Genomic DNA, 124,589 nt, shown 5'->3' on the forward strand with positions numbered 1-124,589 from the left:
ATTACTTAATAAAGTTATAAGCTTAGTATATACTAATAGGGAGTATATTATAGTTAGTAAAAAGGGAATTAGCTATTTCTTCTATAAAATATAATTATAAGGGAAATCCTTATAAATCTAGGTTAAAAATAAATTAAACTATTATATTCTCTTCCTAATTAAATAGCTTCTATAAATTTAGTATTAAATTATATTATAATTAAATACTAATCTAGTAGTAATATAAAGTAAAGCAGTTAACTTTATAAATATTTACAGTATATTATAAGCTTAGTTTAGGGTTATTCTAAATAGCCTAAAGGGTAAGAAGAATCCTAGCCTTATTTAAGGGTTATAATATATTAGGTAGTTAGGAATTAATTAATTAAATAGTTAAATATAAGGTTAAGGGATTTTTAAAGCACTTGCTTTACTAGAGCACTTGCTTATTAAATACATTATAACTACTGTAAATTATTTATATTTATTAGTATATAAATTAAGATTAAAGCTAATAGTTTAGTTATATAAGACTTATTAATAAGATAAAAAGTATATAAGTTATAGCTTTATTATTATAATTATAAATATAAGAAATATAATTAAAGTAAAAAGCCTTAGTATAATAGTTAGGATTCCTAAGGGATAAACTAGTCTATACTAGGTTTATATTAGCAGATATATAGAGTATAGATACTAAGTATTACAAAGTATTACATCTCTTAATAGTAAATAAGTAGGTTAGGTATATTTAGGTAAAGAAGTCTTATTAATAGCTAGTAAGCTAAGTATTCTATTTAGTACTAAGTAAATATATATATATATAATAATCTTACTAGTATAATTATAAGCTTTAAAAGAAGGCTTATAATAACTTAGGTAAGCTAATAAGTAAGTTTATAGCTAGTATTGTAAGCTTAGGTAAGGCTTATATAGGTATAGGTAAGCTAAGCCCTAATTAGTAAAGAATATAGGGTATATATAATATAACTACAGAGATTATAATATAATCTCTTCCCTTTTATAGTCTTACCCTTAAGACTTATATAACTTATCTTTCTAACTATTTTTCCTATATAAGTTTAACTTAATTATATATCTATTATATTAGAATATTCTAATAAATAAAAAGTAAATTCCCTTAATATTATTCTATTATCTTCTACTAAGAAGTATTATAAAGCTACTAAAGGTATTATATAGTTTAGATTTAAAGTTATATCTTATTCTTACTATAGTAAGTATAGTATAGCTTATAAAATAATTATAGAAAAGAAGAAGTATAGTTTATATATTTCTCTTAGTTATCCTTATAATATAACTAGTATACCTTTAAATTCTTATAAGTTCTTATAGTTTTTCTTTTTATTTTTAGTATTAATTTTAATAGTTATATATATTATAAATAAAGTAAAACGTTTAAAAGAGTAAAAGATAGTAACTAAAGAATTACTATCTTCTTATTATAAAGTACTTTATATTATATAGTATAAATTAAATAAGTTTCTTTCTTAACTAGAGACTTATTATAAGTAAAAGAAAGAGTTAGTATTCTATAGGGTTAAGATAACTTATTATAGCTTAGATTTATTAAATAAACTTAAGAAAGCTAAGAGAGCTAAGTCTTTTAAAAAGTAGTTAGTAGTTAAGGATATTAACTTATTAATATACTTAGATATACTTAATTTTAGTTTCTTTAATTTTTCTAGTATTAATAAAAGTTCTTTAAGAGTTATTAGGTAGTAATAAGGTTTTCTAGTAGTTTCTATATATTTTTATTTTTTAGGTAGTTTTTCTATTTTACTAAATATATTATCTACTTATTCTCCTTCTTTATATCTTTAATTACTTTTACTTTATAGAGTTCTAATCTCTTAATTTCCTTAGGTTTATTTCTAATTTTAACTTATATTATATTAACTACTAATTTAAGTAAGGAAATATAAAAGATTAGGTAAAGCCTAACTTTTAGTAGTAGGTCTAATTTATAGTTATTTTCTAAGATTTTCTTAGTAATTTTATAAAGTCTAATATACTTATAGTCTAATTTATATAAAAGTTATTTTATTTATATGTTTTTTATAGATAAGTAAACTATCTCTTTCTCTTTAAAGGTTAGTTTCTTAATCCTTTTTATATTATAGTATTTTTTTATTCTTTTTCTAATAAATTCTAGTTCTATTTTTATTTCTTTATATAAGTCTTTAAGTTCTTCTACTTTAAGTATTATAGCAGGGTTTATTATTTATATATCTTATTTAGTTTAGTAAGTATCTAAAATAAATCTAAAATTAGTATATACTAGTACTAACTTTATACTTTTATTATAAGTAGTATTATAAGCTAGTTATATAATAGGTAGCTTTTTAACCTAGGTATTTTATCTATAGTTAATATAGTATTATAAGTATTATTCTAGTACTTAGTTTATTTATTCTATTTATCTATCTATCTATAGTCTAAAGGCTATTAAAAGCCTATAATTAAGTCCTAGGTATAATATAAGGGCTTACTAGAATTTAGCAGTAAATATTAGTTCTCTATTTAATAGGATCTTACTTAGTAGTCTATATATACTAACTATATATTAGTAAAAAACATAAGAAAGTTCTTTTATATCTATAAATTCTCTATAGGGTAAGTAGTATAAGAACTTTGTAAGTTAGTTAATAATAACTATAATACTATTATAAAAGATACTAGTTAAGGGTTCTTTTAATAAGGGTAACTTAGTTATAAAGTCTATTATAATTAAGTTCTAAGGTTATTATACTACTAGTAAGGGTTATAGTATACTATAGGGTTTATAGTACTATACTTTTACTTATATATATATATTATATTACTTAATAATTTATTCTATATCTTATCTTAGATAATTATATTCTTTTTCTTATAGTTATTTAAATGTTTTAGTAATACCTTAGTATCTATATTATAGGTATAAATAAAATTTACAAAAAAAGTTACTATCTTTAATAATTCTAGCAATTTCCTTACTATAGTTATATTATAGGTATTTTTCTATATATTCTTTTACAGATTTTTCTAGTATTAGTCTATTATAAATATATTTTATTAGTTTCTATATTTCCTAGTAGTTAGGGTTATATTTTATTTCTAAGTAGTAGTAGTTAAAAATATTAGGGAATATATTATAGTATTTTAGTAAATAGATTTTATCTTTATAGTATAAGTATATATCTTCCTTTTTAGGTTTTCCCTAGGCCTAGTTAATAAAGTTCTTTAGGCTGTAAAGTTATCTTTCCTAATACTACTTATAGGTTAGTAATAGTATAGGTATTTCTTTATTCTAGTATATTAGGCAGGTTTTAATTACTACTTTTAACTAAGAATATTTTATATAGTAATCTAATCTATTACTAAGTACATCTGCTAGCTTACTAATATCTAAGTAATAGTATTTCTAATATCTCTTAGTTACAGCCTTATAGAAATCTAAGTATAGTTTTATTATTAGCTAGCTAATAGCTTTATACTATTCTTCTAAAGTTATTATTTTCTATATTTATATTATATTTCTAGTAAGGGTAGTAAATTAATATTCCCCTTTATTATTCTTCTTAAGGAGTTATTCCTAGGCTTTAAAAGTTACTCTATTATTAAAATCTAGTTAACAGCTAATTACATTAGCCTATCTATTTTCTAATCCTTTACAGTAGATAATTATAAGATTAAATCTATATAAGTATTTAGTATAGCATAGTTATTATCTATTTAGTTATTATATTATTATAAAATAAGATATATTCTAATAATTAGTATAGACTTTTACTTAGTAATAACTTCCTATAAGGTAGTAATAAAATTCTTTAAAATAGTTAATAATAGCTAAGAATTCTTTATTATAAATAAGGTATTAGAGTTTAAAGCTATATAACTTATAAGAATAGAAGGTAATAGGGTATAACCTACCACTAGTATTTTATTATTTAATTTAGCCTCCTAGGGTAAAGTCTAAGGTATCTATCTCTAGCTTAATTTCTTTATTTAGGTTAAATATAATTAATACTAGTTTACTAAGAATAGAATATTTTAGTTTATTAAAAGCTTCCTAGGCCTTATTATTCTATCTAAACTTTTAATCCTTCTTAGTTAGTTTAGTAAAAGGATTTACTATTTTACTAAAATCTTTAATAAATTATTAATAGTAGTTAGTAAACCCTAAGAAGCTTTAAACTTCCTTAACTATAGTAAGGATAGGCTAGTTATATACTACTAAGATTTTCTTTCAGTTTATTTAAATTTCTCTAGATAATATAGTATATCCTAAGAAGTTAACTTCTTTAATATAAAAGTAACTTTTTTTTAGTTTTACTAAGAGGTTTATATTTTATAGTACTTTAAGAACCTTATAAATATATTTCTAGTATTCTTCTTTATTATTTAAAAAGATTAAAATATTATTAAGGTAGTATACTATAAATATATTTAAGTATTACTATAAGATCTTATTAATTATTTATTAAAACATAGCTAGTATATTTATTAAACTAAATAGTATAACTAGGTATTTAAAAAGTCTAAATTTAGTTCTAAAGGTAGTTTTCTATTTATTACCTTTCTTAATATAGATAAGGTTATAAGTACCCTTAAGGTTAAGTATAGTAAAAACTTATTTTCTCTGCAAATAGTCCTTAAGTTCTATTATAAGTAGAAGTAGGGTTCTATCCTTAATAGTAAGGTTATTTAATTATCTATAATCTATAATAAGTTATAGTTTTCTATTTTTCTTAGGTATAAATATAATAGGAAATCCTGCTAAGGATATTAATTCTTATATATTACCTTTTTATAGTTCTTCTTCTAGGTAGTCTTATAGCGTAGTAAGTTCTAGTTTATTAAGATTATAAATCTTTTAAAAAGGTAGATTACTTAATTTAAGTATAATCTTATAGTCCTAGTAACTATACTATAGTACCTTTATATTAAGTTCTTCCTTAAATAGCTTCTTATAGATTTAGTACTCCTATAGTATATTCTTAAGCTTATCTTCTTTTTCTAATAGTTTTAATTATAACTTTAACTTTTTATTTAGGTTATATAGCTATATAGTAACTATTGTAATAGTTTACTAAATATATATCCTTTTACCTTTCTTATATTTATACTTTATTCTTCTTAAAGGTAAGTAAATATTCTTTTTATACTAAACTTTACTAGCTACTTTAGTTAAAGTTTAAGATCTTAGTTTATTATTACTTTCTAAATTACTATCTTTATTAAAAGGATTATCTATATTAATAATCTAGCTAATCCTTTAATAGAAATATAGGTTATAGTAGTATAGCTATAAGTAGCCTAATATTAGGTTATAGCCTAGTATAGGGATAATATTAAGTTTAATATTCTACCTTTAAGTTTTAATAAATACCTTTAAGTAATTAATCTCTTAAGTAATTAGTTCTCTATTATAAGTAAATATTCCTTCTTCTAAGCTTATTAGTAGGTAAAGCTATAGCTTATCTTACTATAGTAGTTATAATATATTAACTATATAAGGGTTAATTATATTTATTTCTACATTACTATCTACTAGTATAGTTAGCTATTTCTCTTTAATTTATACTTATATATCTAGGTAAGTTTATTAACTATATATAGTTAATCTTAAAGCTTTTATAAGTAGTATCTACTTTAGTACTTTACTTATCTATAGCTCTAATAGTATAGTAAGCTATTATCTTTTCCTAGTTATCCTAGGTATTATTTATTATATTTACTATTATAGTATAATATATTATCTAGGTATTTATTCTTTAGTTCTTTCTATACTTTAGTATCTACTAGCTAAGTATTTTCTTCTACCTCTTCTTATTATTAAAGGTTATTAAAGTTAGGTATACTTTTTTAATTAGGGTTACCCTATATATCTTATTTTTACTAATTAATCTATTTTTAATTCTAGATATAAGTAAGAGCTTATTCTCTAGTTTCTATATAAGTAGTAAATTTTATTACTTTATTTTCTAAGTATTATTTAAATAACCTATATCTAATAGTATTAGTAATAATATATAGTTTCTATTATATATATTCCCTAATACTTATTAGGAAATAGTTATTACTAATTTTACTTTATTAGTATAGAGTATAGTAGTAGGTAGTATAGGAAATCTATAAGATTTATTTATATTCTTTATTACTAAAGTACCTTTGTAGGTTATAGTATACTATTATTCTTTAGATAATATCTTCTGTATTCTATTCTTAATTAGTAATAATAGTATAGATATAGATATTATTATCTTATACTATTTCTATATATTTCTTAGCCTATTATACTATCTTACTTATCTAGCTATTCTATTTATCTTTATAGTATAACTATTTTAATTTATAGTTTTTCCTTTTTCTTAATTATTCTAATTTATTATAGGTAGTATTAAATTAGTTAGGGTCTCTGTAATATTAGTTTAGTTAAGTTATTTTCATAGGTATTTTATTAATTTATTAGATAGCTTCTAGTCTACCTATTACCTTTTAGAGTATCTTTAGTATTCTATCTATTTATAGGATAGGTAAGTTAAAGAATATCTTATCTATAAACTAGTCTAGCCTCTATTAGATTTATCTAGGTATAAGAGGACTATCTATATTAAGAATAGCTTCCTTCCCTTTTTAAGTAACTATAACTATTTTACTTAATCTAGGTATAACTATATCTTTAAGGATAGGTTTCTAGTTTTTATTTTATTTATATTATTTACATTTAAGCCTATTTTTATAGTCTTAGAAGATAAGGTCTTTTTATACTTTATAGTAAATTTTTAATTACTATTCCCTATTTCTAGGTTTTACTATATATTTTTTATTCTTTTTAAATACTTTCTTTTTTTTTTCCTTCTTTTAATTAAATTCTATCTATTTCTATTCTTCTTTTACTATAATATAGGCTATCTAAAGTCTTTCTTCTAAGTTACCTACTAATTCTATATTATATCTAGATCTAGTTATTACTTCTTATTTTAAGGTATATACTACTATCTAAGGTTCTTTTTCTTATATATTAGTTTATTATATAGCCTTACCTTCTAGTATTAGTTAGTACTTTTAGTTAGTTTTTATAGAATTATAGTAGTTATATTCTTAGTATCCCTTCTTACTATAGTTTTAGTAGATTAAGGCTAGTCTATTTATTTAAGTAGTATTAATATTTATAGGTTCTACTTAAATACTATAGGAAGTATTAGCTTATCTCTATTTTTCTTAGTTTATATAGTTATAGTTAGATCTTTATTAGTTTTTATTTTAATTAGAAGTATATATCTATTCTTATTTATTAGCTTATTTTTCTTTTTATTATTTAAATAATTAGTTATTAATATTTACTATAAGAGAGGCTAGTTTATCTAAAGTCTTTAGTTTTTCTTTTATATATACTATAGTATCTTTAACTTTAGCTTTTAGTCCTTAGTATATCTAGGATATATAAGCTACTTTATTCTAGTTTAGTTTAGCTACCTAGAATTAGTATTTTATAAGATAAGCTAAGGCTAATCCCTTTTAAACTAGTTAATAAATTTTAACCTTAGCTTTTTATTTTTTTATTTATAATTCTAAAGGTATAAGTAAATTCCTTTTTAAAGTTCTTATATTTCTTATAAATATAGTTAGTTATTTATTTCCTTATATATAGTAAATTATAAATATAGTCCCTAAGGATAGGTCCTATAACCCTTTAAGCTTTATCCTTAAGAAAGCTTATAGTATATTATACTTTATACTTCTTAGTACTAAACTGTATAGAATAGTATATCTAGTAGCTATATATATTAGTAAGGAATCCTTATAGTTTATCTAATTTACCTTTATAGGGGTCTAGTTAATAAAAGTAAAGGATTTCTCCTAGGTTTTTTCTAGTAGTAATAAGAGTAATAGTATATTTAATATATTCCCTATAAAAGTTCTAGCTTTATTTAGCCTCTTTACCTAATCTTTTAGTAAGGTTAGTAATATTAGCTACCTTATTCTCTAGGTTTTTAATTTAGTTTCTAGCTACTTTTAAGTTAAACTTAGCTATATTAAGAAGTTTATTATATTACTTGCTAAGTTTATAAATCTTTTACTTAAGCTTAGTAACTTTATTCTTATAGCTACTTAGATAAGTAAGGGTAATATTTACTTTATTTTTATCTTTAGTATCTATAGAGAGGTTAATTTCCTTTTCTTAGGTAGGGTTAATATCTAGTAATATTACCTAAGGTAGCTATTAGCTATACTAAGTAGTAAAGGGTTGGTTTAAAGTAGTAGGAGCTATTATATAGGTATTACTTAGTATTAATATAGTATAGTTTAAATAAGAGCTATTAATATATAATAGTTAGGATTTCTAAAGGATAAACTAATCTATATTAGGTTTATATTAGTAAATATATAAAGTATAGATACTAAGTATTATAAAGTATTATATCTCTTAATAGTAAATAAGTAAGTTAAGTATATTTAGGTAAAGAAGTCTTATTAATAACTAGTAAGCTAAGTATTCTATCTAGTACTAAGTAAATATATATATATATAATAGTCTTATTAGTATAGTTATAAGCTTTAAGAGAAGGCTTATAATAACTTAGGTAAGCTAATAAGTAAGTTTACAGTTAGTATTATAAGCTTAGGTAAGGCTTACGTAGGTATAGGTAAGCTAAGCCCTAATTAGCAAAAAATGTAAGGTATACGTAACGTAACCGCGGGGATTGTAACACTTAGTAAGTAAAGTAACAATATATAATAGGGTTTAAACTAACAACCTTAAGGTTAAAGTTAGCCCTATATAGCTACACTTTAGATTATATATCCCTCCCCTTTTAAAGGGTATTTCTAAGGGAATCTCAAAGTCTACCTAATATGCTATTTACAAAAGTTTAGCAAGGTCTCCGTCGCGTTGGCTTCAGCACATGCAATTGCCAAAGATAACTCATATGACTTGACCGATACATCAAGGGACTTGACGCTAACATCCAGCGCCTTCTTAGCGAGTACCAAGCCAGCAACGCTAAACACGATGCTGATAACAGTGAGTAACAAGACCACTGACGCAGCCCAGAACGTAGAGTACTCGAGGAAATTACTCCTGTCAGGTCTCAGGCGCAACTGGGACCAACCGCTGGGTCCTTGTTCCCAGACATCCAACAGGTGTGAGATCTCCGTATCCCAATGTGAGAAGTCTCGAAGCGATAATGATCGCTCGCGGCCAAAAGGGATCTTGAGGAATTTTCTTCCTTCTCTGGATAAGAATGCCTTGGTATCCTTATCCTCCGGGAAAAGCAATTTGATTGTGTCAACTGCTTCCTGTACAAACTGTTTTGGAAGTGGACAGTCATCTGGGTAAATAAGGTGATTTCGCAAGGCAATGGCGTGCTCAAAGATTGTAATTTGCTTGTATTCCCACTCTATACTGAGGTGTTGCATCAAATCGCTTGTCCACTTTACTTGGAAGCCATAGTAGCGTGTAAGGTTCGCAATCGAGAAGCTCTGAGAAATCTGTCGAACCTCGACATCCGTGTTTCTTCCTGGCGGATACCAGTCTTGTATCAGTAGGCTTAATGGCATAGCCTTTGGCCATTGAAAAGAACTTGCTGAGTCAGACGTTGAATGCTCGATATGGACCATTAGCCAAATCCTTATTGCCATATCGGCTGATCTCATAGTTGCATCTGACGAGTTGGCGAATAACTCGGATTTTTTCTTGTAGGCATGTTGTCGAACTTGATCGATGATAGATGCGAGTTCGTTAATAGATTTCGTGGAATAAAGAATCGACTTCCGTTCGATCAAGCTTATCTGCTCATCCAAGAATAAGAAGTATTTGTCGTATAGATCGAGATAGGTATCAAAGTCGCTTCGAGTCATGTGCGGCCATATCTTATTGAGAATTGCATATTTTTCATTGCTATTCAGCTCTTGTATAGCCATTATGTTGCGGTTGCGATGCGAGATAATTCTCACAATGTTTTGACAGCTGGTACCGTACTGGGCCTAAAGCTTTCGCAAGTGAGGAAGTCGCGGAATGAAACTAAATTCAGATTAAGATGAGGTGTACATTCTTCTGTCAAAGTTACTGGGGAGTTAAAACCCCCAACAAATACTGCACTCGCTAACTGAGACAGAAACTGAGCTTCCTCTTAGTCACATCCAGTCAGTCTGCCTCGACAAGCCACAAACCACGTCATGCAGACAAAACTGGTTTGGGTGACTGTTGTGTACTGAAATATGAGTTCCAGCGTGATTGTGGCTTGCATAATGAACCAGGGTCCCAACCAATAACAGGGTGCTAATGTCTTGCTTGGCTGCTAGGCTCTCTAGCCAGCTTTTGCTGCGGCTGAGAATCCCAAACCCCCGCCCCAGACCTTCTCTCAATATTGCACGGCAAGGACTTCTGAAAGAAAATCGCAGATGTCTCCATGTTAAGTTAAGAATGACATCCACTTCATCCGAGACCGATATTTTCACTACACCGCAGACAAGTCCATCACCGATAGCAACATGCCAACCACCTAGCCATCTTTCGGTGCAGCCCGGATTCCTCGACCTAGATTTCGATGAATCTCGATTTTCGTTTCCAAACAAGGCCAGGGGTATTTGTTGTTCGGCCAAGAGCGTCTGTTATTCCAATCGTCATTGGCCCGAGCAACCTGAGCACAAGTACCTCTTTGATCAAGCATCAGGAACGTGGGAGAAGCTTGAGCCGGAATTCAAAAGAATATGGAATAAGACATGGAAAAGGTCCCGTACAGTAGCAATATGGAGGGCCGAGCTACGACTGGCTGGTGCTCACCATCCCAACGAGCGGCGAATTATCTTACGACCAAGCATTTGGATAATGACGACAGATAAGGCCATTGGAAACAGTACTGTTTGGAAAAAGCTTCAGGCGAAAGTTGGAGAACTCGGACTCAACTCAAACCAGTACGCATCGATATTCGCTGAAGGTGGAACATCGTTAGCAAACGGTCCAGCTTCTGTCCCCTTGGAACGTTTAAACTTAGCCAGGGGCATTGAGTTCTCGCGTGGCGTAACTTTATATACTCATGCTACGTGGGGGACCGCTAGTAAACCATACGAATGTGGTGAGATATGTTTAACTACCATCGTCAAAAACGGGCGGATAGTATATCAGGAGGTATCACGCATCGGAGGCTTACTGGTCATCAATGCCTCACTTTTGGTGGGGGTGACCTCTGGCCATACTATACTCCTTTACTTCTTACAGAACCCGGAGGAGATGGCTCCAATGGATGAGGATGATCTACAAAGTAGCTCTCGAGGTTCTGATCCGGAGTCCTGTTCGGAGGATCAGGACGGACAAGAGAGTAACGATGAGTGCGAGATTGTGGAGAATGATATCAATAGTCGAGGCCCCATTTCTGATCTTGGTTACGTGGATCTTGGAAAGGTCAACCACTGGGTTCCAATAACCCCATCAGGAACGATAAACTTTATACAGCAAGCCGAGGTTGAACTTTTGGTCGAAACTCCGTATGCCAAGCTTACCAATCTTTCGACAGGCCCAATACCTGCCGACTTCGCTCTTGTACCTCGACAGGCATTTGGTGCTCCTCTGGGTCAGAATGACAACATATACTATTTCAATGGACGAAAGAGTGTATCCAGCATATTTCCTGACTCTCGAGTATCAGCGAGTGGGCAGGAAATACTGGTCTTACTGGGTAGTGGAATCGAAGGTTCGGCGGGCTTCCTGCAACCGACAAAATTGCCTTTCTCCATTGGGAGGACGACGATATGGGCACGCAAAATTCACTTGACTGCGCCTTTGGGTGAGTGATCGTCGGCTTGAGGTCTTGGAAAGATGAAAGACTGATAACTGACCATCTATCTCAGGTCGCGGCACATCAGGTTCTTGGGTCGTCGAACGCGACTCAGGCAGTTTGTGCGGCTCGATCATAGCTGTGGTTGAACATCAGCCGTACGCACTTATGGTAACTGCGCAGAGTCTTTTCTCCGACATTATACAGTATTCTAGAGATATAGGGCTCGTCACACTAGGCCTTCCTGCACAGAACCTGGAAGGTGAAGGTGAAGCCTTGGTATCCAATGATCAAGGATATGAAGTGGGCTTGAGATCAGTCGGTAAGGAGGACAACATTGTTTCTTTATCGGTGAAGTCTATTAAGACGATGGGGAAATCCATAACGCCGGCTGAAGACCCTGAGATTTCTCCACAAACTATGGCGCAAGATCCAATAACCACAATCCCCAGCCAAAGCCCAGCAAGTATAGCCAGCAATTGTTCTTCTATGGCCAGCAGCTCAAGAAGCCCTTCAAGTACCGAGTCATCAGTGTTGTCAACGTGGATATTTTCAGCTGAAAATAATGTCCTTGCTAAAGTAGCTTTCCGTGGATCGAACTTCAAGTTCACCACTTTCTTGTCCCTGGAAACCGAGATGTTAAAGACATATCCAGCAGAGGGTTATTTACGATTTTCTGATACGTTTCGATCCGACTCTACTCTTGCGGGATGTGGTTCCGTATTTGACCTGCCTAGACACATGCTAGCTCTCAACATTGGATGATCCCCATACCTTCCAAACCTGACTATCCCGAAGGTGGCCGCGAAGCATGGCTCGTCGTTCTAGGCGGCTGGTTCGGACTCTTCTGCACCTTTGGCCTAGTTACCTGCGTAGGAGTCTTCCTAGAACACTACCCAGACGGGCGTCTAGCAGGTTATTCTCCCAGCTCCATCAGCTGGATCACGAGTTTGCAGGTTTTCTTCCAAGTTGGCGGTTCCGCTATAGTAAGTTTTCTCTCACTCATGGATTCCTGTTATGATGCTGACGATTGCTGTGGGGACGCTTTTATGATTCCTATGGTCCGCGATGGCTTCTTTTTATCGATACACCAGTATACGTCTTCGGTCTCATGATGTTTTCATTATCAACAGAGTATTACCAGATTCTACTTTCGCAAGCTATTGTCAGCTCTCTTAGTTCAGGCGCTATATTTACTGCATCTCTAACTTCGGCAATATTGTATTTTTACAAGAAGCGTAGTACAATCTTTGGAATTATTAACTCTGGTTCTTTAGCCGGCGGCATTGTTTTACCTATTATGCTATCTTAATTATTCAAGACTATTGGATTTGCCTAGACTATAAGGGTAGTTAGCTTTATATTCTTAGCTTCTTGTACTATATCCTGTCTTCTTATTTAATCTTATCTTTTACCTAAACTACAACCTTTTGCAGTATTAGATTATAAGCAGTACTTTAGGGAGCTAAATATGCTACTTACTATACTTGGCGGCTTTCTGTTTTTCTAGGGTATGTTCTTACAACTAAGTTACATTATTATCTAAGCTAAAGCTAGCGGTATTTCTAAGAGTTTAGTACCTTACTTACTACCTATTATTAACGGGATAAGCCTTATTAGTTATCTAATAGCTAGAGCCTTTGTAGATAAGATCGGCTAATTTAAATGCATATTAATAATTACCTCTTTTACCGGCATCTTAATACTTATCCTCTGGATCCCTAGTAGTAGTAACACAGCAGCTATTATAGCGTATATAGTAGCCTTTGGCTTTGGATTAGGTGGCTATGTGTCTATCTTCCCCAGCTGTATTGCGCAGATTAGTCCAATGGAAGAGATTGGTATGCGGATTGGTCTTGCTTTATTAGTTAATGCATTTAGAGCGCTAACGTGCAGTCCATTGGGAGGTGCGTTGATTCCAGGTGGGGATAGTTTCCTTGGGTTGCAGTTATTCTGCGTGTGTACTATGATTGCTTCTGTTTTTGTGTATGGCGCTGCAAGATATGATTAGATAGGATTTCGATGGGGGAAGGTATAGCATTGCTGGAAGGGAGTGCCGACTATTAGAAACTTCAAAAGTAAGTTATGTGCTGTCAATGTGCTATGTGAAGCCCAATTGTGCAAATCCATGTCTCAAAATACACACCTGCCGCCGTCCATCTAAGCCTCTTCCATCAACAGTTTGAACGCGAGATTATCCTCCCCGCTCTTTAAGCAAGCGAGATTTATTTCAGAGTTAGGAAACACAATTCCATACTTCATATCAATCTACGTATACAGCTAAATACAAAACCTATCTTCCTCTTTTACCCTATTCCGAAATATCTTAATCTGCTCCTCTTTATTAGAGGGCAGCTTATAAGGAACATTACTGCAGTAGTAGTATTCTTCTTAAGTAATGGGCCATCTCCTTATCGGCGCGAATACAACCTCCGCAGGCGCCTTGATAGCTTGACGCACAGCTTTCCAAAACTCTGCCCAAGTTGGTTGTTTATTATCATAGGTATCCTCAACTAAGGATATACAATCTGTAATATAGATATTTAATAATATACCTAGTACTTCTTAGAGGAAACAAGGTAAAACTAAAGTTACTGCTATACTGTATATATATAAAATACGCAGGGCTATTATAGAACCTAGAGCTAGATATAATAAGCTATTACCCTTAAGAATACCCTTAGCATTAGCTTTAATTTTAAGATACTCTAAACTCTTTACCTATAAAAGTATAGTATTTAGTAAGTAGTAAAAAAAGGTATAAAAACTAGGTAATATATTAACCCTCTACCTACTATTATTATTTCTACTATATATATAAAGGGTTAACATATTTAATAAGCAAGTACTCTAGTAAAGTAAGTACTTTAAAAATCCTAGCTATTATCTTTTAATTCCTAATAAAAGTAATATAACTTATCTAATTAATTAAAATTACTTACTATACTCTTTTCTAAATACCTCTAGAACTACTTAATAAGTCCTTATATTATACTTAGTCTTACTATATATACTATATTATTAAATACCTAGTCTAACTAACCTTCCTTAACTACTACTTCTTAATAACTTACCTACTACCTATATATTAATATTTATTTAATTAATTACTTATAATACTTCCTCTATAGTTATAGGATTTCCTTTCTATAGTTTAGTTCTTTTTAACCTTTAGTACTAGCTTAGCTTTTTATTTCCTTCTTAAAGGTTTTAAATCTTATTTCTTATTAAGGTAATCTTATATATAGTTCTTTTTATTATCTTAGTAAAAGACTAAATAGCCTTAATAATTAACTCTAGAGAGCTACTATAATACCTTCTAATTTAACTCTTAAGGTATTTAGTTTAAAATTAAGCCTTATTTACTATTATTAAGATCTTTAAAGTCTAAGGAAAAGAAGGTTTAGCTACCTTCTTAAAAGGTAATAGGGTCTATAGCTATATATTAAGCTTTAAGATAATATAATTAGGGTTAAAAGGAATAAGCCTAGCTCCTTTAAAGCCTCTTTATATATTACTTTTAGTAAAAGTAACTTTAAAAGTAGTATAAAAGGTATTAAAGAACTTAGTCTTAGAAATATAAGTTATAAAGTATTAAATTAAATACTCTATCTTTTACTTATATACCTTCTTAAGTACTATAAAATACTTAATATTAAAAGGCTAAAGTAAATAAGATATATAAGTAAATATATAAAGGGTAATAATCTTATTATTCTTATAATATTTTTTAAATTTAATAAAGTAATAACTTTTATAACTATTAAGAATTAAAAGGTAATAAAAACTAATTAATTAATTAACTATAGACTTATTAAAGTACTTTAGTTAGTTAAAATTTAATTAATTATTTATCTATCTATTTTAGCTTAATATAATAACCTAATTACTAGAAAGATTATATTCTTAGTACTAATTTATAAGGTAATATTAGTCTATACTTAATAAATAATAAGATTAATTAATCTTTAGTACTAATTACCTAGATTATAGTAATTTATTTATAGTTTCCTAGCTATACTAATTTTAATCTTCTTTACCTTTCTAAGCCTATAATAACTATTCTAGATTATATAATACTTATTATAAAGCTAATCTTATTAAAGTTCTAGATATTATTTAATTAAATACTATACTTTATAATTATATTCTCTATAAGCTAAAACTAGCTATAAATAATTATAAGATCTTTATATTTAGCTCTTTAGTAGTTATATCTCTAAAATAAATATATCTTTAGCTTTAGTTATTACTTAATAAAGTTATAAGCTTAGTATATACTAATAGGGGATATATTATAGTTAGTAAAAAGGGAATTAGCTATTTCTTCTATAAAATACAATTACAAAGGAAATCCTTATAAATCTAGGTTAAAAATAAATTAAACTATTATATTCTCTTTCTAATTAAATAGCTTCTGTAAATTTAGTATTAAATTATATTACAATTAAATACTAATTTAGTAGTAATATAAAGTAAAGTAGTTAACTTTGTAAATATCTATAGTATATTACAGGCTTAATTTAAGGTTATTTTAAATAGCCTAAAGAGCAAGAAGAATCCTAGCCTTATTTAAGGGTTATAATATATTAGGTAGTTAGGAATTAATTAATTAAATAGTTAAATATAAGGTTAAGGGATTTTTAAAGCACTTACTTTACTAGAGCACTTGCTTATTAAATACATTAGCTTCTTTAATTAACCTAAGAACCTAGCTTATTTATTTTTTTACTAAAATAAAGTTTTTTAAAGTAAAAAGTTTAAGATCTTTAGATTATTAATAGTTAAGAAAGTTATAATATTATAATATATATCTTATAGTACTATATACTATAGGTACTTTTACTCCTTAGCTATAACCTATTTTTAATTTTTAGACTTAGTATAGAAATAAATTAAGTTATATAAAATCTAATTCTTATCCTAATTTACTTTTTTTATTATAAAATCCTTTTTACTATTAGTATAAAGGGTAAGGGTTCTATAGTATAGAAAGCCTTTAAACTTAATAAGATTATAAATTATAGATATATTAGCTTCTTAGTATACCTAAACTAATATAAGAAGGGTTTCTTAGTACTACTTAGAGTTATCTTTTTTTTTATTTCCTTTATCTTTAGATTATAAGTAACTCTCTAACTTGTTTAAATATAAAATTACATCTAGGTATAATTCTAGAAAATAAGCTTTATATTTAGTAATAATTGTTAGGATAATATAGTCTTTTAAGTTAATATTAATTAACTTTAAATATAAAGTTAAGGTTATTTTTTCTTAATTAGCTCCTTACTTTAGCTTTTAATAATGTATTCTTAAAGAATTAAGTAAAATTATCTAATTTAATAAGTAATTTATAATAAATTACCTTCTAATAGTTCCTAGGGTAGGGATTTATATTAACTTAATCTAGGTACTATGTTAAATAGAGTGTTCGCATAGGTAAGGACTTAAATAGTATTTACTATATACCTGGATCTGTTACTAGACAAGATGTGTTAATACTATTAAATAAGGTAAGCTACAGACTGCAGTAAGTAATAGACCAACGTGAGCCGCTGTTAGCAAACCTGCTGTTAGACCAAAATTTCCACTGCAAGGGGGCAGTTAACATAGAGTACCTGACGAATAGGGAAGAGGCCGCTGAGCCAAGAGGGGCTGGTCTGTGGGGGTAGAGTAGGATTTCTTGTAAGTAGCCGAGAAGTGAGCAGCCACCTCCTCATACAAACAAGATCCCAGTCTTATTGGCAGATGACACAGGCCCAGCTCCACCTCAGATGGTCTGACATGGGTTAAGTCGGCAATCGATCAAAGTAGCCGAAAAGTCGGTGACTTAATGACCGGACCGGCTGTCCGTCCAATGATGGTTGTCGATTCGATTGACGCACATACTTCCAAGTCACGACCGTGGTCAAGTGTGTCACTGACAGGCTGGTTAAGGGAATTTTAGTAGTAGATCTTCCCGTTGCCACTAGTATATATTAGCCATCACTAGCCACCCTGACAAGGTAGCACAACTGTAAGCGACTCTTCCAAGATTCAAACGTGATTATACTGATACAAATTTACTACAACATGTCACGATCAGCTTCGAATTCAGTCAAGTATCTGAAGCGTCCTGTGCTTTTATCCCCACGACGCTCCCTCGCAGTAAATCAACATCATCATGCCTTTTCAACTACGCGACCAAAACGACTTATGGGGATGGCTGGCTTCACTGAAAATCAGCTCATGGTGAGAAATGCCGTGAGCCAAGTCTGTTCTGAGTTCCCCAACACCTACTGGCAGGAATGCGATCAAAACGGGACAGACCCTAAGGACTTCCATGCAGCACTTGCAGAAGGCGGTTGGCTAGGTGTGGCACTTCCTGAGAGTCGGGGTGGCGCTGGCCTAGGCATCTCTGAGGCGACTCTAATGATGCAGACTATTGCTGAATCTGGAGCGGGTATGGCTGGTGCGCAATCCATCCATGCCAACGTGTATGCCACTCAACCGCTTGCCAGATTCGGTTCAGACGAGCAACTGGATACGGTGCCTCAGATTGTCTCTGGAGACTTGCGTGTTTGCTTTGGTGTTACGGAGCCTAATGCTGGTCTGAATACACTGGGCCTATCAACCACCGCCAAGAAGACATCAGATGGATACAGCGTAACAGGTCAAAAGATCTGGATTACCTGCGCTCAGGTTGCCTCCAAGATGATCTTATTGGCTCGAACTACACCTTTGGAGGAAGTCAAGAAGCCTAGCGAGGGTCTGTCCCTATTCTACATCGACCTAGACCGGAACCAGCCAGGCCGCCTTGACCTACGCAAGATCAAGAAGATGGGAAGTCGCGCCGTCGATGCAAATGAAGTCTTTTTTGATAATTATCGAATCCCTAAAAGCTCGCTTATTGGGGAAGAGGGAAAGGGATTTAAGCTGATTCTTCATGGCATGAATGCCGAGCGTTGCCTTTTGGCTGGCGAAGCCCTTGGCCTTGGTTATGCAGCCCTTAAGAAAGCTGCCGACTATGCACGCGAGAGAGTTGTCTTTAAAAGTCCTATTGGTGCGTATCAGGGAATTTCGCACCCGCTAGCTGATGCATATATGAAGCTTGAAGCTGCAAAGTTGATAACATATCATGCGGCTCGGCTTTACGACGCAAGCCAGACAGAATCTGTCAAACAAGACGAGATTGGTGCCGCGGCAAACAGTGCCAAGTATCTAGCTGCTGAAGCTGCTTTTACTGCTTGCGAGAGAGCAGTTCTAACACACGGTGGCATGGGTTATGCAATGGAATATGATGTCGAAAGGTGGTTCCGCGAGGCCCTTATTCCGAGACTTGCACCTGTTAGCAGGGAGATGATTTTGAATTTTATTAGCGAAAAGGTTCTGTCATTGCCTAGGAGCTATTAAGCATAGGTTGCAGCTTCAGCATTACTCAGTCATATTAAAAATGATGGCTGACAGATCTTGTATTGGTGTTCATTTATCTATCTTATATAGGAACCAGTCGTGCGGATCTTCCAGCCCACCGACGGCGCAGCCGGCCATGAGGAGTTTAGTAGAGGCTGTCCGTGGCAAAGAAAGTTAGAATTACATGAGATAGTATGATATATTTGAGGAGATTCAGTATACCATCGATATGAAAACAGATCTAATGCGTAGGCACAATGTCGTAATCCTATCAGATCCAAGGAGCCTCTCTCCCGCCATGCTATTTATTTTTTGGTTTGCAGGTTATGATAACCCAGCTCTGCGCGTGCTGCACCAAGTGTAGACCCGCGAGCTATCATTTCTCTAATGCGCTCTTCGCTTTTATCAATCCAGGTTGCAATCTCTGCCACCTCGCGAGCCCGACTTCGCGGGACAATAACCACACCATTGGCGTCTGCGACAACGATATCACGAGGGTTAACATGCACCCTGCCAATCCCAACTGCCTCGTTAACACCTGCTACCTCCATCCTATCCTTGGCGGTTCTCATCCAGCGTCCGGCGGTAAACATGGGGTAGTTATCGGATATGGCACGATTCACGTCCCGGCACACGCCGTCAATGACAGTCCCAGCTATTCCTCGAATACCGGCGTACTGTGTCATGATATCACCCCAGACCGTACAGTCTGTGCGACCGCTATTGTCGATAACTATAACATCGCCTGCAGCGACGTCATCAATCCAATCGCCAACACCTTTTGACGGAGCTGTGCTTGAAGTTGGCACATAGCGTACAGTAAAGGCCGGCCCAACAGTGACCTTTTCGTAATTGGATAAGGGCATGATGTTCAAAGCCTGCCCTGGTAAGCCCAGCTTGTCAAGGGCGTCAGAAACTGCAGGAGTATCTGTTTCGGCGAAGAGCGCAATCAACTCTTGGTCTTGGGGATCATTTTGCTTGAGGTTATGCATGGCATCAGATGGTGGCTGACCCAAGGCCCCAGATCCGGAGGGACCGTCTTGAATGGATTGAGTCATCAGAGTCTGGTGATGGTGAAAGGAGAGAAAGAAAGAGAACACAAGAGACCAAGTCTTGCTGAAATATTCAATAGTTTTAGCGACAAGAGAGTGTTTTATCTGGAGCGATACGAGAGGCGTTATGGCTGCGCACAAGGGATCTGGACTTCGTGTGCGCAGTTACTCGTTGTCGGTGTGTAGACTACTTGTAGCTGTAAAATACAGGTCGCCAATTGCACACTCGGCCATATGTACCATGCCAAGTCCATGTTCCCAGCGACCAGGGCGAAAGAGTTCCCAGACACACCGCCTCAACGGCATATGGACAGGACGGCTTATGAGATGTAGCCGCATAAGTTCACCCATCTATCACCTACATACGTAGCGGGAGAACACGTATCAGGGACGACACCGCCAGTTGCAAGCGCTAGAGAACTACTACTTATGCATGTCGCACTACGTACGGATGGGTGGTGCAGAAGTATCACATATTGCCAGGAACATGAAGAAGAAAAAGAGTAAAAAAACAAGGATTTCATAACAGCCGCTCAAGCAATGAAGGTCATTAGTACACGTATACGGATTTTTACTCCGGGACCTGTGCTTCGACCCACCCCTAACCCAGTCAACCAACCGCCCGCGGCCTATTTGCATATCTTAGTGGAGTTATTTTACCCTGCTGTGTTTTAAACATGCATCTTCAGTATCACAATGACAGGTCACCGTACCTATCAAGCTAAGATCTGGCCAGGTCTTAGTCCCCGAGTCCCCGGCTCCCGTCACAACTGGGACCAGGGTGTCCTTTCAAGATTGACGGGGCGATTTATCCTTGACCAGATCCCCTCGATATGACGCGTGATGCATCTTCAGCGCTGGAACATCCTTGCGTTCGAAGTATCATTGGGCATTTATTGTTTTAAAACTCGCTTAGGGGTAGATAAATTGTGGTTTTCGGTCCCTAAAGGCGCCAGCGAACGCGAATACGAGACGCCCGTCAGTGACACAAGAATGGAAGAATTCACATGCTGTTCATTTCCATTACGGGAGAATCACACATATGTAAGCATGAGGCGCTCTAGCTATACTAATCAAGGTTATCTTTGCATGCGGGGCCGGTGGGGGAAGAAAAAATCAAGTGCGGGTCGTGACACTAAGGACGGGTCCTGTATGTAGTCTATTCGGTTCTGTAGCTCACATCCCGATCTTTTTGGAGCCACATACAACTGGTCATTTTAGTACCCGCTTGCCACCTCCTCCTCATAAGCTTCATACGCATATTGCCGCTCAAGATCTACATGAAGAAAAGAAGCCTTAAGGATAATTCATATGTATTTTAATTAATGCATTACTAGAAATACCCTAAACTTCTGTTGGCTTAGACCAACATATACTCAAATCACCAGTTGTGCGTTCTGAAGGGATTCCAGGTTTCTGGGCGTTGAATCTTGTAGGCTGGATTGCTCCTTGTCGTGCCGGCCCCATGTCTCCGTCCGTCCATTTTTCAAGCATCACTGTGAGGAAGGTCCATGCACGTATTTATGATGTAGTCACCGGTAACAGACAACTTTGCTCCCCAATTTAATCGCATTCAATGCAGTCATGACCTATACGGCAGGTTCTTAGGAAATCCCCCTTAATGCCCCTTCAATGCCTGGTGAGTGACCCCGTTGGTCATCCCATTGGTCATCCCGTTGGATTTACCATTGGTTACTCCATGGGTTGACCCATTCGCTACCCCGTTGGATTTACCATTGGGCTTACCGTTGGATGCCCATTTTGGCACAGCCAGAGCCTCCTTCACTTCATTAAGGTCCTTCTGATGACTCTTCTGCACAGATAGAATATCCAGACTAGTCATCACCAGCTTGAAATGCTTCAGCCAGTCAACATCCTCGGGCTTCATCCTAAAAGCAGGGATCATAAGCTGAATCCCAGTTTCCTTGGAAGTCGCAATCAACTTGGAGATAGCCTCATAAAACTTAGACTCATCCACTCCACCAGGATTGCGAACCGGGAGACCAAGTGTGACCTTGAGGTCCGAAACTCCAAGCATAAGCGCGTTCACGCCGGGAACCCTTGCGATAGCATCAAGATTATCTACTGCAACCTTTTGGTTTGGTTTGGTTAGTCATAACATAATTAAATGTAGTAAAACGGCAGCTCTTACCGTGCTCTCAATCTGACAAATAACAGCGATGTTCCTGTCGGCAATTGCCTCCGACGTCCAGCCATCGGGTGCAATATTTGTTATCCCATTAAGCAAGGCAATTGGTGAAACCGATCTGCTTCCGCCACTGTAAGCGTGGCGCACCTTGTTGACAGCCAAAGCGGCCTGGTCAGGTGTATCGATTTGTGGAAAGACTATGCCAGCCGCACCTTGTAAAATCTGTCAGATCGGGTGTCTAGTCTAATGGTCAGACTGCGGCGATAGAACTTACCTGCATCTAAAGCGTAGGCCAACAAATCCGATTCAGGGCTGGGGATGCGAACTAGCGCACAGGTCTTGCCCTCGCTGGCAAAGTTGATCGTTTGTATAACGGAAACTAGATTCTCTGGGTTGGTTGCACTGCGAGACAGACAATCAGACAGACGTGTTAGATAAGTTGAATCAAGTGCCTCCACTTGGACAGCGTGGGCAGAGCTTACACGTGCAGAGTGTCCACGAAGACAAAGTCAAAGCCAAGCACAGCTACGGTTCGGGCCATCTGTGTATGCGGAATACCAAGCATGGCACCGAACAAATGCGGCGGCCCTTTGCTTGATCCCTCATGACCCTCTGCACCGATTGCGGCGTTCAGGTATGAAGGCTGGAAGAGAGAATGGGCTCGGTAACGGTCCATGGCGAGTGATTAGAAGAGATATCCCGACTGATGCTCTGTGTAATTTGTGTTTTGGGAGCCAGCATATATATCTCTATATATGTAGACAAGGTTATGTAATTATGTCATACATGTAAACAAGGATATGTCCTCAGTATAATGTAATTTGAAGCACATATGCATAGTTTCAATCTTCTTTCTCATAGGAGATATGGATTTCAGAGGCATGAGATAATCATAATAACACATGTGGGTATAGGCGTCTGAACCACCTAGTACTAACTGTCGCTATGGAAATCAGAGATGCAGGTGTAGTGCGTCATGTCTGAGCGGCCCAATGTGAGACTCTCTTTTTGCCTAGTTTTACCATCAGCGAGAAGTAGCCAATAGCTAGCTTTCCCTTCAAAACTCTCTCCAGTGACCCTATTTTTGAACTTGATTGTTCCCACCTAAATACTACCGATTACGATTAAGACAACCTTGTCGGATATTTCTACAGAGATAAAACTAAATATCAAGGAGGCAAAGACTTTTAGGTGATTGAATTGGTATGGCAAGAGTCTAAACAAGGCACTCTCGTTTTCTCCCGAGGAAAAATAGTTAGCTTTACAGATTAATTACATATTCCTTGCCAGGGAATCTAGCATATGGTTTCCTCCCAAGTCTTTCAACTATGCCCCGTTGGGTGTGCTTTTAGGAAAGGCCTCAAACGCCTTCATGTCCATACATGAAGGGGACGGGACATGAGCATTTGCTTACCCGCAGGTTTGAATCTGGCTTTTCCATGCCTACTCTTATCGAATATGTACTTCCGTGGCGTAGTGAGACTTGCATATCCCAAATCAAACATTCTACCCGATGCCGTCAGCAGGGCGGTGACCGCCACTCCAGATTGGCCCAATCAGTGGTTGCCACGACAAGGACCTTCTGATGGGCGTCAAAAGAAACGCATTATTGCGCGATTTAATAAAACAAGACAACTCAAGCAAGCCATACTTGATGTAGTTCTTTTCTCGCAGGGTGGCTGAAGATGCCCGTGTACAGTACTCACTAGCGTATGTACCTAGTCACGATAGGCGATAGACTAATGTAGGTGGCGGGGAGCCGTCACTGTCGGTACTTGCTTAGTGACCGCCCTCAACTAACGAAAGGGCTGGAGGAGCTATTTCCCGTGCCGTGCCATACATTCGATCACAAACACGGGTCGGGTCTTTTCGATCTTTGCCGTTTGTGGATTAGAGGCGAGAGGCGGGGACTGGTCGTGGAAGGTGTTTCAAGCATGCGTGCTATCTCCGGGGCAGGACGGGACACCTTACATTCCATGTCTCGACTACTGCCTATCTCTTGAATTTTATATGAAACATACATATTATTTCATGCGATAGATCGCTTCCGGCTTGGGACAATTGTTTCTTGGAGCCTGACGCGTCATCTTCAGGTCTTCGACCCTTGCTTTCAGCTTGATGATCTCTGCCAAAAAGAGACATCTATCACCGCCTTTCTTCTATGTCATCTGAAAATACAATTACAGTGCTGCTTGTACCGCCCGCTACTCTGCCTGACCACCAAGTGGAATGGGCTTTTGTTTCTCTTTCTCATTGTTGTCTGAAGTAACGTACGCAGTGGCGCAGGTCTGTCAGCTCGACCACCGCAACTCGGATTTCTTTTTCTGTTCTGATCTATTCGATTTTCTCCTCCGACGAAATTCTTTAGTCTCTACCAACCACCATCGCTAAGCTAAGATGGTCACACATGTAGCTGTGCTGGACGACTATCATGGTCTTGCAAATTCGCACTTTGCCAAATTGGACGCCTCACAATTTGCCATCCAGTATTTTCCAGCAACGTTGCGACCGTATAATCACCCAGGCACATCGCAGGCTGAGAAAGATGAATTGGTTCAAAGATTGGAGCCATTCGAAGTCATTGGTGAACATGGCCCATCTCTTTTTCGCAAATACGCTTACTAATGCCCCGTGCCTAGCAACGATGAGAGAAAGAACACCATTCCCCAAGGAGTTAATTGAGCGTCTTCCTCGACTCAAACTTCTTCTCAGCGGTGGTCGTCACAATAAGGCGATTGATACGGATGCTTGTCGGTCGCGAGGTATCCCAATCACAGGCAGCGATGCCAGAATGGCCACCGTTTCTACCCTGGAACACGTAATCACCTTGATTCTCGCTGCTTGTCGTGACATTCCACATAACGATGCTGCTATCAAGGCCGGGGAGTGGCAGACCAGTCTCGTCACTGGAGTTACTGCTAAAACTCTTGGTGTTGTCGGCCTTGGACGGCTAGGCAGCTCTGTTGCTCGAATCATGAGTACAGCATTTGGGATGAAGATTATCTGTTGGAGCTCTAATCTTACTCAGAGTATTGCTGACGAGCAAGCTAAAGCCCAAGGCTTGCCAACCGACACCCAAGACGGCGATAAGACGTTCAAGTTTGTGAGTCGAGAAGAGCTGTTCTCTACTTCTGACATAGTGACCGTGCATCTGCTGTTGTCAGACCGCACACGGGGCTTGATCACGTCGGAGGACTTATCAACAATGAAGCAATCTTCATTTTTTATAAATACCTCCCGTGGACCATTGGTGGTTGAGGATGAGTTGCTTGCAATTCTCAAGGCAGGGACTATTAGAGGAGCTGCACTAGACGTGTTCAACATTGAACCCTTACCAACGGATAGTGAGTGGCGAGACACGAGTTGGGGCACTAAAGGCAAGAGTCGGGTGCTTCTGACACCACATATTGCATATGTGGAAGAGGGCGTCATGAATGAATTCTATGAGCATCAGGTCGCAGAATTAGATAGGTGGTCGAGGGGAGAGGCCTTGAACAATACTATGTATTAATGGTTGTGATCACCTTGATCAAAATGCACATATTCAACTGACTATCATGCCATTTGACTACTGACCAGAAGTGACAATCAATATACATATAGGTCATATAATATTTGCCCGTCTATTCCAAATCCTCAAGCCAGCTTGAAATCTCTACATTACTCGACGAGGCATACCTTGCCTTGGGCAGTGGGTGACTGTAACTGTGCTTGTTTGTTAGAATCATAAGTACTTTTATTTCGCTTGGGTGATTCTGGTTAATCACTTTTAGAGGCTGGCGGGAATGGGGGCGATTAGACCCTATTCTTGGGGGAGCACAGGAAGGGACGGGAATATAAAGTCATGAAGGTCTTTTTTGTAATGAGTGGTGGACCATCACGGACCTGTTGCTTGAGCAACACTATTCTGAATGGCGCACCATGAAAACCAATCGTCGAACTAGCTAAGAGAAGAGGGATCAAGGCCGAGGAGCGATACGATTATTAGTTGGAGAGGTGATGATGTAAATCAAAAAGGGGACTAGCGTATAGCATTGAAGTCCTTCACCCTATGTTTCATTTCCTATCCATCGTTGAGTGCAGCGTGTGTCGCTTGACGAATGAGATGCTGAAAAGGGCCATTGCAGCCCAGCAAACCGTCATCAACCATACAATCCTGAAGGATTCCATAAACGCTGCCATAACACCATGCCACCAACCTTCTGGGAGGTGCTTTAGCTCTTCTAGCCCACCTAGAATACGTTGGATCTCCTCAGGTCCGCCCGATCTGTCTCCAAAAATGTCCCATAGCATCTCTTTCAGATTGCTTTGATAGGCTGTAGATGCCATTGTTATACCAAGCGTACCACCTACACTCCTAGCCAAAACTGCAATGGATGTTAGTGACATGAAGGTCGACCGTCCGTCCGGCCGGCAGTGGATGACGATGGGTCGGTACTTACAGATAGCTGATGTGACAAGTGCTTGCTGCGAGTGTTCGACTGCAGCAAGGCATGAAACAGTGGCCGTGGTCAGCACAGTGCTGAAACCTCCACCAACAAAGAACAAAGCGAGAGGGGTCATGTATTTCGGACTGTTCTCGTCTTGGAAAGTAAATAGGATAGTACCGACAATCAAGACTAAGGCACCCAATACTCCAAAGGGCCGGTATTTTCCGGTCCATGCCATCAAGTATCCCGTCCCAAGAGCACTGATCGACCCACCCAGTGGCGATGGCAGAAACTTAAGGCCAGCGGTTGTGGTAGAGTCGCCGAGTACTTGAAGGTAGAGGGGCACGTAGAATGTGGTGGCCATAAGAAGCATGGAGATGAAGAGACTGGCGCTGCAAGCAGCGAGGACTGTGCGATCCCGGAGAAGGGCCACGGGTATAATAGGTTGTTTCGCTTTCCCCTCCCACCAGATAAAGCCGGCAAAGCAAAGCATTGAAAGGGGGATAGTGGTAAGCGGTAGAGGATGTAACCATGGTACCGTGTTACCGCCCGTGTTTAGACCGAGAAGTAGCAGTATCAAGAATGAACACGTAAAGAAGGCGCCGAGGAAGTCAATTCGTGCAAGGTATGACTTGTCGGACTGCTTGGGCGGTACTTTGACCAGTACCCCTATAATCGGGATGAGTAGTAATGAAGGTGGTACTTGTATCAGGAATGCGAGCCTCCAACCGGTAACCGTGCGGTCTTGGAATAATCCGCCGACGACAGCTCCAAGCATGGCACCGGCGCCATACCACAAGTTTGCAATGCCTTGCATAATACCTCGCTTGCGCAGTGGTGTGAGATCGGAGGTCAGGAATGTAGCAATGCTAATCAGTCCACCTCCACCAACTCCCGCAATAATACGGCCGATAATCATGGAAGAATGATTTGTAGACAGGCCACAAACCAAGTTTCCTGTAGCAAACAAAAGGTTACTAAGTATAAGGCCAAGCCGTCGTCCGAATATATCCGTCAGTCGACCAGCGATAGGTTGGGTGGCTGCATTCGAGATGAGGTAAGCTGTGGCTAGCCACGAGAGCAGGCTTAGCGAGTTGAATTCGCTAGCAATAGGAGCCGAGAGAGTCGCAATAATTGTCGAATCTAATGCTCCCAGAAAGATGCCAAACCATGCAGTGGCCATGATAAGTATCAATCGTCTAAGAGGCGGTTCTTCGATGACGATAGTCCTCTCTTCATCTTGCTGTTTTGCGAAAAAGTCGCCGCTTGTACATGTCGGGTGCGAGTCCGAGTCTGAGTCGTTCAGCAGCGGTGTGGTCTCGGTAGGGAGGTTAGAAGGACGGACTTCCTCTATTTCCGCTTGAACACGTGCCATGATGTTCTTCTGTGTCGCTCTGAAGCTAAATCGCTTGATCGGATCAAAAGTGTACCACCGCTATTATAGTTGGTATGCGTAAGGATTGTAATGTGATGGTATGGGCAGATGAGCTTTTATAGCACCAATTCATCCCGACAGATATCGAGATTCGTTTAAAAATTAAGTGGTGTCACGGGAAATTTGGGTGACGACCATGATTGTTGACTGAGTACATACATGTCTCACAGCACAACCTTTGCGTAATCTTCGTTCAGTGACTAGAGGCATCAGTGGGGTAGATGGGGTCCGAAGTACCAGTTGTGGCGTGCGTGGGCAAGAGCACAAATTATTTAATAGCTCATCGAGATCCGCGTTCAGCGCTGAAGAGGATCTTTTCTCCGAGCGGGAGCTGGACAATGACTGGGCTGAGCTGAGCTGAAATATTGACATGTTAACCTGGTTGCCTGAAGGGTGTTACGAAAAGTGTTATTTAAAGCTGATCCTAGCGCAAACTGCGCCCCTTACCTCGTTAACCTGAGATTGTATAACTTGATTGGCCTTAAACCCCTGCTATGTCGCCGATCGCGGTTCTCGCCAAGTACTTTGCGAGCCGCTGTGGATACTCCAGCCGCTGTGGATACGGTGACTGGGCCCAGGACTCTTTCTTCCCGCCCTTCCAACTCCCGTAAGTGGGTAATACTGAACAAAAGTGCCGAATGTCTTGTAACATCATATCGTTGGATAAGGGTGTGGAGGAAGAAATAGGTAGGGAGGGCTCGTGGTCTCAACTAGATAGATGTACAGATCTACAGGCCAGCCTGTTATAATCTAACAAGTAGATTAGTTACCCTATATACAGCCCTACATTTTTTACTAATTATATTATTAGGATATTTAATAAATAATTAGTACTAAACCTTAATAATTAATATTAATCTAATATAATTAATACTAATCTACTAAAATTAGTACTAATTTTAAAATAACTGTATTAGTTAAAATATATAATAAGCAAGTATTGTAGTTAAGTAAGTATTATACTTTTCCCCCCTATATTATTACCTATACCTAATTAATTAGTTCTTAACTATAAATTATATTATAATCTTTAATTAAGGCTAAAACCCTTCTTATACTTTAAGTACTTTAAAATAATCTAGAATTAAGTACTTAATATACTATAAAGATATATAATATCTCTAAATATAGATTATATTACTATAATAGTAGTATTTAATTATAAAGTAATTCTACTTTAAATTTATAAAGATTATTTAATTTAAAAGAATAAATAATAGTTTAATTTATCTTTAACTTAGATTTATAAGGATTTCCCTTATAACTATATTTTATAAAAGAAATAGCTAATTCTTTACTTACTAATTGTAATATATTACCTATTAGTAAGTACTAAGCTTATAACTTTATAAAATAATAACTAAAACTAAAGATATATATCTTTTATAGATATAACTATTAAAAAGCTAAATATAAAGATCTAACTATTATTTATAACTAGTTTAGGCTTATATAGAATATAATTATAAAGTATAATATTTAACTAGGTAATATTTAGAACTTTAATAAGATTAGCTTTATAATAGGCCTTATATAGTTTAGAATAGCTATTATAAGTATAGAAAGGTAAAAAAATTAAAATTAATTTAGCTTAGAAACTATAAATAGATTACTATAATTTTAGTAATTAATATAAAAGGTTAATTAATTCTATTATTTATTATTAGTTTAGGTTAATATTACCTTATAAATTAGTACTAAGAATATAACTTTCTTAGTAATTAGGTTATTATAATAAGTTAAAATAAATAGATAAATAATAAGCTAAGTCTTAAGTAGCTAAAGTACTTTAATTAATTAATAGTAAAGAGATTAGTTAGTTTTTATTACCTTTTAATCCTTAATAGTTATAAAAGTTACTACTTAGTTAACTTTAAGAGATATTATTAAGATTATAAGATTATTATACTTTATATACCTACTTATATATTTTACTTACTTTAACCTTTTAATATTAAGTATTTTCTAGTACTAAAGAATATATATAGTTAAGAAATAAAGTATTTAATTAAATACTTTATAACTTATATTTTAAAGACTAAGTTCTTTTTTACTTTTTATACTACTTTTTAAACTACCTTTACTAAAAGTAATATCTAAGGGGCTTTTAAAGAAGCTAGATTTTATTTTCTTAACCTAAAAACTATTATATTAAAGCTTAATATATAGCTATAGACTTTAATACCTTTTAAGAAAGTAACTAACCCTTCCTTTCCTTAGACTTTAAAGATCTTAAGAATAATAATAAAGACCTAATCTTAGTTTAAATACTTTATTAAGTAAATTAAATAGTATTATAGTAGCTTACTAAAGTTAATTATTAAGGCTTTATACTATCTTTTTAAGAAAGCTAAAGTAGTAATATATAAGGTAACTTTACTAGTAGTAAAAAATAAAGAACTTTAATAAGTAAATAAGATACTAAGCTAGTACTATAAATAGAAAAAGACTAAATTATAAAAGAGAAGGGTAATAACTATAAAAAAAGTATTATAAGTAATTAATTAAATAAATATTAATATATAAGTAGTAGTTAAATTATTAAAAAGTAGTAAATAAAAGAGGTTAATTAAACTAAGTATTTAATACTATAGTATATATAGTAAAACTAAGTATAATATAAAGATCTATAAGGTAGTTCTAGAGGTATCTAGAGAATAGTATAGTAAGTAATTTTAATTAATTAGATAAATTATAGAAATCTTATTATATAGATAATAAAGGATATATAGAAAAGTGTAATACTTACTTAACTGTAATACTTGCTTATTATGCATATTATACTTAAACTAAAGTAAGAAAGTTTATTTAGTACTACTTAAGATTACTTTCTTCTTTATTCTCTTTATCTTTAAGTTATAAGTAAACCTTTAATTCTTTTAAATAAAAAGTTATATCTAGGTATAATTCTAGAAAATAAGCTCTATATTTAGTTATAATTATTAGAAGAATGTGGTTTTCTATCAGTGGATAATTAACGTGAAGGACCTTGTAGAGACATGGCGCCAACGCCGACCAGAGGCCGGAGTTCACTATGCTAAGGTTCTCCTGGTCATCTGGGTCAAGATGATCCGAAATACTGAGGAGCACCTCCCGGGGTACTCTCTCTAGTGATGATATAGATATTAGTTAGAAAGTGAAGTTTGTGACTGGAGGATGTCGCGATATTGGAGCTAACAATGGAGGGTTGCCCGCTTTATACCCACCCCATAATAAAATCAACGCTTATCGCTTCCTGGATTTAGCCTTTATGCTAATCGGTTCACACATCTGAATACTTCAATGGTAATTGGTCAGCACGACGGTGCGTGCCTTTGATCTGTTGGGCAGCTATCCTCCCAATCTGAATAATGGATTGACTTTGTTATTATGGTTCCATCAACGGGTCCCAAATACATAGTATCATGTAGTATCTGCTTGATATGGCGTAGTTTTGTATGTCTATTACTATGTACATTGAAGTAACTCAGCTTATAGTATATGGTCCAAATCCATTGATGATATTCTTATCTGACCCCCACGCTCCTCTCCAATCTCGTTGGGATCAGACCTCATAATACGGTGTCCTGTTTCTGGTTAGGATTGTTAGCCTGGATTTTGAGCTGTGACATGACAAGATGAACTTACAACCCCTGCACTTGAAGGACTTGATGTTACCCCACTTGTAACGCTCGAGGGAGGCGCAGGCCCTGTTGGTAGGACCATTGCTGTCCTGGTATCTACCGCCGCAGTTGGGCGAATCATAAACGATACAGTTTCCAGCTTCCTGGATCATGGAACGAACGTCGAATCCACCATTGCAGCCGCGGTTGCTGGTGCCGCCGTTTAGGTACTCGGTGCACTTGGTGTTGGCATTACCTCCGCTGAAGTTGATGCAGGCTTCGTTGTTGCCAGCACCAGAGATGATGCGGTAAGTGCTTTGTCTGTTGGCTTTGCAATTGCCCACATTGTTGTAGGCGGTGACTGTGTCCAGTGTCAGTTCGTCACATGTGGTAAGCTTTCTGAGCATGAGACATACCTTGCCAGGCCTGAGTACCAGTGGCCAAAGTGGCCAGGACAACGGCGGTGATAGATGTGAAATGCATTTTGAATGTTGAGAAGAGAGTATGATAGATAGTGAACTGATGTCTGGATGCTGAAAAGAATATTTGACTTGGAAATGGCCCCCAATTTATAGCTTTACGAAGACCTCTATGACGTTCAACTATGTGAAACTGTTGACTTTTCATAAAGGTTACCGTATACTAAACTGCTGAATCCCCACTTACAGTAACCTAGACTGGCCGCATCCGTGACTTCACCGCCGAAGTTGTGGATTTTACCCATAAATACTCGTGCAAATTACCCATTGTAAACTAAGCGAGTCTACCTCGCCGCACAAGCATTCCGAACCTTCCTTATCATTATTAGCCCAGAATCCTTCAGCCATCATAATTGCCCTAATGATTTAAGCCAAGGAATCCTTCGGAAAATATCCTTCCGAACCCCAGTTCCACCTCCACATACCCTTACTGCTTAGAGAAAAATCTCCGTACAGAAGATCTAGATTCATCGTTGGCATTTTCCGAGAACCTATTCAGCCAATTAAAAACCCCAAACTAAGAACGTTGCGCTGTCATCGGTTATGTATTCTGGCTGATATGTCATTTTCTTTCTCTTCGTATACGAGCCTCACGATAGTGGCGACTAGAGAAGGAGCTCGTCGGTCCCGAAAAACAAGAACCAGCTTATAGAAGATATCCACTTTTATTAGTTGTGCAAACTACAAGCAGAAACTATAATTAATAAGAAACTAAGTCACTGTTACATAAAAATGAAAGGCTATTTTTGCAGAGCAGGCCATCGCAAGTCTGAGGCGCCTGCCCTTCCACAAGTTTATCGATATACAAAGAGCCATCAGTAGCCAAGAGGCCTTGCTATACACGGAACATCTCATCCCAGTATCAGCAGAACAGCGATATTATGAAGAAAATGCTTTGAAACCGTGCATGCTATTCTAGCGATTACCAAGAGCTTATCAGATGTTAGCTTCCCACAATAGATACCGTCGGGCTTATATCTTGTTATTGACCATATTCACTGATCCTCTGCGAGTTTGCTATCGAGACCACCAAGGACACTTGGGATAGAGGCTCTATTTGGGGGTTGCTAGTGGCATTCTTGGAGATGAGATGCCCGCAATACGGATAGCACATGACTTTTATTCAGCTGAATAACCAGTGGACAATGATATTTATCTTCCACTATGCACTTTATCCTCAATAAGCTACAAACCAAGGTCGTGATGATTGATCTCAAATGCAGCCTCACGCTACAATTATCACAGAAACATTTAGCAGGCGAGGATTGGAAATTCAAATGCTCCCTGCACAATTGCTGACTATTATGCTATCGATCACCCCAGGTCTCCCTCTCCTGCTTTCTAATCTTCTTAATAAACCAGCGGGCTATGTAACTTAGGCATACATCGTCCGCATAATCAAGAGCATCTTCCTTATGACAGTCTTCAAGACATAGACTTGCTCCATTCTCCAGAAGTAAATCAATGACGTCACATTGGTTCCTATCGACAGCAAACATCAAAGCGGTCTGCCCTCGATTATCTTGACTATCGACATTGGCATTGTTGTTGATAAGTAGGTCAGCAATCAACGAACTTTTCTCAAATACCGCAACTAATAAAGCCGTCTCACCACCTAAATTCCTCGCATTGATATCAATTCTTTCGTGCTGGAGAAGTGTTTTGATATTATCCACCTCATCATACTCTACCGCCACCATCATTGGGGTATGTCCAAATAATCCAGTCATAGAATTCACGTCTAGCGGACTGTTAGACATAGGGGCTAATAGGTCTCTTAGGATGAAAGGGACTGAGAGAGTAGCTGCGTTATGAAGAACAGATGATATTCTGTTATACACCGTAGCATATCGGGGGTTTAGTCTTGAACGGAAATTGCTTATGGCATGTTTGACGACCGACTCTCCTTCATTATCGGAAGTCTGGACGGCGTGATGCATCCAGGACTCCCGAGAGTATGTGTAGAGAGCAAACGAAGGGAAAAATGACAAAAGTACAACATGCATTACGTGACAGGCGGCCAGTTCATCTGCTATTTGCCAATCCTTGTATTCGCATGAAACGATGGCTTCTCGATGATCATCTGTCCAAAAGTCGAAGGCGTCTGTGAATTCAGCAAGATAATCTCGCCAGTCCTGACGGGCCGAGGTCTCCAGCTCAACAAATTCGTGACGCACATCAAAATCACTGAGGCTAAATTGTTCGGATCGATCATAATCTGGCAATTCCTCGGGACCTTTACTCTCCATAATCAGACAGATGATTGATGGATCGAAAGTATCAACCCATTTCTGAAGGAGGGTTGACAAACGAGTTTCTGTCAGCCACCACAGGCATGTGTTGAGCAGCAAGCCGTGCCCGCCTGCTATCACCCTTTGGTGTGTATTCTGCTTCGGATCAAGAATTTGAAAGCCATCCTTTATCAGGAAGTCCTTAACTGATTGGTGGATGAGAAGGACCTTTTCATCCTTTCCCTTAACTTCTGCTAGTCCCCCAGACAGTGTTCTGATCAGTTGCTCCATCATTCGGTCAGTATCATCCTGCAACGAATCAGGAATTTCCGAGATGGAGGAACACGTTGATTCCTTAACGTTGATGTTGAGAGCATAACGAAACACTCGTAGGGGGAGACTCTGCTGTGCGAAGCAGAGCCATTGGAAGAGTTGGAGAGACATTTCGAATGTATCTCTCGACAGCCGTCGAAGGATGCCCGCATAGATTTCTGAGATTTGCTTGGGGGTACTGCGAATTGCTTCTTCAACACCCAAGCCACACATATGTAGTCTAATAGCTTTCGCCGTCACAAGGTTTGCCCATAGAAAGTTGCCAGATGCGGATTTGACTATCTCCGTCTGAAGGTTACTCCTCCGATTTTCATCTTGAATTGCCCGCTCCAACTCTTGTTGCACGTACTGCTCAATAGCCCGTTCATTTTCCTGGCCAACGTCGATATGAGGATCGTTCTCAATGAGGGCCAGATGTGGATAGTGTCGACAAGCGAAGCATATGCTCAGCTTATGCGGTTTGGTGCGCATTTTTTGTTCGACCTCTCGAAGGCTTTGTACCAGATCCTCTATCTGTTGAGTGTCGTTTTCATCTTCTCCAACACGGCATTCGTCAAGGGCGTCGACGAAAATACGGATGTCAACATGTTCAAGAACTGCTGCAAGTGATTCCTCAAAAAGTCGCGCTAGGTATGGTGCTGCCCATCTCGAATCTTGGGAACCTTGGGAACCTTTCGGTGCGTATGTATCGAGTTCCTTACAGAAAGGCCGCATTAGACGGGGGCACCTCACAAGAAGCTGCCGCAGAAGCCCCCTCAAAAGGCCCTCCGTTGTATGCTGGAGACGCCTTCCTTGGTTGTGAAAAAAGAACGACAAGATCTGGGTTGACGTCTCGCCACCCAGTTCTCGGTCTTTCTTCATAGCGTTTTTAATAAGAGTGCTTTTTCCACTTCCTGGGTTCCCAAGAATCCAGAAAACGCCATGCCCTTCCCCGTGCCAGTTTTGAAATACAGGAAGTTCAAGCATCCATTGGCAGGTCGTTTCGTCTACTTCGCGGATCCGACCTGGTTCATAATTGATCCCACTAAAATACAACACCTCGAGGCATTTATCGTGTCGTTGTTTGGCAGCTGCCCTCAGATTGAGCGCCGCTTTGCTTCGAAACTCTTTAAGTCTCGAAGTCAACTCTCGAAACCCTTCGGTCTGTGGAGAATTGAATTTGTGGAGCATGTTATGTCTGACATCGAGGCCGACTGTATCGACGCCTTGAAGGCAAGCAGACTGCTTCTCGACAACCTAGGTTCAGCTTAGTCAGTAAGGGATATTACAAAGGGACGTAAACAACAACATCTTGCAAAAGTTTGCATATCAAAGAAGTAGAGTAGATATCAGGTCAGGGTTCTACTTACAATCCCATGACCATCTCTATCTAGTTCGCTGGCGTAAGATGGTGGCAGCCTTTTTATATAGGAAGAGACGTATGTGTGACGTGTCTCGTAGAAACACACTACGCCAATTTTGTAATCTTCGTTGTGAATCAATAGCGCAAAATCCTTGACCAGGTCATCAAGAGGGCTCGGGACGTCTATTGTTCCTGGTCTAAGATACGCCATGAGTTCTCGATTGTATTCGTAAGAGGCATCGGACGCGGCGTTTACGCGAAGATCGGCAACAAAGTACCCGGTTGTCCAACTACCCCCAAACGGAGTCCCGAGGAAAGCTACACCGGCGACACAGTCCAAAATCTCGAGGTTATCGCTGCAGTGTGGAAGGAATCTTTCGGTCGCCCGAACAAGAGCCTGGTTCTCACTTAGTTCTCAGGTCTCTAGTGATGTAGATAAATTGAGATTGTACCTTCGCCAATAACAGACCACTGAAGCAAGAAGCAACAAAGATCAGCGGAATGCCTTTTCGTTTCTACTGATGTCAGCATAATTTCGCGTTCATTCAAAAGACACCTTACAAACTCCTCACGGTCCCTTGCTATGCGTCTGAGGAGAGTATCCGCATGGCCAAGAAGTCTTTCCCGAGAGGCTGTTTTGTCATAGTTGCCATTCCAGTCATATGTCAAGACGCGGGCGTCGGGCATTGCAGCAGGTAGCATGTGGTCATCGCTCAGCCAATTGACATCCCCGGATGACGGATCGACTTCGCGGGCCCAAGCAATCCAAGTCTTTGGTGACTGGGCGTCTAGGCCATGCATACAGATGATACTGGAGAAGTAAGGTGATTGGTAACACCTATGTTGAATGGGACGACTTACTCCACTGTCTTCTTCTCTGTTGACTCACGATCAGTAGGTTCTGGGTGAACCTGAAAAAGCCCAAACCGCCTGGGCTGGGTCATAATTGCGTGCAATAATTGTCTCTCAACGTTGGAATCAGTCTCATTACGAGTTGGGGGAGCGAAGATAGACAAAAGGTTGGGTTGTCGGGACCTAAACAGGTAAGATGAAAATAAAGCTTTGCGGCTGTGAATTGGGCCTCGTTGCCCAGCGGCAAAACTGCCTTGGCATCACGGTCTGAGATCCTCATTGTCTCTCAAAGTGCTTGGTCGTGGGTCAACCTGCATGATCTGAGAGTGGGTAATGGTGGCGCTGCTCATTTTACAGCCCGAACACTACTACCCGCTAGGCACTCTTGCGGAACAGATCAAGCAGGCTGTGTCCTAAGCAGTCATTATAATACTACATAACATATAAACCCCCCTTAGTGTGAGTCTTAAGATGGAGATGTTTTCGGGTAGCACCATCGGAACATACCCTAAACAACCTCCATACTAGAACGGACCGGGCCCCTGTTGTTCCGAGGTACAAGGGTATTGGTGATTTCGTAAATACAAACCAATGAACATCGGTCCGCGATCTGCCAGCCGCACACATGCATAAGCTGAGCGCTTCCGTTCCGCATTGATGCCTAAATTTCGATGTGATACTCCGCACAATTATGATTGATTCGATGCCTGAACAAGTATCAAGTTTCATCTGCCATTTCACTATACTGGCACAAATGCGAGTGCCATTTGCCGATTCTTGCCCCCCATTGGCACACAGACAACTAAGCAGACGTCTTGGACTACCTTTGGTTGGCCCGTTGTAGTTCGAGAGTACAGCGCATCTGTGGCTGTGCAAAGGTTTTCTTTGTTTCTCATCGTTATTTCGGTCAAGATTTATGGCTATAGGTCCTCGAGGGAACTCGATACTTTGATCTCATTCTCTCCACTCCACTGTCACAGCAGTAACAAGATTTGACATTGAGTCAGATCCGCACAATACGAAAAAAAAATGACGACTAAACCCATGAAGCTTTACGGTCGGTATACACCATTGTCCACTAGTGAAATTCGCCTTGTTCGACTTAGCACCGACCTCACCCACATCATAGCTGGACAACTTGAAGTGGCAAAATTGGATGATGCACCTCCGTACTATGCAATAAGTCATGCTTGGACCCAGGATCAAAGTCCGGCAGTAGTACAAGATGGGGACGGATTTAGCTTGAGCAAGAGCCTCTCAACATGTCTTAAACGACTCCAGCAGCTCAGTCACCAAAACAATCCTTTTAGCCCCCCACTTCGGCATATTTGGATTGACAACATTTGTATCAACCAGACAGATACGGTTGAAAAATCATCTCAAGTAGCCATGATGAAGAGGATCTATAGCCAGTCGCTAAGAACAATAATTTGGCTGGGTGAACCGGAGTCTGCGCTAAGTGCTGGCGCATGGCAGCTCATTTCCAAGATCTATAATGTCTTCAGACAGGAAAACCCAGAAGCAAAGGTCATAGCCGACATACCTCTCCGGATCTACAATCAGGAACGTCATCTCGATCTGGGTTTGCCACCATTGGACGATCTCCGTTGGAGATACCTTAAGCGCCTCATGAGTTTAAGGTGGTTCTCTAGAATCTGGGTTATCCAAGAGGTCGTTTTATCGAGCCAAGACCCGCTTGTTCTACATGGCAAGCAAATCCATGCGTGGGAGCCTCTAGGTTGGGCGGCTGCTTGGTTACGGAGATCTGGGTATATGCGTCTTCCTCAATTACCGGAAGAGTTGCGGAATGTGGACACTATTTCCAACCTTCGAAGGGTGACAACGTCCTGGCCTCTGGCTGCTTTGATATCGATTACACAAATAAAGTTCCAAGCAACCGATCAAAGAGACAAGATATATGGGCTTCTAGGATTGGCAGCGGAGTGCCATGGTACGATGGGACTCCCGGAAGAGCTAAAGGCTGACTATAGCCTGGAAGTGACCGACCTGTACCAAAGGGTAGCACGCTTCTTGATGGAACAGAGCCAATCACTTGCAATGTTGACTCGCGCAAAGGGCCTCCCAGGCACGGAAACAAGAGAGAACCGTCAACATGATTTGGCGTTACCTTCTTGGTGCCCAGATTGGAGTGACTTTCACAGTTACAATCTCGGAATCTCTACAAGTTTATCCTGGATTCACTACCCAAAGGGTGCGTCGCCTGCGGTTCTCGGTTTCCCGCACCAATACAAGGCGTCAGGTGACTCGAAGTTGGAATGGGCGAGCGGGGAGAATTCGCCAGAGGACAAATCAATATTGGAGATTGATGGCTTCAAGGCCGACCGGGTACACGGCGTCCACCGGCTGGACATCAATCGTCCCAAAGACGGCGAAGAAACAGATGACCACGGAAGAAAGATGGTCCCGGCCTTGGAACTCGCGATGTCGCTTGTCAAACCTCACAGTATACTGCCATGGGCTATAAGCTTCATCCAAAGTACTACCGCAAACCAACATCAACTGAATGGACAAGACGCTAGTCAGGGTTTCGCTGACGGTGCGGCTTGGCTATACGAGTTCTTCGAGAAATCAGAGAATATACCTCCAGCTGTGAATATGCAAAAGGAGATGATGGCCGAGCTTCAGAAGAACGCTATCAATGGCACATCAGAGCGTTATGAGGCTCTTGTTAGGAACTTCTGCTTTGATCGTGCGTTCGTTACTACGTCGGGAGGGCGGACGGGAATAGCTCCTTCGAACACAGAAGTAGGCGATGCCATACTGGTCCTACCTGGGGGAGGTGTGCCATACATAGCAAGACCTCTTGGTGGTTACTGGTCATTTGTTGGGGAGTCGTTCATTGACGGACTTATGGAAGGTCAAGCGCTTCACCTCGAAAAAAGGGTTTTCAACTTTAGGTGATAGGGACCTAGAGATATATTTTACTGCTTGAACACATTGATCTTAACAGACTTAACCTGCGTCCAATCACCCAACGCATCAATTCCATTCTCCCTCCCAAACCCACTCTGCTTAATCCCTCCAAAAGGCGCATTCGCACTGATACTTCCCCAAGTATTAACAGTTACCATACCCGCCTCAATCTGATCCGACACCCTAACAGCACGGCTAATATCATTTGTAAACAAAGCCGCCGCCAAACCATACTCATTATCATTTGCCAAGGCGATAACCTCGTCTTCGGTCTTGAACTTGGCGATGCTGGCAACTGGACCGAAGACTTCTTCGCGCATGATTGTGTCGTTGGGTGAGACGTTGATGAAAGCTGTGTTGGGGACAAAGTTTCCTTGTTCCTCGGATGCGCCATGAAGAACCTCTGTTCCTTCCTTCTTAGCTTTGGCGATATACTCCATGATTCGTTCCTTTTGCGTAGAGCTGATGATAGGGCCCTTGGCGGTCTCAGGCAAAAGGGGATCGCCGGCAACGGCATCCTTTGTCCTCGCTGTGAACTCAGAAATGAACTTATCGTAGATGTCCTCCTGGACATAAATTCTACTACCAGCGGCGCAGATCTGTCCATTATGCAAAGTAATTCCCGCCGTTGCAAAAGCAAGCGCATTCTCAAAGTTGCAGTCATTAAAGACAATACTGGGTCCTTTACCACCCAATTCAAGAGTTACGCGCTTGAGATTGGACTTTGCCGCGCTAATGAGGATTCGACGACCGACAGCAAGGCTGCCTGTAAAGGAGAGCTTGCGAACTTGGGGGTGGTCAGCAAGGGCTTGACCTGCGACATGACCTAAGCCGGGAAGGACGGAGACGACACCGGCGGGGAAACCGGCTTCAAGGATAAGCTGGGCCAGCTTTTGGCCGTAGAGGGGGGTTAGTTCGGGAGTTTTGAGGATGAGGACGTTTCCGACTGCTAGAGCAGGGGCTAGCTTCCATGCCGTGATCATGCTGCCATTTTGTTAGTGACATTTGAGAGATGAGTTGGGATGGGAATCTTACAGGGGAGTGTTCCATGGAACAACAGCAGCACAAACACCGATAGGTTCGCGCTTAGTATACGCCAATCCCTGATCAAAATCCATAGCCTGCCCATCGATTTTATCCGCCCAGCCGGCAAAATAGCGAATAGTCTCAACAGCCTGCACGACACAGAAACCAAGAGACATATTGAACAGCATACCGCCATCAACAGCCTCTAGAGAAGCGAAATCTTGCGCATCACGCTCAATCAGGTCAGCCAGTTTGTTTACCAACCTTCGTCGCTCTCCATGGCTGGTCTTCCATGTCTTGAGAGCTTCCTGAGCTGCGGATACAGCGGCGTCAACGTCGGCGGGTTGAGCGGCTGAGACTTCGCCTAGAGGGGTGTTGGTTGTGGGGTTAAGGGTTGTGAGGGTCTCGGAAGATGTTGAGGGGATGAACTTGTTGTTGATGAAAAGACCAGTTGGGACTATTTTGTCAGTAGATGTTGGTTTAGAGTATAGTGCTGGACATACCTTGGATCTTGCGGTCGCCCGCGCCAGTGATAGTAATGTCAGCCATTTTTACAAAAAGCAAGAGAAGATAGCAGTAGTATGACGGATTCCGAGAAATAATTTGAGAAATAATCATACGATTTATATACCTACCAACATATCCTGTGGATCTCGGAATGGATTCGGAAACATATAAGCATCCCTTCCGGAACCGCAAAGCCGCCGGCCCACGGCAATCCCTGCTCCACAACTCCACGGTTCGGACAAATAAGACACAAACACCTACCAAACTGACCCGCGCTTCCCGCAGTTACAAGGGTATTTGCTGACCTTGATTGTCTCGCCGTGCTTAGCGAAACTCCATGTTGAAGCGAATTTGCGTTTCACTGTGTTTATGCTTATACAGTACGCAACAACCGTTTGCTTACGTGCTCGTCAAAGACTCCACTCGCTCATTCTCGTGAAAAAAGGCCATTACGTGAGAATTCACCAAGTACTGATTACTATCTAGCTCCTGGACATTACCTTCTCTACCTCCTCAATTACATTCCATCCATAAAAGAAATCTCGAACAGGCTTTGTAAAATTCATCGCTGAAGCAGGAAATATTCCATCACCATAAATGTCTTCTGCGCGTTGTCGCAAGATACTGGCTAGTCCAGGTTGGGCGTCTGATAAGAGTTGGGTGGCGTGGATCCGACGTTTGAGAATCTTATCATACAGCCCCAGACGCTCGGCGACGTCGGCGGGGTTGGTGGTGTTTCTGAAGAGTGCTCCGAGGGCTGCCGCTTCTTCAATCGCCAAGACCGCGCCTTGAGCTGTGATATTTTAGTGCTGAGAATAGGTCAGACGAAACCCGCTTACCATGAGTAGGTTGAATAGGATGTGCAGCATCCCCAATAATGACTCCCCGTCCCCTCGTATACGTCTCCAAAGGATCCCGTCTAAAGACCTTATGCACACTCACACTCTCCGCCAACCTAAACATCTCAGGTAGAACAGGATTGTACCGTTCGACCATAGCAGCAATGTCCTCAACATCAGTGTCATTATTCCACTCATGCGCATTTTCATTCTCTGGTTTAGTCGGGTGTCGAAGTGCGACGTTGAGCATGGTTCCATCTCGGCATGGGTATGTTACTACAAATGTGCCACAAGAGAGGTCGAACGGGACCCAGAAGCCTGGTGCCTCTTCGAAGATTGGGGCTAGTGTGGGATTCTGCATGACGGATGACATGGGAATTAGACACCGGTAGAATGAGGAGAGGGTGTCTTCGAGAGGTCCGGCGTCTTGGGCAATTTCGTTGATGAGTTGGGTCTGTCGTTGTCAGTATGTCACCACTCTTCATTCAAGCAACTTACGTGAACTCCATCAGCAATGACGATAAGATCCTTTTTAAAAACCTCGCCACTTTCAATCCTGATGCTGCCCGCCCCACAATCAACACTCTTCACCTTAACCCCATTCCGAATCTTCACGGGTGGCCCTTCACCCTCATCGCCAATAGCCATATTCTTTAACGCCGAATGCAAATCGATCCTATGATAGAACATGAACGGTGCACCGTAATCATCTTGAATCCCACTGAAATCTTCAACGATTTGGGGTTTAAGAGAGTGAGGGTCTACCATGCGCATCTGTTTACTATCTACTCCCTTGGCTTTCTTCGCGTCAAAGTCGAGTGACTGAAGAACACGCATTCCGTTCGGTGTAATCGTTATAGCTGCGCCAATTTCATTCTGAAAGTTGCTTCGTTCAAAGATCTAGATTTGTCAGGCTTAATTCTTGTTTTGTGAAAACTCTGTGTGCTTACCTCAACCTCAGCTCCCGCCCGACGAAGCGCGACGGCGGTGCTCAAACCACCTATCCCAGCACCGATGATACCGACCTTCAACGTCATGTTTGATGAGTTGCCAAGGAATTTGAACAGATGGCAGACGGGGTGCGCTGTTTTATGAAATTCTGCTACGCCTTAGGGTAAGCAGTAAGCGCTATTTTTAGGATCTGCAAATGACCCCGCGCTAAGGTGATAAGCCGGCTTTTATCGCTATCTAAGCTATTCCCCGCTGATTGGTCGCCTCAATCACGATTGTAGTCACTCAATTTTAGCTCAGCTTAGTTCCACATTATCTTGTGAGTACCAGTATATAAGCGACAGAGTTTAATCTTCTGTTATCTGGACATGTAAGCCATATTAGTTACCCATCGCTCTATGATAACTGAAGAACCCTTCCTGTGTAACCTCATCAGGTTGTTCCAGAAACTCAATCATGTACCGACTCCAATCAGGCCCAGGCTGGTAAACGTACTGAGTCTTACAGAACTCCCAATAGTCAGGCCACCACCCACTATAATGCCAATTGACGATTGACACGATCGTTGAAGGATTCTCCGGGTCAACGAGGATATTACTGCAATGAAGTTCGGCGTGGGTGAAAACAATGGCCGCATCGTCAGGAACCATCGCACGGTAAGGATCGGGGAGTTCTTCAGGCTTCATTCCTGGCCAATGGATCTCTGCACCTGTTCGAACTGTAATGGACCACCAGTCGTGGAAGTCTTTGACAGAGGCGAAAGGGCCAGGTCGAGGATTTTTCGAGTTGTCGATGGCTTCATCATAGAGAGGACCTTTATTGATTTGCCCTTCTTACCGTTAGTATGCCCTTCATGGAGTACCTTTCTGCTTACCAATGAAATGGTCGTTTGGGTCTTGAGATAGCTTTCGTAGATTATCGAACACAGCTCGAAGGGCCTTCCAGAAGCCAGTCTTTTCATCATCCGTCATAGATGGCCATCGTTTCTCGACGGTAACACCCTTGACCAACTCCATATAGAGAAGGACGTAGCCATCCTCAGTCGTCCACCCATATATATCAGGGACTGGAACTTCTGGGAGGAAATGGTTCAGCGCCCATAGGCACTGGCCTTCAGCAACTTGGACTCTTTCTTTCCCATACTTGGCTAGAAGTCCCAAACACTCGAAGATGACAGGGGAGGGGTTGTCCTTCTTATGGTCACCCTCCGAGTGTTGGCGAGAACTTTCTGCCCGCACCTCTGACAGAGTCGGGAGAGGTTGTCCGTTATTTCGAAAGAAGAATGAGGACTTGCGAAAGCTCGCATTTGGGCCTGAGGGAAGAGACGACAAAGAGATAATGCGTTTTGAATCTGCTGACATTCTGGAGTATCGAGAAGCTGAGATGTTAAAGCTGGAATATGAGAGCGAGCAATGGTCAATAATATTGATGTGTTGTCAAAATGCGTGATTTCTCCATTATGCTGTTGGTTGAACACAAGTCGTCGTAACCAAGCGTAAACAAGGCGACCAACAGCGTTAAAATGCCAGTTGGTTGGTTGCTGGTAGTGGGGAAACATAAACGTTTATGTGGTTCTACATTTTCTGTCCGATGGTGACATCAGTCAGCCAATAATAGCACTCACCGTGATAATCAAATGGAGGCAGGAGCTTTAAGGTCAAATAACAAATGAGGATTTGCTAAATCGCAACAAAGATAAAAGCCCGCTACGAATGACTAATGGTATCGACACTGCTGACTGCACGTACTTGGTTAAAATAAATGTAAGTTTCACTATAGATACGGTTGCAATGTAGAATAGTGTTAACTCATATGAGAAATGAACTAATACCTCAATCTTGTGATAGGAAACTATAGTACATACATAGAGAAAAGGCTAAGGGCAGACTGTGAAAGCTAACAGTACAGTAAACAGACAAAGAGAAAGCTATGAGCAGAGCATAAGAGCTAACAGTTGAGTGTACAGACATAGGAAAGAGATCGAAAGCAGATCTGTCGACAGATCGAGTGCATAGCCTGACATACAAAGAAAAGGAATCTTCAGGGATAGTTTGAAACAGTCTATACCGAAAGGTTGTTGCTGTTGACGCATCGAGCTCCATCGTTCCAAGTTGACGAGGGGCCTGTTGCTACAAAGACAGGAGCCCCTACGGTTGGGGCGATGGGGAACTTGTAGATGTTTCCGTTGGAGTTCTCCGAGCCATAGAGGTTGCCATCTGCCGAGGCATATACGGCACCGAATAGGTTGGAGCCGGTAACCATGCCGTATGCCCTGACGGACGACCATGTGTAGGCGGTACGACTAAAGCGGGATAGGGTAGCTGTAAGTCCGGCTGAATCGTACATGATTCCATACATAAAGTCGCCACCGCCAGGAACAAACGCCCAGTCAGCTAGACCCCCGGTGGTCACAGCAGTGCCACTCATGAGAATCTTGCCGTAGGTAGACGAGCCGGGCTTAAGGTCAATACACCACCAAGCCTTTCCTTGATTGGAAATCCAGTAACGGCCCATGTTGTCTATGTCACCCATTTGAACATTGGGATCTGACGTGCGAGTGGATAGAAGTGTATAGCTGCCGTCGCCACCGATGCGGATAACCTGTGAGCCCGTACTGTCCTGAACCATGCCGTAGATAAAATTGTCTAGCGAATTGTATCCGATAGCATTGAGATTGCCACCAGGCCCAATGGGGCTGGCAATAAGCGTTGTTTTTCCGGTAGTAATATCGACACGGTAGAAGGAAGTCTTTTGTGTGAGGTAGCCGTTGGGGTCACAATTCAGTGTAGGTGGACCAGAAGGCGCCGCGCTCGTACTTGAAGCAACCGCTGAGCTCGTGGTTGCAGGTGGAGACAGGTTCAGTGAAGTGGTGGGATCCAATCCTATGCACCTAGATCCATCCCCTGACAGTTTAAGGATAGCGCCGCCCGGTATAGCCGTAGGGTTGGTAGAGCTTCCTAATGCGAACTTCCATGTCTGGCCAAGAACATTCTCTTGTGCATACAAAGTCCCACCAGGTCCTGACCAGGCGGCGCCCCAATTCAAGTTGAGAATAGTAAGGACAAAGTTGGGGTACGACTGGAAGATTTCCCAAGTATGAGTTGTACGTGACCAGCGGACAACGTTGGTGCGTAGTAGACCGGATTGGATGATTGAGGCCTGTACAGCCCAGAGATAGTCTCCAGCACCAGCGATGTATACCCAATCACCCACGCCCGAGATGATGTCGACAGCGGATGTTCCGCTGCCGATAACCTGGTTGACAGTCGAGGAGGTAGGGTTCACGTCGATACACCACCACCTCTTACCGCTCTCAGATACCCAAAGCCGGCCTTGTTCGTCAACATCGCCCATGGTGATCGTGTTGGAAGGGATAGTAGTATCTAGAGTCTCATAGCTACCATCGGAGCCGATACGGATGAGCTGGGACTGGACACCACCAAGAACTGTGTTGACGACTCCTGAGATCAGATCTTGATTGACAACACCATAAAGATAATTATCGAATTTGTTGTACCCGATGCCGTTGATACTACCGCCAGCACTGATGGAAGACGAAATGGTTGAGCGAGCACCGGTAGTGCTATTGACGGTTGTGAGAGTATTACCAAGTAGGCTTGACACCACTTGGGCGTTTCCGTCGCAAGTAAAGGGTGGGAGAGGAACCTTGGCAGTAGAACATCTGGCGCCATCTCCTTGTAAATTGAGGATCGCACCACCGGGTATCTGGGTCGGATTGGCTGTACTGTTGATGTTGAATCTCCAAGTCTGGCCAAGAAGGTTTTCTTGACCATAGAGGGTACCACCAGGTCCTGCCATAACAGCACCCCACTCCAGATTAAGGCTTGTAAGCACAAAGTTGGTATACTTCTGATAGATTGACCAAGTGAATGTTGACCGTGACCAACGAACGATGTTTGTACGGAGCAGGCCTGATTCGATAAGTGATGTTTGTATGGCGTAAAGGTAATCACCTCCGCCAGGAACATAGGCCCAGTCGCCGACCCCAGAAATAATGTCAACAGCTGAAGTGCCACTGTTGAGTATCTTGCCAAAGGTAGACGAGCCAGGCTTGACATCAAGAGACCACCATTTCCTTCCACTTTCCGAGACCCAAAGTCGGCCCTGCTCATCGACATCACCCATGGTGATGGTGTTCGAGGGGATAGTAGCCGGTAGGGTTTGGTAGGCACCATTCGAGGCGATGCGAATTAATTGGGAGGAAGGACATCCGGTAAGACCGCATAAAATTCCTGAGACGAGACCTTGGTTGACTACTCCGTATATGTAGCCATCGAGCTGGTTGAATCCGATACCGTTGATCGCGCCCGCAATGCCACCAACGTTCAGCAGAGTTCCGCCGGGGCCAATTCCACTCTTGATTGTCGTACGTTGGCCAGTGTTAAGGTTGACCTTTGTAAGAGTATTACCCAGAAGCGTTGAAATGGTATATCCGTATCCGTCACAGCTGAAAGTTGGTCCAAAGGTAGCTTGCGGGTAGGGCGACGTCGTGCTTGATGTAGATATCGCCGCCACAGGAACGGAGCTGCTGATCGCGGGAACAGATGTGACTGGAGGCGGGACCTGAATGATAACAGTCCCGGGATCGCCCTGATTGGCAGGAGGTAAATAGGTGGTCGCGATCTGGCTGATGGTGGCGACGGTCTGGGTGCTTGTCTTGTTATACGGAATCGGGAGTTGAACCAAAACCGTGCCAGGATCACCTTGGTTCCCAGCGGGCATGTATGTTGTCATGGCTTGGCTGATGGTACTGACGGTAGTAGTTGTTGTTACGTTGTATGGAACTGGGAACTGGACCAAAACTGTGCCAGGATCGCCCTGGCTGCCAGCAGGGTTGTACACGGTAGTTGCATGAGTGATAGTACTGACCGTTTGTGTACTTGTCACATTATACGGAAGCGGAAGCTGGATAATGACAGTTCCAGGATCACCTTGTGTGGCCCCAGGATTGTAGGTAGTCTGAATCCTGCTGATGGTACTTAAGGTTTGCGTAGTAGTAACGTTGTAAGGAACTGGGACTTGGACGATAACCGTATTGGCGTCTCCCTGTACGCCGGCAGAGCTGTAGAGTGTTGTTGGTCGAGTAATTCCGGTAACTGTCTGTGTCGTTGTTACAGTGTAGTCGGGTGGTAGCTGGACTACAACAGTTCCGGGGTCACCCTGTGTAGCACCGGGGTTATAAGTAGTCTGAACCCTGCTGATGGTGGCCACGGTTTGGGTAGTAGTGACGTTATAAGGAACTGGGACTTGGACGATAACCGTATTGGCGTCTCCCTGAACACCAGCAGAGCTGTAGAGTGTTGTTGGTCGAGTAATTCCGGTAACTGTCTGTGTCGTTGTCACAGTATAATCGGGCGGTAGCTGGATCACGACAGTGCCAGGGTCGCCTAGGCTTGCACCAGGATCATATCTTGTCATGACACGAGTGATAGTCGCCACTGTAGTAGTTGTAGTGACATTATAAGGCAACGGGACCTTGACAAGGACCGTGCCAGGTGCGCCTTCAGTTGCCCCTGGCTGGTACGTAGTTGCTGCCTTGGTGATATCACTCAGGGTTGTAGTTCTTGTGACGTTGTATGCTGGCGGGAGATCGACATAGACGGTGCCAGGGTCACCTTGTGCTCCCGGGCTTGAAAACCGGGTAACAGGTGCTGTAATGGTAGATACAGTTGCTGATATCGTGACGTTAGAGTTAGGAGGTAGTTCGACAATAACGGTGCCCGGGTCGCCCTGTGTTCCTGCTGGAGCAAATGTTGTTGATGCCTTAGTGAGCGTCGGAATTGTTGTCGTAATCGTGACATTGTAGTCGACCGGAAGCTGGACAAGGACAGTACCTGGGTCACCTTGCGTTGCGCCAGGGTTATAAGTTGTTCTGGCCCGACTGATCGTACTAATGGTTTGAGTCGACGTCACATTGTAGGCTGGAGGGACTTCCACCAAGACCGTATTCGGATCGCCTTGGGAACCGGCTGTCAGGTATGTGGTCGTTAACCTGCTAATGGAGGTGACCGTTTCGGTTACAGTCACGTTATACTCCGGTGGAAGGTCCACATAGACTGTTCCAGGGTCGCCTGGGGATGCGGGGTTCGCAAATCGTGTAGCGGGCCGACTTATCGTTGGAACAGTTGATGTTACTGTGACATTGGAGTCTGGCGGTAGTTGAACTATAACAGTACCAGGGTCTCCTTCTGCATTGGCCGAGGCAAATGTGGTAGATGCTCGTGTGATTGTTGGAATGGTCGTAGTGACCGTCACATTATAAGCTGGCGGCAGATCCACATATATGGTTCCGGGGTCCCCGATGGAGCCTGGCTTTGAGTATAGGGTAGTGGGCTTCGTAATCGTCGAGATGGTCTGAGTAATTGTAACGTTGGAATCTGGAGGAAGCTCAATGATTACAGTGCCGGGGTCTCCCTGTGTACCAGCTGGAGCAAATGTGGTTGAGATCCTTGTAATTGTTGGGACAGTTGTAGTGACTGTAACATTGTAGTCAGGGGGAAGATTGACATAAATGGTTCCAGGATCCCCCATTGTACCTGGGCCAGAGTAGACAGTGGTGGGCCTTGTAATTGTCGAGACCGTTCGTGTTGTCGTTACATTGTATGCAGGAGGCATTTCAATAATAACGGTACCAGGGTCACCCACTGTAGCAGCTGGGGCGAAGGTAGTAGACTGCCTCGAGATAGTCGGCACCGTTGTTGTGATGGTTACATTGTAGGCTGGTGGCACGTTGATGTAAACTGTACCGGGGTCCCCAATTGTTCCAGGGCTAGAATATTCTGTGGTGGGTCTCGTGATGGTTGAGACTGTTTGTGTTACCGTTGTATTATACTCAGGTGGCATCTCAACAAGGATAGTGCCAGGATCGCCCTGTTCAGCTCCCGGAATGAACGTAGTGCTCTGCCTTGTGATGGTGTAGATCGTAGTAGTAGCTGTGACGTTATACTCAGGCGGCAAGTCGATATACACGGTCCCTGGGTCACCAGTTACAGCTGGAGCAGAGTAACGAGTTGCTGGCCTGCTAATTGTCTGAATTGTGTCGGTCGTTGTGACATTGTACTCAGGAGGCAACTGTATAAGGACTGTGCCTGCGTCCCCTTGACTAGCAGGAGGTATATAGGTTGTAGTTACTCGGCTGATTGTGCCAACCGTTGTAGTCATTGTGACATTGTGATTCGGCGGTACATCGATATACACTGTGCCTGGGTCTCCCTGGGTACCAGGGGGCACATACCTAGTAGCGGGGCGCGTAAGTGTAGACACAACGTCGACAATGGTGGTGTTAGTCTCCGGTGGCTCCTCTATGATGACAGTGCCAGGGTCACCCAGCTTGCTTGGCGATGCATAGGTTGTGGTAATGCGAGTTATCGTGCTGATAATTTGAGTCACCGTAACGTTCCTGTCAGGAGGTAGTCCAACAATGATAGTGCCAGGATCCTCAACGTTGGCAGGGGGTGCATAGGTCGTATAGGGTGTCGAGATAGTAGCAGCTTGTGTCGTGATAGTGACGTTCCTCTCTGGTGGAAGTAGCACAACCACGGTTCCGGGATCACCGCCGCGACCTGGAGGCGAATACGTGGTATAAGCCTTGGTCAACGTAGGAACCATCGTTGTGGTTGTCACGTTTCGGTCGGGCGGTAATTCGATTAGAATTGTGCCGGGATCGCCTTTGCTCCCTGGTGGAGCATACGTTGTGTAAGCTGCTGTCAGACTAGCGATCGTTGTGGTAACAGTGACGTTGTGGTCAACGGGGTATTCAACGATAACCGTGCCAGGGTCACCTGCTTTACCTGGGGCAGAGTAGGTCGTACGAGGAGCAGCCAAAGTCGGTACTTCTGTTGTAACAGTAACATTTCTGTCCGGAGGTAGCTGAACAATAACAGTACCTGGGTCACCTTGACTTCCTGGTGGAGCATACGTTGTACGGATCGCAGTAAGAGTCGGTACTTCAGTTGTGATAGTGACATTTCTGTCCGAAGGTAGCTGAACAATAACAGTACCTGGGTCGCCTGGACTTCCCGGTGGAGCATAGGTTGTGCGGACAGCGGTCAAAGTCGGTATTTCAGTCGTAATGGTGACATTGTGGTCGAAGGGTTTCCCCACGATCACGGTGCCAAAATCACCCTTGTTCGCAGGAGCTACGTAACTTGTGTAAGGGGTAGTCAGGCTCGCGACTTTAGTTGTCACTGTAACATTTCCGCTGGGAGGTAATCCCACAATGACTGTGCCGGGGTCTCCCTGTTTCGTAGGGGAGACATAGGTCGTCCGTGGTGATGTGATGGTGCTGACTACCTCGGTGACTGTTACATTAGGCAATGCAGGTACACCAATGATCACCGTCCCGGGGTCACCCTCCTGCGCTGGCGCCGAATATCTGGTATAAGGCGAACTTTGACTGTCAATCTCGGTTGTGATAGTGACATTGGAATTGGGAGGAAGTTCGACAATAACAGTACCAGGATCCCCTGCGTTGGCAGGTGGTGAATACACGGTATGAGGGGCAGTTCGAGTGCTGACAACGGAAGTAATCGATACGTTCCTCTCGGCAGGCATACCAACAATAACCGTACCTGCGTCGCCTGGAGTGTCAGGTGGCGAGTATGTTGTGTATGGTGCGGTAATAGTAGCGTCCTGCTTGGTGATCGTTACATTAGTTTGAGGAGGTGGAACCTCCACAAGTATAGTTCCGGGATCACTTGAAGCGCCTGCTGGAAGATAGGTTGTATAGATTGCCGTGATGGTGCTGATGGTCTTGGTACTGGTGACATTGTAGGCGGTGGCTGCGCCGGGTGTCTCGACGATGAGAGTACCATTCCCGCCACTACTTGCAGGGGGTATGTATGAAGTCACCGGTCCGGTAAGTGTTCCTGCGCCAGGTCTGGTGATTGTAACATTTTGGCCAGGTTGTCCATCCGATACACTTTGTGATGTAGACATGAGCTTCTGGCCGGGCACGATAATCTGGATAGTGCCGGGATCCCCTGCGGAGGCTGGGGGGTTATAACTTGTAATAGTACCTGTAATTGGAACAGTGGCGGCGCTGGTAACTGTGACGTTATACTCAGGCGTCTCAATTAGGATAGTCCCGGGATCACCAGGTGAACCTGGAGGTAGGTAAGTCGTGACTGGTGCATTGATCCCAGAAGCACCTTGGGTTGTAGTGATATTGTAAGGGCCAAGGGGTGTTTCGATAATAACAGTGCCAGGGCTACCGGGGCTCTGAGGTGGGATGTACGATGAACGCAATGTCGTGACTGTTCTGGGAGCGTCTGTTGTAATTGTAACATTGTAGTCAGGAGTCTCCACGATGACTGTCCCGGGATCACCAGGCGTAGCCGGTGGGGAGTACGTTGTGAAAGGTGCGGTGATTGATGCACCCCTCGTTGTGGTGACGTTGTAATCCGGGGTCTCCACAATGACGGTACCCGGGTCACCGGGTGTGCCTGGAGGAGCATATGTTGTCAGGATTCTGGTGACTGATGCAGGCGCAGCCTTTGTGACAGTGATATTATATTCGTTGTTCGGCGTCTCAACGATGACAGTGCCAGGATCACCAGGTGTAGCTGGAGGTACGTATGTGGTTTGAAGTCTGGTAACAGAAGCAGGGGCCTGACGAGTAGTAGTGACGTTGTAATCCGGAGTCTCAATAAGGATCGTGCCTGGATCGCCTGCAGAGCCTGGGGGATAATAGGTTGTCAGTGGTGCTGTTATGCTAGCTCCTTTAGTAGTGGTTATATTGTAAGGACCAATAGGAGTCTCTATAATGACAGTACCGGGATCTCCCGGGCTCGCAGGAGGTGCATAGGATGATCTCAAGGTCGTGACAGTCTTTGGGGCCTCCGTCGTTATCGTAACGTTATAATCGGGAGTCTCAACTATAACTGTACCAGGATCTCCGGGTGAAGCTGGGCTTAAGTATCTGGTGAGGGGAGCTGTTACTGTTGCTCCCTGGGTGACAGTAGTGTTAGAAATGGGCAAGTTGACGGAGGAAGAAGCTCCAACCTCGGGGACCTCGATAACGACAGTACCCGGATCTCCACTAGAAGCCGGAGGCTCGTATAGTGTACGAATGCCTGTAATCGACACCGATGCTGTTCGAGTCAAAGTAACGTTGGAAATGGGCAGGCCAACGGAGGAAGTAGCGCCAACCCCAGGGACCTCGACAACAACAGTACCATGATCTCCACTGGAAGCCGGAGGCTCGTATAACGTACGGGTGCCTGTAAGAGATATCGATGCTGTTCGGGTCAAAGTTACGTTGATAGCAGGTGTTTCGATAAGAATTGTGCCTGGGTCCCCAGATGAACCAGGAGGCATGTATGTTGTGATGGCTTGAGTGATAGATTCAGGACCAGCCCTAGTAACGGTGATGTTGTAGTCATTATTGGGTGTCTCCAAGATAATTGTACCTGGATCACCCGATGCTCCAGGGGGTAAGTATGAAGACCGAAGGCTTGTCACCGATACAGGGGCCTCCTTCGTCATAGTCACGTTGTAGTTGGGGGTGTAGACAATAATCGTGCCAGGGCTACCAGCAGACGCAGGTGGCAGATACGTGGTGTACTGGGACGTAACGGGAGTGGAGGCGGCTGACGTAACTGTGATGTTGTACAGGCTGAAGAATGTTGTATCTTCCACGGCAGTGGGGGTTCCAACAACGACAGTGCCTGCTTGATCGGAAGAAGCAGGTGGAAAATAGGCTGTGGAAGAAGCGGTACCAGAGATACCACTGTAGACCGTAACATTGCGCAGTGTTCCTGTGTTACCCGGAGTCTGAATCAGAACTGTTCCTGGTTCTCCGGTAATAGAAGCAGGGACAAACGTTGTCCTGGCGACAGTTCCAGAGACCTCTGTGTAAACGGTAACATTACCAGGACCTTCTTTGGAGTCGGTAGAGTCGCCTGGCGTCTGGATCATGACTGTGCCTGCCTGGCCCGAAGAAGTAGGAGGTATGTATTTGGTGACGGGTGCTGCGACGGGACCAACAGTGTAAACGGTCACATTCGTTTCACCCGCTGGAACCTCCGATGTATCAAGAGACCCAATTGGTGTTTCGATAATCACGGTTCCTGGATCCCCTTCGGATGAAGGAGGTGCATAGGTAGTGAAAGGGACCGTGACTGAAGTGCCGCCAGCTCTGGTGATAGTCACGTTGTAGTCTGGTATCTCAACAATGAAGGTGCCTGGATCAGTTGACACCGCTGGTGGGGCGTAGGTTGTCATAGCTTTGGTGACGCCACTGGACGCGGGTCTTGTTATAGTAACATTGCCATGCTCAGCTAGTGTTTGGTCCAAGTAGACGCTAGTCTGCACAACGATGGTACCTGGCTCCGTTCCGCTGGGAGGGATGACGATAGTGTTGATCTCCGCGCCGGTAGTGAGAGTGTCAGTTCCCAAGTTTGACTTCGCCCCGGTAAGGGTAGACGGATCACCGGGAATTGTGACTGTCGCACTGATGGTCACATATTCGCCAGTCTTGGAAGCACCGGGGGTTGCTTCTGTGGTGGCTGCTGTGTCAATTGGCGTGTAGATGATTTGGGTTCCCGGGTTTCCATTTGAAGGAGGAATGATTTGTGTGACATTCTCCACAGCATCTGGAAACTTGGTGTTGGGCTCGATAATCGTCACATCGTTATGGCTATCAGTAGGAGTGATTGTGATGGCGTCAGGATTTGAGCTTGTCGAGCCTGGCGTCGTGATGGAGTCGGTTTGAGAACGTGCATCAGTGGTTAGAACCGCCGGTGTCGAGGCCGGTCCGCTCGCAGAGTCTACCGAGACAGGAGATGTTCCGGACATGGCAGCAGTTGGTGTCTCGATTAGCACTGTACCTGCACCCCCTGACTCGGATGGTGGAAGATACTTTGTGACAGGGGTTTCAATCGCTTCAGTGCCGGTAAAGGGCCGGAATATAGTTACGTTGGGGCTACCGGAATTGGCGGGAATAGTGATACCAATGGGTTCCGATGTTTCCCCGGCCGTGATAGAAGCCATAGTGCTTTTGCTGGTTACATCTATGACTGGAGTCTCGATGATAACTGTTCCTGGCTCTCCAGACGCTGTAGGAGGTATATACCTGGTGATAGGCTCAGTGATGGAACCTGTACCGGAGTATGGTCTGATAACAGTTGAGTTGGGACTCTGAGATGTAGGAGGCAGAGTTATCACTGGGTTGTCGGACAAGGGGCCCGGACTCTCCGAAGCGGCAGTTTCAATGATAATTGTACCGGGCTCACCAGATACTGTGGGGGGTAGATAGCTAGTAATAGCCGCAGTAATTGAACCCGTGCCGGTGTACGGCCTGATGACTGTGACGTTGGGACTGTTGGAGCTAGGGGGGATGGTGATGGCCGGTATGTCCATATTCGTTGGGATAGAAGAAGCGATAGCGCTATTCAAATCCTTCGAGTTGGCGGGAGTCTCAATAATTACCGTTCCTGCGTCGGTTCCAGTTGGCGGCACGTAGATTGTGCTGACTTCATTCCCTGTGCCACTTCGAACCACGGTAACGTTCGGGCTTCCAGGGTGGGCGGATATGGTCACCGGAGCGTCAGAAGAAACCTCAGAAGTCTTCGATACCGGTGTCTCAACCACAAAGGTACCAGGATCGCCGGACGAAGCTAGAGGTAGGTAGGTAGTGATAGGTGCAGAAAGACCTGGGGCGCCATCTCGCGTGATGGTCACATTGCTTCCAGGTGGGTATTCAATTATCACGGTTCCTGCGTCGCCTGACGAGGCAGGAGGCTGATATATGGTAGTTGCGCCTGTTAGAGAAGCACCCCCTTGAGTGAATATGGTTACATTCGTTTTTGGAGTCTCCGAGCCAGACGAAACAGTCTGAATAAAAACAGTTCCCGGATCACCACTTTTTTGAGGAGGAACGTAACTGGTGATGGGCGTCTTGATACCTGGTTGGGCCAATGTGTACATAGTCACGTTGACAACTGGCGTCTGTGACATACCACCAGTGAAAGAAGCAGGAGTCTCGACAAACACGGTTCCAGGCTGACCTCCCGATGCAGGAATAGTGGAAATAGTGACAGGCGCTGTGATGACGCCGGTACCTGTGTAAGGTTGCAGAACTGTGACGTAGTTGTCATCCCCAGGTGGTAGAGTAACAGGGCTACTGCCACCATCGCTGCTGGATGTCATCGCTGTGGCTGGAGTTTCTACTATGATAGTGCCCGGTTGATCTCCTTCGGGGGCAATCGTCGTAATGGTCACAGAGTCTGTAATGGTCTTCGTACCAGAATACGGGCGGAGGGATGTGACATAAGACATGATTGCTGAAGGGGTCGAAGTAACAGGCTCTCCTGAGCCAGCTGTCCCTATAATAACAGTACCAGGCTGGTCACCTTGAGGTGCTATGGTTGTAATGGTAACTGGGGCAGTGATCGGCTCTGAACCAGTGTAAGGCTGATAGATTGTAACATAGGGTATGGATGTAGGAGCTGATGTAACCGGAGCCGCTGAACCGGGCGTTTCGATAACTACAGTACCAGGCTGATCACCCTGAGGTGGGATGGTTGTGATGGTAACTGGAGTAGTAATAGTACCTTCGCCGGTGTGAGGTCGATATACTGTCATATACGACATGGGCATAGGCTCTGACGTAACTGGGGGGTTAGAGCCGGGGGTTTCGATAATCACAGTACCTGGCTGATCGCCTGTGCCATCAACTGTAGTAACGGTGACGGGACCAGCGATGCTGCCTTCGCCGGTATGAGGTCGATATACTTTTACATACGACATAGGCGTTGATGTGATTAGGGGCTTAGAGCCGGGGGTTTCGATAATCACGGTACCTGGCTGATCGCCTGCGCCGTCAACTGTAGTAACTGTAACGGGTGTAGTGATGCTACTTTCACCAGTGTGAGGTCGATACACTGTCACATACGACATAGGCGTTGATGTAATTGGGGGTTCAGAACCAGGCGTTTCGACAATCACGGTACCTGGCTCGCCACCCACAGGCGCAATTGTTGTCAGCGTAACCGGTTGAGTGATTCTACCAATTCCTGTGTGTGGCTGGTACACCGTCACATAAGGAAGGTCTGTGGATGACCCGGGTGTTGCTGATGTTACGGCGGGTGTCTCGACAAACACTGTGCCAGGCTCATCAGCTGATGCGGGAGGCTGGTATCTGGTCTGTGGAGCCGTTAGAGACGCTGGTCCCTCAGTAAAGATGGTCACGTTGCTTCCATCTTTGGAGCCCATGGGAGTCTCAGAGGCTATGGTTTGGATGAAGACAGTTCCTTCTCCACCCTCTGTTTGTGGAGGAGCATAGCTGGTGATTGGAGTCTTCACGCCCGATGGTGCCAAAGTATAGATCGTAGTGTTCGTGCCAGCATGAGCCATATCCGATGAGGGTTGGCTGATTGGAGCGGGAGTCTCAATGATGACGGTTCCAGGTTGCCCAGGCGTATTTGGTGGCTCGTATGAGGTAACGGGGCCAGTAATAATGCCTGGGCCTGGATATTGGCGAACAACAGTAACATTAGGGCTTCCGTTACTTGGAGGAATCGTAACAGCGGGAGGTGACATTGTTTGGTCTTGAGACTGGGATTCCATTTTAGACAAATCTCCAGGAGTCTCGATGACAACAGTCCCGGGCTGACCTGATGTGGCAGGGGGGATGTAGCTGGTAATAGGTGCTGATATGAATCCAGGGCCAGGGTAGGGTTTGATCACCGTCACGTTACGGTTCTCATCATTGGAAGGAATCGTAATAGCAGGCGAGTCGGATACCTGGCTATCGGTGGTAGATTCAGGAGTAGGAGTCTCAATAATAACAGTTCCTTCACTCCCAGACATAGGGGCGATAGTCGTAACGGTAATAGGTCCTGTAATATGCGCTGTGCCGGTGTATGGCCGATAGATAGTCGCGTAAATGACACTTGCAGTCTGGGGTACGGGTGTTTCAATGATTACAGTACCTGTTCCAGAAATCGCAAGCATAGTCGTAACAGTAATTGGAGCGGTAATCTGATCAGCACCTGTGTATGGCCTGTAAATAGTTACGTAAACATCTGCAGGCAGGTTGGTTGTGAGTGGGCCTTGAGTGCTAGCCTCGGGAGTTTCGACGATAACTGTGCCAGGTTTACCGTCTGAAGCACTGATAGTAGAGACGGTTATAGGTGCTGTGATCGCCTCGGTACCAGTATAAGGCCTGAAGATCGTGGCATAGTCGTCACTTCCGGCTGGTAGAGTAACAGGAGCATTCACGGAGGGACTGCTAGGAACAGTGCTGAGAACATCCTCTTTCACCGGAGTCTCAACAATGACAGTACCTGGCTGGCTGCCTGAGGGCGAGATCGTGGTAACCGTTATGGGGGCTGTGATTGGAGGACTTCCTGTGTATGGTCTGAAGACAGTTACAAGGTCATCGGCTCCAGCAGGAATAGTCAGGGGAGGGTTTGCGCCTTTGATCGTGCTTTGTACTGCAGGAGTATTGATGATAACAGTGCCGACCTCGCCACTTTGCATTGGAGCCAGAGTGCGAGTAATTTCTGCGGTCATATCAGTAGCTCCGTCAAAAGGCTCGTAAATGGTGGTATACGAGACAGTAGGTGCTACAGTTACGGCTTCTTTTGTTCCTGGTGTTTCAATGATAACGGTACCCGGCTCAAGCCCCTGCGGCTGTATTGTTGATATCGTCACTGGCGCAGTTATCTGACCAGTGCCAGAGTAAGGCCTGAACACAGTGACAAAAGCTGACTCGCTTATCATTGCTGGGCTCGAAGTAGCCGGTAATTCAGAACCAGGTGTCTCCACAATCACAGTACCAGGCTGATCGCCTTGAGGCTGGATCGTGGTGATTGTAACAGGGGCCGTGATGCTACCCGCTCCAGCGTGTGGTTGGAAGACAGTGACATATCGTTCTTGAGGGATAGGTGATGGGGTAATCGGAGCCCCCGAGCCGGGAGTTTCAATGTAAACTGTGCCTGGTGCTGTACCTTGGGGGGGAATTGTAGTAACTAGGATAGGCTCTGTGACGGTACCCGCTCCAGTGTGCGGCTGGTAGACTGTTACGTACGAGGCCATGCCATCAGGAGCTGATGTGACGGGAGCCCCTGAGCCGGGTGTTTCAACAATTACAGTACCAGGCTGACCGCCTTGAGGGGAAATTGTAGTGATAGGGACTGGACTATCAACACTACCATAACCTGTATGAGGCTGATAGACAGTCACGTAAGACGCTTCAAGGACAGCTGTTGCCGTGGTTGCAGGTTCTGAACCAGGTGTTTCGATGATAACGGTACCGGGTTGATCACCTTGCGGGGGAACTGTAGTAACAGTCACTGGATTGGTGATGCCTTCCTCACCAGTATGAGGTTGATAGACTGTTATGTATGAGTCCTGGCTAGCACTGGCTGAGGTAATCAACGCGGCAGGGGTGTTAAAGATGATAGTGCCGGGCTGATCTCCTTCCGGCTGAATAGTTGTGACAACAACGGCTTCAGTAATGACACCTGTGCCACTGTATTCGATGTAAACCGAAGTGTAGGAAGGAACTGGAGGCGTCGTAGTGATAGGAGGTTGAGATCCAGGGGTCGCAATGATGATAGTACCAGGCTGTCCACCGTTGGGAGGGATACTTGATACAGTAACAGGGTCAGTAATCGAGCCAGATCCGCTATACGGCTGATAGATTGTCACAAAAGGCGCCTGTGTCTGAATAATGACAGTGCCAGGTTGATCCACTGAAGGAGGAATCGTCGTAGCCACGATTGGTGAAGTAATCTGGTCGACCCCGGTGTACTCAACCGTGGTCGTGACATACGATCCCTGTGTCCCCACAATAACAGTACCTGGCTGATCACCCCGAGGAGGGATTGTAGTAAGAGGGACTGGACCTGAAACCAAACCGGCCCCAGTATACAGTGTGGAAGAAGTGACATAACGACCTTGTGTCTGCACAATGACAGTACCGGGCTGATCGCCCTCAGGTGGGATAGTGATGACCGTAGTTGCCTCAGGGGAGAGGTCTGACCCAGTATATAGTTCCGTGACCGTCACGTATGATGGCATGGGGGGTGTCGTAGTGACGTGAGGTGCAATACCAGGAGTCTCGATGATAACTGTTCCCGGCTGGTCTCCTGTAGGGGGAATCGTAGACACAGTTGTTGGGCCCATGAGCTGGTCAGATCCAGTATGCGGACGATAGACAGTAACAAATGGAACCTGAGTTTCAACGATAACGGTCCCTGGTTCGTCGCCCTGAGGCGGGACGGTTGTCATCAAAGGTGCCGTAATCTGACTAGTTCCAGTGTATGCCTTTGTGATGGTGACGTACGAAGCCGGGGCATTGTCTAGAGTGCTAGGAGGTGCTTTCTGACCCGGAGTGTTAATTATTACCGTTCCAGGTTGGCCATTAGCCGGCTCGATGGTCGTTTCAGGCACTGCTTCAGTGATCCTGCCAGTTCCTGTGCCAGGTTGGTAAACCGTCACATAAGTAGCACCGGGAGCAGAGGTTGTGATAGGCGGCAGTTCTCGATCCGGAGTTTCGACTATAACCGTGCCGGGCTGTGTTCCTTGAGGTGCGATAGTTGTAATAGTAACTGGAGTCGTGATTTTTTCCGTTCCAGAGCCTGGACGGAAGACTGTAACATAAGCACTGTCTTGAGAAGTAATGGTATTCGTCGAGTCGACGCTTGTCTCCGCATCTGTTCGAGTGACCTGAACAGGAGTCTCGATAACGACGGTGCCTGGCTGGCCGTTTGAAGGCGCAATTTCTGTAACAGTGATAGGAGCACTGATCTCGGCTCCAGTGTGAGGTCGGAACACCGTCACGTAAGACTCATTCGGTCCAGGGGGTAAGGTAACTGTAGGGTTGGCCCCGGGGGTTTCTGGCTCAGGGGTTTCAATAACAACGGTACCTGGCTGGTCACCTAGACCGGGTAGAGTCGTAACAGTTACAGGAGCAGTTATGGCATCGGTTCCAGTGTGAGGTCTGTAGATGGTAACATACTGGCCGCCTGGGCCAGGAGTAAGAGTAACTGGGGGAATATTTTCCTTGCTGCCAGTTTCAACAGTTGGTGTCTGAATAATAACAGTTCCGGGATTACCATTGGGAGGCTGGATGGTTGTGACTGTAGTCGCTTCGGTAATCGTGTCAGGTCCAGGATGAGGCTGATAAACTGTATCGTACATGCTGCCAGGGCTAGCGGAGGCGGTGCTGTATACACCAGTATCCTGAGTAGGAGCAGATGTCTCTACGATAACAGTTCCGGGCTGGCCATTAACTCCTTGGATAGTAGTAACTGTCAAAGGTGCCGTAATGCTATCAGTGCCGGTATAAGGTCTATAGACCGTCGTGTAGGCGCTGTCAGAGTCAGATGGAATAGTCACAGGCACATCACCACCGACTTGAGTCGAGGCCGGCGTTTGACTACCTGGTGTCTGGACGATAATCGTTCCTGGTTGGCCGTTGGAAGGAGCAATAGTAGTCGCAGTGACAGGCGTTGCAATGGCGTCTGTTCCGGTGTATGGTTCGAAGACGGTGACGTAGCCGTCATCACCTTGCACGGAAGTAACATCAGGTCTTAAACTACTCTGGGCAATAGGTTCTAGAGTAGCTGAGGTCTCGATGATTACTGTGCCTGGTTGTCCACCAACTCCCTCAATCGTGGTGACAGTGACAGGAGCCGTGATAGTTCCAGGTCCAGTGTATGGCCTATAAATCGTCATATAACCACGGCCATTCGAAGGAACTGTGACAGTAGGGCCAGATGCGCTTGGAGTCTCAACCGGTGATAACACAGGTTTCGATGCAGGCGTCTGTATAACCACAGTACCTGGCTGGCCGTTGCTTGGCGGAACCGTGCTAACAGTGACAGGCGCAGCGATTGTGTCTGACCCGGTATATGGTTCATAGACTGTCATGTACCCATCTTGGCCCTGAGAGATTGTAACAGGTGGATTATTTGTGTTGATGGGCTGGCTTCCAACTTGAGATTCGGGCTGAGAGGCAGGCCCTGGAGTTTCGATGATGATAGTGCCTGGCTGGTCGCCAGATGGAACGGCTGCGGTAACAGTAGTTGGCACTGTGATTTGTTCAGTACCTGTATAAGGCCTAAAGACCGTCACGTAACCATTGTTTCCAGCAGGCAGGGTAACAGGGGGGCTTCCCACGTTGGTTCCTTGCTGGCCATCGGTTTCAATGATGACAATGCCAGGCTGGCTACCCTGTGGAGCACTGACTGTTCGAGTAACCTCTCCGGTGAATTGTCCAGTGCCGGTGTATACTTCATAGATAGTGGTGTAAGAACCAGATGGCACAAGCGTGACAGCAGATTGCTGTCCGGGTGTCTTGATGACAATAGTACCTGGCTTGTCTCCTTGTGGAGGGACAGCTGTTACAGTCACAGGCGATGTGATGGGATCTGTGCCTGTTTCAGGCTCATAAACGGTGACATAGGAGGGTCCAGGTGTCTGAGCAATACCACTGTCGGAAGCGACCTTCTGGCCGGGAGTCTCGAAGATCACGGTGCCAGGCTGATCCCCTTGAGGCGCAATAGTGGTCTTGGCCAAGGGTTCCGTCAGGACGCCGGGGCCAGTGTATGGCTCAAAAATTGTTGTGTATGAGGGCGCAGCGGGTGAAGTTGTGGTGGGAGGCTCTGAGCCTGGGGTCTCCACTACAATTGTACCGGGACGGCCGCCAGAGGGTGGGATTGTAGACACAGTCGTTGGCGTGGTGATGGTGTCAGCTCCTGTATGAGGGCGGTATATTGTTGCAAAAGGTGCTTGGGTCTGGATCACAACCGTTCCAGGGCGATCGCCTGTAGGGGCCACAGCGGTGATAGTAACCGGACCAGTTATCTGGTCAAGGCCGGTGTAACTAGCCGTAGTCGTGACATAGGGAGGTATGGCAATGACTACTGTGCCAGGTCGGTTGTCCTGTGGTGGGACGGTTGTAACAGCTGTTGGTCCAGTGATTGGATCAGCTCCCATGTACAAGGTTGTGGTTGTCACGTAAACGCCCGGTACCCCTATGATAACTGTTCCCGGCTGGTCACCCTGAGGAGGGACAGTTGTGAGAGTTGTAGGGGCCGTGATAACACCAGTTCCGGTATAGAAAACTGTTGTGGTGATGTATGACGGTTCAATAGGCGTGGTTGTGACTGCACTTTCCCCACCTGGAGTTTCGATGATGATGGTACCACGTTGGTCTCCTGTAGGGGCGACGGTGGAAACAGTAACTGGGCTCGTAATCTGGCCTGCTCCTGTGTGTGGGCGATAGATAGTCACAAAAGGAGGCTGGGTCTCGACAATAACAGTTCCAGGCTGGTCTCCTTGAGCCGGGATAGTAGTAACAATAGGTTCAGTGATCTGGTCTGTCCCAGTATATTGCTGCGTAACCGTAATGTACGAGGGGGAGATATTCCCTGGAACAGAAGCGGCTTGTTCAACTGGTGTTTCATAGATGACTGTACCCGGCTGGTCGCCACTTGGAGGGATGGTAGTCACAACTGCTTGGTTAATCGGGTCTCTGCCGGTGTAAGGCCTAGTAATCGTCACGTATGCATCAGGAATGGGGAAAGAGGTCACGGGAGGCGCTTGCTGACCCGGAGTCTCTATAATTACTGTACCAGGTTGGCCGTTGGTTGGTTGTACTGTTGTTAGAATCTGTGTTTCAGTGATCTTTTCTGCCCCTGTAGCAGGCTGATAAACTGTCACCACACTAGCACCTTGTCCAGCTGAAGTAGTAATAGGGGGTAGGTCTTGGTCCGGAGTTTCAATAATGACCGTACCGGGTTCATTGCCAGTGGGCTGCTCGGTGGTGATAGTAATAGGGCTTGTGATGCGGTCGGTGCCAGTATGGGGACGAAAGATTGTGACATAAGAAGCCGCAGGCTGATAAGCACTACTTTCTGTCGGGCCAACAACACCAGAAACGGACGGAGTCTCCAGCATAACGGGAGTTTCGATAATAACCGTACCGGGTTGGCCATTGGCAGGTGTAATCGTCATGACCGTTACAGGAGCAGTAACCAGGTCGGCTCCCGTATGGGGACGGAAGACAGTAATGTAGGATTCATTTGGTCCTAGAGGAAGCGTGACAGTTGGATTAGGTCCCGCACTCGCTGGTTCTGGCGTTTCAATAATAACTGTCCCCGGCTGACCACCGGCTGGTGAGATAGTGGTGACGGTAACAGGCACATTGATGCTACCAGTTCCTGTGTACGGTCTGTAGATAGTCGTATACTGATCGCCAGGCCCTGGGTTCAGAGTAACAGGAGGGATCACAGCCTTACCACCAGTCTCAAGACTCGAAGCGGAAACCGATGCCGTAGTGAAATCGAGAACTGGTCCAACAGTTTTACCCGGTGGCGTCTCTACAACGATAGTACCCGGCTGGCCATTAGCACCGGGGATGGTGGAAACGGTTACTGGTTCGTTAATGGGACCGGGGCTTGTATTAGGTTGGTATATCGTCACGTCAGATCCTTGAGGACCAGGAAGAACCGTCACAGGGCCATTGTCGGTGGACTGACTTGTAGCTTGTGCCTGGTCCATGGGTGTTTGAACAATTACAGTTCCAGGCTGGCCGCTGGAGGGCAGAATCGTGGTGGTAATGGGGGCTGTGATAGGTCCTAAACCGGTATATGGTTCTGAAACTGTCACATAACCATCATTACCCTGTACTGTACTCGCGCCAGATCCTGAATTGGATTGTTGAGAGGTGGCCAGGGGCACTGGAGTCTCGATGATAATCGTTCCTGGGCGACCTGAGGTAGGGGCGACCGTTCCGACCGTGTGAGGCTCATCGATCATGCCTGGTCCTGGGTATGGCCTATATACAGTGACATAGCCTCCATCGCCTGCAGAAACGGTAACCGCAGAAGGCGTGAATTGGCTTTCTTCTGATGAAGTCGTAACTACAGGCGCAGGGGTCTCAATGACCACTGTTCCAGGCTGGCCATTCGTTGCTGCAATGGTGCTGACGGTAACGGGTGCAGTAATGACGCCAGGACCCTCGTGGGGTCGATAAATCGTCACGTATCCGTCTTGGCCCTGGGGGATAGTGACAGGAGGGTTGTCTGTGGTTGGTGCTTGCTCTGTTGGCTGAGTGAGAGGAACGGGTGTCTCTACAATCACGGTGCCGGGCTGTCCACCAGTGGGAGAGGCCTGAGTAATCGTAACAGGGGCGGTAACTCCAGAGCCAGTGTGAGGCTTGTACACAGTTACGTAGTTGTTGCTTCCAGCAGGCATGGTGACTTCGCTCGAGACCGCTGTCGTTGGCGCAAATTTTGTATTAACATCCGGTGAAGGGGTCTCGATGATGACTGTCCCAGGTTGATCACCTGAAGGAGTAACAGCGGTAATGGTGATTGGCTGATCAATGTTGCCAGGACCGGGGTAAGGCTTATAAACCGTAATGTACGGGTTATTGTTACCGGTAGGAATCGTAACTGGGCCTGTCTTGGTAGCAGTATTTGCTCCCGGGTTCGGAGTCTGGATGATAATGGTTCCAGGCTTTCCAGAAGCAGGAGCTTGAGTATAGGTAACTGCGGATGTGATGTCACCTGGCCCTGGCCACGGCATATAAACTGTCACGTAAGATCCTGTGGGATCAGGGGGAATGCCGATAGGAGAGCTCGAACCAGCAGTTGTCTGACCCGCCGAGGTTGGAAGGTCGGTCGGCTGTGTCTCAATAAAAACAGTACCCGCTTGGCCGTTTGAAGGTGCCTGTGTTAGAGTAACTGGTGCTGTAATGGTTCCAGGACCAGGATATGGTCTGTATACCGTTACATACTGGTTACTGTTTGACATCGTCGGGGCAGGGGTTTGAATAAGAACCGTTCCAGGTTGACCGCCAGTTGCCAGTTTCGTGATAGTAACAGGAGAAGTAATAACGCCAGGGCCTGGGAAGGGGGTATAAATGGTTATGTAATTATCTGTCACGGGTGCAGAGCTCTGCGTCAGTGTGGAAGTAGGGCTAGATGGAGTTGTGATAAACACAGTTCCTGGATTGCCACCAGACGGCGCCATTTGTGTCCTCGTAATAGGTGCTGTGATGACACCAGGCCCTGGGAATGGGAAGAATACTGTCACGTATTGGTCACCATTCAGTGCAGTACTTGGCATACTCTGCTGTATCTGAGTGCTAGGTGCAGGTGTTGTAATGTAAACAGTACCAGGACGGCCGCCTGATGGGGGCTGGGTATAAGTGACAGGAGCAGTAATGACCCCTGGTCCTGGGAAGGGCAGATAGACCGTTACATATCCATCAGTCCCTGAGACAGTACTAGTAGCCTTACTCTGCTGTTGAGTTGCACTAACCTTAACGACTGGGGTGGTAATAAAGACAGTACCAGGACGGCCGCCGGAGGGGGGCTGGGTATAAGTAATAGGTGCACTTATCTCACCTGGCCCAGGATATGGGACAAAGACTGTGACGTAGCCATCCACGCCCGAAGTGGTAACTGGCAGGTTTGGTTGACTGCTAGTCGCCGGTGGGGACGCAGGCGTTGTGATGAAAACCGTTCCGGGATTGCCACCTGAAGGCGCCTGTGTCCTGGTATAAGAGGCAGTAATAATGCCTGGACCAGGAAAAGGCACAAAGACAGTCACATACCCATCTGTGCCTTGTGTCGTGCTAGGCCTTGGTGATGTGATTGGAGCTAAGGTTTGTCCAACAGGTGTTTGGACGATAACGGTTCCAAATTTACCACCAGTGGGCAGAGCCTGCGTGACGGTGATGGGCGAGTTGATGATTCCTGGTCCCGGGAATGGCTTGTAGACTGTAACGTAATTGTCCGTACCCGTAGTTGTGATTGCTGGGGCAAACTTGGTCGCAGGAGGTGTCATGATGAACACTGTTCCTGGGTTTGTACCAGATCCAGCTACTGAAGTAGTTATAACTGCTGTAATAACATCTGTGCCAGTATACTGCTGTGTAACCGTGACATACCCGTCGGCACCAGTCACAGTAGCCTGAGGCCCTGGAGAGGTGCTAATCTTCACTGGGGGAGTCTCAATGATGACGGCTGTGGACTTGCTACCACCAGAGTTTGTGATAATAACAGTCTCTGTAATCGTGGTGTCATGATCATCTGTGCAAGGCTGATAGATCGTAACCGTTCCACCAATTATTGTTGGAGTGACGGTAATCGGGCCTTGAGTCTCGACAATAACGGTTCCTGGTTCCCCATTCTTGCCATTGATAGTTGTGACAGTAATAGGCTCAGTAATAGGCTCACCAACATGTGGTCGGTAGATAGTTGTGTATGCGCCAGGGGCACTAGGTTGAACGGTCACCGTCGTACCTGGCCGGGTCTCCCAGTTAGTCACGGTTCGGAACTGGGTCACAGTCCTCTCCGGAACAGCAGGTGTCTCTATGATGATAGTACCGGGTCTTCCATTTGAAGGCGACTGCGTAATGGTAACAGGGACGGTAATAGGATCACCCTTATGAGGCCTGTAGATGGTCACATATGGATTGTTGTCATTCGGAGGAATCGTTATGGGTGGACGATCTTCCCCTGTCGTGGTGATCGCATTTTGACCCTTGGGTGTATCAACTGTGGGAGTTTCAACCACAATGGTACCGGGCCGAGTGCCACTAGGAGGAATGGTGATTGTGATAGGTTTCTTGATAGGGTCACCCTTGTGTGGCTTGTAGACGGTTATGTAAGAACTACCACTGCCCGCAGGAAGAGTAATCGGTTCCTTGCCAGGACGATATGTCTCTGGTGACGGTGTCTCGATGATAATTGTTCCTGGTTGACCATTTTCCCCCTTTTGAGTAAGGGTAATAGGCGCCGAAATGGGGCCACCACTGTGAGGTCGAAAAACAGTGACAAATTTATTACCAGTCCCAGGGGGGATTGTGAAAGGTCCGTCGGGGGCCCGGGTAGTCTGACCGCTTCCAGATGGGACCGGGGTCTTGATGATGACAGTCCCTGGTTGCCCCTGACCACCGGTCATGGTGATAGTTGTGGGAGCCGTAACAGCATCAGTACCAGTGGGTCCCTGAATGATGGTCACCATGGATCCTCCCGAGCCAGCTGGGATTGTAATGTCGTTGGTTCCCGACTGAGGGGCGGGAGTCTCAATAATAATAGTCCCTGGCTGGCCGCCGCTGGGCCGGATCGTCCTGGTCATAGCAGTGGTTATAGGATTCTCGGGCTGCTTTACAATCGTGATATAACCACTGTTGGGATCGGGTGGAAGAGTGATAGCATACTGTCCCTTGGGCACATTTGGTGTCTCGATAATGACAGTCCCGGGCAGGGTACCGGATGGGGGTACTGTATAGGTCACAGGCTTAGTTATTTGACCAGACCCCGCGTGGGGCCGTAAGACAGTATAGTAGGGATTGTTGCCACTGGGTGGAATGACCTGGGGCTGGTTATCAGGCATGTCCTCCTCCTGGTTTTCGCCCTTTCGCGTGCTCGAGGCAGTGGGAGTCAGGATAATGATCGATCCATCTCCGCCAGCCGAGGTGGGGATCAGGGAGGTAATGGGGGTTTGGATGGGCGAGGTCCCTGTGTATGGGGCAATGATTGTAGTGAAACGTCCACCGTTACTCGGACGAATGGTAATGGCACCGTCGGGGTTTGTGTTGCTTGGGGGGACCTGAATGTAGACGGTGCTTGGACCACCTACATAAGCAGCCTTGGTAGTAATCCGTGGCTGAGTGATGTAAGTTGTTCCGGTAAGCGTTTCAATAACCAGAACATTTGAGGTAGTTGTTCCAGCTCCAGCGCCTGCTCCAGGTCCAACGTCAGCTCCAGGACTAACACCACCTCCAGGACTGCTGCCAGCGCCAGGACTGCTGTCAGCGCCAGGGCTAATACCACCTCCGGGACTGCTGCCGGCGCCAGGTACAGTACCAGCTCCAGGGCTAATACCACCTCCGGGACTGCTACCAACTCCAGGGACAGTACTACCTCCTGGGCTAATACCACCTCCAGGGATATTTCCAGCGCCATCACCAGCTCCAGGTACAGTATCACCTCCAGGGACAGTACCACCTCCAAGGCTAATACCACCAGGACTGCTGCCACCTCCAGGTTCAGTGCCACCTCCAGGGCTAACACCACCTCCGGGGATATTACCAGCGCCAGCACCAACTGCAGGGCTACTACCAACCCCAACTGTGCTTAATGGTACATCATTCCATGATGTCTGAATGACAACAGTCGCTGGGGCAGTCCCCGCCGCGGGAATAGTCTTTGTAGCATCACCAGTGATGGCGACACCACTAGGTATCGCTGAAATAATTGTAGCTGTCGGGTTCTCGTTGGAAGGCGTAATCGTTAATACGCCGGGCTGTCCTGATGAGAAGGAGGAGTATGCTGTACCAGGAACATCCACGATAATCGTACCGGGATTCGTCCCACTCGGCTCGGCAATTGTGATTTCTTGGTTCGTTGTGGCATCAGCGCCTCCTGTGTATGCTTGGATAATTCTTTCGTATGGGTCGTCGCTTTTCGGCGGGATCGTGATAACAGGATGAGGAAGGAGCGTAACAGGGAATAATGTCCCATACTTGGTGTATGTAGCGACGGTTGGCTGGGCGTTGGTTGGCTGCGTAACGGGATTGTTGTTGGCGTCGCCATTTGCCCCGGTCGCGTCCAAGATCTGTCCCGAGTCCGCGTCTCCGGCGTCCCCGTTCAAGGTAGTCATAGCATGTCCGATAAGGGATGCTTCAAATCCTTCCGCAACCCGTAGTGCGGCATCGTTGATATTGATACCACCCTGGGATTTGGCGGTCAGAATGAGTGTCGAGGCTATCAGCCCCCTTGATAACAACATGATATGGGTTGTTGCATAAATTTAAGGAGCGAATTAGTCAATATTGAAGAGATTGGGTGTGTTCGTGTTTGTGTGTGTTTGGTTATTCACGTTCTTGTTCAGGGCCTCTCGATTGTTTATAACCATTGGGAAATCAGTGAATGATTGCTACACTGTCTGTTTTCGTCTATGCATCTGATCTTCCATATTCGACACAACAAGAGACGCCACCCCATTCACAGGCCTTTTCCACAATTCATTGTTTGCACCTAGACTTCCAACTCCTGCTTCTGTACTCAGCTGGCGTTCTAGATGAAGACGAATTACACTTGTGACGATCTACCCGTGCACCCGATCTTGACTGATACATTTCCGGATCTTTACCGGATTTAAACATACCGCTAACGAGCCAACCACAATATCAAACCCTGTTAACAGACAACCTTCGGCTGTTACGGTCCTAAGTTTGGGGGAGCATTCCACCGATGCTTGTTCGTGTGACCAATCGGGTATTCTCCACGACGCGTACTAACGGAAACATGCAAGGCACGAGTGCCGCTAGCGGGATTAAGAGTTTAAATGGCCAGGCACCATGCATGTGTGCTCGTCCCACCAGACATCCTTCAGGCACCTCCATCTTTCGATTAGCTCGGGCCTGAATGCCAAGACCTGTCAGCCTAGCTGTTTTCGGTTCATAACTTTGCTTTGAAGCCTCAATCACTTACACATTGTTTAGGTCATCTAAAAGCTTCTCTGGAATGCTGTCAAACTTGGTTCGTATCGAATCGGCCAAGCTATCCGTACAACGCCCTCAATTCTCTTCTCGTAATACATAACGTGGCGCAGTCCCACCATGGTTTCTTATGATTTGTGGATACTCAACGCTTGAGATTAATCAGCGGACAAATTCTCCGAAAGCTGAGTACATGCCCTCCATCAGGAATGCGCCATAATTCAATGACATCATCCTCCCCATCGTTTAAGGAAACATGTACTCAATTAACGGAGATTCTTGTCCGCTGATTAAGGTCAAACGTTCATCATCGACGAATCATGGTTACTCGGGGTTTGCTTGTGACACATCTGGTGATAAAGATGCCTGCAATGCGTACTTGATAAAACAACACTTCTGCGAATCATGGAAAGTGACCGACGCCAAGAATGTGATTGTGAGGCCTGTTTCTGAATATTTCCCATCTCAAATCAAAGGCCAATGATCCCAAAGACGCGCATTACATACGCGGCCTTCATAATTCACACACATAACGTATAGTACGGAAGATCACTCAAATAATCGATTACGTATATGATCATTGAGTTCTCTACTGGATTATGCTTTGATACGAACTTTGGTACATAAAATTTCTTCAACATAGCTGCTTTGGCTGGCCTCCACGATCTACATGTTAGTGAAATAGCGTAATGTATTCAGATTACTCCAATTGCTCTACCGGGCAAAAGGTATAGTAATGAAATCGAGTACGCATTGTCGGGCATGGAACTCATGAGATTCTTGAGACCCGGTGGATCCAACGCTGCATTCCTCATTTTCTCAGATGCGCAGGTTAGCGTGATGTCAGATCTTTAATTCCTCTGACACCAATTACAGCTGCAGCTTTGAGAGGGAGATATCCACCGGGCGTTACGGATCTCGTGAATTCCGACAGTATTACCAGATGTGTCACTAGCTGACCATGAGTAGCTTCGCTAGGACCCCAGACCGATGAGGAAACTAGATCCGATACGGCTGATCCCGTTTGTAAACTGTGAAAGCGTACCTGAATTCCGCGTTCGAGGACTTTGAACGAAGGCGACATGCTTTTCCTGCAAAGGGGCGATGCCATCCTTACCACACTCCGCCAAAATGAAAGCAGACTCACCCAGTGTTAGGGGATTGCTTATTGGCGTCATCGGAACCCGATCAAATTGCAAGGAATGAAGGTACTATCGTGATGTATGGGGGCTGACCGAGAAGGTCTAGGGTAAGGTCATGATTACAGCAGGAAGACGCGTCTGAAGCGCGCGACTGTTTATAGACCTTGCTTAGATAAGGGTTTCTCAAACCTGTAATCATCATCGGAGCCTGGAGAGACATGGTGTATACTTCTGGTCTTTGTTTCTACCTATGGCGATGATTTCACGTATGGGCTGTGAAAAAGTGAGCGACACGGTTGTCTATTTTGCTCTCAGGCTAATCTCCCTCGGTTCCAATTGTGCTCAGCTCGTGACCTTTCGGATGAATCAATAGATGTTAGTGTGATCTTTGTCGCAATTACCGAACAAACTCGCACAGTAGACTAGTGCCTGTGGAAATAACACCGCGCTAGTTGGAACGCGGCACTCAGCCACCCGGGCTCTAGATTGGCTAGCGCATACCTCGGAACTAAGACACGGCCGTTACATCATGATATCTTGCGATCGACACCGGTATGTTCCGAGAACGAGCATAGCCGTTCAAGGTTAAGGCTCATCAGCCTTGCAGGCCCACCATCAACCATCTGTCGCTTACCGTCTTGATAGAAATTGCTTACTTAATCAACTCCCATGTCACAGGCACTACTCAATTTCGCAGGGCTATAGGGTAATTTAATAAGTATCTCAATTATCTTCCCCAACACAGTAGTACAGTTCGTGATATTTCAATATAAGTAGTAAGAAATAGCAATGTACAATTAATATACAATAGTTATACTTAACTATTCTGATTGAATAACTGGTCGCGATGCGGTTCAAGCCCAAACATTTGTGGATGTCTGAACAGGGGCACGTAGTAACCTCGGTGAAATACTCCCCTTTGTGTATAGCTTGAACAACTTGCTTTACCAGTGAGCAGAAAGGATCAAGAAAGGAAAGCTGCCATGGCCGCCGAGCTTCAGTTGATTAGCGACAGCACACGTGGCGTATGTCACTGTTAAAACACAGGCCCTGGAGTATACGGGTCACCACCTTTTTCGAATGTCCAGGCACAGTTTATCCATCTGCCACAAAACGTCTTCTATCCAGTCTTCATAACAAAAGTGGCCGGGTCCCAGATCAATTCGTCAATTTAAACGTTAAGTAGATCCTGCGGCTATCTGCCAGATCCTAGACTGCAATGGTTTCAGAAAATTTCCAAGCCCGTTAGATTTACCAAATGAGTTTGCTGGAAAGCAACTGCATGTGTAACGTGGGAGGGAGCTCTCACATTGTTGAGCATTGCGTAAGGGCTGGATATAGGTCTCGTAGGTAGCTACCGATGCCAGAGGCATCGCAATGTAAAATAGAAAAGCAAAGAAGACAGGCAATCAGCCAGGCTGATATAAAGAAAAAATAATCTCTTAGAACTTCTGCAGTAGTTAGATACTGCAGTTATGTTATTCCCTTTTCTCTTCTTATGTTTTTGCACTTATTACAGCACTAAGCCTTGTGTCTTGAAGCGACCCAATGGTAGTCCTACATCTAGCTTACGTACACACCATTCGGATGTATAAATGTCCACTAAGAATTCCTTCTTCTGTCGAATTCTCTATTCTCTATCCAGTGATAATCTTCCCGTTTTCCAAATCTTCAACAACAGGAATCAATCGATCAACCATAATGTCTATCCGCCTTTCGGATATGTTTGATCTAATGTGGAAACCGCCAAGAGGGCCGCCCATAGTTAAGCGCCGCCCGCTTGACAAGATGCTTCCGGAGAACTTCAAGTATTTCAGAAATTGGGGCTTCACAATCTACCGCACGTACTACGGTGCCGAGTCCGACGAGCAGTGGAACACGCTTGTTACAATTCTGCGACATCAAACCTCCCTTGGCCTTGGATTGCTTGAGTCGGAAGAGCTGCGCGAGGACGATGATGAATGGATTAAACGGTGCGGTGGAGACAAATCTAAATAGGCGAACAAGGTAAACATCGTCAGAAAGCTGTTCCGTCTTTTTCCACAAGAAGATGCATTGCTCCTTGATGGTCTGGATATCGCCGGAGTGCGAGAAGTGTGCGCTAAGGAACACGCTGAAGCAACGGAGAAAATGGCTGGAGCTTTCTTTAAATTTGCACTTGTTGCAGATAAGGCAGTGCTCAAGGATATTGCCAACTACCGTTTCGTTGTCAAAGCAGTTGATTACGATTGGGACCCGCGCGACTCCAGAGGCAACCCAGGCTGGATCCAGCTTTTTACGGGTGATCTACTGGCGCTTTGGGGGGTACTTTTCGTCGCGTACTTGATGGATACAAACCGATACATGGAGTTGGTGGACTGGGATGACGAGAACGATGTCTGGTTCGCCAATGGATTCATGGCTCCATTTGGCGACTGTTCTCAGGTTCAGATCGCAAAGGACGACCTATTCAATGCTAGATTCAGATTTGATCCGTAAACACGATTTCTACTCTAACATAAATTCACGGCAGTAACCTAGGCGACAGTTATAATATACGTAAAGTCACTATGAATGGAACATGTGGAGGTAGTGAGGTAAGAGAACCCCTGAGAGGTTTATTGAGTTATGCAGTATACATATTAACTAAGTGTAATAGTAGATTAAAAGAAGACTTGCGTATTAGAACCAGGTCCTCACCGTCGCTTCCTTCTTTTACTTCCCTTTCACTAGATGCAATCCGTCACATTCGACAACCGTGACTACCAATACGAACCATGGCTAGACCTCATGCAATGCTTCAAATGCTGGAGGTCTTCCCTCCACTACGAATGCAGCCGACTCCCAGCAAGGTTAAGTGCTACATGACTTGGGGCTTTACACTTTATCGGACCCATTACGGCTCAGAATCCGACAAACAGTGGGAAGAATTGCTTGATTGTCTGAATCGGCAGATGACGCTGGCGCTCGGCTACTTCCGTGACCAGGAATGGGAGGATGAGGTTTTATGGCAAAAGGAAGGCCACTGCGATCCGACCGAGTATTGCAAGAGTCGCGAAGAATACTTGAACTATTTGAAGAAACTCGACGACTTGTTCTATCTCGACACTCGCGAAGATTCATCACTTGACGGCCTGGGGGTCTCGGATATACGGGAGGTATGCTGTCGCAATCCGCCTGAGACGGAGGAGGGTATGGCAGGGTTCCTGTCTCGCTACGTTCTTCTAGCGGACAAAGATGTGTTTAAAGCTATGGAGAAGGGAGAGTACATAATCAAGGTTGTCAACTACGATTGGAGGGAGGGCTGTAACTATTGGGGCTGGATGCGTATTCCGACAGGTCATCTACTTGACTTTTGGCACGCTCTCATGAGAAATCAAGATAATCCCAACAGCATTACACGGTTCAATGGGCCTGAAGAAGATCTGGAGGAATATGTCTGGTCTGGCAGCATTGACCTCTTTGGTACAGGAGATTGCTCTGAAGTTCGATACGGTTTTCACTATGAGGGTCAGAGAACGAGGTTTAAGTTGGATAAAAGTGCAAATAGCTGAATGAGCAATTATGGAACGAGCGGCAGGCGTTGTAGAAGGGAACAGCCGCGAAGCCGGGTTTAATTTCGCTTTGACTCTGGTCGTATTCACGGTCCAGTACTCCAGTCGGACCCTGACAGTGAACTGCCCAAAGTGGTAAGATGGTTAATATGGGCTGCCCACTTCGGCGTAAACCATGAGTGACAGTGGAAGTTAATTGGCTCGGACTGAGAACCCGGCCGTGGAGCCGGCAGGGTTTACAAGGCGAGCGAGCAACCAACAGAACTGACTACCAACACAGCGTTACACGACCACAGGCTGGACCAGCCTGAATGAAGCCATTGAAGACTTTTTCGTCTTCCAAGCAACCGGATTGGCGCATGAACTGATGTAAAGTCCATCCAGACAGTCTCGGCACTTTCGACGACGTGTTTCGCAACCCAGCGACGAGGGCAATTGAAGCAGGGAGTCAGGGTCCAGGGCCCTGCATCTTCACAGTCTAGGCAACTTAGCGTTCCACCGCAGTTGGGACCCATCGGATACGGCCTGCACATGCTCGGTTGTTGGTAATATTGGGGTCTTCAATCGCCACTTGGAATATTCAGGTTCCTTGTTATCTCCCTCATTTTTGTATTGAAAGAGTAGTAAGGATGTAGAAAATGGCTATTCTTAAACGTCTTCTCCCGCTCAGTCTTGTCGTCAGTGCAGGCGCTTTTCGTATTTATGACGCTGATAACCTCAACAATGTCGACGAATCTTGTGCCAACGCCCTAGCGGTGGATATCAATTGCCATTCTCATATCCGTTCTTTCGTGAAATTAAGAAATCGCGGCTCCCTTGACAATGTTACATTTACAGATGAGATATGTGTCGAATCTTGCTCCGCTTCGCTCCGCAGCTGGTTTCATACCGTCGCTGAGAAATGTAACCTCGACAACTATGGAAGTGATGCAGTTCTGATGCAGCTCGAGGGAAGCATCTGGGCTGGTCGGAACGAGACATGTATCAAGGGTCCTAAGACTGAGAGACGGAGTACCGCAACGAGTATCACTCAATCTGACACCTCAACTTCATGTCAGACAAGTTTTTACACCCTGACAACACTCAATGCCTCAAGTTAAGTACCAGACGCTATGGCAACTTGAGGCCTATCACACCGATGATGCGTTGAGTGAAACAGGCTGTCCGGGTAACCAATCACTTTTTTGACCCCGCAACATAAATCAGGCGGATATCATTAGTATATCCAGATGCCTTCAGCAGTTTCTCACGCGATATCAGCGATGCCAAAGTTTCGAAAGCCATGTCTTCAGGCCCTACCAAGTTCTTTGTATCGTCACCCCACGGCTGCGCGGCAATATCCGACGGTGAATCTCCTGTCAATATCAGTCCCTCTAGCCATGGCGCTATCATCAGCTCGAAAAGTATGGAATCCCCCGAACCAAAAGCCAAGACGCTGACTAATTAACATAAGAGGAATCAGGCTCTGGAAAGGTGCACTTCGCGCTCCCGACCCTACCATCCCCTTCGGAGGACGCGCTCACCGGTCATGCCACCATGTCGGTCCAGCTTGAGATCTCACTTTCCCCGCATCCACAACCTGATCCAGACGCCCTTTGCAAAGTCGCCCGGGTAGAGTTGCATGCAGGACGTGATCAACTCGGACAGTGGGATGCTGGAGAGAACGATAACGATTGGTTGATCGATGACGACATAAGAATTCCTGTTTGGAGTGGTATCACGGGCGCTGGAGAAATGTTTTCAACGACAACCCCAAAGGTCTCTGTGTGACCTTGACATTGGAATTTGGTGGCGGCTTATGGCTGCTTATTTCGTCTGTTGCTCTGATACAGCCGGTTGAAAGTCTGCCGAAGCCGAAAAAGCGATTCGGTGAAACATGTGTTGTCATTTGACAAAGGGCAGAAAGACTTGCTCATTCTCATGATGACGAGATGATATTAGAAGGGCATCACACAAAGGGCTGTCAAGAACATCATTCTCTATCGCAGCGATTGTCTCAGTAGGATTTCACTCACGGGAGGGTTGACAGAATATCACTCGGATCGGCGTTGTCATGTTCTCTTTGCAGATACAATATTCAGAAGAATTTCAATTAATTTGATCGTCCTAGCTTTAAGAGGCTCATATCTGCTGTTGATCGGTAGGTAGAGAAGGCTGTGACGCTAGCCTGACGGCAGCAATATACAAGACGCATTATGAAGATTATCTATCTATAGAATAGTCTTCAAGGTCTATAGGCTCACTGGCAGACTTTTTCAATAATATCAACCACCTTGCCTATTGCCTCCTCACTCAGGAAGGGGACATGCCCAGCGTGAATGGTCTCAATCTGGACACCCTCTCTCATTGCTCCAGCCATAGCCTGCTGCCCCTCCACAGGAATACAGTGGTCAATGTCACAGACAACATAAGTCTTGAGTACAGTGATGTCAGTTGCGACAAAGTCCGCTGCTGTTTCAAGACTAGCGGTGCTCTGATGAGCGCACTGTGCTAGGGCCTTGTAGGCTTCGTCGGAAGGAAGATCGTTGTAGAATGTATCCTTCGCTGCATCGTTCAGATACAACGCATCATCCTGGACTTGGTGTCAGTGTTAGAAGGTAGTGGTGTTCTGCGGGACTTACCGTCCGATCAAGGAAAGGTCCAAATGTTCCACCGACAGCAGCCAAGAGAGAAAGACCCTTCACTGGTAACGCAAAAGACGCGACATATACCACGTGAACAATGCCACCTCTTAAGCCCTGAGCCTCTCGCTCATGAAATTGGTATCCCTCAGCAGCTGCGGAGCCTGGGATGCCACCATAACTATGGCAGACAAGAACAATCTTCTTTCCTTCGTCCAGAGAAGGTTGGGGTGTCTGGCGTATAACTTCAACATCATCCAGATGGGTCTTTCCCTTGATATTCTCGACGAGACCAGCCGTAGTGTTCCCAGGTTGAAGGACAGTGTAGCCCTTGGATGTCAAGGCTTGGGTGAAGGCTTCGTAGTGAGGTCTGCGATGCCATGCACCTTGAACAATGGCAATGACTGGCTTTTCGGTGTTTAGGGACATTTTGCAAAAGATAATAGATGAGAGCTCAAGATGATCTATCTGTTTAAATTGACGACACCAACGAAGACTTATATATTTGATGATTTCAAGTGAGCACTAGACAGGTTAGGCAGTTGTTGATTACAGTCAGCCCTATGGTGATCCTGTGCCGCAGAGGTACATGTTAAACCACTCACGATCCTCATTTCGCGACTGAACCCGCTTTCCAACTCGCGCCATACCAATACCGGCTAGCAGAAGGATCATGGTATAAGTCCTGCAACACAAGATAGAATAGCATACATGTCAGCCGATGCTTCAATAAAGTGTATTAGCCATTTTTTTCGTATCTAATTTCCGTCAAGCTGAATAGCACTACACTTTACGCTCAATGCGTCTTCCTCGTTAAGAGCATCATCCAGAAGTTGAACATTCTCGTCATAGCCAAGGCTGAGCCAGTGATTCCGCATCTTTCCCACCGCGTCGTACAACCTTGACGGCGACGCGCCTTCATACGTTGAAAAGCCAATCTTATGGTCGTGTATGTTGAGCCAGTCGAGTAGATGGACAATGTCGTAAACGTCTGACTTGTATTTTGTGATCGACTGTGGTCGTGTACTTCCGATGTATTGGACTGCGCGCTTCATTTTGGTGAGGATGAGGACGTCGGGGATGAGGACTGGGATTGTTCCTGGAAACATTTGGTTAGACATGACTTAAAATTGGCAAGAGAATGACATACCATCGTCTGGGTAGAAAGTAACGATCTTACGAGGTAGCCCAAGAGATCCAAGCGCAAGCGTCTCAATAGGAATACGCTCCTTGGCCCCGCCGGGAGCAAAGAATACGTTCAGGCCATCTACCACAAATCGAGAATCCGCTGTGCAAACGATATCCTTGAAGCGTTCTCGGATAGTGTTTATGTCCATATCAACATAAACATCGATGTCGAGGGTAGAGCGACCACCGCCGAGGAGGTACACGGCGAAGCCGCCGATAAAGGCAAACTTGATGTCATTTTGTGTGAGAATGCGTGAAAGAGCCTCTGCGGCTACCTTCATGTCGCTGAATTGTGACGGAGTGACGGGCTCCATGATTTCAATCATTGTTGTTGGTTGATTTGACAAGGAATGATTGATTGATTGAGAAGTTGGAAATCGGTATTTCTGATCAGGAGGGAATCTTTGACTTTTATAGAGCTACGAGCCGAATTCCTAAAAGTCACAGCTGTTTAAGCTTCAATATCTGCAAACCTTGTGATTCTGATTCATCACCACAATGATTCTCATTGAGCAGAACCTTCGGCATGCTCTTATGGCGCAAGGCAGCACAACAAACTTTTCAGCCACTGGTAGTACGTCGAATCGGCGGCACCAACCAAAGTTCATACACGCATTGGACAGTCCGAAATCTACAGCGTCCATTTAACTCCCAGTATGACTCATATTTTGTGGTGGCGCTCACTTTGTCCACTCCGGTTTCATAATTTTGGTCTTTGCTGAATATCATAGACTGAAAATGGTTTTGGAATGAAAGCAGAATTAAACCCTTTCACTCTTCTTATAAGACCCAGAACAATCTCTTACGATATGCAGCTTGCTGATGTAAAGGGTCTGTCGGGTTAGACTTTTGCATCGGCAGCTGTAAGCTTTCCTCCAATCTCATGCCCATGGTCACCATCCACATCCTTGTCCACTCCAGGCTGGCCAATTGAAGCAGTAAACTGTATCTTCTGCGACCGGAAAGGATTGTAGCTGGTCGCGAAGACAGCATCGATTTCCTCAAGTGCACGACCCTGCTCAATTAGTAATGGGTCTATCACAAACACCAGGTTCAATCTTACCTTAGTTTCAGGGAGGAAGAAGAACGTGAAAAGGAATGCCACTCCCGACACGCTACCAAACACCCAACCGACACCAAAGTGGAGGTCCCTGATTAGGTATGGGATTATGTAGTTTGTGACAAAAACCCAGATGACATTCCACGCTGCTCCCAAAGACTGTGTCTTTTCACGAACGGAAGCATTGGGAATCTCACCACCGATAAGATACGGGATGGATGCGCTACCCATCTATGTGAGATATTAGCATGATACCGCCACTGAAGGTTTCTGGCTTTACTGACATTATAAGAGAATGAGAACAGCATAAAGGCAGCTACAACGGTATTCTTCTCGGCTGCGGATTTATCAGATCTTCCGCCAAGACCAGCCAGCATGAACAGCCAAAACAGTTGTAGGATGTAGCTAGTCATCAGAGTGTATCGTCGTCTGTTCGGGTGTTAGCGGACTATTCTTGTAAAACGAACGCTCATGATCTTACCCCAGGGTGTCAACCAGATACATGGCTGGAATAACCGCAATTGTGCCCAGAACACTGGTAATAATGGGGTAAAGAAAGGCCTTGTCAGCGTAACCATTCTCTTTGTAGAAGACGGTTTGGAAGGTTGAAGTAAAGGCTTGACCGGTCGTCTACTTGTTCTTAGTAAAACACGCACGTACTACTAAAACGAGCAAGTACGAACCTGTTGGAAAAAGTAAAAGGCAATGACAATCAGTGTTCGGCGAAGGTTGGTGCCACGAAATACGTCGAGCCACGGCGCTTTATGCACTTGGTCACTACAAGCGTCTTTGATAGCCCGAATCTCTTCATCGAACCGTCCCCGGTCGTTGTCATCTTTGTTTCGCAGGCGGCGCAGTGATACGATAGCATCTTCTTCACGGTCCTTGGAAAGAAGCCAGCGAGGAGAATCAGGGATAAAGAACACAAAACAGGTGAGCACTGTAAATCCAGGTTAGATAGCAGGTCACTGACGATGTTATGGTTTACTTACAAACGGGAAAGATGAATTGAATGCCCGTGACTGTTTTCCAGCCAACACCATTAGTGTATGTGGAATATGCCTTGTTGGCACCTGTGGCAACGACGGTACCTGCGGTCAAAAATAGTTGTAGAGAAATCACGACAAGACCACGGAGAGGAGCCGGGACAATCTCTGCTTGATACGTGCTATATACAAGTCAGTAACTACAATGGTTGGTGAGAAGAGGTTGCCTACGTGACATCAACCTCGACAAGGCCAATCGAGATATAGACAATAGTACGCCCGACGACGAACTGCGCAAAACGGCCAGAACCGTATGATGAGTCTGCAGCGGTAATTTCCACTAATTCGATAGTAAGTAACTACCGCGACTATTATGAATCGGACTTACTAATGACCCCAACGCATGATATTATAGAAAGTAGCACAAAGACCATGCGGTGACCATACTTTTCAATCGCTGGACCAGCAAACAAGCATCCGAGGAACTTGCCGAAGAAAGGTACTGACGACATAACCGAGGTCTGAGACGCTCCGAAGGCATAAGTTTGTGATTCGGCATCGTATGTTCCAAATTGGTTGATAAATCCCTAAATCTCCGATCAGTTTCACCTTGTTGTTGATCAAGGTTGCAAGACGACTTACCGGATTAGCCAAGATACCACCAAAGCTGCCTGTGTCGAAACCAAATAGCATGTCGCCCACTAGTAGACAGAAGCAAGAGAAGATGAGGAGGGGGGAGACGGACCCCCATGCGGAGCGTTGACTGGCCATTCCGAGAGTAAGAGGCTGGGTACCCAGAGTTGAAAGCCTCAAGAGGAGGGTTTCAACCGTAAAAGGTAGGGCACTTGCCCCCCATTTTGTATGCCAATATGATACCTCTGTACATAACGATGACACCTTAGAGATTTGGGTCCATGGTGTTCCTTCGGTCTGGGGAACGTGGGGCATCCCGGTATTGATAATGCCGAGTGTGTATGGCGACATTCCCACCTCGCCAATCATCTCACACTTTCTTCGGAACGAGATGGAAGTTACCAATGGCCAGACGACATATTCGGAACAGAGAGGGGTCTTTACCAATCATCTGGAGTTTTTCTCGGAACGAGGTCGACCGTTCGTTGCCGATCTATCCTGGTGGGTAGTATCACTATCCTAGAAAGAGTATCGATACGATGATATACCCCACTCACCCTCGGAATCCTTTAATGATACAAGTTGAACCCCTCACGCAACCATTGTTCTTGACTCGATACACACAGGCTGTACATTGTTCACAATGGGCACTACACATGATACCATGACCAAGCGTCCCAATTTCCTCTTCATTCTCGCCGACGACCTGGTCAGTTCTTAACCCAGCTCAAGAACGCACATACTCAACCATCCAGGGCTTTTCCGATATTGGTTGCTATGGCGCCGAGATCCAAACGCCCAATATCGATCAGCTAGCTTCTGAAGGCCTCCGTATGCTGAATCATCATACCGCCGCAGCCTGCTCGCCAACACGAGCCATGCTTCTGAGCGGTACTGATGCACACCTTGGAGGTTTAGGAGTCCTAATAGAGTACAAAGGTAGCGAGAAAGGAGCTAAGCGTTATGGTGGGAAGGCTGGCTATGAGGGTTACCTTACTGAGGATGTTGCAACTATTCCTGAGATTCTGGGGGATAATGGTTACTTCACCGCCATGTCCGGAAAGGTAAATAGTTCACCAAGATGGCGAAAACAGTGGCTGACGTGGTGATAGTGGCACTTGGGTATGCGCGCGAACCAAGGACCCTGGGAGCGTGGTTTCCAAAAGGCATTTGCTATGCTTCCGGGATGCTGCAACCATTATGGTTGGGAGCCAGTGCAAGAGAAATTCCCTGTCGGCGGTCGTCCGATTCATGCCGAAGAGGGTAAAAAGGTCGACATGTGAGTTACAACTCCCTCAGATATTACATAAACTGATTGATTCCAAGAACTCCCAACAAGACGGAAGACCCTGAGGGTTTCTACTCGACCGACTACTACACTAATTGTCTCCTTGAGTACTTTGGAGGCAGAGACGAAAAAGAGAAAGAGAAACCGTTCTTTGCCTTTCTTCCCTTTACAGCACCTCACTGGCCATTGCAGTGTTCCAAGCAACAACGCGATAAGTAAGCAAATCCGTGCAGATTCATCTAACCGAGACTTACTCCTACTTTAGGTACAAGGGAATGTACGATGACGGCCCATACGCACTACGTGAACGCCGCCTGAAGAAGCTCGTGGAGCTTGGTATCATTCCCGAGTCCGTGGTTCCACACAAAGTTGAGACCGATACGGTGGGTGTTGGAGAATGGGACGAGTTAACGCCAGAGGAGAAGAAGTTATCGAGCCGAGCTATGGAAGCTTACGCTGGAATGGTCGATTCTATAGACGTCAATGTCGGAAAGGTGGTGGATTACCTCAAATCGACCGGGGAGTATCATAACACGTTTATTGTGTTTATGAGTGACAATGGGGCTGAGGGAGCTGCGTAAGTTGTCTCCTCCCTTGACAGCTTATTTGACAAAACTAACCTGTTACAGCATGGAGGCTGTTCGTAAGTAGTGCGATTGCTTCACGTCGATTGACAGAATTGACCGTCTCACAGCTGTGATGGGAGACAACATCAAAAGGGCTATTCATGAATACTATGATAACTCCTACGAGAACATTGGATCCTGGAACTCGTTCACCTGGTAAGAACCGAAGATCCAAGAAAGAACTCAAGCTTACAATGAAACATAGGCTTGGTCCTCTCTGGGCTCAAGGATCTACCGCACCTTCGAGACTATTCAAATGCTTCCCATCCGAAGGAGGCATCCTTGTACCATGTGTTGCAAAGTTCCCAGCCAACACGCTTTCACCTTCGTTCAAAGCAGGATCTCTCGATCGATCGTTCTCAACGGTTATGGACTTTGCTCCGACGTTTCTTGACCTGGCTGGCGTGTCTTTACCATCTGGCAGTGGTATCAAGACTTCCTTCCGAGGAAGACAAGTACACTCAATCCGCGGAAAATCATGGGTTCCATTTTACAGCCACGGAAAAGCAGCAGAAGATAACCAAGTGTGGACGATACACTCTTCCACTGAGCCGATAGGATGGGAACTTTTTGCACGCGGTGCTCTTAGAAAGGGTGACTGGAAGATCGTGCACATCGCCAGGAAAGAAGGCGGTGCTGGTGATGGTGATGAGGGCTGGGAATTATTCAATATCGCTCAAGACCCTGGAGAGACGACTGATCTGGCTGATAGCAATCCTGAGAAACTCCAAGAGTTGAAAACGCATTGGGATGAGTATGTGGTTGAGTGTGGTGTTGTTTGGGGAGAAACAGCAGAGGCTTTGGGTGTTGATAAAGACACTGCGCCGGAGTTGTGGGAGGATGATACGGAGTTGCAGAAGGGTTGGATGAACACAAAAGCGGGTACATGTCCTGTCTAAACAATAATAATTAGGCAACGTTCTGAATCTGACAATCAACTTTTCCTCTGTGCTTTCCATTACAACCACGTCAAATCCGACTTCCCACCGGGCATCATAATTCTCAAAGGCCACCCCTTCGCAGCATAAATCTCCCCCACAATCCTCTCCAACCAAATCGTCGCCAGTACCGGAAACACAAACTCAAACCGCTCCCTCATAGCGACTTCAACAGCTGCATCCCACGATACCCTTCCACCCTCATCATCACCAAGCGCTATTTTCGCATGTGCTATTGAGAGATGGATTATCGCTGTGACCCATCCATGTCTGGAATTAAAGGTTGCTAGTGTTTCCATTGTTTGGCCGGTGAGTTGCCAGAGTTGTAAGGCTTCGGTGAAGTTGCATCGTTCATGCTGGATTCGTGCTTGGAGGATTAGACGGCGCATTTTTATGACTTGGTCGTTTAAGTCATCCAGCTCGGGTGGTTCAACGGTAATTAACTCCTCCACCAGCAAAGCTGCATCATCCAGTTGTCCAAGCCCGATGTATCCCTCCGCCATAGCCATACACAACCGTCGAAACGGCCTTCCCTTCCTCGCCTTAATTCCCTCCAACTCAGCCTGCGATACCTCAACCGCTTTATCATATTCATGCAACTCGCAGTGAATCTCAGCCAACCTCGTAACGATTAGCAATTTTGTGTTATGCCTAATCGGCATAGTGGAATTCAGCCACAAATGCTGTTCCAAACTCGCTCGCGTTGTCTTGAAATCCCCAATGGAATGAAAGAACTTCGCCGCAACACCCTGCAATCGTCTCGTGACTTCAATCTCAAAAGTCGAAAGCGGATGGATACCCTGCCATAAGTATATCGTCGCAGCAACATCCTTATCATACCGATGGATCTTATTCTCGATGCTAGAAATATGCAGTCTTCCCTTGAGCGCGTTATCAGATCTCGTCGTCACCTCCATCTCCGCGTTCAAAAACTCATTGATAATAGCGTCTGACCGCTCATAGCTACCATCTTTGCCAGAAATAATACTGTCGAATAGTGTCACTGAAGCTTGATAGTAGAAAGACATGTTTTTGCGAAGGAGGGATTTGGCGCGTGTTATGGCTGCTAGACGGATGGTGAAGAGGTCGCGTTCGCAGAAGAAGAGGAGAGCTTCGATTATGGCTGTTCGCAAGGATGACGGGATGCGTTTTTGGGAGGTGAGACTGTCGAAGAGGGACCATATTGCTTTTTTGAGAGGGAGGGGCCAGTTGACTTTTCCTTCGTAGCAGGGTGGACAGGCGAAGCAGAGGAGTCGGAGAGCTGTTGTTGCCCAGTCTTCTATTGTCTGTGGTGATAGACGCTCTGAAATATCTTGTTGGGCTTGAGGGTGGAGAGATAGTGTGATTGTGCCGTCTTCTAGTGTTTGCTGCGTGACTTCAGGTCGTTGTCCAAGCTGAGACAAAACTTCATCATTGGACAATACTCCAACCAGGTCCGAGCTAAACCCAAAGTCGGTAGCAGCAATACTCTGTATCTCTCCCCCATCCGTCCAACGTCGCATAGGAATCTTGACAGTCTTCAAAAGATCAACCGGAACATTACTGCCACCGAGGGCAAGAATGAGAAGAAGACCTTGGTCGGACGGTAAAAAGCAGTCGCTGTAGTCCGACAGCAAATTGCGATATGACAAAGTGAGCGACGGATCTGCACTGTTAGTCTAGTAAGCGAGAAGCAAGGTACCACACACCATTAAGCTGCTCCGTAATGAGCCGCTGCACGAAAAGCGTCAAATCAGGTGCCTCGGCTCCGATACCCTGCAGATGATCGAACGCTTCGTTGTCTTCCATATTGAGATACCTCTCATATCTAATCTGATTAGCGCGATCTTTCGGAATCGTCGGAATCACTTACGTTGAAGCGGGTACTTCTAAAGGTAACCAAAGAACAGAACCAACACCACCCAATCGTCTTGCAATCTTGATATACTTACTGCCCGCATATCGTAACTCGGACAATGTACGTCCTTTAACGACATCAGCGACATCCTCCGCAATCCAAGCATCATCATTAATCTTGGACCTCAAAAATATCGTGACACAGGCAATTCGTCGTCGCAATTCCTGGAGTAGCCCATCACCCTCCGCCGTCCAAAAGCCCTTAGTGTCATTCTCAAATCTCGTATGCAATGCCGAGATCTTAGTAAAAGTGATGGAGTGAAGCGACAAAATCTTCGCAGTGCGCTGATTACTCGGAATAATCTGATACCGAACTTCCTTGGCGAGGGCTTTATTCCTGCCAAGAATTGCGCGAATAGCTTCTAGATGTTTGTTCAAGGATGATGCGGATACCTTGTCAGCGTTATCAATCTGTTTGCACAGGCACGCCATGCTGATCCGAGAGATAATGTGTGAGACAATGCGTGATGATCTTTTTTTCACAGTGAGAAAGGGGAGGATGAGGTTGTTTATGGAGTCGTTATCCTTGTACTAGTGGGTCGTGGCGTCTCACGGTGAGAAAATTTGGTTGGAAGGGGCGCCGATGGTCAGGGGTCTAGCTTGTTTGAGGTTTCGAGGGGGGGGAAACCGACTGGTTGGAGAAATTCATGTTATTAGAGGACAGGTATCTCTGTTAGTAATTGCTCATCCTCTCTACTGTTCAGGGCTCACACTCGATATTAAGACAGACAAAGAAAGGCTGATATCATAATAGCATAATGGTAGTTTGTTGGTAGTTTTTTAATATATTACATACGGCAGAGATGCTTGGATATGCAGTGATTTTATGTCTCAATCTAACATCCAATGTACCTCATCAGCTCATCCGGCTCTCCTGACACTTCTACACCAAGTGGAGACTACTGATAAACCAGTGGGGCCCAGACCAACGCCCTCAAACCTTGTTGAAAATTCCATCAGCGGTTCCACCGAAGTTCGATCTGATAAAGAACCTGACATCCATTCCATCTGATAATCTTTTCCATCTCATCTCATCTTCCATCTTATCTCTCTCCCTCCCTTCCTTACCCCCTCATGATGAACGCTTCAAAGGAGGCCCAAGACGTGATCCACTCTTCGCCCCCGTCCGACCAATCAGACAATGAAGACCATGGCAAGAAACCGGTGCCGATGAGTATGAAGATACTCTCGGTCGTCATCGTTAGTATGATTGGTTTTGGTGGACATTGGAGTAGTGGTGTCACTGGTGCTTTAAAAAGTACCCTCAAAAAGGTATGTCGGCTCATGTGTTTTGTACAAAAAGGGGTTAGCTAACCTATATTAGGAACTTCACATCTCGAATACCCAATATGCCGTCCTTGACACGAGTGAGAACTTTATCAAGACTGCTCTCATTCTTGTTAGTGGTGTTCTCACAGACCGCTATGGAGGTGCAAGTAAGTGACTTTCCATCGTAAGCATTTTGTACCATCACACTGACACATTCAGGCACCATGCTTTGGGGAAACGCCATCTTCAGTTTAGGAGCCATCCTCGTCGCAGCAGCCACAACAGTCCGCTCCTACAAATTCATGATCGGCGGCGCCGTGATCCAAGCCCTCGGCGACGTAGCAACCCAAGTCGCCCAATACAAAATCTTCTCCTCATGGTTTCCGCCCTCCTCAGGTTTCGCATCAACACTCGCCTTCGAACTCGGCATCGGCAAGATCGGTTCATTCGTCGGAAAAGCTACCGCCAACGTCATCGCGCAGAACCTCGGCGATTTCAGCTGGGCGTACTGGATGGCTGTGTTTATGAACCTGTTCACCAACGTTGCTACTCTGTTCTTCTGGTGGTTTACGCGTTGGTGTGAGAAGCGTTATGCTGGGACTAAAGATCCTGCTACGGGAGAAAAGTTGACGGAGAACAATAAGAGGTTTGAGATTGGAAAGATGTTGAGCTTGCCGTGGTCGTTTTGGATGGTTTGTCTGTTTTCACTGTTCCAGACTTCCACGGCTAGTGTCTTTGCTTCCAACAGCACAGAACTGGCGGAGCAGCGCTTCAAGATCTCGGCTATCAAGGCGGGATGGTACGCGTCTATGTCTCAATACCTGGGTTTCTTCTTCGTGCCTTTGATCGGCGTCTTTGTCGACATGTTTGGTCAACGACTTACTCTCATGCTCGTTTGTGGCTGCGGAATGCTCTTGTCCATGTGTCTAGTAGCATGGGGACCCAGCGTTTCTGGTACCGCCGCCAGTTTCGGTATTTTCGCAGTGGCTACATCATTCGGACCAACAGTCATTATTGACAGTATCCGCACAAGCATGTGGTACCAAGAAGTATTCGGCTCAGGCTACGCGATCAAGATTGCCATCAACAACAGCATGACAATCATCGTCGGCGTCATCTCAGGAGTGATCCAGGACCGAAACGAGAATAACTACGATAACGTCACGATTTTGTACGCGACGATGGCCGCTGGGTCTGTTGTCGTGGGGTTGATCATTCTAGCGTTGGGTTTCGCTAGTGATGTTATGGGACATTTACAGTGGAGTCGCAAGAAGAGGGTTGAAAATGGTCATGTCATTGTTGCGAAGAAGGAAGAGGCTGAGAGTGAGGGGCGAGCTGAGTGGAGTAGGAAGTTGGGGATGGTGAACTTTGGGGCTGTTGTTGTGCTTATTCTTGGGGCTTGGGTTGCTTACTTTTGGGGATTGGCTACCAAGAATACTTACTAGTGAGGGAAGGATTGGGGATTGACGTTAATGGAGGTAGATATATAGAGTAATGAGAGATAATGTTGTATGCATCATCATTGTCATCATCGTGAGAGACTTGAGTTGAAGACGCGACGCGTTCCTTATTCTGACCACCTCAGTTTGTGATTGGTGGACTGTAAGCAAGCCAATCAGAACGCGTCAAGGTCCATACCAACCAAGTTAAGTCAGCGCAAGCGGAAACACGAACACGCGCATACCATGGTAATTATTCCATCATCGAACCGGGGAGTCCATTACTTTAAATAACTCTCTCATCAACAGTCACCGCTCTTCTCTCCGAGTCACTCACATGATCGGAAACACGGTATATTTCCCCCTTCCTTTTCTCCGCTTGTCCCCAGATCTAATGCAACAAAAAAAGCACGGATTGCATGTACTTCTCCATACTAAAAGACCCTGCATATACTTATGCGCGGTCCGTTGATTAGCCGCTGGAGCGAAATCGCCTGATTATCCACTTATTAATGAGATATCCCACTTTATTATAACCGCCGTAATACTACCCTGCAGGCCTCGGTTGGGGATTTTGTCTGTTCGAGAAGGAAGGTTAATTTTGAGCTTATTTTAGTATTTGTTGTGTTGGGGAATGTGGAGTGAGACATGATGTCGCGTAGAGGCGGTCAGACCTTTTTGTTGCAGTCCCTGGTGAACTCTCGTGTATCTGACTCAGATGACTGATGGAATAACATGATGTAGTTTCAGCCAAAGAGTCACGAACCTTCAATGTCAATCTGTCAATCTTCATCTCTTTTGTCAAGATTGCCACCATTGTGTTTGTTCATCACATCATCTGTCCAACGTCTTACCCTTCTCTTCCCCTCAACGTAGTGGAGCACGCACCTCCTTCAAACACCAAGGTTGGGGTTCCCCCACGACCTGAATCATGAAATCCGGCAGCCAAGACTCCAAATCCTACCATCCCCGGCCTCGTTATGTCGTTGCCTACAGCGGACCCGAACACCAAGGCTTCTAGATTTCCGAGAGTCCCCGCACAAGAGACATTTTCGCGCAAATAACATCTGTACTCCGCAACCATCCCAGCCATCGCGTACTCCATGCTGTCTGTGTGTATGCAGGTTATGACGTACCCACTCATGCAAAGGGTAACAGTTGCCCCGAGTAATCAACAAGGTTGTGATTGGAGAAACCAACATGAACCCCAAGAATTTGGAGTCTTGGCTGATTCGTCTTTCGGCAGTTAATGTGGTCGCCGATGGATGGTAACCCAAGCATTTCTACTCAAAACATGAGAGGAGGAAAATAACTCGCCAAGCAGCCAAGGAGTGTTATGACGAGAACAGAATATGGGGGATTGGCACAGCTAAAAGGCTTAGCGCGGCTAGTAACTTGGGGCAGATTTGGGGCTTTGGTCTCTATTACCGTAGAAAATTGCCAGACTGGAGATGAGAAACAGATTACTTTATTATAACTGCGGAGATACCATTTCTATTACCCAATTACCCCAATCCCTTGCCCCAAAATCCACCGTCTCAGAATCTTCTCCGCTGGAAATGGTACATTAGCTGACCATTGCCCAGACTTTCCCCCACAATATAAGCCATGGCCCTACGTCTTGGCTTTTTTCCTCTCCTCTTTTTTTCTGTTTTTTTCTCATCTCTTGGCCATCCCTTGGCTTTTTCGTCTCGCTTGGCTGCGTAAACACACAACCATGCGAGAGAGCACAGCCAAGACAACCGGCACCGTCTTTTCAAGCATGCGAGTAAGGTTCCCCGCAGTCTTGAGGCAACACCCTGTCGTGCAATATGGGGTCAGTGGAGAGGTATAAGAGAGGAAGATTTCTCGCTCGTGAGATCAGGTAGACAGACAGGTTCACTCTTCTGTCCCTCCTCTCTTCCCTCCTCCTCTACTTCTTTCTCGCTACCAAAATGTCAGACCAAAAACCTCAAGATGACGCCAAGGACGTAGGCGCTCCTCTGGACGCCACGGCTTCCTACGCCCAGGAAAAGCCTGAAGTTGTCCCTGAGCTCTCCAACGTTGCAGCTCTTGGTCTTCCCAATGCTGCAGAGCTCGAGAAGAAGATCGTTCGCGCTCTAGACACTTGGATGCTGCCCCAGCTATGGATTCTGTACATGTTCAACTATCTCAACCGTACCAACATTGCGCAGGCGCGTCTCAACACGTTTAATCAGGATCTCAACCTCAAGGATGGAGATTATCAGACTGCTGTGGCGGTTTTGACTGTTGGCTACATGCTTGCGCAGTTGCCCTCGAACATGTTGATCACCCGAGTGAGGCCGTCGATTTATCTGCCTGTTGCTGCTTTTATCTGGTCTGCTATCTCGGCTATGACTGCGCTTTGCACGAGTGCTGGAGGTCTCTGGGGTGTGCAGTTTATTCTGGGTATCGTCGAGGCTCCTCTCTTCCCTGGTGTAAGTCACTTATTCTGCTCCAATTCTCATCATCGTACTAACATATGCAGGCTGTCTTCCTCATGTCCTGCTGGTACACCCGTCGTGAATTCGCTCTCCGTGTCGCCCTTCTATACTCCGGTCTGGTGCTCGCCCAGGCCTTCTCCGGCCTGATCGCCGCTGGTGTCTTCAGTGGTCTTGATGGTCCTATGGGTCTTGCAGGCTGGCAATGGCTTTTCATCCTCGAAGGTGCTCTGAGTGCCTTCTTTGCCATCACTGCTTACTTCACTCTGCCCAACTACCCTGACTCCCTTCACGGTGGAGCTATGCGCTACATGACTGAGGATATGCGCAAGGTCGCTGCTGCACGAATTCTTGATGACCGTGTCGAAATTCATGAGAAGTCGACTGTCTGGGTTGGTCTCAAGCTTGCTGTCGTCGATGTCAAGCTGTACATGTTCTTGTTTATGAACATCTTCATCACCTCATCCTACGGCTTCAACAACTTCTTCCCCACCATCGTTAGCGGACTCGGCTTCGGTAACGATGTTACATCCCTCCTCATGACCGCCCCTCCTTACGTCTTCGGTACACTCTGCACTTTCTACGTCTCTTGGGACTCTGACCGTCGTCGCGAACGAGGTCTCCACATCGTCATTCCCCTCTCATGCTCCGTTGTCGGTTTCATCGTAACCGTCGCAACCGGCAACGCAGCCGTCCGCTACGCTATGACCTTCCTCTACGCTGCAGGTTGCTTCTCCGCCAACACTCTCCAATACACATGGGCTGTGTCTACCATGAGTCAGACACCCGAGAAGCGTGCTGCAGCTGGTGCCATCGTCAACATCTTTGGTCACTTGGGTAATGTCATCTCACCTTACTTCTTCCCTGACAAGGATCAACCCCGATATACCATGGCTATGATCCTGCAGATTGTATTCGCCGGTCTTGGTATTACTCTTGCGTCTACCATTAAGTGGTTCTTGACAAGGAAGAACAAGAAGATTAGGTCTGAGGCTGATCGTCTTGGTGTCGACTACAACCCTTTCACTACTTAGTTGGTTGGAATGATGGAATATGGTTTACGCAATGGCTCAATGAAGCTCTGGTCATACGAATAGTATAATGAATGAACAATAACAATAATTGAAGGGCAGTATTTGCCTACTAAATACAATCTCGTTTGCCCTGTGAAGGCCCTGTTTCAACTGTAGATATGGGTTCACATACATGAATCAAGAGAAGAAAAAAACGTAGGAGCTCTCCTGTGCATAGAATATTCAGTTTAACAGTGCGATTCATTGTATATTAGTTAAAAAAAGCAAAAAGGATATCAGCCGTGTTAATCGACCGCGGCAGGAGTCGAACCTGCAATCTCTAGAGTATTTGATTTTGGTGAACCGAAATCTAGCGCCTTAGCCATTAGGCCACGCGGCCTGATCTTATTGGATGACTGTTTCGCTCAAACCAAGCACTATAGAGTGACAGCGTTCTTACTCCCAGAACTCACCCTAGACTCGCGACAATCAATTTTCGATTCAAGTTCTACCAACAGCTGATTCAAGACACTGCGCAACTGAGCTCCCTCAGTGCAACTAACTTTACATCTAGTTGGCCATCCCTGTATTTGTCGAATGCCCGATGTCAGACCAGTCTAGTAGTTCCAGTGGAAGCACACAATGACTTCCCTAGGTGCTAAGATTTAAATGGTGGAGTCGTCGATGGTACATTGGCTTTTCCTAATTGAAAGATAAATCAATCTGCACAGCCTGTTTTCGGTACATTAGCCTACTAGCAGGATTAGTAATTAAACGAAGACCGTGCGATACATAATTTCTATTGGTTGCACCCTTGCCAAATTATCCTTCCCATTTCCCCATCTACAGTGTCTCATTTCTCTGGCCTTCAACATACCGCGCCAGCCGCAAACACGACCTCTGCCACCGGAGAGTTCCAAACATGAATGAGATGATTGAAGAAATGGTTGACAATGTCTACCAGTATCCCAGCGGAACTAAGGTAGAAGCTGGAGGGAGGAAAAACCCCAATAACTTTCACTTGTTCCGTAAATGGGGGTTCACGATCTACCGCACTTATCACGGCAATAATGAAGCTTGGGAAATGCTTCTGTACTCTCTCAGACACCAGATGAAATTAGCCTTCGGCGCCTACGACAAGGGAGCGATCACCGAGTATGACGTAGACCCAGACGACATCCAATGGCTGAAGGACTTGTTTCATCTTGAGGCCCGCGAGGATCCTTCGCTCGAAGGACTTGACGTTCGAAGGCTCCGGGAGTTCTGCAGAGCTGAACGGTCCAAAGAAAAACATATCATCGAGACACCACACAGAAGAACTTTCAAGACTACAAGACCCAGAGAGACTCAAGGAATGGCAGATTGGGAGTTTGATTACGTTCTTTTTGCCGATGAGGCAGTCTTGAGGGATGTTGCCAGAGGCGAATTCATCGTCAAAGCTGTGTCGCTCAAATGGAAGGACGGTAAATTCGACTCGACGTGGGGCTGGATGAGAATTCCTACGGGTTACCTGCTAGAGTTATGGCATCACCTGATGCTCAATGACCTCCGCACTGAACATGCCTTGAGTTTCGACGGAGATGAGGAAGAGCTTGAAAATCTTATCTGGGCTGGAGACGCTTCCACCGACTGTACTGGCGATTACTCTGAGGTTCGCCCCGGACGGCATCACTACGACAACCAAAGTCCGAGATGCCTCTCGTGAGGGTCACGGGAACAAGTTCTGGCTCTATATTCAACTCAATGAGAAACAATTGAGCTATCAGTATTACACATTAAAATCTGTAAAATGCTACAAGATGATAATTGAGACTCAATTCGTTACTTTTATTTATTATTGGTGTGATGTTCTAGTAAGAGGAATAATAGTTTACGCGAAGGCCGTGCGGTGCATGTAAAACATCTGTTGGTTGTAACACCGTTAGACTTAATTGTTTTTTCCTCTCTTTCCACACTCGTCCACTTTTCACTCCACTTCCATCACGAACCGAATCTCGCCACAATTAAACCTCTTTGATAATGGCTGACCATATCGAAGAAATGATTGAAAACTGCTGTTGGCCTGAACTTGACACTAAGCGATATCCTGGAGGGAGGAAAAACCCCAACAACATTTACCGCTACCGCAAATGGGGCTACACAGTCTACCGGACATACTACAGCAAGGAGTCTGATGAAGCTTGGGCAATGCTGCTGTACTCTCTAGAACATCAGACCAAATTGGCATTGAGCGGCTTTGGAGAAGAGGGTGTTGACGACGATGACGTGCACGTTGACCAAGATGACGTTCAACAACTGAGGAACCTCTTCACGATTGAAGGTCTTGAAGACCCTTCGAAATTTGAAGGCCTCGATGTTCAAGGTGTTCGGGACTTCTGGAGTGCTCAATCGCTCAAGATGAAGCAAGCTGTGGTACAGATACCAGGCAAAAGACGCCGATTGACAACAAGGCCCTGGGAAACTGAAGCCATGGCAGATTGTGTCCACGACTTTGTGCTACTCGCCGACGAGGCAACTTTGAAAGACGTGGCAAATGGCTTGTTTGTTGTCAAAGCTGTCTCGTTGGAGCTGTTGGGGGCAGCCGGTTGGTCAGGGGGCTGGATGCGGATCCCGACAAGCTATCTATTAGATCTGTGGTTTCTGCTTTGTGATTGGCCAAGCAGGCCAGAAAACGCCCTGAGTTTCTCTGGCTCTGAGGAAGAGCTCCATTACTGGATCTGGCCTGGTGATGATAATCGCTGTATCAGGACTGCGAGATATTCTGAGGTTCGAAAGTTCCCACATTACAACGGTCAGACGTACCATGAGGATTTGTGGCGGTAAGTAACAAGACATATTGGTGGAGCTATCAAGAAGGCTGTTGAATGGTTGAAGTAAAAGGCCTGTTCAGAAACCACAGTTACCTTTTTAACTTGTTACCTCTCTTCTATCTTACATTGGTGTAACCAGGTCAATTAGCTTCAACCTCCTAAAACTCATATCTTGAAAACGAAGCCAAGGATGTAGCTAACGTAACTTAGCAAACGGCGCGCTCCACTCACCGAGCGGTGTGATGAAGAGGGATCTTCAGATTCGTCACTGTTCTGCTTTGACTCCTCGGATGACGATGGGCCTCTACATTAAGTACCACGATCAGCGACGCAACGAAGGAAGGAGGATGCTTCTACAGGAGCTAAAGAAAAAGATATCTTTTCATCAGGATATGTCAAGGAGGATAACTAACATGGAGTTAGAAGACACAAGCAATCACCGCTGGGGTTAAATGTACTGCGAGCGATTAATAAGAATATCCATTGCTTGACGTTACAACGAGACTGCATATTGAAATATACAGTAGAGTGGTTTAAGAGAATTCTGTGTAGTACTTCTGTACAATTTTCACTTGTTTCTTTTCTCCTTTCTCCAACTGTAGCCTAACTAGCCCAAAAGGCTTTCTTTCTTATGACTACAACTACAGGACTTATCTTAAGCATCCTGCCAATGTTCATCTTTACCGCTGTTGGAGATAATCTATCTATCACGAATACCTATGTCTGAGCTCTGAGGAAAAAGGCCTTATCATAATTCACTTTCAATACTAGTCAATTAAGGCATCAGTATCAAGTAACAGGCACGTTGCAGCGCTACCGCAAAATAAGTAATGGAGACCCAGTTAATTCATTACTCCTATTCGATGCCTGTGAAACATTCCACTAAAAGGAACAACAGTTTACGCGAAGGCCGTGCGGTGCATAATATCTGTTGGTTGCACCCTTGCCAAGCTCACTTCGCTTTCTTTCCTTACCTCCACAGAGGCTCATTATTTGAACCTTTTCAACCTTGAGATATCCCACACAAGTCCTATTTCCGTCCCAAATCTTCTGAAAATGGGTGACCTTGTTGAAAAGATGGTCGACTACGTCTGGCCGCCCCCGCGCGAGTTCAAGAAAGAGCCTGGAGGCAAAAAGAACCCAAACAACTGGCTCAAATGGGGTTTCACAATCTACCGAACTTACTACGGCGAAGAGTCTGATGAGGCTTGGCAAATGCTTCTGTACTCTTTGAGGCACCAAACTAAATTGGCATTTGGAGGGTTCGAAGACATGAAGGATGCAAATCAAGACGACGTACAGCGGCTTAGGGACTTGTTCCGCCTCGACGTTCGCGAGGATGCCTCCGTACTCGATGGTCTTGACGTTCGGGGCCTCCGAAAATTCTGCAACGATGAAAAGAACAAGCTGATCCACATCGACGACCAAGGGTGGCGACATATCAAGACAACCCTTTGGCCCCCCGAGGATGAAGCAATGGCCGAATACGTCTTCGACTTCGTTCTACTTGCCGACGAAGCAGTTTTGAGAGACATAGCAGGCGGCGAATTTATCGTTAAAGCCGTTTCAATGCGTTGGAGAGAGGGATATTCCGCATTCGGCTGGATGAGGATCCCTACCGGGTATCTGCTCGATTTGTGGATGATTCTTATGTTTAATGATGATCACACTGAGCGCGCACTGAGCTTCAGAGGACCGGAGAGCGAGCTCGACTATCACATTTGGCCAGGCGATATGGCCCTTGCTGATACAGGCGCTTGTTCTGAGGTTCGCCCACCAACCCTCTTGTACCCTAATCAAAACGTGTACCATATGATTTAGCGGTGAGATGGAAGGCAGTGAAAAGGACTCGGTCCCCGCTGTGAAAGATTACTGTGGTGGCATCTGGACCAACACATGGTACCGTGTAGGCGTTCTTGAACCCAACAAGTGCCCCGCCGAAGATAATTGCGACTACAACGCAGCCAACAGGAGCTCTAAAGCCTAGCGTTACTTGTGAAGGGTCAAGTGAGAGCTACTCTCCATTTCGTCAAGCTGGGAAGGGCGGAAAATGCGCCGAGATTTTGTCTATCAACGGCTACTACTACTGTGGATCACCAATCCAGGAGAATATGGTAAGTAACGTAAGGAATCTCACCAGGTGGCTAGTACGACGACATGTGCCTCAATATAGAAGCATTAGAAGATTACTATGTCTCAGCTAGCTAGGAGGAACCCCGCAGTCGGTAGTGGCTGTGAGGCCCTGTGGACCGAGTATTGGGTTAGTATTGAGTTGTAAACAGAGCTTAGAACTTCTGTATAACTCCTCGGATGACGATGGGCCTCTACGTTACGTACCACGATCAGCAACGCAACGAAGAAAGGAACATGCTTCTGAAGAGGCTCAAGGCGCAGTATAAGTTAGCACCTGGGTATTGGGTTAAGGCTCCCAAGACGATTTGAAAAATCAAGAAATTATCCCATCTCCACGATTAGAGTCAATATACAGGGTAATTCATAAGAATATGCATTAAATGAGGTTACCAGAAGGTGCATACTGAAATAAGCAGCAAAGTAGCTTAAGCGAAGTCTGTGCGGTACTCCTTCCTTGCAATTTCAACTTGTTTCTTTTCTCTTTCATGATATTTGATGTTTTGAATGTTTTCAAGGCGTAAAGTTCAAACCAACACAACGAACGTAGCGCAACTAGCTCAGTCAGCGTCTCCCCCACTATAAGTCTGATATATTTATCTTACGCTAGACCCTCAGATATGTCTGACATCATCGAAAAGACCATACAATTTACCTACTGCCCTAGACGGGAGACCAAATCAGAACCTGGAGGCAGAAAGAACCCCGCCAATGCTCATTTTTTCCGCCATTGGGGATACCCTATTTATCGCACATACTATGGTCCCGGCTCTGACGAAAGCTGGAACGAACTACTTTACTCGTTGAAGAAACAGACCGGGCTAGGACTTGGAGCTTTTGAAGACGAAGACCAGAATGACGTACAAAAGCTCAAGGAACTTTTCCATCTCAACGCTTACGAAGATCCTGCCACTCTAGAAGGACTCGACGTCAAGGGGCTTCGACAGTTTTGCAACAAGCATCAGTTGGGAATATTCACAGCTTTTTCAGATTGTCTCTTTCATTTCGTTCTGATGGCTGATAAATCAGTGCTGGAAGACATAAAGAAAGGAATATTCGTGGTCAAGGCTATTTCACTGTCGTGGGATGGACGACCGGGGTGGGGGTGGGTAAGACTGCCAACTGGTTATTTGATAGAGCTTTGGCAACAGCTCCTGCGCTATAGGACCGATACCGAAAATGCATTGCACTTTCATGGACCTGAGGAAGACCTTGATACTTACATCTGGGCCGGGGATTTAGCTAATGAAGAGACAGGTCGGTGCTCTGAGATTTGCGATTTACGTTGTCATTATGGTAGAGAAAACATGTATGTTATGTTTTGACAGATCGGGGGAGACACAACTGTCTGGTCGCTGTAAGAAGCATCTCTTATTTCGTTCCTCGGTTCACGTCTTATGACAAGCAGCGTGAAGAAGTTCACGTTGGCCCATAATCAGGTTGGAACTGACTCGATAAGTGCATAAGCTACCATACCCTAGTCAAAGGACCTTGTCTAGCGTGGCCGGTTCGGAACTTTTAACCAACACAGCGTTGCATCTGGGTGGAGACAGAGTGCAGTTTAGAGCCAACAGCTCGGAATGCTACGTGCCAAGCATGTTGGTTCTGCATTCTCATACGTAAAACAATGAGGACTAACAGATGACCGTGAATTTTGAACAAAACGCACGCACCTTCCCTTGGCAACTGGGCCGCTGTAACCGCTGTAGCGAGCTTGAAATGCAGAACCATCACCGGGAATGTTCCGTTGTAGGATTGAACGTTCCGTGTTCTCTTTTTGCGTTCAAACATGCACCCTGCTCTCTTGAGAATTAACCATTGATTAACTTCGATTTCATAAGGAATGGTCTAATAGGTACTGTGTATTATCTCAATTAATCTGCATCTAAAAACCCTTTAATTCATGAACCCGTCACACCTATCAATGTTATGAAAAGGTATCTAGGGGTTTTGGAACACGTCAGAAGATGACAATTATTCATCATCGTCATCATCATCCATCCTCAGCTGTGGAATTGGAGGACCGTTCGCGCTGCTGAACTTGATCCTGGGACCATAGGTCTCTTGGGGATAGTATCCAATACAGATGGGCTTGCCGTAAAGGTCAGTAGCCTCCTGCAAGTCGCTGCAATCAGACTTGATCCACCAATTGCCGCCCCGAACGCGGCCAGTTTCAAGATCGTTTTCCTGCTCAATGGATTCGCAGGTATCGCCCGGCTGGACCACGTGAATAGGACATATCGGGGGTAGACACAGCTTGATACCCGCACGTATCTTGCGACAGTCAGCTATAAATCTTTTGTTGTGCACATATAGGTCATAGCCAGCAACACCTGGGTGGGCCTTGGCGATCGAGTCACACGTTTCGTTCCCTTTGGTCGTGTGGTACTTCTTCGTAGGGCAGAACCTTTCGCGTCCCTCTTCCCAGGGCGTTAGCGGGATATCCGTAGGACCAGAGCCGCCGCATTTCTCGTAAACCTCCACTAGTTTGGACCGGTAGAAGCTGTCGTATTCAGAGTACGAGGAGGATTGCATCATTTCTAGTTTGCGGCGGTTGCAATCAAGGCAGAGCTTCTCTTCGTGTTCCAGGTCCTCGGTGTCCTCTAAGATGTCTGATAGGCAAAAATGATTGGGTCAGTCTCTTGCCTCGTCGATCAATAAGCAAAACGTACCGTTGCAGTACCTGTTGGTCTTTGGATCTTTGTCACAAGTCTCGTTCCAGCCGGCCCAGATATAGCCTCCGTAGAATTGAGGCACATCATCTACCTTCTTCTCATTTGCGCAAGCACTGGCAACTGTATCGAACCAAACTTTCAGCGATGCAGAGCAAGTGGCCGTACATATCTCATCGGTCAGGGTTACGTTGCCAAGTGATGCGTAATAGCCGCCCTGTTTGAAGGAGCGTATATACACAGGACAGTCGATATCTGCAGACATTGCCTTCACGCAGGCGTCGCCGACGTTTTTGCGCTCGAGATCCTCAGCATAGTAGAGGCTGAAGGCGGCACTACTACCGAGGTACAGACTCAGCAAGGGAACAAGACGTTGAATGACAACCATTGTTATGAATAGTTGCTATGAGCAGCGTCGGCAGCACGGGATGCGAAATGATTATCTCCCGCGGCGTAAATCTGTGTTAGTAGTTGGTCTCTTGCCAGAACCGGTGGTTTTATTTGTACGAATAGAGCATGGAAAAGTAGGCAGCAGTCTCCATAGCACCAGTCATCTTGTCCCCGACCAGGCCCACTTCCATGTTACGGTGTGTTGCTAAAGAACTCCAGTTTCACGGCGCTAGCAAGGGTAGTTAACCCATGATCGCTGTTTTCTTCCTCGGCAAAGCACGCGGTGCTGGAGTAGCCCAAATCCTCGATACTGTATCACAAAGATTGAGCAAACTACGTAGAACTAAAAACCAATCGCCTCTAGAAAACAGTTCGTTGTTCATCTCCGTACCTTTGTTCGTCTTAGGTACTTTCGTGTTGCCATCTGCGAAGCTCAGAGTAATCTCCAGTCAAGCGTGTGAGCAGTTCAAACTACTCTGGAGTCGGCGACTTAGCGGTTGACAGTGATATATTGGAAGATGTCTGCAAGGTGTATCTAACAAAAGAGCAATTTTGATCATGATCATACAGCTCTCTGAAAGTCGGCTTCCATTTTATTTGATAATAATAGTTCGATTATGTCGATAGAAAAGTCGTCAGACACGTCGTCAACAGAATTCAAGTAAGCCCAGTCATATTCTTTATGGGTATCGTAGTGCTGAAAGTAATGGATTTCAGAACAGTCCCCAGTGCAGTCAAGTGCCGCATCTCCAGCCCAGATATGGTCCTCAAGATCCTCTTCAGATTCCAAGAAGTGAAGACAGTCCGCTGTCCTGCTGTTCCACATGAGGTATGTCCATAAATCTAGAAGATAGCCTGTTGGGATTCGCATCCATCCCCATCCCGAGTGGCCGTTCCATAGCAACGAGACAGCCTTGACAATATATTCACCTCTCGCTAAATCCATCAGGACAGCTTTGTCAGCTAGCAAGACGAAATCGAAGAGGTAGTCTGCCATGGCCTGACCCTCATGAGGTCTTGCGCTCACGCGTAATTCTTTGTTGGCTCTCATGATGATTTTAGTCTCCTTGGATTTCTCGGCTTTGCAAAATTTTCGGAGGCCACGGGCATCGAGTCCATCGAGTGTTGCAGTGTCTTCTTGAGCATTAAGATGGAATAACTCCTGGACCGTTCAGCGATTATCTTGATCTACTTTCTCCTTGCCCTCGTATGTACCAAATGCAAGCTTGGTCTAATGCTATAGGCAATAAAGAAGTGATTGCTAATAATCGTCAGATTCCTTGCTGTAGTAGGTGCGGTAGATACTAAAGCCCTATTTGCGGTAGTACTGGTGGTTATTGGGGTTCTTTCTCCCTCTGCGTTGCAGTTTAGTCCCTTGTGGGATACGCTAAACGTGGTCTATTATCTGGTTGATAACGTCTGACATCTTGGAAGAATTGGTAATAAGGATGTGGTTGTAAATCTTGTAGGCTTGCAAAAGTAATGGTCTAACGGGAGAGGAGGATAGAAAGAATAAAGATAAACTGAACCTTTAACCGACATAGCGTTTAATTGGGGTGGAGAATGGACCACAGCTTAGGCCCAACGGTTTCGAATACCATTATCCTTCCTATAGGCTACAGGTAAAAGGATATCCACCTGTTGGTTCTACAACTCCATTCACGGTTACAAAACGGAGAGGCTGAACTAAGACGCTTACACCGCTTAAGGGGCTTGCGCCATATTTTTCATCTGAAGGGATAAAGGAAAGGTATCATTCTTCTCTTGGTATGCATCGATGCAACGTCTGGGGTATTCAGTAACGGGTTTAGCTATTCGTGCTTGGTGGAGTCTCAACTTACGCCAATTACGCCGGATTATACGCTTTGATTGGATAGGCTAATATGCCAAAGACGCCAAAGACGCCGCTCATAGATTAAATACTGTTGACGAATCTTGTCGCAACGATCTCATAGAGCTGATTATGAATCAGTGGAAAGTACAAACACATATATAAGAGATTGTTATCAGAGCGAATCGAGAGGCTCTTAACATCTAAAACAATCACCATTGCACCACAAACTCAACGAGCTACCTCAGCTATGTCTATTACCTTCAAGCGGTATTGGCTCCCAGAAAAGAAAGGGGTTGACTCTCTACAGCTTCGAGACATCCCAAAGGAACCACCCACACTCGGTCAGATCTTGGTCCGGATCAAGGCTGTTTCTTTGAACTGGAGAGATGGCATCGTGGCTATTGTTACCAATCCTTTTTCAGGACTCGATGCTGTCGTCCCTGGAAGTGATGGTGCAGGTTAGTACATTGTCTACATGACTTCTATATGCCTACTGGCATGTATACAGGCATTGCTGAGGAAATAGGCGAAGGCGTGACTGAGTGGAAAGTGGGTTATCACGTATTCGCGAACTTCACACAGGACCATATCGCCGGACGCCTCACTGGCGAGATCGGCCTTACTCAGCTTGGAGGTGAACAGCAAGGTCTTTTGGGCGAGTTCTTCATTTTTCCCAAGACTGACGTTGTCAAGATTCCCGACTATCTTTCCTTTGCAGAAGCCTCATGCCTTCCATGCGCAGCCTTGACAGCTTGGAATGCATTGTACGGCCTAACACCTCTCCGACCTGGCCAGACTGTTCTCTTTCAGGGAACAGGTGGTGTTTATACCTTTGCGCTGCAGATCGCTCATGCTGCTGGAGCAAAGACGATTGTGACTTCCTCATCTGATGAGAAATTGGCTAAAGCGAAACATCTCATCGATTGCGCTCGGAGTGATATAGGTGATCAACTGTCCATGGTGCTCAAGTCTTGATTTTGACTTCGGAGGGACGATGGATTCTTCACAACTTTGCGTATCATGGTTTTATTAAGTACACGTTGCGGGCATCTTTATCACCAGATGTGTCACAAGCAAACCCCGAGTAGTTGCGTATCATGATATCATCGGAAGTGTCACTTTGGGTACCCAGCCCTTGCTCAATCCTGGCTATCTGAGTGGCATCACCGAAGGGTTTGACACGAATCTTGGTGTTGCCACCCAGCTGTTGGGTTTCATAGCTGAGATAAGCTGCTTGAGCCTCAATTCTGTGGATTTCTTGATGTAAGCTCAAACTTCTAGAAGTCATCTCAATATCGAGAGTAACCTTCAAGCCTGGAAGTGCCTTGCTGGTACGCCTTCCTCTCTGGAAGCTGCAGCCCATGCCTACTGCGGAGTTACACTCATCCTTCTCCATCGGAAGATGCGCAAGCACTTGGAAGCGCACAATGAGACATGGCTTGGTTTCGACATATCTTTGGAAACATGAAAGGATAAGATCGAAGCAGTCGTTCAGAGCCTGGTGGAATATATTAAGTGTGTGCCTGAGAACATGTTTTTGAATGTCCCCTCTTATTCCCATTATTTAGAGTGGGCGGTGAGGTCAGCTACCAAGAGGAAATGGAAATAGTGCGTAAGAGATTAGAAAGCTCTTATAAGAAACGAAGATTTAGGAATATATCACAAGCACTCGATGTACTTGAACAGTTGTGGATTGGTCGTCAAGTACAAGGCGTCTTGGGTGGGAAAAGGGCAGACTGGGAAAACATCTTGAGGTCTACCGAAGAACCACTTCTTCTAACCTAAGGCGCTAGATACCATACATGCTAGCAATATGCAACTCAACAAATGTGCCAAACGTGAGAAGAACATGGTCTGCAGTAACACATGGGTCAATCACTCACGCTCCTCGCGTGTAAAGGTTTTTGCCTGTTTTAAAACAAATAAGGTCCATAAAAGAACAAGTTTACTGTCTGTAGGAGGAGGCTACTCAACGAGCTAATTGGATTTACATCATCTATTTACACTCCAACACAGACCCAATAGTCAGCCCAGAGCTTTTCGCACCCACTACCAACTGTCGGGTTCCACTTAGCCAATTGAGCCATAGTAATCTTGTAATACTTCTGAATCGAAGCGCAGGTAGTAGTTGAAGCCACCTTATGAAACTTCTTACAGTTACTGACCATCTTGGGTTGAATTGGTGAGGGCGTCTCGATACCGTTGCTTGGCTTAGTCGGACTGCCACCAATAACACCGACACAAACGTTATATCCAGCCCAAAGACCGGCACAATTGCTTCCGACCGCAGGATTCCACTTCCCAAAGTCTACCAACGAGATCTTGTAGTAGTTCTCGATCGATGAACAAGTGGTTGTCTTCGCAACCATGTGGAACTTGTTACAGTTGCCGACCATCTTGGGCTGGATGGGCAGAGGTGTGGTAATCCCGTTCGACGGTGCCTTGGTCGGTGTAGAACCCTTCGTGGTGGTCTTGGTAGGAGGCTTCCATCCAACAGCACCAACACACACCCAATAGCCTGTTAATAGAGATGTGCATTTGCTACCGACAGCGGGGTTCCAGGAGTAAAAGGTGTCAAACGGAAGGTTGTAGTAGTTCTCAATGGAAGTACAAGTTGTAGTAGACTGAATCTGGTGGAACTTCTCGCAATTCTTGACCATGTTACCTTGAATAGGCGATGGTGTTGAGATGCCATTCGCAGGCTTGGTCGTGGTGGCTGTGGCTGCTGTCGTCGTAGTAGGCTTGTAGCCCTCAACGCTGACACACACCCAATAGCCAACCCATAAACCAGAACAGCTTTTCTCAACGGCAGGATTCCAAGCAACTAATTGGTCAAGAGGCAGATTGTAATAACGCTCAATCGATGCGCAGGTGGTGGTAGAAGTGATCTGGTGGAATTTGTTGCAGTTCTTGGCAAGTCCTTCTTGAATGGGAGACGGGGTCTGACCACCTCCAGTAGCTGTAGGCTTCGGAGAGGTGGCGGAAGGTTTCACTGTAGGCGTACCAGGGACACCAACACAGTAGTAGTAGCCAGCCCAGATGCCGTCGCAGTCTTTGCCAACGGCAGGATTCCACTCGAAAAAGGTGTCGGAGTCAAATGTACCGAAGTTGGATACGATCTTGGCGCAGGTCTCACCTTTCCCGGCCTGGTGAAATGACACACAAGTGTCAATCAGACCCTCCTGCGTTGTACTGGGCTTGGAAGGACCGGTAGGCTTAGGTGTGGTGCTGGTCATCATGGTTTTTGTTGGTGCGGCCGTCGGGGTTCCAGGAACACCAACGCAGTAGTAGTAGCCGGCCCATATACCACTACAGTCATCTCCAACGGCTGGATTCCATTTGAAAAACGTATCGAAGTCGAAAGTACCTAGAAACACAGCGATGGTTAGCGAAGCCCCGTGAATGATTAGAAAGTGAGATTTACCGTAGGTAGATAAGATCTTCGGGCATGTTTCACCCTTGCCAGCTTGGTGGAACGAGGTACAACTGTCAATGAGTCCGTCCTGGGTAGTGCTAGGCTTCGCAGGCCCTGTCGGCTTTGTTGAGGTCGCAGCCGTCTTAGTTGGGGGACTGGTTGGGGTACCAGGAACACCCACACAATACCAAGTATTGGCCCAGATGCCACTGCAGTCAGATTCAACAGCAGGATTCCACTCAATGAAGGTGTCCACGTCAAAGGTCTTGTACTCCGCGATGATCTTGGGACAATTATCTCCCTTTTTGGCCTTGTAGAAAGAAGTGCAGCTGTCGATCAAACCTTCCTGGGTAGGGCTGGGTTTGGGATCTTGTGTCGGTTCAGGAACGGTCTTCTTAGTCGTGGTGACTTTGGGAGGTTCTTCATCACGAGGAAGCCCATTGTTGACCTCGACGCAGTATGCATGCCCAACCTGGATACCACTGCAATCACTTTTCACGGTAGGGTTCTGACATGATTAGCAGAGTGCAGTCAGATGCATGGCAGTTACTTACATATTCGACAAATGTTTCGTGGTCAAGCTCCCAAAGATCTTCCAGGTAAGCGCAATCTTGGTCTTTGTTCTCCGACGTTTCCCAGAATGTACAATCCGAAGGGATACCCGGGTCTGTCGGTCCGTTCTGTCGACGGAACCTTCGTCCACGAACAGCTGCTGCTGTTACAGCAAGCAGCGCTTCAACAAACACATGGGAAATAAGCATGTTAACCAGGAATACCAACGAAGGGCAAAGGGTCGGAAGTGAAGTCCAGGCCTGTGTAACAAGCTTGGTATAATCGATTTCAGTTCTAAAGGTCCGACGAGCATGTTCATTTATTCCTCGCAAATTTCTTCGTCTAGTCGGGCTGATCGTGCACTCTGCACTCACCAATCCGGGTCGTCCTCCGTCGGTTCATCGTGTCATGAAAGTCTGTCGGCATAGAACTGCCAAGGCTGGCAGGATAGAATGTGCCGGCTTAGCATCTCGAACCAACAGCATTACAGGGGGTCATCCTCTGGATTGTTACTTCCGTGATAGTTTCGCTGTGCACTAGTGTTAGTACTTTGTACGCCCAACAAGACTTCGTGAGCGGTGAGCACACAGACGTTTTAGCCTGACATGAGTCGGTTGGTGCTTGGAACTTTATTTTCACTGGACTTCTGTGATCCGCCGCGGCCGGTGCCCAGATGTTGCGAAAACATTTAGTGGATAATCTCATGCATGTTGGTTCGTACCTACATAAAGTCACACTTGTCTTGCCACTAATGGACCCATTGGACCCTTGCAGCCTCGGCAATGAAGCCCTGTCGACCTGAGTAATGATTGACGCTCAGTAATTTGAACCCCTGTACGCCAAGTTGCAGGGCTTCAGCGAAGAATTTTACACGACCGTGATACCTATCTGAGTCGTGAAAACACTATCGCGACTCTTCATACGACCTTACAGATTGGGTATAATCTGTTCAGTCAAGCCACTAATGTTCACGAGCACTTTGCTATTGGTCGGTGAATGAGACTGTTGGGTAAATACAAAAGGACCTTTCTATTGACACCAGACAGCGGGAACTAGATACCCAAACGGCAAGAAGATGGAAAAAGTGGCGTTTCGGAGTTTTTTGTCATACCTACTTTGTATGGTAAGGTGAGTCTCGTTTGAACTGGTACTGGCCCCATCGCGAACTCTATCCCGAACAGTACGTACCTCGAACCATCACGAAATGTCATGGGATGTAAATTATAGACCATGGCCCTGTCTATGGAGAATCATGTGATGGTCTACGTGTCAACTCAAACCAGTAATCGTCTCATTACGTGTATTCCATTCTTCCGTCTAGGCTTGTTGCCTGCTTGAGAATGGCAGAATAATTGTAGCAGTAATTGGTGATAGGACTCCACATACTAGCCTACCCTAGAGCCTTGTCGGTTGGTTATGACAAGTATTCATTCTTCAACAGTAAAGTTCCAGGAGACAGGAAATGCATCATGGGATTTTTAAACTTATATTGAATGAATGGAACATGATTAACTGTGAATCTTGCACTATGACTACGAAGTACATACAGTCTCTGTTTGATAACGATTTGTAGTGTGGAATTGTCATCGAAAAACAATTTTAAGTTGGGGACAGTTTTAGTCTATGGAATGCTTATAGCTAACTACACATATCGTGCCCGTGAGTATCGTATCAATATTCCGACAGGCGTGACCCCAGATTGCGAAGTATTTCACAGCTCCTTTTTAGTTGAATCCCACCCAGAGACAGGTGCAACACACAGAGCCGTACCGGGGACCAGGCTCTCGTCACATTTCTTCTCAGTCAAAGATGGGTTGATAGCAAGCATAAGATCGTCCTCGCAGATGTCGTTTTCTTTACAGATACTCGTGCAAGTGTCCGACTTTGTAACGACATGCCAATCTCCACACATCAAGGTCGTGCCTTCGGCCACCTTTGCTTCTTTTGGGGGATCGGTACGCAATACTACCGGTCCGTTCGCACTGCTGCTCTTGTGTTTGACTATAGATGCCTTCAAAACACCTTCAATCGTGGCCTTGGAACCAAGAGGGGAAACGCAGATGGTCTTTCCATAGAAGTCAGTGCCTCCTTGAAGGTTTGTGCAATCGCGGTTGACCCATGAGTTGTACTTGGGAATGCTGTCTATGCGCAGGCCTAAAGCACTTTCGACGGTAAAGCAAGTGTCTCCTTTTTTGACGTAGTAAGTTTCGCATGCTGTAGGGAGACACAGCTTCAGGCCTGCTGGAACCTCACGACAATTCGCGATGTCGTCCTGATTGCCCATGTACAGAAGAGCGCCGGAAACGCCTGCTTCCTTAGAAATAGAGTCGCAGGTATCTCCCTCCTTGGAGGTGTAGTAGTTCCCACTCAAGCAAAAGTCCAGTTCCTTTTGCTTTGGTTTAAGAGGGGGTAGGATCTCAGTTGGTCCCGAACGGCCACATGTCTTGTAGATGTACTCAAGCTTATTCTTGTAGTACTCGTTATAGATGGAGTACTGAGAAGATTGCATTACAGCAAAACGCCTCTGATAGCAGATGTGGCATAGCTCCTCACGAGGTCTGCTCTCATCGTCACCTGGGCTAGAGAACTCGTCGATGATATCTGTCGTTTACCACAATTAGCTACCAGATTCGTGGGCTGTTATCGTAACAGGAAAGTTTACCATTGCAGTACTTCTTTGTCCTAGGATCCTTGATGCAGGTCTCGTTCCAGCCAGCCCAGATATTTCCACCGTACCGCGTGGGAGCGTTATTAGCAGATCCAAAAGATTCCCCAGCGCACTCCTTGGAAACTGTGTCGACCCATTTGCGAAGGGAACCAGAACAGGTCCCAACACAGATTTGGTCAGTCAGAGTAACGTTTCTGAGTGAGCCGCGGTAGCGAGGCTGCATGAAAGAGCGGATATACGGGTCGCAAGTAATATCGGCGGACAGAGCGCTGACACATGATTCTGGGAAACCGTGTGATTCCAGGTTCTCTGCTTCATAGATGCGGAAAGCACCTGCGCTGAAACAGAGACCAAGCACAACGAGATGTTTGAATAGAGCCATGATATCACAATCTCTCATCTGCTAGATGAGTTGATAGAGTTTCGAGGACGTGTGACTGATGTGGCGATCCAGATAACCCCGTAAATCCACGACTGGTTCAGTCGGTATATACAGTCGCTGGGTGAGATGGTAAATTCGACGTGACTCGGGACTCGATGGCCATGGGTTTGGTTACATAGCCCAGGTCTAGAACCAACCCACTTCGCTCGGATCCAAGATGAACAGTCTTTTGCTTTCGCTTGCATTTCTTCTGATGTCCGCAAGTATGTCGGAGCGATCGGACATGCCGAGGCAAGCTCTGATCATGCAGGGTCCGCCCCATCACATCGTATGGATTTGCTTTGCCAAGCCAAATGAGCGAAAAGAAATGACTTGTCGCCGCTCTGTATGTAACAATGTGTTGGTTGTTAGTTTGTTGTAGTCACTAGCCCAAAGACCCTCTGCCCCACGGAGCTAGTGCTCGGTTCATCAACCGAACCAATTGCCCGTGAATTACTTAGCACTGATTGGTGTACGGGTTCGGAGTGAAGCGATGAAGACCCGCTCTAGTTTATGGTTACTCCTTATGTGGGGGTATTAGGCCCTGAATCAGGCTTCGCCAGGGGGTTGGTCACAAGCTTCTAGCAACCAACAGCATGAGATGGCTGTTGGTCCTGTCCGAGGGCCGGATTGACTCGGCGGTTAGGGACCTTTTCGGAAATGGAGCAACATTTGTCAAAATCTTCAGCTCGGCTGTGGACATGGGGAAATCAATTGATGCCAGCGCCACGAGGGCCCTAATATACTTTGGCTATTTTATTGTTCTTACAGCTGGAACGTGGCCCTCAACCATTGCGCGAAGCTTCACAAATCTGTTGCGAGAAGATAATTTTGCATTTCCACACCCATTGATCGTCCACCAATCGTCTATACCTCAGCCTCAGCCTTACACGCGGGCAGGCTACAGCCAACATGCATTTACGCATGTGGTTGTTCGGCTTGCTGCTGCTGTGCCTTTGCGTATCAGTAGCAGCACAAGAAGACGACACTACATGCAGCGCTACCAAGCGCTGCAAGAACGGCTGCTGTAACAAGTCAGGCAATTGTGGTTTTGGCCCCGATTGTGAGTTTACTACATGTGAGCTGCTGAGAATATGACCGACTAAGTATGGAACAGATTGCGGAACAAACTGTCAATCAGACTGCGATCGAAAGTCTGAGTGTAACCCTGGGTTTGGTGCCAAATGGGCCGAGAGTGAAAAATGCCCTCTGAACGTCTGTTGCTCCAAACACGGATACTGTGGTGTAAGTGACTTTTCTTTGGGCTTTGACTTGGACAAGGAACTGATATCTTCAAGACCACCAAGGAATTCTGTGGCTCGAAAAAGGTTAAGAAACCGTCTTGTGATAAGGATGGCGACCTCAATCGAGTCATTGGATATTTCGAGGGTTGGGCGAAAACTCGTCCTTGTGAGGCTTTCTCCCCAGAACAGATCCCCATCGGACTTTACACCCATATCAATTTCGCTTTTGCCACCATTGACCCGAAAACTTTCGAGATCAAGCCGGACAAAGAGTCTGATATCCGGATGTATAAGCGGGTTAATGAACTCAAAAGACTGGATCCAGATCTCAAGGTCTTTATCGCAGTCGGTGGCTGGACCTTCAACGACCCGGGCCCGACCGCTTCCACATTCTCTGACCTCGCCGCATCCCTTCCGCGTCAGAGGGCGTTCATGAAGTCTCTCGAGTCTTTCATGAGTACCTACGGCTTTGATGGTCTTGATTTGGACTGGGAATACCCTGTCGATTCAGATCGAGGCGGTCGAGATGTCGATTACGCCAACTTCCCCAAGTTCATGCAGAGGCTGTACAAGATGTTGTCAGCAGCTGATAAGGGACTGAGTATTACACTACCTGCCTCATATTGGTACCTGAAGCAATTTGATATCAAGGCACTCGTGAGTTTAGTCGAATGCACATAATCAACAATCGTCGCTAACAGCTGCTCCCAGGAAAAAACTGTCGATTTTTTCAACATCATGTAAGCTTTCTGAATTCCATACCATGGTCATCACTCTGACAATAATTGAAGGTCCTACGATCTGCATGGTGCCTGGGACCACGGCAAGAAGTACACCCAGCCCCTTCTCAACGCCCACAGCAACCTCACCGAGATCGACCTTGCTCTAGATCTGCTCTGGCGCAACAACATTGACTCGAACAAGGTTGTTCTTGGCATGGGGTTCTATGGACGTGCCTTCTCAGTCCAGACTGGAACTTGCACCAAGCCTGGATGCCTATTCAAGGCGGCGGGTAAGGCCGGCGAGTGCAGTCGTGAGAAGGGTATCTTGTTGAACTCGGAGATTGTCACAACTCTGAAGAAGCACAACGTCAAGCCTGAGCTGTTCAAGGAGGCAGCTGTCAAGGTAGCCAAATGGGGCAACCAATGGGTCTCATACGATGACGAGGATACATTCCCACTGAAGACAGACTATGCGAAGTCTCGTTGTCTAGGTGGTGTTATGGTCTGGGCCATCTCGCATGATACTAAAGAGGCCAAGTTCAACAACGCATTGGCCGTTTCGCTGAAACGAGAAGTCTCATCTGGTATCATTGACTGGAACGAGAAGGCACATGAAATCAAGAAGATTCACAATGAGCAATGTCGCTGGACCAGTTGCAAGGAGGGATGTCGCAAGGGGTGGTCGCCTGTCTATCGAAATGACAAGCATGCTCGCAAAGGCGAAATCATGTTCGATGAGACGGGCTGTGGCGGTGATGGTGGCCATACCTTCTGTTGCCCTGGTGGTGCAAAACATCCTGAGTGCGGGTGGTATGGACACAACAATGGCGATTGCCCCAACTACAGCACCTGCCCCGATGACAAGACTGAAATCGGCTCTATGCAGCTTCACTGCAATGGAGACGGCAACTACCAAACGGCCTGCTGTTCCACTGACGTGGATGCCATGAAGGTTTACAACACCTGCGAATGGGGTCAGTACCCGAATTGCAACGATCAGGACGACTGTCCCAACCCTCTTGGTAACAAGAACATGGGTGAACCCAAGGCCATATCTGCTTCGGGATCAGGAGGCGGCAAGTGCAATCCGTTGAAGAACACTCTTGGCTTACCGGTTTCCGGTAACCAATTCCGCAAGTTCTGTTGCGATGTCAGGGACGAGAAACTTCGCTTTGGGGACTGCAGGCCATACAGGGACCAAGGCCCGGCACCCGATCCTGAGCTGAGAGGCTTCTGTCGCAGTGGCTGTCCTCCCGATCGCGTCCAAGTTGCTATCGACACCGAGATTGACACCTGCTCTCTCGTAGGAGTCGGTGGCATGGCTCATTGCTGCAAAACCGACTATTATGAGGAGTTTGATTGGGAGAATCCGAAGCTGGATGCTTTCAAGAACCAACTCAAGGCGTGGAACAATAAACCCACTTGTCCGGCGGAGAAGGAAGAATTCTTGCTACGGCGTGGGACCTTGCTTGACAGCGTAGGGGCCAACGCCTCGTTTTCCATGGATCTAGCTCCAAGGGCATCCAAGGGGACCGATGATGTTTACGACCTGGAGATTCTCTTGGCCAGAGTCATTGCTGGTACTCTTGCCAAGCCTTTGCTTGAGGAAATGGCCAAGATCTGGAGCGATGCGGTGGAGGATGAATATCCTCACTTAGTCTATCGCTTCTTGGCCTCCTTGAGAAAGCTTATTCCGGAGTGGGAGACTGAAGATCCGGAGATCATGGCACGCTTCGTCATCTGCGACCCTAAGAAGGCCAACGCTATGAGCGCTGGCGTTCAGGGTCTTGGTAGTGACGGCAGCAAACTTGTGTTCAACTGCAGCATTCCTCTATGCGAGGCCGACGGCACTTGTAACAATGAAGTTCCGGAAGCGCTCAGGGTACGTCGCGAATCACGAATCAGTCGTGCCAATCATGTGGAGCTTCATAAGCATCACTTGTTACACGTTCGCCAGGCACCAAGCCCGGTCGAGAATGAGATAATTATTACGGACGCGGACGGCAACCAGGCCAGCTGGGAATACCAAATACAAGCGGTATGACTACCTTTCCTTGCTTCCAGCTTCAGCAGACACGCGACTAACCTGTATACCTTAGCACCCTCCTCCAAAGAAGATGAACCCAAATCACCCAAGTTTCGAAGAGGCAGCTACGTTCGTGAACAGAGGCGATTGCAAAGATCGTCATATAACTGGAGTCCCCTTCTATGTGGAACTACCAATGATGCAAAGTATGTGTGCATTCCTGAATATTGTTCTTCCTATCCGACTAACTTGATAAACAGCCGAGCATCCTCTCGATAAGGTTATCATAAAGAACTTTATGGAAATGGTAGCCACAGGACGGTAAGTCCATTGATGATACATCTCTATAACAGGTGAATGCATGCTGACATCCACCCAAGTCTAGTGTCTCAAAAGCCCGAGGAGATGAAGCCTGCATCCCGGTACGGCCCAATACCTATTGAATTCTTTGAGGAAATCCTTCGCTTGGGCGTTGACTACGGTGACTTCCCCCCAATTCGCGGTAACCGCCGCTACGATGACCCTAACCTCTGGAATCGTATCTTCGAAATCCTGGGTAGTTATGATAATCGCGTCAACTTTGTCATCGCGCATTCTGACATTAACTATGTCAAAGGCAAGGTAAGTCAAGCTCCACCACAACTGGGAGTCGACGGTCAAGACGCAATGTCCAGCTAACTGCTTTCCTTCCCAGTTGATGACACTCGACAATCCTATCTCTCTGGAACCAGGTGAACTTGAGGAGGATTTACGCAAAAAACCGACATGGGTTTTGCAAGTGATCCGAGCAACGTTCGCAGTCTTTGACTATCTCAACATGGAGCCCACATCTTCAGAGCCCAGAAGCCCCAACACAAGCGGCAAACTCCAAAACATCATCGCCCAGATTATTGAGCAACTTCTTTACGCTGAGAAGCTCTACGAGGACCATCATCCTGGGTCGAAGATCACCATAGCCCTGTATTTCAGGGAGTGGCTGACGGACTATTTCGAAACAGTGTCAATAAACGCCAGAACATGGCTTGTGGATGTGATGAAGAGAATCCTAGAATTCTATAAAAACAAGAAAGGCAAAGATGCTGACAAGGCAAGAGAGATGATTTACGAACTCAGAGAAGGCATTGCCAATCTTGTAATCGATACGAACTGGGACACTCTCTTGGATGACGATGTGGAAATGGGCGGAACATGATGCCCGTGATTTCCGGTGGTGACATTTGAGAACTGGTTCATATAGATACATACGCGGAGGATGACTGTATCCCAGCACTAATTGCCATTCCTAATCAAATGTGAATCCTTCCGCCCCTACCTCTCTTTGTGCTGTTTGAGGTTGACTGCAACGTTCAAATCGAGGTGAAGACAGGTTCCCAGCCCACAAGTAACTCTCCAGACCTTCTTCCGGACCCTCATATCGAAACGTGTAGTATTTGCCTATACCAGATTCCCTAAATTCCAGGAGCATTCCCCAAAACTCCAGCAAGGAGCCCGTTGACACTCTTTCCCAACCCCAGCCACCATCAAGCTTGTCCCAGTCGTAGCCAACTGCCTTGACAGCGAATTCACCGTGTGGAATACCGTTCAGAACCGCTTCGTCTGCCACAAGCACGAAGTTGAAATCCGCCCCAGCCATCTTTTCCTCAGCCTCGGAGTGCTCTTGTATGCATATTTCTCGTATACCCTCGATCGAGAGACCTGACAGTAGGGACGGATCTTCACGTGGAAAGAGGCGAAACAGGTCTTTTATAATGCTTAGGTCGCGATCGTACTCCGCTGCACTGGTGTAACGTCTCTTTTGCCATGCTTTGTCCTTTTTCCGAAACGATTCTTTTTCGTAATAGCCGAATGCTAAACGAGTTTGTTGTCTTATAGCACCAAGAAGTGTCTCCCAGTGCTCATCAGAAGAAGGTCCGTAGTAGGTACGGTAGATTGTAAAACCCCAGAACTTATAATATTTGAGGTTTTCAGGGAGCGTCTTGTCAAGTGGCGGTGTCTTGGACCCCAGAGGACGTTTTGGGGGACGCCATACACAGTCGATCATCCATGAGAGGTCGGTCATAGTTGTTGGTGAGGAGGTTTGCAGGAACGTATGTTGATGAAGAACGAATACCTAAGTTGGAAAAAGGTGCCGGGCTGAGCCTGTTATATGTTTGGAGAGTGTGTACGTAATCATTATTTCAGCGGGGCGATTGGACAAGGTGATACGGTCTAAACGCAAAGTTGTGGTCCAATCAACATCCCCACCATTTAGAGGTACGTACTCATTGAGTTCTATAGCACAAGTATACAAGTCCTGACAAGCAAACTTGCTTTGTTATTAGCCCCGCCAGCTAATAAGTGAAGAGTCTTTAGGCTCTCACCATAAACCTTTAATATACATATTGCACTCCACAATCGGACCGGACCAATTGCCCTGGACGTCATGATTGCTGATAGAGCTTATGTAGCCCGAGGACGTTTCGCACTCGCACTTTACATTATAGCAGGACTGTTTCCCTCGCACAGCACAATGGCTGATGCGCCGACAATGTTCATGTTCGACCATCGTTTCTTGCAATCGCCGTTCGGCGCGCGATAGCTAAAGGGGAGGGCATAATGGCCACGATGAATTGATGGAGCGGCATAGAGAGACCTCTGGGCAATATCGGAATGCTCCACTTCGAAACTCTGATCATAGACACCAGATACGATAAGGAAGCAAAGTAGTCAAAGTTGCTATGATCTAATTAGTTCCTTTATTACCTATACAAGACTGAGCATGCTAACTACCAGGTAGTTTTAATTGTGTAATCTAGTACAGGTAATAGCAAAAGACCCGAAATAGAAAGCAACTAGGTCAAGCAAAAGATAAATAGCTAGAACACAGTGACCAAAACAGACTCGTCCTTCAAGTAAACCACAAATGGACAGTGCTCAAGGGTAAAGCCGACCTGAAATACGGCAATGCCACAAGTCCCGTCTGTCCATGAATGCAGCATCTCAAAGGACTGACGGTCGATGATCTTAACAGATCCTGCTGTGGTGCCGGCAATGACATATCGCCCCTGAACTTCTATTGCACTGATAGCAGTGCCATTGCCATCAGAGCTTGCCAGCTCCCTCGCGATGCCGTCCATCGGGGACAAGGCCCACGCTCTAACAGACCCATCCGACCCTTCTGAGATGAGGGTATCTCCAACTAAACGGAGATGCGATACGTTTTTAGCTTTGCTTCCGTGGCCCACGAATATGGCCGTACAGCTTCTAAAACAAGATATTCGAGTTAGATGGATAGTTGTCCACTCAGTTGACGTTAAGACCTACCCAGTCTCCGAGTCCCACACGCGAATGTCACCGTCGGTGCTGCTGGTGGCAACTCTCTTCCCGTCAAATGCCAGGCCATGGACATGACGTCTATGACCGCGAAGAACGTGCAAGCACTCTCCTGTCTGTGCACTCCATACCCGAGCATCTGCATCATAACTGCCGGATACAATCACGTCGCCATGGACTTGGACATCTCGCACTTCGGCAGTATGTCCACGGAGAATGTTGCGTGGCTCGATTTTGCCAGATTCGAGCCTCCAGAGTCTAATAGTAGTGTCTCGGGAGCCAGAAACAACAACGCCGCTTTCGAGAACGGCAAGACAGCGTACAGCCAAATCGTGCGCTCGAACCGAATTCAGGTTTGCTCTATTACTATCTTCTAGTCGCATTTCCAGGAGAGAGTTCGCTGGCAGGGCTCTTACCGATTGTTTAGGTCAAGAACATGGATTTCGCCGTTCAGGCTGCCAAAGATGACGCTGCTGTCCAGACAAGCAAGACACCAAATGTCTTTCACTTGCGCGAGGACTTCGACAGACTCCGTCACTAGGTCAACTCTATAGACGCATCCACTCGCAGAAGCGACCAACAGAAAGGCGTCATCAATATGTAGTGCTGTGATAACAACGCGTCTCTCTGATAACGTCGCTGTAAAGGGTACGTCTTTCAGTGAAAGTTGATCGCTTGACTCCATGGTATTAAGGTGTCTGTTGCGAAGTGTCGATGAAGTGTAGAAGTTGAAAGTAAGAGTTGAGGGTAGATGCTGCCTTCTAGATTACTTGCATTGAGAGTTGCGCAACAACTCGTTGGGTTTTTATTTGGAACAGTATGGAACGTCTCGAAACGACCTAGAATGATATGATCAAAATATCACATGTTCCAATTTGTCAGGCGTCCAATAGATAGGGCGCGCGATGACGTTCAACTTGTCGATCAAAGGCGCAGTTTCTTCCTTGGGTGTGGTAGGGAGCCGCCGACATTCGCGGGGTGTCTCAGCACATTTATCCGAAGTATGGTGAGAAGTAGACCACAAAGTGGATGATCTGCAGTCGTCGATACACTACAATCCAAAACACTGTCAAATGAACCCATGAGCGAGGCTGAACCACGAACTAACTCCCGTCCCGCGACATATAACCCGCCGCGCCCTAAAAGGGTTTGCATGAGCTTCACCTGAAGACAGGGCTCACATACAGAGTGCATTATAGAGCGTTTCAATATATCGATATAAGATATAGAAGGATGAAACCGCCAGGCTGCATCGATTAGAGTATTGCCACAAATCAACTCCAAAAGATAGCTAATAGGCTCATCTATTGAAATGGTCAGTTCAAACATGGCCCAGTCGGAGGCAACATATTCGGGGAACAAGAACTGCATCTTTGGGACATTTGCTTACGGAAAGTAAAAAGCCGTGATCGGATGAATTTGGCATTATCCGCGGCTGGTACAAGTTGTCAGCTCTGCACTTTTGACCAGAGCCTCGAAGTATTTACTTGAGTGTCAACGACAAGTTTGCATCATTGATTCTTGTATCAAGCAGCACTTTGAGTAAACATAATTCTTCAGTTCCTGTGTTTCTATAAACGACCCCTGCTATGCAGATCCTATCCGATGTTTATCCATTGAATTGCTCCACTATGCATACCCTGGACCTCCATCATTACGCAGTCGATGAGGATAATGAATACTAGCCTCTTAAGATGGACGATAACTCTCTTGATTTATTTGAGACACTTTATACTATGAGTTTCAAGGCTAAATATATGCAGGACGGGCGTGTTGGACTGCAGTGATGAAGACAATGATGTGGAGGTAAAAAAATGACTGGTTGCGTTTCATAACCACAATAGTATGTGTAATCTGTGCACACGCAACCACCAGCGTTCTCATCAACTAGAAGCATTGAGTTTATCATACAAACCTTTGTAACGATTTTAGTCTGATAACCTCAAACCTAAGCATTATTGTAATGACGTATCGAGACATTCCTTAGTATCACGACGGTGAAAGCCACGGGTATACCTGTTCCTCGGCTGCATACAAGATCTGCACGGGAATAAGCTGATGAGCCGGAAGGATTCTGCCCAGGTACGGATAGATCGTGAAGAGTACACAAGCGAACGATCGCTTACTACCGAATCTGGTAGGTCTACACGTAACCTGACCACTTGGCTGCAGATGATCCGGCGATCTCCCATACTGAGGGACGAGTCACAGGCAGTGCGACGCTGTAGGTTTCACTCGATATAGCGATCTGATAAAATATAGTTTCAAACCATACTGTTGATCTCCCGGGCTCATGTGCTGTCACCGAATTATGACGTCTTATCGGGATGGATCCGACCTGATGGACACTTAGCGTAACTCTCGAATGGACCTTGTGCATATATGAGACTTCGCTGTTCAGTCATAATTGTTCAACTACTTGTGGTTCGTGAGTGGTTATACCAGCTCTGAACCCTACGTCACCCAGCTCGGTCTACTGATCGATAATTGTCTACGGGCAATATTTCTCATTTTCCTGCCGAACATTGCAGCATTCTATACCCTGGACCACTAAAACCTTTGCAAGACCCAATGAACGGCTCTTATACCGAGAGAAGCCAGCCTTGGCTCCACGGTCTTTTTACCGTCTTCAAACAGTTTCATCCCAATTACGTGAACCGAAAATTCATGCACGGGGAAATACGAAAACAAGGCGGAAAATTAGCATGCAACGGTGTAATTTACCCACACTCTGGATCATTGAGTTTACAACCCTAGTAAAAAAAACCACAAAACCCCACTACAACGAGACAAAGCAAAGACCTTCATTTACAGACCGCCGATCACGAGCAGAAAAGTTCTCTTTTTCCGAAAAACAGAAAATGGAGGTTGCAAGTTTAGTCAAGAGCTCAAAATCGGCAGTAAACCACGGCAACTTCATCTTCGCCGTAACTAACCTGATCCCATCCACAACCTAACCTTATGAGGAACGCCGTTCCGACTACGGGTAAACCTGGGGTAAATACAACCCCAGACTGGAAAGGCGGAGGTGGAGAAAGATGGGGATATGGCCTGTCACTTTAGTAATGCTATTCCCGAGACAGTTAGTGAGGCTATGGGGACGATGGGACTAACGTCAGTTGACCCGTAACTGAAAAGAAAAGGCCCGAATGTTTATTAACACGATGCTACCATTGCAGGAACAAGTTCCATTACCAGAAGTCTCCATTATGTGAATCACCAGGTTATTGAGCAGTGGATGGCCCGAGGCTATGGACAGGTGATGGACAAAGTTGGCCGATGAGCGGGGAATGTACCGGCCGGGTGGTTTGATTGAGATTAGACGACTGTGCGTTTATGCAATATAAAAGATGGAAACCCAACGTGAATTATTGTTGTTCGGTATCGAGACCAGACAATTCATCTCGTCATGTATCCTACTTCTGTTTCTGGCCTTGTGGCCTTGCCGTTCTTGACTTTGGCTTTGGCTGCGAATGTTATCACTGATGATACTCACTTCTATGGACAATCCGAGCCTGTTTACCCAACACGTGAGTTTACCTGATACCTCTTTGAAGATATTGACTGACCGGATTTATAGCGGAGCAAGCTGAGATCGGTGCTTGGGCTGATGCCATCACTAAAGCAAAAGGTCTTGTTGCCCAATTGACTCTCGAAGAGAAAGTCAACCTCACAGCAGGCGGTCAATCAACAACGGGCTGCTCTGGTTTCATCCCTGGTATCCCCCGCGTTAACTTCCCCGGTCTCTGCCTCAACGATGCCGGAAACGGCGTTCGTAACACAGACTATGTTTCTTCCTTCCCATCAGGCATCCACGTTGGTGCAAGCTGGAATGAGGAATTGACGTACAGCCGAAGTTACTACATGGGTAACGAAGCCAAGACCAAGGGAGTAAATATTCTTCTTGGACCTGTTTTCGGCCCTCTTGGTCGTGTTGTTGAAGGTGGAAGAAATTGGGAGGGTTTCTCGAATGATCCTTATCTTGCGGGTCAGCTTGGAAGGGAGGCGGTTGGTGGTATCCAGGACGCTGGTGTTATTGCTTGTGGAAAGCATTGGCTTGCGCAGGAACAAGAAACGCATCGTCTTAATGCTGCCATCACTGAAGCCCAGCCCGTCTCGTCCAACGTTGACGACAAGACTCTTCATGAACTTTACATGTGGTAAGTACCCAAAACCGCAACGTACCTAGAAATCGACTAACCAACATATCAGGCCCTTCGCCGACGCTGTTCATGCCGGTCTCGGTAGTATCATGTGCAGTTACAACCGCGCCAACAACTCCCAAGCCTGCCAAAACTCCAAGCTCCTCAATGGTCTTCTCAAGGGCGAGCTAGGATTCCAAGGCTTTGTTGTTTCTGACTGGGGTGCTCAACACTCTGGTATGGCTTCAGCTCTGGCTGGTATGGATATGGCTATGCCTACCAACAAGCTGTGGGGTGGCAACCTGACTGCTGGTGTCAACAATGGTACTATTCCTGAGGCTCAGCTCGACAACATGATCACACGAATTCTAGCTCCTTGGTTCCAGTTCAACCAAGATGACTCTTCCTTCCCCTCCCCTGGCCATGGCATTGCCGCCAACCTTCTTATCCCCCACCCTATCGTCGACGCCCGCAATGCTAGCTCCAAGTCCACCCTCTGGGATGGTGCTGTCGAGGGTCACGTTCTCGTCAAGAACACCAACAAGACACTCCCCTTCAAGCCCAACATGAAGATGGTCTCCTTGTTCGGCTACTCACACAAGGCTCCCGACAAGAACACCCCAGAGGCTAAGGAACTATACACCATGTTCTCTCCCTGGTCCATCGGTGCCCAGAGTGCAAACATCACTGAGCTCAACACTGGCTTCATGGGTAACTTGAGTCTCTCTTACTCTGCCATCGCACCCAACGGTACTCTGTTCACTGCTGGTGGTTCAGGTGCTAGTGCTGCTAGTTCCATGAGTGCACCTTTTGATGCTCTTCTCTACCGCGCTCGCAAGGAGGGTACTGCTATGTTCTGGGACTTTGAGAGCTGGGATCCTGCCGTCAACCCTAACACCGAGGCGTGCATCGTTGCTGGTAACGCTTGGGCTAGCGAGGGCTGGGACAGACCCGGTTTGACTGATGACTACACTGATAGTCTCATCAATAACGTTGCCGACAAGTGTGCCAACACTATTGTTGTCTTGCACAACGCTGGTACTCGCCTTGTCGATGGCTTCATCAGCCATCCCAACATCACCGCTGTTATCTTCGCCCACCTTCCCGGTCAAGACAGCGGTGAAGCTCTTGTGTCTCTGTTGTATGGCGACGAGAACCCATCTGGTCGATTACCTTATACTGTTGCCCGCAACGAGACCGACTATGGTGTTACGCTTAAGGCTGATCTGACCATGGCTCCTCATGAATATCAGCACTTTCCCCAATCTGACTTTACCGAGGGTGTCTTCACTGATTACCGCCACTTCGACGCTAAGAACATTACACCTCGTTACGAATTCGGTTTTGGCCTTAGCTACACTACCTTTGAGTACGCCGACCTCAAGATCTCCAAGTCCGACGCTAAGTCTGACGAGTATCCCACCGGCGCTCTCACCGAGGGTGGACGCACCGACCTTTGGGACGTTGTTGCTACCGTGACTGTCAAAGTCAGAAACACCGGTGATGTCTATGGCAAGGAAGTTGCGCAGTTGTACGTTGGCGTTCCTGGTAAGGAGAATCCTTCTAAGCAGCTTCGCGGTTTCAAGAAGCCTAGCATAAAGGCCGGTGAGGATGTTGATGTTACCTTTGATCTTACTCGTCGTGATTTGAGTGTTTGGGATGTTGTTGCTCAGGAGTGGCAGCTTCAGCAGGGTGATTATGCTGTTTATGTTGGACGAAGCAGTCGGGATCTTCCTCTTGAGGGAACGCTATCCATCGAGCAATAAGCTTTGAAGTTTACGAGTACATAGTTAAAGATTAGTGTAAATACAACTGTCATGATTAATGCGACATCATACCAAAATGTCTTTTGGCAGCCTGTAAGGTGACGAAATGATAATTGTCTAGGGCACGATCTATCTACAATACTCCGGCAACGCCAGTAGTGGCGGTGTATCCAAAAGAAAAGAGAAAACGAAAACGAGGAGAAAACAGAAGGAGAAGAAGGAAAGGACGAGAGAAGAGCAAAACAAAAAGACAGAAAACCCAGACAAGGCTAAAGTCCATGCCAATCGAGCCGCAAAGTATCTAGAATACAAACGCGCCGAGCAAAGCTAAAGTGACAGAGAAGACTGAGCCCGCCATCCCGACGACCTTGGAAGCCGTTGGATCATTGACCTGATGAATCAGAAGAGCAGTCTGAGCGACCGGTTCGCCATCCTCCGCGAAGATAGCCTTGTACTCCTGGCAGAAAGCGTCTCGGTCGACATTACACAGGACCGTAGGATCTCGAATTGCGGACGTGAGGGTAGGGTCATCAACCTTATTTTGAATAAGAAGCTGTTGTACACCACCAGAGACAGATGGGAGATTTGTGACCTAGGATGAAAGGTTAGAGGAAAACATGGTTGAACTAAGAAGAACGTATTTACACTGGACAATTTGACAATGGAAACAGTAGGCTTCTTCAATAGTACGCCACGGTACAAGACTCGTTTGAAGCGGCTGATGTGCTGTTTGTAGGCATTGGAAACATCAACAATCAACTTCTCGGGATTGTCAATCTCAGCGAACGTGTGGTAAGAGACATGAACCTTTCTTGTTGGAGATTCAAAAAGTACGATGAAAGTAAAATTTCGATATGTATGATCATCCATTTGCATACTTATTGTAAAACAGGAAGTCTGAGGTAATGGAATGGAGGTAGTATGAAAGATTGCTTGGATCTCGGATCTTATAAAAGGTGGGCGTCGGTTGCGCCGCCTCCCATCCTGACGGTCATGGCAAGCGGAGTCACTAAACTCAGCCTTTCGACTCGGTTAGATGTTAGTGTTCATGTCATGCAGTCATGTCCGAAAAACGTAATTAATTGGTGAGTCTTGATTGGCTAGCAAACAAAACAGTTGCTGGCGTCAGGTACACCGCTCATTTGGCCAATCATTTGGCTTACCTGCGATGACGACCATTTCTCTACAGCTGTAAAATTGGAGCGTGTATGCCCCCAATACGATAAAAGAAGTATTTCAATCATTCACAGTCGAATGATCCTTATGTCTTTACCTTTAACCCTCGGGAAATGATATTTTTCTTCATTTTAGCAGACTGAAAGGAGATCCAGTATTGGATATTATGTCCCTCGAGCTGGTGTATTAATCCTCGCAGGCAGTTTCGTGTCGCGTCGCGTTCAGCGATAGACCATTCTCCAGCTCTAGATTTATAGAGCTACGGCCCTAGGATGGGCTATGTAATAGTGTTGATGTTACAGAGGCCATAACTGAAAGCGAACAGCGGGAACGAGGCAATAGCAATGTCAAATATGACGATGAAGGTAGAAGGGATAGTGGCAGTTAGATCTCGTTGTTACCGAGTAATGGAGGTAAAAAA

The 124,589-nt window shown here is 45.4% G+C and overlaps 36 protein-coding genes across 36 annotated transcripts; 17 read left to right on the top strand and 19 right to left on the bottom strand.

Moving 5' to 3' along the window:
• Positions 1 to 8,847: 8,847 nt before the first annotated feature.
• FIESC28_01028 (uncharacterized protein) lies at positions 8,848 to 9,912 on the bottom strand (the record flags this gene model as incomplete). Its single annotated transcript, XM_031155179.1, has 1 exon — positions 8,848 to 9,912. The coding sequence occupies one exon, from the start codon at positions 9,910 to 9,912 to the stop codon at positions 8,848 to 8,850; it is 1,065 nt and encodes a 354-aa protein (XP_031020728.1).
• A 502-nt stretch (positions 9,913 to 10,414) lies between these two features.
• On the top strand, positions 10,415 to 12,325 carry FIESC28_01029 (uncharacterized protein; the record flags this gene model as incomplete). Its single annotated transcript, XM_031155180.1, has 3 exons — positions 10,415 to 11,774; positions 11,839 to 12,068; positions 12,218 to 12,325. The coding sequence occupies 3 exons, from the start codon at positions 10,415 to 10,417 to the stop codon at positions 12,323 to 12,325; spliced, it is 1,698 nt and encodes a 565-aa protein (XP_031020729.1).
• Positions 12,326 to 17,837: 5,512 nt separating this feature from the next.
• FIESC28_01030 (uncharacterized protein) lies at positions 17,838 to 19,157 on the top strand (the record flags this gene model as incomplete). The annotated part of the gene is made up of 1 exon (XM_031155181.1): positions 17,838 to 19,157. The coding sequence occupies one exon, from the start codon at positions 17,838 to 17,840 to the stop codon at positions 19,155 to 19,157; it is 1,320 nt and encodes a 439-aa protein (XP_031020730.1).
• Positions 19,158 to 19,462: 305 nt separating this feature from the next.
• On the bottom strand, positions 19,463 to 20,215 carry FIESC28_01031 (uncharacterized protein; the record flags this gene model as incomplete). Its single annotated transcript, XM_031155182.1, has 1 exon — positions 19,463 to 20,215. One exon carries the CDS (start codon positions 20,213 to 20,215, stop codon positions 19,463 to 19,465), a length of 753 nt encoding a protein of 250 aa, XP_031020731.1.
• Positions 20,216 to 21,827: 1,612 nt separating this feature from the next.
• On the bottom strand, positions 21,828 to 23,034 carry FIESC28_01032 (uncharacterized protein; the record flags this gene model as incomplete). Its single annotated transcript, XM_031155183.1, has 4 exons — positions 21,828 to 22,301; positions 22,362 to 22,570; positions 22,633 to 22,760; positions 22,841 to 23,034. 4 exons carry the CDS (start codon positions 23,032 to 23,034, stop codon positions 21,828 to 21,830), a joined length of 1,005 nt encoding a protein of 334 aa, XP_031020732.1.
• Positions 23,035 to 25,002: 1,968 nt separating this feature from the next.
• Positions 25,003 to 25,869, top strand: FIESC28_01033 (uncharacterized protein; the record flags this gene model as incomplete). The annotated part of the gene is made up of 1 exon (XM_031155184.1): positions 25,003 to 25,869. The coding sequence occupies one exon, from the start codon at positions 25,003 to 25,005 to the stop codon at positions 25,867 to 25,869; it is 867 nt and encodes a 288-aa protein (XP_031020733.1).
• Positions 25,870 to 26,414: 545 nt separating this feature from the next.
• On the bottom strand, positions 26,415 to 28,163 carry FIESC28_01034 (uncharacterized protein; the record flags this gene model as incomplete). Its single annotated transcript, XM_031155185.1, has 2 exons — positions 26,415 to 26,725; positions 26,801 to 28,163. The coding sequence occupies 2 exons, from the start codon at positions 28,161 to 28,163 to the stop codon at positions 26,415 to 26,417; spliced, it is 1,674 nt and encodes a 557-aa protein (XP_031020734.1).
• A 3,604-nt stretch (positions 28,164 to 31,767) lies between these two features.
• Positions 31,768 to 32,308, bottom strand: FIESC28_01035 (uncharacterized protein; the record flags this gene model as incomplete). Its single annotated transcript, XM_031155186.1, has 3 exons — positions 31,768 to 31,795; positions 31,847 to 32,186; positions 32,242 to 32,308. The coding sequence occupies 3 exons, from the start codon at positions 32,306 to 32,308 to the stop codon at positions 31,768 to 31,770; spliced, it is 435 nt and encodes a 144-aa protein (XP_031020735.1).
• Positions 32,309 to 33,611: 1,303 nt separating this feature from the next.
• On the bottom strand, positions 33,612 to 37,154 carry FIESC28_01036 (uncharacterized protein; the record flags this gene model as incomplete). The annotated part of the gene is made up of 5 exons (XM_031155187.1): positions 33,612 to 36,104; positions 36,218 to 36,607; positions 36,663 to 36,725; positions 36,772 to 37,021; positions 37,072 to 37,154. 5 exons carry the CDS (start codon positions 37,152 to 37,154, stop codon positions 33,612 to 33,614), a joined length of 3,279 nt encoding a protein of 1,092 aa, XP_031020736.1.
• A 937-nt stretch (positions 37,155 to 38,091) lies between these two features.
• Positions 38,092 to 39,984, top strand: FIESC28_01037 (uncharacterized protein; the record flags this gene model as incomplete). Its single annotated transcript, XM_031155188.1, has 1 exon — positions 38,092 to 39,984. One exon carries the CDS (start codon positions 38,092 to 38,094, stop codon positions 39,982 to 39,984), a length of 1,893 nt encoding a protein of 630 aa, XP_031020737.1.
• Positions 39,985 to 40,004: 20 nt separating this feature from the next.
• On the bottom strand, positions 40,005 to 41,571 carry FIESC28_01038 (uncharacterized protein; the record flags this gene model as incomplete). Its single annotated transcript, XM_031155189.1, has 3 exons — positions 40,005 to 40,980; positions 41,032 to 41,479; positions 41,526 to 41,571. The coding sequence occupies 3 exons, from the start codon at positions 41,569 to 41,571 to the stop codon at positions 40,005 to 40,007; spliced, it is 1,470 nt and encodes a 489-aa protein (XP_031020738.1).
• A 440-nt stretch (positions 41,572 to 42,011) lies between these two features.
• Positions 42,012 to 70,103, bottom strand: FIESC28_01039 (uncharacterized protein; the record flags this gene model as incomplete). Its single annotated transcript, XM_031155190.1, has 9 exons — positions 42,012 to 42,322; positions 42,369 to 42,822; positions 42,867 to 43,268; positions 43,319 to 43,470; positions 43,708 to 44,148; positions 44,194 to 44,711; positions 45,184 to 45,206; positions 45,387 to 56,245; positions 56,300 to 70,103. The coding sequence occupies 9 exons, from the start codon at positions 70,101 to 70,103 to the stop codon at positions 42,012 to 42,014; spliced, it is 26,964 nt and encodes an 8,987-aa protein (XP_031020739.1).
• A 3,555-nt stretch (positions 70,104 to 73,658) lies between these two features.
• Positions 73,659 to 74,435, top strand: FIESC28_01040 (uncharacterized protein; the record flags this gene model as incomplete). Its single annotated transcript, XM_031155191.1, has 2 exons — positions 73,659 to 73,930; positions 73,979 to 74,435. The coding sequence occupies 2 exons, from the start codon at positions 73,659 to 73,661 to the stop codon at positions 74,433 to 74,435; spliced, it is 729 nt and encodes a 242-aa protein (XP_031020740.1).
• A 278-nt stretch (positions 74,436 to 74,713) lies between these two features.
• Positions 74,714 to 75,490, top strand: FIESC28_01041 (uncharacterized protein; the record flags this gene model as incomplete). Its single annotated transcript, XM_031155192.1, has 1 exon — positions 74,714 to 75,490. The coding sequence occupies one exon, from the start codon at positions 74,714 to 74,716 to the stop codon at positions 75,488 to 75,490; it is 777 nt and encodes a 258-aa protein (XP_031020741.1).
• Positions 75,491 to 76,772: 1,282 nt separating this feature from the next.
• On the top strand, positions 76,773 to 77,260 carry FIESC28_01042 (uncharacterized protein; the record flags this gene model as incomplete). Its single annotated transcript, XM_031155193.1, has 2 exons — positions 76,773 to 76,893; positions 76,944 to 77,260. The coding sequence occupies 2 exons, from the start codon at positions 76,773 to 76,775 to the stop codon at positions 77,258 to 77,260; spliced, it is 438 nt and encodes a 145-aa protein (XP_031020742.1).
• Positions 77,261 to 77,729: 469 nt separating this feature from the next.
• On the bottom strand, positions 77,730 to 78,540 carry FIESC28_01043 (uncharacterized protein; the record flags this gene model as incomplete). Its single annotated transcript, XM_031155194.1, has 2 exons — positions 77,730 to 78,062; positions 78,112 to 78,540. The coding sequence occupies 2 exons, from the start codon at positions 78,538 to 78,540 to the stop codon at positions 77,730 to 77,732; spliced, it is 762 nt and encodes a 253-aa protein (XP_031020743.1).
• Positions 78,541 to 78,869: 329 nt separating this feature from the next.
• FIESC28_01044 (uncharacterized protein) lies at positions 78,870 to 79,625 on the bottom strand (the record flags this gene model as incomplete). The annotated part of the gene is made up of 2 exons (XM_031155195.1): positions 78,870 to 79,210; positions 79,262 to 79,625. 2 exons carry the CDS (start codon positions 79,623 to 79,625, stop codon positions 78,870 to 78,872), a joined length of 705 nt encoding a protein of 234 aa, XP_031020744.1.
• Positions 79,626 to 80,140: 515 nt separating this feature from the next.
• On the bottom strand, positions 80,141 to 82,038 carry FIESC28_01045 (uncharacterized protein; the record flags this gene model as incomplete). Its single annotated transcript, XM_031155196.1, has 9 exons — positions 80,141 to 80,314; positions 80,363 to 80,590; positions 80,644 to 80,788; positions 80,841 to 80,989; positions 81,043 to 81,299; positions 81,352 to 81,527; positions 81,577 to 81,685; positions 81,734 to 81,932; positions 81,988 to 82,038. 9 exons carry the CDS (start codon positions 82,036 to 82,038, stop codon positions 80,141 to 80,143), a joined length of 1,488 nt encoding a protein of 495 aa, XP_031020745.1.
• Positions 82,039 to 82,621: 583 nt separating this feature from the next.
• FIESC28_01046 (uncharacterized protein) lies at positions 82,622 to 84,791 on the top strand (the record flags this gene model as incomplete). The annotated part of the gene is made up of 8 exons (XM_031155197.1): positions 82,622 to 82,687; positions 82,734 to 83,042; positions 83,091 to 83,257; positions 83,305 to 83,481; positions 83,532 to 83,843; positions 83,896 to 83,909; positions 83,961 to 84,048; positions 84,098 to 84,791. The coding sequence occupies 8 exons, from the start codon at positions 82,622 to 82,624 to the stop codon at positions 84,789 to 84,791; spliced, it is 1,827 nt and encodes a 608-aa protein (XP_031020746.1).
• A 690-nt stretch (positions 84,792 to 85,481) lies between these two features.
• Positions 85,482 to 87,158, bottom strand: FIESC28_01047 (uncharacterized protein; the record flags this gene model as incomplete). The annotated part of the gene is made up of 4 exons (XM_031155198.1): positions 85,482 to 85,596; positions 85,671 to 86,475; positions 86,519 to 86,637; positions 86,683 to 87,158. 4 exons carry the CDS (start codon positions 87,156 to 87,158, stop codon positions 85,482 to 85,484), a joined length of 1,515 nt encoding a protein of 504 aa, XP_031020747.1.
• A 645-nt stretch (positions 87,159 to 87,803) lies between these two features.
• Positions 87,804 to 89,440, top strand: FIESC28_01048 (uncharacterized protein; the record flags this gene model as incomplete). Its single annotated transcript, XM_031155199.1, has 3 exons — positions 87,804 to 87,998; positions 88,051 to 88,162; positions 88,215 to 89,440. 3 exons carry the CDS (start codon positions 87,804 to 87,806, stop codon positions 89,438 to 89,440), a joined length of 1,533 nt encoding a protein of 510 aa, XP_031020748.1.
• A 1,928-nt stretch (positions 89,441 to 91,368) lies between these two features.
• FIESC28_01049 (uncharacterized protein) lies at positions 91,369 to 92,909 on the top strand (the record flags this gene model as incomplete). The annotated part of the gene is made up of 2 exons (XM_031155200.1): positions 91,369 to 91,872; positions 91,923 to 92,909. The coding sequence occupies 2 exons, from the start codon at positions 91,369 to 91,371 to the stop codon at positions 92,907 to 92,909; spliced, it is 1,491 nt and encodes a 496-aa protein (XP_031020749.1).
• Positions 92,910 to 93,810: 901 nt separating this feature from the next.
• FIESC28_01050 (uncharacterized protein) lies at positions 93,811 to 94,593 on the top strand (the record flags this gene model as incomplete). The annotated part of the gene is made up of 1 exon (XM_031155201.1): positions 93,811 to 94,593. The coding sequence occupies one exon, from the start codon at positions 93,811 to 93,813 to the stop codon at positions 94,591 to 94,593; it is 783 nt and encodes a 260-aa protein (XP_031020750.1).
• A 314-nt stretch (positions 94,594 to 94,907) lies between these two features.
• On the top strand, positions 94,908 to 96,011 carry FIESC28_01051 (uncharacterized protein; the record flags this gene model as incomplete). Its single annotated transcript, XM_031155202.1, has 2 exons — positions 94,908 to 95,707; positions 95,909 to 96,011. 2 exons carry the CDS (start codon positions 94,908 to 94,910, stop codon positions 96,009 to 96,011), a joined length of 903 nt encoding a protein of 300 aa, XP_031020751.1.
• Positions 96,012 to 96,754: 743 nt separating this feature from the next.
• On the top strand, positions 96,755 to 97,685 carry FIESC28_01052 (uncharacterized protein; the record flags this gene model as incomplete). Its single annotated transcript, XM_031155203.1, has 2 exons — positions 96,755 to 97,465; positions 97,527 to 97,685. The coding sequence occupies 2 exons, from the start codon at positions 96,755 to 96,757 to the stop codon at positions 97,683 to 97,685; spliced, it is 870 nt and encodes a 289-aa protein (XP_031020752.1).
• A 763-nt stretch (positions 97,686 to 98,448) lies between these two features.
• Positions 98,449 to 99,032, top strand: FIESC28_01053 (uncharacterized protein; the record flags this gene model as incomplete). Its single annotated transcript, XM_031155204.1, has 2 exons — positions 98,449 to 98,937; positions 98,994 to 99,032. 2 exons carry the CDS (start codon positions 98,449 to 98,451, stop codon positions 99,030 to 99,032), a joined length of 528 nt encoding a protein of 175 aa, XP_031020753.1.
• A 770-nt stretch (positions 99,033 to 99,802) lies between these two features.
• FIESC28_01054 (uncharacterized protein) lies at positions 99,803 to 100,888 on the bottom strand (the record flags this gene model as incomplete). Its single annotated transcript, XM_031155205.1, has 3 exons — positions 99,803 to 100,431; positions 100,501 to 100,623; positions 100,669 to 100,888. 3 exons carry the CDS (start codon positions 100,886 to 100,888, stop codon positions 99,803 to 99,805), a joined length of 972 nt encoding a protein of 323 aa, XP_031020754.1.
• A 564-nt stretch (positions 100,889 to 101,452) lies between these two features.
• FIESC28_01055 (uncharacterized protein) lies at positions 101,453 to 101,941 on the bottom strand (the record flags this gene model as incomplete). The annotated part of the gene is made up of 1 exon (XM_031155206.1): positions 101,453 to 101,941. The coding sequence occupies one exon, from the start codon at positions 101,939 to 101,941 to the stop codon at positions 101,453 to 101,455; it is 489 nt and encodes a 162-aa protein (XP_031020755.1).
• A 1,030-nt stretch (positions 101,942 to 102,971) lies between these two features.
• On the top strand, positions 102,972 to 103,699 carry FIESC28_01056 (uncharacterized protein; the record flags this gene model as incomplete). The annotated part of the gene is made up of 2 exons (XM_031155207.1): positions 102,972 to 103,182; positions 103,233 to 103,699. The coding sequence occupies 2 exons, from the start codon at positions 102,972 to 102,974 to the stop codon at positions 103,697 to 103,699; spliced, it is 678 nt and encodes a 225-aa protein (XP_031020756.1).
• Positions 103,700 to 103,742: 43 nt separating this feature from the next.
• On the bottom strand, positions 103,743 to 106,900 carry FIESC28_01057 (uncharacterized protein; the record flags this gene model as incomplete). The annotated part of the gene is made up of 3 exons (XM_031155208.1): positions 103,743 to 104,222; positions 104,890 to 106,647; positions 106,694 to 106,900. 3 exons carry the CDS (start codon positions 106,898 to 106,900, stop codon positions 103,743 to 103,745), a joined length of 2,445 nt encoding a protein of 814 aa, XP_031020757.1.
• Positions 106,901 to 108,402: 1,502 nt separating this feature from the next.
• Positions 108,403 to 109,741, bottom strand: FIESC28_01058 (uncharacterized protein; the record flags this gene model as incomplete). The annotated part of the gene is made up of 2 exons (XM_031155209.1): positions 108,403 to 109,292; positions 109,354 to 109,741. 2 exons carry the CDS (start codon positions 109,739 to 109,741, stop codon positions 108,403 to 108,405), a joined length of 1,278 nt encoding a protein of 425 aa, XP_031020758.1.
• A 951-nt stretch (positions 109,742 to 110,692) lies between these two features.
• Positions 110,693 to 114,964, top strand: FIESC28_01059 (uncharacterized protein; the record flags this gene model as incomplete). Its single annotated transcript, XM_031155210.1, has 10 exons — positions 110,693 to 110,843; positions 110,898 to 111,025; positions 111,079 to 111,681; positions 111,736 to 111,764; positions 111,816 to 113,628; positions 113,704 to 113,784; positions 113,846 to 113,978; positions 114,033 to 114,093; positions 114,153 to 114,393; positions 114,467 to 114,964. 10 exons carry the CDS (start codon positions 110,693 to 110,695, stop codon positions 114,962 to 114,964), a joined length of 3,738 nt encoding a protein of 1,245 aa, XP_031020759.1.
• A 90-nt stretch (positions 114,965 to 115,054) lies between these two features.
• On the bottom strand, positions 115,055 to 115,831 carry FIESC28_01060 (uncharacterized protein; the record flags this gene model as incomplete). Its single annotated transcript, XM_031155211.1, has 1 exon — positions 115,055 to 115,831. One exon carries the CDS (start codon positions 115,829 to 115,831, stop codon positions 115,055 to 115,057), a length of 777 nt encoding a protein of 258 aa, XP_031020760.1.
• A 796-nt stretch (positions 115,832 to 116,627) lies between these two features.
• On the bottom strand, positions 116,628 to 117,769 carry FIESC28_01061 (uncharacterized protein; the record flags this gene model as incomplete). Its single annotated transcript, XM_031155212.1, has 3 exons — positions 116,628 to 117,015; positions 117,076 to 117,444; positions 117,501 to 117,769. 3 exons carry the CDS (start codon positions 117,767 to 117,769, stop codon positions 116,628 to 116,630), a joined length of 1,026 nt encoding a protein of 341 aa, XP_031020761.1.
• Positions 117,770 to 120,493: 2,724 nt separating this feature from the next.
• On the top strand, positions 120,494 to 122,992 carry FIESC28_01062 (uncharacterized protein; the record flags this gene model as incomplete). Its single annotated transcript, XM_031155213.1, has 3 exons — positions 120,494 to 120,614; positions 120,665 to 121,244; positions 121,297 to 122,992. 3 exons carry the CDS (start codon positions 120,494 to 120,496, stop codon positions 122,990 to 122,992), a joined length of 2,397 nt encoding a protein of 798 aa, XP_031020762.1.
• Positions 122,993 to 123,293: 301 nt separating this feature from the next.
• On the bottom strand, positions 123,294 to 123,862 carry FIESC28_01063 (uncharacterized protein; the record flags this gene model as incomplete). The annotated part of the gene is made up of 2 exons (XM_031155214.1): positions 123,294 to 123,584; positions 123,638 to 123,862. 2 exons carry the CDS (start codon positions 123,860 to 123,862, stop codon positions 123,294 to 123,296), a joined length of 516 nt encoding a protein of 171 aa, XP_031020763.1.
• Positions 123,863 to 124,589: the final 727 nt, after the last annotated feature.

The sequence above is a fragment of the Fusarium coffeatum genome, assembly GCF_003316985.1.
Source record: "Fusarium coffeatum strain FIESC_28 chromosome Unknown BRIP53273_contig_29, whole genome shotgun sequence".
NCBI lineage: Eukaryota > Fungi > Ascomycota > Sordariomycetes > Hypocreales > Nectriaceae > Fusarium > Fusarium coffeatum.